At 44.4% G+C, this 144,179-nt stretch overlaps 2 long non-coding RNA genes across 4 annotated transcripts in view; both read right to left on the bottom strand.

Moving 5' to 3' along the window:
- Nucleotides 1-16,456, bottom strand: part of LOC144456727 (uncharacterized) — a 23,371-nt gene extending 6,915 nt beyond the window's left edge. The window contains exons 1-2 of the long non-coding RNA XR_013485764.1: nucleotides 16,303-16,456; nucleotides 13,396-13,520 (exon numbers count right to left, since the gene is read on the bottom strand). This is a non-coding gene — a long non-coding RNA (uncharacterized LOC144456727). The remainder of the gene's footprint in view (nucleotides 1-13,395; nucleotides 13,521-16,302) is intronic.
- Nucleotides 16,457-29,247: 12,791 nt separating this feature from the next.
- Nucleotides 29,248-133,229, bottom strand: LOC110220342 (uncharacterized). 3 transcript variants are annotated; one of them, XR_013485763.1, is made up of 3 exons: nucleotides 133,121-133,229; nucleotides 47,224-47,369; nucleotides 29,248-29,429 (listed from the first exon to the last, which is right to left on the bottom strand). It is a non-coding gene; the product is annotated as an uncharacterized LOC110220342 (long non-coding RNA). The 3 variants fall into 3 exon arrangements; XR_013485762.1 differs by having other exon boundaries at nucleotides 47,285-47,369; XR_002327846.2 differs by lacking the exon at nucleotides 133,121-133,229 and adding an exon at nucleotides 50,018-50,274 and having other exon boundaries at nucleotides 47,285-47,369.
- Nucleotides 133,230-144,179: the final 10,950 nt, after the last annotated feature.

Genomic DNA, 144,179 nt, shown 5'->3' with positions numbered 1-144,179 from the left:
AGGGCCAGTGCTCTATCCACTGCGCCACCTAGCTGCCCTTGAATATTATCTCACTTGACCCTCACAACAACTCTGGGAGGCGTGCTATTACTATTCCCCTTTTACAGATGAAGAAACTGAGGCTAAGAGGAATTACATGATTTATTGCTGCTGCTATTGCTGCTAACAACAATAACAACTGGCATTTACATAGTGTTTTAATATTTACAATATTTACAAATAGCTTCACATGTTATCTCATTTGACCCTTACAACAAGCCTGGGAATCAAGTGCTATTGTAATCTCAGTTTTGCAGATGAGGAAACTAAGGCTAAGAGTGATTATGTGACATCATCATGATATTAATAATAGCATTTATATAGTGCTATAAGATTTGCAAAGGACTTTACATATATCATTTCATTTGATCCTCATAATAACTCTGGGAATCAGGTGCTATTATTAATCCCATATTGCAGATGAAGAAACTGAGACAGACAAAGGTTAGGTGGCTTACTCAAGATCTCACAGCTAGTAAGTTGTTGACACCAGATTGGAACTCAGGTCTTCTTGATTGTAGGTCTAGAATTCCATCTACTGAACCATCAGGCAATCTAGCCAAATAAATGCCTAAATAGCATTTATACAGGGATTTAAGGTTTGCAAAGCTTTTTAAATATGTAGAGGTAAAGCTTCATACAGAGGGTCCTGAGGGAGCCCACTCTGTCACTGCTGTGCATCTGGATGCATGCACAGCAACTGTTTACCAATGGATGCTTCTGAAATGATAAAAAAATTAAATATCTCTTACGTAGCTTAGCTAAAATCACATTTACCCTTCTAATTTGTTCAGCTGGGTGCAAGCTGCCAAATTCAACTGAAATCCAACTGACCAGGAATTCTGGATGAGGGGGATCTAAATTAGTGCAAACTCAAGATTTTTTCTCTTCTTTTCTTTCCCCTACTCTTTGGTCTTTTCTTCCTTCTTTTTCCTTTTCCTTTCCTTTCCCCTCCCTCCTCTTCTTCTTTCTTTTCTTCTCACCTACTTCTTTCTCTTCCTTTCTTCCCCCTCCAAGGGTGTACTCTCTGGGGGAAAATTAAAAAGTACATAGGGTACACTTTTCAGTTTAATTTGCATTATTAACATTTCCTCCATCTCTTTCTTAAGTCTAGACAATCAATAAAACAATAAATCAAGCCCTGATTTGTAGCATTTTCTGATTTCCAAGGTATAAATGCTCAGAATGAAAATTTGACAATCAGATCTCACAAGTTGGTAAGAGCTGGCTTCAGCACATCCTGGGACAACTGAGTTTCAAAACCTAAATGAGATAGATAGATAGATAGATAGATAGATAGATAGATAGATAGATAGATGGATGGATGGATGGATGGATGGATGGATGGATGGATGGATGGGATAGACAGATTAGATACACATAGATAGATAGATAGATAGATAGATAGATAGATAGATAGATAGATAGATAGATAGACAGACACATAGATAGGTAGATAGATAGATAGATAGATAGATAGATAGATAGATAGATAGATAGATAGATGATAGATAGACAGACAGACACATAGATAGGTAGATAGATAGATAGATAGATAGATAGACAGACAGACAGACACATAGGTAGATAGATAGATAGATAGATAGATAGATAGATAGATAGATAGATAGATAGATATGGATGGATGGATAGATGGATGGATGGATGGATGGATGGATGGATGGATGGATGGATGGATGGATGGGATAGACAGATTAGATACAGATAGATAGAGAGACAGATAGATAGATAGATAGGTAGATAGATAGATAGATAGACAGACAGAGATAAATAGAGTGGTACTACTTGAGTGACAGAAAAGCAGAAAGGACAACCAGTTCCTTGCCAAGCTGTCCAAAAGTAGAAAGAGCTGCCTTAGGAGGTAATAAGTTGTCCCTTGCTGGTGTTCTGCAGGTAGAAGATGGATGTTCACTTTCTGAGAATGTTCCAGAAGACATTCTATAGAATAGCTATGGCAAAATGGGGTGGAGGTGGGGGGCAGGGAACAAACCTAGATTTGGAAGGAGGAGACTTCATTTTAAATATTGGCTCTGCAACTAACTACTTGCATACTTGACCTTGGGCAAAGTGATTAATCCCCCTGGACCTCAATATCCTTACTTATTAAATGAAAGTAATAACATCTACCCTGCTCACCTCACAGGGTCCTTGTGAAGATGTAAGGAAATAATGAATGTCAGAGTGTCACCTGTTATTATCAACACTACAGTTTGGACTGGAGCCTACTGAGGTCTCTTCCCAGCTCTAAGATTCCCATTAGGGGAGCATAGGATTCTTTTACATCCATTGAACATTATCCCATTTGAGCTTCATGGTAATTCTGTAGGTACTTTACACCTTTGGTATGTACCTTATAACACATGTTCTTCCCCCCCACCCCATTATACTGTAAGCTCCTCGAGGGCAGAGTCTGTTTTCACTTTTTCTTTGTATTCCCAGTCCTTGGCACAGTGCCTGGTACATAATGTGTGTTTAATAAATGCTAATTGGCGCCTCTCCCATGCACCCTTCTCACCCCTGTATCCATCTCCTCTTGGAGTCTGTTAAGCATGATTATGCTGGAGCACAGGACTCCAAGCCCGTGGAAAGTGAGGAGAATGCGGCCTCAGAGAGATGGCATAGATTGGGAATGAGAGGGGAGAGGCGGACTCTGTTTATCTGGAAGATGAAGCTGGGGCATCCCTGGCCGCCTTCAGGGGAGACCTATATTTTTGCCTTTAGATGCAGATCTCTCAAAGGCTGCAGCCTCCTACCTCTTGGAGGTCACATTAATGACCACGCAATGAGATAATCCAAGGATCCGTGAAATGCTTTGGTTTTTGTTTGTTTGTTTTTGTTTATTTGTTTGTTTCTTCCGTTTTTCCTCCCGTCCCTGAATCAGACCTAATCCAGGCTGTAGGAAAGGCTGAGAGGCAGTTCCCATCTCTGACCACTAGGCGTCACACTTGGCCTTGCTCTGACATGAATCCTTCCCCTCATCTGAGATCCCAGACCAGAACACATATCCTGTATTTTACAGACAAGGAGACTGAGGGCCATGCTGGAAATGAGGGCCGGCGGGGCTCAAGGGCTTCATTTCCAAAGTGATGATGTTCTTTCGTTCATTGCCCTAGATGGAGCTGACAGTTAGTCATTAGCTTGAGCCTCTAGTGCAGCCTCATTTTGCCCTAATTTAATTAATAGCATCCATGAAACCTATGGAGCCTTCAAGAGTAGGTCAGACAAGGCTGGGCAGCCCACTCTGGCTCTGCTTCTCACCTCAGGAGAGGTGCCACAGTGAGCAGAGGAAAGCCTGGCAGGCAGGTGACTCCGTCCCTCTGCCACAGTCTACACTGGCGGCTTGGTGTAAGCCCCTTCCCACTCTTTGTGGCTCAGTGTCCTACTCTGTAAAATGGGAACAATGGTCCTTGCCTTGCATAGCCAACCAAGCTATCGGAGAATTGGAAGCAAGGATGGATGGAAAAGTGCTTTGGAAATGATGAAGAGGTCTTACTAAAAGCTTGTTGAATTGAGTTGAGAAGGTGACATAACAATCTCACCAACAAATAGATGTCTGTCTGTCTATCTGTCTGTATGTCTGTCTGTATGTATGTATGTATGTCTGTTTGGGGGCTCCCCTCTCTTCTTCAGATGTTTTCTTTGGTGGAAAGCAGCAGTGAGGTTGTAGAACAAATCTAAGATTTATGTTCAGGAGGGACCTGCTTTCAAATACTGTCTTAGACGCTTACTATGGACATGACCTTGGACAAGTCACTCAACTTTCTAGGCCTCAGTTTGCTCGTCTGTAAAATAAGGGATTTGGACTACGTGGCCTATGAATAAATAAAAAGCTTTGCTCCTATGATCTGAGTTTAAATCCTGCTTCTGGCACTTACTAGCTCTATAACCACAGGCAAAGTTATAGGATCATCCACCTTGAACTGAGAGGAACCTTAGAAACTACCTAACCCAACCCTCCTTACTTTCCCATTGAAGAAACTGAGGCCTAGGCAAGTCAACAGATCCTAAGAGCATGGCCATGGGTGTGTGGCTCTCTAGGTCCCCAAGTGCAGCCCTTTGACTGAATCCAAACTTCGCAAATCCTAAGGGCCCCGCTTGAGGACCTAGAGGGACACATGTGGCCTCCAGGCCACAAGGCCCTGCAGGCCTAGAGCTGGAAAAGACCTCGGAGGGCAGCTTGTTCAGCTCTGTCATTTTATAAATGAAGAAAATGAGTTCCAGAGGGCTTCGAGTGACTTGTCCAAGGTCACAAGGCTAGTAAGCATCCAAGGCAGGTCCTTATCAATTTCCTCCTTTTTTCATCTCTCCATGCCCATGTCCTCAGCTGTATAGTGGGAGTAGGATCTGGAGTAATTGTTTTATATGGGTATTGTGAGGCTCAAATACGTGTAAACTGTTTCATAAACCTTTAAAAATTATATAAATGTCCCTTATTGTTCCTAGCATCAGAGGGAGGGAGGCTGAATAGTGATTTGGAAGGCAATGTGTCATAGGAGGTAGAAGGCTAGGAATGCTGGACTTCAGCTCAGGAAAACCTACATTCAATTCCTGTGTTCAAACAATCCTATACCTCAGGGTCCTCATATAGATAGATAGACAGATAGACAGATAGATAGATAGATAGATAGATAGATAGATAGATAGATAGATAGATAGATAGATGATAGATAGATAGATGGATGGATGGATGGATGGATGGATAGATAGATAGATAGATAGATAGATAGATAGATAGATAGATAGATAGATAGATAGATAGATACATAGATAGATAGATGAATTACTTAATTAATTAACTAGTTAATTAATTAATTAATGAGAGTGATTGGACTTGATGGCCTCTGAGGTCCCTTCAAGCTCTAAATCTCAGCTCTGATATGGGTTACAGAAGGGACCTTTAGTCAGGTGCAGGTTGGATAGTACATGGTGCATTGGAGTGGTGGTCTTGCAGTCAAAAGGTTTGCTGCTGTTGAGTCAGAGTTGTTCAATCATGTCTGACTCTCTGTGACCCCATTTGAGGTTTTCTTAGCAGAGGTAGTGGAGTGGTTTGCCATTTCCTTATCTAGCTCATTTTACAGATGAGAAAACCGAGGCAAATAGGGTTAAGTGACTTGCCCAGGGTCATACAGGTAGGAAGTTTCTGAGGCCAGATTTGAACTCATGAAGATAAGTACTCCTGACTGTGGGGCCAGCACCCTATGCACTATGGCTCCACCTAGCTGCCACAAGTCAAGAGGACTTGGGTTTGAATTCTAGCTCGGACACGCACTAGTGATGTGACTCAGGGCAAGATCCTCTGCATCCCTATCTGCAATTTGAGAAGAATGAACTCTACAATTTGTCAGGTCCCTTCGAGCTCTAAAGCTGGGATTCTCTGATCCTTTCCAACAGTGTCATTCAAAGATGGCATGACCCTAAGGACTTGTGAGATGCTTCAACCCACAAAAGACCACAAGTCACCAAAGTGACCAGGATCATTTCCGTCACCATGACAGCCTGGGCCTGAAAGACAGAAACCAGACCGGTGCTTCTCCCCTCCCCCAGGGATGGTTTATCAGAAAAGTCTCAGAGCACCCCACCTCCCAGACTAGGAAGAACAAGGGAAAACCCCCCAAAACTTCAGGGGGTTGGACCTAATGACCTCCAGGTCTCTTTCATCAGCTGTGGGACTGGGTGAGGTGGGCATGATTAGACTGCCAGAGACACACTGGGAGTTCTGAACTGGCAGATGGAGAGCTCTGCACATTGGTATGGGTGTCTCCTCCCCCTGGCCCTGGAAACCAGGATGCTAGAGCCCACCCACTCTCCTGCCTGAGCAGGAGTGGGATGGCAGCTGGGCAGCAGGCAGGCGGAACAGCTACGCCTCCACAGGATTAATGAACTGGGAGGAGCAGGGGAAGCAAAGCGTTCTGGAGGCAGCTGGTCAGGTTTGCAACCTAGCCAAGGAAGGACAAAAGTGTCTTGCAGAATCAGCCCACTTATAAAAATGATGATAGAAGTCCCAGGGAAGAAGCTGGAGCCCTGGAGTTTGGGAGTCAGGGAACCTGGGTTCCAATCTTGGTTCTTCCACTTGATTCCTGCGTGACCCTGGACAAGTTACCTAGCATACCTGGGCCCCTGTTTCTTCATCTGTAAAATGAGGGGTGTTAAACTAGAGGGCATCCTAGTTGCCTTCTGGTTCTAGATTTCAGAGACTGAGATACTGACCCCACAATGAAGACTGGCTGAATGAATGCCCAGTAGATAAATGTCCTCAAATAACCTGGCACTGCAATGAGGAGAGAACAGAAGCCTTTGGGAGAGCCCACCTAGTAGAGTCACTGGGCAGCTTAGTCAATGGAGAGACCACTGGAGGGTTATTTTTGCCTTTTCTTATATTATTTTTTAATTAACAAGTGTTTGTTTTCTTTCTCTTCCACCTTATATCCTCTCCTTTTTTACTGGGGAAAAACCCTATAAATTCTTGACAAATATGCACAGTCAAGTTCTGCATTGGCCATGTCCAAAAATGTCTATCGCATTCTGCACCCTGAGTCTGCCACCTCTGTGTCAGGAGGTGAGCAGCAGGCTTCATCATTGGTGCTCTGAAGTCCTGGAGTTAAAGTGAGAGCACCTGAGTTCAAATGTTACTGCTGCTACTTACTTCCAGGGTGAAACTGATAGAATCTCTTCCCCTCTCTGGGCTTAGTTTCCTTATCTATTCAAAAAGGAGGTTGGACTAGATGGTCTCTAAGGTAGAGAGTAGCTCAGTCAGTCAACTAGCATTTATCAAGCACTTACTATGTGCTAAGGGCTAGGGATGCAAAGAAAAGAGAAATAAAACACCAGTCCCTGCTTTCAAGGAGCTCCCAGTATTCCCGGTGGAAAGATGATTAAATCTGGAGTCAAAAGATCTGGGTTCAAATCCCTGTTACTGTGTGACCTTGAGCAAGTCATTCACACTGTCTGGGACTCCTGAGGTTCCTCAGCTATAAAATGAAAGTGAAAGACTCAATGATCTCTAAGGTCCCTTCCAGCTCACAAGTCTATGATGTTGTAGCCTGTGACTCACGGATGGAGGGAATGAGGAGAAAGGGGCTTGGGAGCCTGACCCTCTGAATGCACATGATCGATAGAGGACTTGGAGTCGAGAGGACCTGTGTTCGAATCCTGCCTCAGACAAGAGTTGTGTAACTCTGAGCAAATCACTTCATCTGTTTGCCTCAGTTTCCACATCTGTAAAATGGAGTTATTGATATCCCATGGGTCATTTTGAGGCTTCATTGAGTTAACACATGTAAAATGCTTTGTAAACCTTGAAGCCTGATATAAATTTCATATGTTGTTGTTAGTGATAATGGAGCTAACATTTCTAGAGTATTATAAGGTTTACAGTGGCAAAGCACTCCAGTATCTTTGCCAAGAAAATCCTGAATGGGGTCACAAAGAGTCAGCACATGACTAAAATAACTGAACAACAACATAAGATTTACAAAATGCCTTATATATATACGTGTGTGTGTGTGTGTGTGTGTGTGTGAGCCTTGAGCCTCACAACAAACCTGGCAGGTACACGCTATGATTATCTCCATTTTACAGATGAAGAAACTGAGGCAAAAAGAGGTTAAATGGCTTACCCAAGGTCTCTCAGCTAGTGTCTGATGCAAGATGTGAACTGAGGTCTTCCTGACTCCAGGTCCGCGGCGATACCTAAGTGCCCTTACTTTGTGATCTTGGCAAAGCAGAAAGAGGGCTGGCTGTTGACTCAGAGGTCCTGGGTTCCAGTCTCTGCTCTGCCACTCCATTACCTCTCTGTGCCTCAGTTTCCTCATCTGTAAAATGATGGGTGGACTTAAGGGCTTCTGAACCTTCTTCCAACTCTGTGATTGCAAAAAGTCATTTTCAACACAAAATCTGTAATGCTGGGCTATAACATTTAGAGCAATGACCCACTTCCTCTCCAGTGACAGAATACAAGGATCTCAATTCTTTCTGCCGTGCATTTCTGACCATGACTTATCCAGCTCAGAGGAAGAATCTGCTCTGAAAGAGGCCTCTAGCAACAGCCCTGGATGTCCTTTCAAATCCTCCACCCAGCATTCCTTCCTCACCCACCCTCCACCCTTCCCCCAACCCCATCTCCCAACATCCTTTGCCCAGCAAAGATCTTGCGGGAATTTGAAGTGGTAATGGGCCTTGGAGCATATGGCTGCGTTCCGGCATCCCTGGGACCATATGTGCAACCTTACAAACTGTGGGGATGTGCTACACTAGAGATAATATCCGTGATAAATTATTCACTTAACCAAAAATTGTACATCAGACCGCAGCAGCTGGTAAGAGCTGGCTCTTTGCCCGGCCCATTAAGGAAGTTTGCCTCCTCAAAGCTAGACTGCTCTTTGGGGGATTTGCAAGTTACCATGAGAGCTAATGCCGTACATATGCAGTCAAAGTTATTATTAACCTCATCAGGAAAAGCAGGGCTAGGGAAGGCAGCTGGTTTTCAGCTCTGGAGAGCAGGGAGGGTTACAAGCGACTCTCAGAATGGAGATGACTTCTCTCTGGTTTCCTCCATCCCCCACCTCCTCCTCACCCCCTCCCTGGAACAGCCCAATCCTGGCCTTCCTGGATCCTGACCCCAACTGGCATATTTCCAAGCAAACCAACTCTTTCTCCAAGCAAACAAACAGCCTCCTTGACCTCTGCACCCTGGGCAGCAGCGAGGGGGACAAGGCTTTCTGAGGGAGGCGATGCCTCTAAACAGTGACGACGAAGCCTTGTGAACACAGATGGAGGCAGAAAAAAGGCAGATGTTGACCTCGGGATGCCACCATTTACCCCCTTGCCCAGGGCCATCTCGTCAAGACACGCACTGTGGGTCCACCGCCTGCCTCTGTGTGCCTAATAACCTGCTTTGTAACAAGCGAGAAGATGAAGATAAAATGAGCGGGCAAAAACAGCTGTATGCCCCATACCCTGAAACTCAGTTCATTTTAGCCTGCCTGTATTAAGTGACTTCTCTGGGCTGGACATGGGGGATCGAGACTGGACTAATGAGTTCATTTGTAGAAGAGACTTCCAAATACAGAAACTCTCTCAATGCAGGGCAGCATCTTCTATGAAACCTACAGTCTTAGCGAGTCACCTCAAGTACGGTAAGATGATGAAACCAAGCTCAGTCACTCTCTTCTTCTTCCTCTCCTTTCTTGTTCCCAGAAGTCAGAGGAAGCTAGAGGCAGTGAATCCTAGAGGAGCACTTTGCCTTCAATATTTGTCTGTGATATCACCCTTCTCTGCAGTCTCATCTGATTCATCTACCCATAACCTAAGCCAACATCAACGCCATTGAAAACCCCAACAAAGATGGCGGTACTATCCAGCTGACCGACTGAGTCTAGCTGAATCTGTCCCAACATCATCTTCCTTCCATAGGGAAATGTGACTTTCTGCTGGGGTACATGTTGCCAGTGGCCTGCAGTGGTTATATCATTTTCTGTTCCCAACCCATCTTTCTGAAAAACCAAGTCAACAAGCATCTATTAAGCACTTACTATGTGCCAGGCACTGTGCTGAGCTCTAAGAATACGAAGAGAGGGGAAAAAAAAATTCCTGCCATTGAGGAGTTTAAAATCTAATGGGGGAGACAGTATGCAAACAATACTCAATATATACCCAGTAGAATGAAAGCAGTGGGAGAGGGAAAGTCATTAGCAGATGGGGGGACCAGGAAAAACCTCCTGTAGAAGGTGGGACTTAAACTGAGTCTTGAAAAAGTTAGGAAAACTAAGGCAGAGGTGAGGGGACAAAGCATTCCAAGTGCAGGGAGATGGAATATTGTATCCCAGGAAAAGTCAGTAGGCTGATGTTGTTGGAACCTTAGAATGTTTAGTGAAAGTCAGGTGTAACAAGACTGGAAAGGCAGGGCTTTAAATGACGAATACGGGCTTTTATATTTGAGTCTAGACATAGTAGGGATCCATATTGAGCAGGGTGGGGTGACGTTGTCCAAATCAGGAAAATCACCTTGGAAGCCATGAACAGCACAGGGACTGACCTGATTGGATGAGCCCTGGAAACAGCAGCCAGTATTGACTGACTAAGTGAGGAAGGCACCCCTGAGCTGGAGTTGGCCCCAAAGCCAGAGGCTGAGAATGACTGGTCTTCTCCCTCCCTCCTCCTCAGTAAAGGCCATAGCCTCCAATCTTGGACCAAGTTTCTGATCAGCTAACCCAGCTACATGCCCTCCCTGTCCACCCCTTTGGGGCATCAGCACATCAAAGGAGCCTCCCCTTGAGGGGTGGGGGATGTTGAGGGACCTTAGTCCATTGAAGTTCTACCAGCCCTCACTGTATCCCCTCCAGACAGGCTATGGAAGGAGCAGAAAGGCTCCAACCAGAGGACCTTCTGATGTTGAGACTGCTCTGGGCTCAGCATCATTGCCCATCTGCCTCTGACCCCCTCCAAATGCAATGGGCCCCTTTAACAGCAGCCTCACTATAAGACCCCTTGGATGGGTCCCTGACTACTCTACTGACCGTGTATTTACAAAAGAAAAAAGTTCTGCATAGGCCAAATGTTGGCAGGGCTGGGGTGGGGGGCAGGGAGGAACACTTCTGGCTAGATCATGAAATAAAGTGACTTGCCCAGGGTCACAGTATGTGTCATAGGCAAGACTGGAAACCAGGTTTTCCTGGCTTTAAGGCTGGGTCCTTAGTTATTATCTCAGACTTCTACTCAGTTCCCAAGTGCTAGAGGCATAAATATAAAAACATATCAATGCCCTACCAGGAGTTTACATTCAGTCTGGGGGAAAATAATATAGATATAGATAATTGAATATAAAATAACTGGGGGAGGCATTAGTAACTAGAGGAAATCCAGATAGGCCTTAGAGAGGAGGTGACACTGAGAGTTAATCTCTTCCCACGTCTCCCCCACTTTTTTGTACTCAGTGACTGGTGGGTGCTTAATAAATGTTTATTTATTGATTGAAGAAGGAGGATGGGGGAGGGGTGGAACTTGGCACATGATATCAGACTTTTTCAATATGCTGGTTAGTTTCACTGAACATCTTTTCTTTTTTTCTTTGCTATAAGAAATGGCATTCTGGGTAGGGGAAGAGGCTGTTAGGAAATGCAGGTGGTGCAAAAATTAAAGATATGAATGAAAATCTAATTTCTAATTTTTAAAGTCTACTTTATGCCCTTTGTAAGCAAAGCCAGGAAAACAATGTACCCAGGAACCACAAGCACAGCAACAAAAATGAAACTGAGCATTTTGTAATTATAAAGATCAGCCTTGGCCCTGAAAAGAATGAAAAAATGTACCTACCTTCCTTCTTTGCAGAGGTGGGGGACTATGGGTGCAGAGCGTTTCATACACTGTCAGACTCAGTCAATGTGTTGATGAATTTTTAGAACTACCTTCTCTCTTCTCCCTTTTCTCCTTCTCTCTCTCTCTCTCTCTCTCTCTCTCTCTCTCTCTCTCTCTCTCTTCTCTCTCTCTCTCTCTTTCTCTCTCGTCTTTCTCTCTGTTTTTGCCTCTGCCTCTGCCTCTGTCTCTGTCTCTGTTTCCATCTATCTCTTTCTCATTATTATAAGAGCTTGAAAGAGAAAAGAGAGATAAATTTGAAAAAGAAAAGAGAGATATAACTTGGAAATATATTTGGTGATGTAAAAATAAGAGATGTCAGTAAAACTGTTATTGTTACTATTTTAAAGAGGTGGTTACCACCGCAGCCGCCCCCCCCCAACAGGACCCGGTGTTATAATGACAGAGGTCAATAATATACTTGGAAATCTGTGAGTCCAGACTCATGTAGGGGAGGAAGGATGGTGCAGGAGAACAAACCCACTGAACTAACGTAGGGTCAGAAGACCTGGGCTCTGTCACTTGCTACCTTGAGAAAGTCATTTCTTCTCCCTGGAGCCTCAGTTTCCTCATCTGTTAAGTGAAGCATGTGAGCTAAATGATCTCCAAGGTCTCTCCCAGCTCTGACAATCTGTGGTTCCCGCAGGTTGAGGTCAAGGGGAGATCAGAAAAGTCAAGGTCACTCCTCAGGGTCAAAATCACAGCCCCCAATCTCAGAGCCGGAAGGGACCTCGGTAACATCCAGTCTAGCCTGTCCAGAAAGAAGAAAGCCCTCTTTCACCATCTCAACAAATGTTCCTGAATCCTGTCCTTGAAAGTCTCCCCAGAAAGAAACCTCCCAAGGCAGCTTCTTCCCTTTTCAGACCCCTGTAGCATCCTTAAGAAGCCATTCCTTACACAGAAGCCTAAATCTGCCTCGTTATAACATCCGCCCGTTGCTCGTGTGTCTGCCCCAGTTCGACCAAGCAGACAGGGTCTCCTCACTCTTGCATGGGACAGCCCTTCTGTTGCTCGAGGACAGCTGGCGTGTGTGCCCCCTACGGCTTCTCTCTGCCAAGCTCGGTCCCTATAGCAGGGTTTCAAGGTGCTTTGCCCTCCTGGTCACTCTCTGCATGTTCTGCAGTTTATCGATATTGTTCCTTAAAGATGGTGCCCAGAATTGAACATAATACTCCAAGGAAGGGCTCACAGGAATGCCATCTGCCTAGCCCCGGATATTGGAGAGGGGGCGGGAGGGAGAGCTACATAGCACCTGCTGTGTGCCAGGAAATGTGCGAGTGCTTTTCACAAATATTATCTCATTTGAGACTTACGACAACCCCTGCTGGGGGCAGGGAAAGGGCTATCCCCATTTCACAGCTGAGGAAACTGAGGCAATTTGCCTAGGGTGGCTGAGGCTGTATTTGAGCTCAGGTCTTTCTGATTACAAGCCAAGCACCCCATCCACCAGCTGTGCCACCAGCTGCCTCATAGCAAAGTGGACAGAGGATAGACAGACAGCAGGCCTGTCAATCAGATCAACCAGTCAACAAGCACTTATTAAGCGCCTGCTGTGTGCCAGACACTATGATAGGCGCTGGGGATACAGACACAGAAAACAAAGCCATCATTGCCCTCAAGGAGGCTGTATTCTATGAGGCATGAAGTCATGCTACGTGCCGGCCAGTCAATACACAGTGAGCACCTACTGTGTGCCAGGCTGTGTGCTAAGCACAGGGGATGCAAAAGGAGGCAAAAGGCAGTCCCAGCTCTTCAGGAACTCACATTGTAATGGGGAAGGAGATACTGCTACACCTACTCCTACTACTACTATCACTACTACCACTACCACTATCACTACTACCACTACCACTACCACCACTACTACTACCACCACCACTACTACTACTGCCACTACTACTACTACTACCACTACTACTACTATTACTATTAATACTAAAGCTAATAGCAATAATAATAATAATAATAATAATAAATAATCCTTACCTCAAGGAGTTTATTTTTCATCAGGGCAGGCAACAGGAATCAACAAGCGTTTATTCAGGGCCTCCCATGGGCCAGAGAGCAGGTGTGCAGACAGAAACAGTCCCCGGCCCCAGGGAGCTCATATCCTATTAGGACATACAACATCAATCTATAGGCATTTATCAAGTACCTATTAGGTGTCCAGCACCAAGCTAGGCAGTGGGGATATGAGAAGCTCTCACTTTCAAGGGGTTTACAATTCATAGGGGAGCCCTAAGATCTACTTAGCTTTCTCAGCTACCATGAAATGAAAATGAATGAAATCTCGATGCTAGTCAAGCAGACTGACCAGACTCAGAGAGTGGATGGAAGCTGGAAGTGTCTCTAAAGGTCCCGAGCTGAAATCCCACCTCTGTCCCTCACTCCTGGTGTGGTCATGGGCAAATAGTCTTACCTCACTAGGCCTCAGTTTCGTCACCTATAAAAGGAGGAGGCTAAAATCTCCAAGGACCTATGAGCCCTTCCTGGGTGAAATTGTGGGACAGGCTCCTCCCTCCCCCCCAGCCTCCTTTTCTGGATGAGTTTCTGACCCCTCCGTGTCTTCCGTGCACCCTACTTCCTATTGCCCCTTGAGAGAGAGACTAAAGCCATAGACGTGTCACTGATGTACAATCAAACAGCCGGTTTGCCCAAGGCCGTGTTTGCAGAGCTCAAATTATTAGCTTCATATGTTTTGGCCAGGCCCCAACAGGGCCCTCGACCCTGACTCCTCCATTGTACAAATGTTATTTTCTCTAATACCGTGATTTACTGAACTTTTCCTTCCTCGGAGCCTTTTTCGACCTTGGATTCACCTCAATAAGTCTTGATTTTTTGACTGAAAATGGAGGTTGACAATATTTACTTCCCATTGACTGGGCTTTTAGCAATAGGGAAAAGGGGATGAACTATTTTTGACCCTCTCTTCCAAGGCCTAACCTACAAGCAGTAGCTGTTTTCTGGAACTGGGACGGAGTCATGGCAAGCCTAGGTAAGAGAGCATATACTTGGTCATCTGAGACCAACTTCAGAGTGGCCATGAGTGAGAGAGGAAAGCTATTCTATTCTGGGCCTCCTGTGATCTTCTTCAAAATCTAGCTTAAACTGTCCCTCTTTGGGCAATCTTTCCTGATCTTCCTCTGCAAGACCAAGCCCTCGGAACCCCATTCCTCCTTTATAAACCTTTTATATTCAGTCTGTCCAGTGATCATTTTCCCTAGATGCTTCCTCATGTCCATATTGGTTTATATGACACATATAGAGAAGCTCTTGATTGATTTACCTTGTGTATCCCTGACTCGACTATAATATGATAATAAATGCACACATTCCTATAGCCCTCACAACAACAATTGCCCACAATAAGACTTCGAGGTGCCATTGTAAGTATTATTTCCCCCATTTTACTGATGAGGACACTGAGGCTCAGAAAATGGAAGGGACCCCTTATTGTCACACAGCTAACGTAAGAGGCAGACCTCAGAGGAAGATCTTCTAAATTCCAAAGCAGCGATCTCCCCACAATCCCGTGCTGCCCTTTTCAATTACTGGAAGTCATGGACTTCTGCATTTTCCTTGTCCCCACTTTCCCCCATCCCCATCCCCACACACACACAATATTTGGTATTGTAGAACTCACAGGGTACTCAATACATGTTGGTGGAACCACTACCAATCAGGATTTCAGGGGAAATGTTTAACCTGTTCATGTTCAACTGTTTTCCAAATATCTATTTACCTGCAAATCATCAAATACTGAATGAATTGGGAGATTAACCTGTTCATTAAAGCAGGTCACCTATGGTCTGACTGATCGTCCCCTCCGTCAGGCCAGGTCAGTGAAGGCCAGACCCAGGACTTGCTTCCCCCCTCTTCCATTTTTGAAGCTCGAGGGTTTCAAGCCAGCCCAGCACCCCTGTTGCCTGTAGAAGAGCCTCCCTGTATCCCCTCAGCTTGGGGTCTCTCAGCTTGCTAAAAATATCCCCAAGGCCAATTGCATTATATGCATAAATAAATAACCAGGGGAGAGGGAGGAGGCCTGGCAGGGAGGCCTGTTGGGCTGGGGATGAGAAAGGGGGGTTTCAAGGACAGGGAGAGGAAGGAGGGACAGATGAGAGGCAGAGAGGAGAGAGCTGGCTGGCCTGAACAAGTCTGAGCTAATCCAGGCCACTGACCAGGGCCAAGTGCCTGGTATACACACAAAAAAACAGGGCTCGGGGATCCTTGCCTTTCCCTTTGCCGTGGTGAATAGCTGTGCTCGTTTCAACAACCATTTATTAAGTTCTTTAATGATACTGTTGTTGTTTAGTAGGCTGTGATGCTTCCTGACCCCATTTGGGGTTTTCTTGGCAAAGAGACTGGACTTCTCCTGTCCTTTTTACAGATGAGGAAACTGAGGCAAACAGGGTTAAGTGACTTGCCCAGGGTCATATAGCTAGTAAGTGTCTGAAGCCAGATTTGAATTTGGGAAGATGAATCTTCCTGACTCCAGGCCCAGCACGCTATTCACTGCAGCCCCCTAGCTGCCCTAGTATGTGCCAAATCACTGGGCTCAGTTCTGGAGATTAGGCCACATTAGGCTACCCTAGAAATTCTTAAATTCTATCATGGAGAAACAAGAGGTACACAGATAAATATAGAAGATATACAAGGCTCTCTATGCTGACCCCCACCAGACACACCCTCGTGTACATATACACCTACTTTCCACCTACCCTTTTTGAGGTCATTGAGACATGTGGGTGAGAACCACGTTAGCCCCGTGGGTCTGACAGAATGCTTGGTACCCAGCACCACTCACTTACTATGTGCCAGGACAAACATCACAGCCTCTACAGAGGCCACTATTTCCTCCTATATAAAATCCAATAGCTGTGATGAGGTACTTACCATGTGCAATGCAGTGTGGTCTGGTGGGCAGAGGGGGCTGTCCTTGAAGTGAAGGAGGCCCGGGTTCAGAACCAGGTCCTACAAAATAAACATGCAGGGCCCTGTGCTAGGGGTAGTGGAGAGAGTTTGTGGGGCCTCGAATACGGAAGGCCTGAGCTTGGATTCCTGGCTGGTGACCCTTAATTACTACTTAACTGCTTTCAGTCTGCTCCTCAGTAAAATTGGGTATGATAATAATAACACCTCCCTCCCAGGGTTGCCATAAGGATCAAATTGAATAATGTGTGTTACAAGTCCTAAAAGTGTTATAGAAATGCTAGCTACTTCTATACAAAGACAAAGTGAAAACTAGACCATTAGCACTCAGTGGACCTCCACCATCCCTTCCAGCTCCAAATCCAGGAGAAAAGTCTGTTTACTAAGGCTTGTCCATCCCTTAGTGACCCACCCTCTTTTGTCAGAAATGGAGACTCTCCCTGGCCTTGAGGAGGCTTAGTGGAAACGTTTGTCCTATCAGAAGAGCTCCCATAAATGCTAAGCACCAGAGGAAGAGGCCTGGGAAGGCCAGAGGAGGCCTTGAAGTCTGGTTACCCTCTCATCAAGCAGCCGCCCTTTAGGTGATTTATGCCTTCACCCAGGCTAAGCTCCCCACAGAAGGTTGTTAGTGGAAAAGCTCTGGTCATCATTTCTGCCTGGGATTTATGATGCCTCCTCAGGTCACTTTGGTAAGTGCTGCAGCCAGATCTGGGGGGAGGGGCGGTGGGTGGGCCGGGTTGCCCAGCCAGGAAGAGGTCAGCCTCAAACCTTTTTTGAGGAGGAAAGGAGAGATGGCCCCCTTGGGTTGAGTAGTCAGGAGAAGGAACTATCTATCTGATGGATTCCCGATTCCTGATTCCTGAGCAGGGAGATGTTACAGCTCAGAGCCTTCCCAATGGGGAAGCCTCCCTCCACCAGCTCTGCCTTAGCTCAGTTCTTTGCCTCCCCAGGCAGGGTCATGGCCTCTACCTTCCCATGTTCCTTTTTCTGAAGTCAAAACAATGCTGAGGGAGGCAAGAATCCAAACCCCAGGGCATCGTGCCAGACCTTGGCTCTGCTGAAGATCCCCTGACCAGATGTAAAAACCATTGCAGTCCTGCTTCCCTTTCATTCTTGTGCAAAAGAGAATCACACACATGCCATGACAAAGCTGTAACTAAGGCACTGTAACACAAGCTTTATCTGCGGCATCAACAGTTAGAAGGGGCAAATACTTGAAACAAAAATTTTAGATGATGGTACAGTTTTCAATTTCTTTTTTGTCTAGGCAACAGAGTTAAGTGACTTGCCCAGGGTCACACAGCTATCAAATTTTTTACAGTTACATTCTGACTATATTTCTTCTGTGGCAAAATTGTTTAGCAAGAATAAATAGCTAACCAGATACATTTCCAAATGGTAAACTCCTCTCCCATCACCCTGCTACTGCCTGCTGGCTTCCCAACAAATGAATGCCTCCCTGAATCATCTCTACCCTCCTTCTCCACAGGTTATGGCTTCCCCAATCAATGGCCTCCCAGGGGGAATAGGTGTCCCAGAATCTCCATGGCCATCCTCTGGCGGTGATGGTGATGATGGCTATATTGCACCTTAAGTTTTGCAAACTGATTTACACATATTACTATCTCATTTGTTTTTCACAGCTGCTCTGTGAGGTAGTTGCTATTATTAACCTCATTTCAGAGTTGAGGAAATGGAAGATAATGGATAATAAATGACTTGTCCAGGATCACACAGTCAATAAGTGCCTGAGACGGGATTGGAACCCAGTTCTTTCTGAACAAAAATCCAGCATTTCAATTATTTCACTGGTTGGCTCCCTAATGCTCACTCCATGGTGATTCCTGCTTTCTCATCAAAGACAGACTTGGGCCAGGGAACAGAGAGTAGAGATGGTTCTGTCTCAGGCCACAGTCTGCCCAGCTCAGAAAGGAGATGATATGTGCCCGGCCCAGAGCCAAGGACAGCCCTAGACAGAGAAAAAAAAAGGGATAGCTTAAACACTCAGCCAGCCCTGACCTTTCCATGCACTCTTCTAGCTCTGAGTACTTATGTTTTGAAGGATTCAGGCTGAAGGAACAAAGTGAAAGACGGGAAGGGAAGAAAATGTGGTGAGGATCCCCCCGTCTCATAGAATTAGGGGGAGAAAGAGGCCTTTGAGACCATTAGCTCAGCCCATTGTTTTATAGATGAAGAAACTGAGGCCAAGAAGAGGTAGAAAGTTGGTCAAGTTCACACAGGTGAAGTCATTGAAGGGTCAGCATTTGAACCGAGGTCCTCTTAGCTCCCTCAGCATTGTTTTGACTTCAGAAAAAGGAACATGGGAAGGTAGAGGCCATGATCCTGCCTGGGGAGGCAAATTTCAGGTCCAACAAGACCTCCACTGGAGGTTCCACTAAAGAGGGCTCCATGTGTAACTTGGATGGATGGATAGGTAGACAGGTAGGTAGGTAGACACGTAGGAAGATAGATACACAGATAGATGGGTAGATAGATCGATAGATAGATAGATAGATCGATAGATAGATAGATAGATGGACTAATATATATAGATAGGTAGATATGTAGGTAAAAAGGTTGATATATAGGTAGGTAGGTAGGTAGGTAGATACATAGACGGATAGATATATAGATAGGTAGATTCCTACATAGATACGTAGGTAAGTAGATAGATAGATAGATATGTAGATAGGTAGATATGTACATAGATATGTAGGTAATGAGAGAGAGAGAGAGAGAGAGAGAGAGAGAGAGAGAGAGAGAGAGATGTAGATAGGTAGGTATATAGATAGGTAGATATGTACATAGATGTGTAGGTAATTAGACAGACAGACAGACAGACAGATACATAGATACATAGATACATAGATACATAGATGGTAGATAGATTAGATAGACAGATAGATGGATATGTAGGTAGGTAGACAGATATTCTATATATAATATATAGATTAAATATATACATATTTTTTCTCTTCCCATTAGATTGTAAGCTTCTTGAGGGCCAGAGCTGTTCTGATTTTGTCTTACACCCAGTACTTGGTACATAGTAAACCCTTAATAAGTGCTTGTTGAAGGGGCAGCTAGGTGGCCCAGTGGATAGAGCACTGGCCCTGAGGTCAGGAGAACCCAAGCTCAAATCTGGCCTCTGACCAAACACTTGACACTTACTAGCTGTGTGACCCTGGGCAAGTCACTTAACCTCAATTGCCTAAAAAAGAAAAATTTAAAAAAATAATAAATGTTCGTTAATTGACCCATAAATCTGGGAGACAAGGACCCAGCCAAGGTAATTAGCCCTTAGAAGCCTGACTGTCCCAGTGTGGTTTTGGTGTCCACCTCTTCCTCATGACCCAAAGGTCCCAAAGACCAAAAGGGAAACACAAGGGACCAAAGGGGAGTCTTTTAATGTATACCGCTAGCCCATTCCCAATACAATTGGTGCCTGTCCTGGGCCCAGCTCAGCCTATCCCCAAACCATGGCTCTGCTGGGAAAGAAGCTTGGAAGGAATGATGAGATCGTAGACTTAAAGCTAGAAGAAATTGTAGAGTTCATTTATCCACCTCATCTGTTTTTACATTTAAGGCCATGAGACCCAGAAAGATAAAGCCGTTTGGCTGAGGTCACAGGTCATAAGTGGTGGAACTGGAATTCAAATTCAGGTCCTCTCACCCACCCTGTTCCTCCCAAATGTTTTTTTTTTAAAAGAAACAGCCCCTTTTCCTCTGCACCAACTTGGCTTTTCTACCAGTTTGGAGAGAATTACAGTACAGGCAGAACAGACAACAAGAATCCTATTCCCATGCCCCAGGCTCCCCAAATCCCTTGGGCCTCTCTCTCTCCCTTCTTTTCTTGCTGGCTTCTATTTGCCCATTCTTGCTTTCTGAGTCATCCTTTATAACACAGGCCCCATCTCTCCACCCCTCTTCATCTCCCAAGTATCTCTCTCTCTCTCTCTCTCTCTCTCTCCTCTCTCTCTCTCTCTCTCTCTCTCTCTCTCTCCCTCCCTCCCTCCCTCTCTCTCTCTCTTCCTCCCCTCTCTTTCTCCCTCCCCTCTCTCCCTCCCTCCCCTCTCTCCCTCTCTCCCTCCCTCCCTCCCTCCCTCCCTCTCTCTCTCTCTCTCTCTCTCTCTCTCTCTCTCTCTCTCTCTCTCTCTCTCTCTCCCTCTCCCTCTCTCTCTCTCTCTCTCTCTCTCTCTCCCTCTCCCTCTCTCTCTCTCTCTCTCTCTCTCTCTCCCTCTCCCTCTCTCTCTCTCTCTCTCTCTCTCTCTCTCTCTCTCTCTCTCTCTCTCTCTCTCTCTCTCTTTCTCTCTCTTTCTCTCTCCCTCTCTCTCTCTCTCTCTCTCCAAAGTCTCCATCACCATCTCTCATTTACTGAAGTAGTCAGGGAATATGATGGGTCATTTTGTCACCATGGTAACCACAAATGGCCTGTGGGTTAGGGAGAGTGCTATTAGGCTAGTCAGGGTCCTCCACTGGCCAGTTGCAGGGGCAGCAAATCAATGGGGCCTTTTCTGTGGACAGTGTGAGGAGGAACAGGGCTGGGAGGCAGCCCAGCTCGATGTACAACTAATGAGGCAGCGTGATCTATGGGTCTTTTTAAATCTCATAACTGGCCTCCTTTGGAGAACAAAAATAGAGAAGAAAAGAGTTTAACGTCTGCAGACGCAGTTCCTGGGTTTCCATTGGTAAAGGCTGGCGGGATCCTGGGTGGCCAGCTGCCTGTCTGTTGGGCAAAGATTAGTGCTAGTCTCCCTTCCCCCGCCTCGTCTCCTCTCGTTTCTATGCCCTGACGATATCCAAGGCCTGTTTCCCAAGGAGGACAGAGATGTGGGGTCTCTAGAGACTCGCGGGTACTGTGACTGAGAACAACTGTCCTCAGTCCCTTCAAGGAGATGACCGTCCATTGCTGGCACACAAAAATTCAATGAAGTTCATGAGTACCGAGCTGGAAAGGCATCTCACAGGAGGGCGCTGAGGCAAGGTTAAATCACTTGCCAAAAGTTACACCGGTAGTAAGCCTCAAAGGTAGGATTTGAACCCAGCTGCTCTCACGGCAGAACCACTGCCCTTTCCTTGCTGGGGCAATGCCTCCACATACAATCCTGCTTAGTTGGCTCCTACTGGTGCCCAAACCACTGTGCTAGGTGATGGGGATACAAAAGCAAAACCAAACCATTTCTCGTCCTCAAGGAGCTTACATTCAGGCAGCTCAGTAGTGTAATGGACAGAGCATTGGACTTGGAGTCAAAAAGACTGGAATTCAGACCCTACTCCTTTGACTGGCAAACGCTGCTCCTCTGCCAGCGTCACCGAGGCCACCAGGACCATTCCTTCTTTCTCTTCAGCCTGCTCCCCTCCCCCCTGCCAGTTTATCCCCCAACCCAGCCCCTGGCCTTCCCTTCTAGGCTACTGATGCTTCAGGACCTGCTAACCGGGAAGGAGGATCCCAAAAGTCACTGCCATAGGAGGTGAAAGCCTTTCCTTTTCTCTAAACAGAGATAGAGTGAGGGTCTTGCATGGGATCCCAGGGTCCTGCCTCTCTGTGTGAGCTGCTGCTTCCCTCTAAGGCACTGGAAATTCCCTGGCTCAGAGGAAGAAGGTAACTTGAAGATCATTATATCTACATCTATCTACATCTACATCTGTATGTCTATATCTACATCTATGTCTATATCTATCTACCTATATCTCTATCTCTATCACACAGACAGAAAGATACAGATAGATAGGTAAATAGATAGACGATAGAAAGATTACAGATGGATAGATAGAAAGATAAATACACAGACAGATAAATAGATATATATAGATAGATAGATAGATAGATAGATAGATACACAGACAGATAGACAGAGAGATGATAGATAAATATACAGACAGACAGAGAGACACACAGACAAATAGATACATAGATAGCTAGATAGACAACTAGATAGATAGATGATAAAAAGATAGGTAAATATACAGACAGAGAGATGATAAATACATGGACAGATAGATACACAGATACATAGATAGACAGATTATAGATAGATAGACAGACAGATAGATGATAGATAAATACAAACAGATAGACACACAGACATAGGTAGATACATAGATAGGCAGACAGACAGATAGATGATAGATAGATGGATAGATATCCTAGCTACCAATCTATCTCCCCCAGTACTTTCAGCTGGTCTTCAGGATCTAGAGCCCTTCATTCACCAACCTGGGTGCCGCTGGCAATGCCCCACCCAGTAGCGATGTCTTGTCCCTCTCTCCCTCCCTGGCCCTCACATATCCTTACCTGGGTCTGGTGCAGGCACATGAGCTCCTCCCCTCTCCTTTCTGTCCTGGCCCCCTCCTGCTTCAATACTCTTTAGCACTAGCTCTCCTCAAAGACAGAAGAGGGCGCTGTGTCCCCTTGCATTCTCTCCTCTCTAGCTCCATCAATCCCAGGCTAGCCAAAGACAGCCAACTGCTAGGACCCAGGGGATGACTGCCTGGCTTTAAATGGAACTGCTCCCTGTTTCCTCCCTGCAGGGCCCAGCTAGTTGGTCAGCTAGCATTTAGTAAGCGCCTACTACATGCCAGGCACTATGCCGGCTTAGAGGTCTGGCCATCGTCCCTAGGGAGAATCATGGCATCTAGAGTTAGGAAGGACATTAGAAAACATCTCAGCCATTCCACCTCTTTTATCTTCAAGGGTCTCAAAAAGATTAATTTGTCCAAGGTCACAAAGGAAGGTTGGGAAGGGAAGGGTGCACAGGTGGAAAGAGCACCATTTGGACCCAGGTCTTTGGACTCCATATTTCAGTGCTTTTCCCCAAAAGCACATTCAGAGTGGGGCAATGGGGGGCTTTGCCCCAGAGAGCTGACATGGTGGGGGGGGGGGGAGGTACATCAGAGCCCTAACTTTGGATGGGGGTTGCATGATTGTACTGGAAATGAAGAGGGGTGACCCCCCCCCATGTCAGTGACCTGGAGAGAGGGAATCCAACCATTGCACATTGGGGGACCCCCACCTAAAACAAGACTCCACTGAGGTTCCCCTCCTTGACTGGCCTTCTTCTGTAGCACAACTGAACCCCCTCCCATCACCCTTGTGCGTTCCCTAGGGCTGTGCGCAGAACCTGATGAATGGGGTTAACCTGGATAGCGCCCCTGGGAATATCCCAGCATCTCTGTTCCCCAGTCCTTCACCTGAATTTGACCTTGGGTGGGGTGCAGCCATCCCTAAATATGACTTCTCTCTTCCCACTTTACCAAAGGAGAAGTTCACCTTCCTTGGCCCTCAGAGATGGCTCCTGATTCCTGTACCCCTCCCCCACACTCTTCCCCTTGCCCCCCTCCCCTTCCCCCAGCTGTCATGGCTCATCTCCCACTGCTCTCCAGAAGCAGCTGGGGAGGGGACATAAGACAGTCCCATCCTGGCCTTAGAATGTGGGGAAGGAAAGGAGGGAGTGAATGGAATGCAGGACTAAACCAGGGCTCCCCTAAGGAACAAATAACCCCTGAGATAATTATTCCTAGCTAGGGATGGGCACAGAACTACAGCTTGCATGAAGGCTGGTGTGTGCTGGGGGCAAGGCAAAGAGAGGAAAGCCCTCGGGCCGCAGAGAGAAGACCCTTGGTTAGTCAGAGGCCCCACTTAGGGATTTTATTGCTCATTCTTAGCTGAGTCCTAAGATCATAGATTTGTAAAATCTCCAAAGAAATCCAGCCTAGCCCATTCTGCCTTCTGATAAAGAAGAAAAGGGGAAGGCCAGCTAAACTTGACACACTCAAGAGACTGATAGGGATATTCAGAAACAAATCAATCGACTTAAATTTGGAAGATTCACAGAACAAACCATGAAGTTTGGATTCAGTCAAAGGGTGGCCCATGAGGACCTAGAGAGCCCCATGTGGCCCAGCCTTGAGGCCACAGGCTCCCCACCCCTTCTCTAAATCCTTTCAGAGAACTATCATTCCTCTTCTGAATCTTCTGTCCTCTGTCTTCAGAAAAAGGTAGAAAGCCAGAAGAATCCCTTAAAGGGCTCAGGTGTAGAGCTGGAGGACCATGGCTTGTCTCCAGTCCCTGGAGATGGAGATATCTTTTCCCTTGAGCCTTTAAGGGCACTGATCCTGAGCTATGGGGCCAAGGCAGGGGGCAGGGAATGGGGTCCTCAAGGCCTCTGTTCCCAGATGGCAGAAGCCGGTCCCAACAGAGCACCACCTTACCACTGGTTGCCCCAGAAATGGGCCTGGGGTATGGCCTGCCACCAGCCCTCACTCCAGCTGTGTCCTTAAAACCTGATTTCCCCAAAAGTTGGGGCTATCTTCCAAATCGCCCCTCTACCATGTGTAAAATGCTTTACGAGTGTTAAAGCTCTATAGAAATGTGAGTGATGACGATGAGGATGATGAAAGAGGGTCAGTGCTGGAAGCCAGGTCTCCCATCTCCCCAACTAGACCCTGTCTCACGACTGCATAGTATGTCCTTGGAGGGCACAGACTGAGTTAGGGGAGAAGGAAAGGAGGACGCTTCCTGGCGGAAGCACTGAAGGAGGCCAGAGCTGGGAGGTCTGGGCCGCAGGGATCTCAGGCTGCCCCTACAGAGCCCTGGTCTAATGGGGGTGCTCTGGGCTTGCTGCTAAATGCCTGAATTCTAGTGTTTATTAGGGCAAGGCAGAGGCCATCCCCAGGCAGTAATGAAGGAGGAATGAAGGCCTCCCACTCAGTCTAATTCTGTCTCCAGGCAACCCAGGCTACTGCCAGCTCTGCCCTGAGAGATTCATTACAGAGGCCAAGGCCGACTTGCAGCCTGGAAGGCCTAGATCAATTAGAGGTCCATGGAGCCAGGTCCACCCTCCCCACCTGGCCCCCGCTCTGGGAGGTTGCAATTAGGTGGAAACTGGGTCTTTGAGAGAAGGGCCTTTGCTCCCTCCTCCCCAATTCTAGCAGAGGGGCTGGAATAATCCTGCTGCCTCTGACTTGGTCTTTTCTGAGACCAAATACAGTGGAGTACTCACCACCCTCCCTCCCTTTTCCCCATCTGCCATCTTTTCTTCTCCCCTCCTCTCCCCTCTCCCCCTCTCTGTCCCCCTTCTGCTTTCCTTCTCCTTCTATCTCTCTCCCCTTCCCTCTTTTTCTCCTTTCCATTCCTGAAAACTCTCTATCCACTCCACTCCCCCTCATCTCCCTTCAATTCCTCTCCCCTTTCCCATTCCCTTACCTTCACCTCTGTCTCTTTCCTTCCTTCTATCCTGCTCTCTTCTCTTTCCTTTCCAACTTTCTCTTCATCACTTTCTCTTCACCTGCATCCCCCTTATCTCTCTTCCATCCCCTTAATCTTCCCCTTGCCTCTCCTCCATCACTATTATCTCCTTTCCGTCTTCTCTTATCTCCCTTTTTATTCCTGTGTCCTAGTGTCTCCCTTCCCAGTCTTCAACTCCTTTGCAATCTCCTTAAGTTCATCATCTTTCTTCCATCTCCCGATGCCATCCCCTTTATATCTCTTCCATTTCCTCATCCCTCCTTTCTTCTTTCTCCTCACCTCCTTCACCTACTACTAAGTCCTGGAGAGACAAATCAGGACCCTCTGCCCGCATCTGACCAGGAGTTTGATCCAGAAATATGGAAGGGCAAAATACAGTAAATAACTTCCAATTCCAAATGGGGGCTCCTCTCCAAATTCCTCATAATCCAGTCTTTCTCTGTACAGCCCTTGCTCCCTGGAACCTGGAGCCCTCCTGTCTGCCTCTATCCCTCTCATTTGCCTGAGTTCTGACAACCTGATTTGCCAGAGACAGGAAGGGGGCAATCAGGTAGTCCAGGACAAACTGTGCAGCTGCCATAACAACAGAGAACTTTATGCAGCTGGCCTAAAAGAAACCAGCACCTGTAGCTGGTCTGAGACAACATTGATGATTGTATTGCTCATCCTTAGGATGAAGCAAGGAGGGACAAGGAGGGAAGTGACTTGTCCAAGGTCACACAGGACATGCCCCACCTTCCTCCCTCATCCTCTGCCTGCCCTGCTCAGCCCATCTCCCCAGTCCGATTCAATGAGAATGTACCCAGCACCTAGTCTGTGTCAGGCAACAGGTCACAGGAAATAGAGAAATGGTTTTATAGGGAGGAAGACCTGGGTTCAAGTCTAGCCTCTGACACCTCCTGGCCTTGTGACCCTGTTGCAGGTCACTTAATCTCAGTGCACTGGGCCACTCTGGAAGACTAAAAACCTTTAAAGGGGGGCAGAGACAGTTTCGGTTTTGTCTTTGCAGTACACAATACAGCAGCAGGCCTTTGACAGATGTGTGCTCAGTGATCAAGAATAGTTTCCTATGCTTGTGACGGAGAGTTTCCTTACCAGGGCTTCCCAGCACCAGTGATGTAACATCACAGGACCTGGGCATGTCAAGGCAAAAATGATTGTATTCCATCTTCAAGGAGCTTACATGGGGGTGGGGGTGGGGGAACTTCAGGAAAAGGGGAAGGGAAACACTTAAGTACCTGTGGTACAGTGGCTCCAGGGCCAGAGGATCTGGGTTCAAATCCTGATTTTGATGCTTACCTCCTATGTGAGTTTCAGTACATTTCCAGGGACAGCTAGGGGCATTCTAGTGGATAGAGTTCAGGCCTTTGAGTCAGGAGGATCTGAGTTCAAATCTGATCTCAGACACTTGACACTTACTAGCTGTGTGACCCTGGGCAAGTCACTTAACCCCAGTTGCCTCACCAAAAAATAATAATAATAATAATAATAATAATAATTAATAATAATAAGTCATTTCTACCTCCCTGGACCTTAGATTCCTTCTCTTTAAAACAAGAAGATTAGACTAGAACCCTCTGGGGTCCCTTCTAGCTCCCAGGTATTTGAGCCTTTCATTTTAAATATGGAGCAATATCTTTGGGGAGGATCCTAAGAACTGGGAATATGGAGGAGGGAGGGAGGAGCACCAGGATCCCAAAGGCCTCCTCTCGGGAGCCTTGAAGTATGCCACCAGGGCTCCTGAGGGGCAGATGGGAGCGCACCGCAGGGCCCCTGCCCATCCCTCTCACCCATTCAGCAGGCCACTCCTCCAGGGAGCTGGGGGGCCCAGGGGCCAGCCCTGTGCTTCTGAGAGGCCAAAGCCAGCACCTGCATCTCATTCTGCTCCTTGCCCCCCAACCTTAGCTCCCATCTGCGGAGGAGAGGAGGCCAGCCCAGCCTCTTTCTTCAGGCACCGACAAGTGGGTGATTTCAGAGATAGAATGCCCTGCCCCAACTGACTAAAACATTCACGTAATCATTTCTTTAGGTTCCCATCACCCGCAGAGAGAGAATGAAAATTGTGTGTTTTGAAGATTCCTTTCTTTGAGAGCAATAGCTCTGACTTATTGAGAACATATTTGCATATTCTCTGTTGTTCTGGGCTCCCTCTGCCTCTGCTTTGAGTTCTTCCCAGAACTAGAGTGCGTGGTTTAACATTTTCCTCCCCTAGAGTCAGTTTGCCTGCCTGTGAAGTGGGTTGACATCTTGCTCCTCAGTTCTGGGGATGGAGGCTGGGAGGGCTTAGAGGAGAGAAGTCTTTCAAGAAACCTCAGTGGCTCTGATTGTTCTCCTGGGCTCCAGTCTGTTTAGCTGTCTTTTTTTTTTTTTTTTTGTTACTCCCTACAGTCTGGAGTCCAGTCTCACTATTCAACTGAAATTGTTCTGTACGAAGTTCCTAATGATTTCTTAATTGCCAAATCCAATGGCTTTTTTCAGACCTCACCCTCGACCTCTCTGTGGCCTTTGACCTCTTCTCTTTGGTATTCTCTTCTCTCTAGGTTTTTGGGGTGCCCCTCTTCTCCGGTTCTCCTCCTACCTGACTGCTCCCTCTTAGGCTTCTTTATTGTGTCCTCATCCAGGTCACACACTGATAATCACAGGTGTCCCAAGATACTCCCTCATGGGCCCTCTTCTCCTCACCTTTGATGCTGTTTGACCGGAGGATCTCATCAGCTCCCGAGGATTCAATGATCATCTCTTCTTAAATCTGTTGATCCATCCCTAACCCCTCTGCTGACTTCCAGCCTTTCTGCCTATTGGATATCTCAAACTGGATGTCCCACAGATATATCCAGAACTGAACTCATTATTTTTTCCCCTCAGACCTCCCCGTCTTCCTAACTTCCCTGTCATTGTTGAGGGCACCACCATCGTTCCCGTCACCCAGGCTCAAAACCTATGGGTCATCCTTGCCTTCTCACTTCCTCTCACCTCCATGGACAATCTGTTGCCAAGGCCTTACTGATTTTACCTTGGTGACATCTTCCATATGCACTTATTTCTCTCCTCTGACATTGCCCACATTTCCTTGTGCGGGTACAACAGCCTGCTGGTAGGCCAGCCTGCCACTAGTCCTTCCCCATTCAAGTCCATCCTCCACTCAGCTGTCAAAATGATCTTCCTCAAGTGAATATCTGTCCTTGTCACCCCTTTAATCAGTAAACTTCGGGGCTATCACCTCCAGGCGGCATTCAAAGACCTTCATAACCTGCCCCTTCCCTTTCCAGTTTTCTTTAATCTTAAACTCCCCACCACCACCGCCCACTATGGACCCTTCCATCCAGTGCCATCCCTTGAACTTTATCTCCCACCTCCAAGCATTTGCCCCAGCTGTCCCCCATGCTTGGAATTCTCTCCCTCCTCATCTCCACCTCCTGGCTTTCCTGGCCTCTTGTGAGTCTCTGGTAACATCCCACTTTCTACAGGAAGCCCTTCCCAATCCTTCTTAATTCCAGTGTCTTTCCTCTGTTGATGATTTATCACTTATCCTGACTATAGCTTACCTGTACATATTGTCTTCCCCGCCCCCACCCCTCCCTTACACTATGACTCCCTTGAGAGCAGGGACTGTCTATTGCCTTTCTTTGCATCCAGGGCACTTTCTGGCACATAGTAGGGCTTCATAAATGTTTATTGACTGACAGCTCCATATCACACATGTTCTATTGGACATTTCCATGGACATCACAAAATCAACAGGTGCAAAACAGAACTCATTCTTTCACTCAAAATCTATTCCTCTTCCAGATGTTACTGTTTCTGTCAAGGGCACCACCATCTTCCCACTCTCCTAGGCTCCAACCTTGGGAGAGAAAGGATAAAATAAATATTTTTACATATGTATATTTCATATACATATTCATAAATAACATGTTTATTAAAATATTTTCTATAAATATGTTTTATAAAATATATCTATACATATAAATATAATAGATATGCAATAATATATATTCTGTATACACTTATATATGTATAGTGACTATAAGCTCTTAGAGGGCGGGAACAGTTTTACGTTTGTCTTTGAATCTCTAGAGCTTAACATGGTGCCTTAGATGTGGCCCAGTAGACAGAGGCTGGGCCTGGAGTCAGGACGACCCAAGTTCAAATCTGGCCTCAGACTTTTGCCAGCTGTGTGGCCCTAGACAAGTCATTTAACATCTCAGCCTAAATTTCCTCATCTGTAGAATGGGGATAAACACAGCCCTTACCTCCCAGGGTTATTGTGAGGAATAAATGGGATAATATATGTAAAGCAGTTGGTATGCCTTAAAACTCTATAGAAATACTAGCTGTTATTATTATAAATGACTTTTGATTGACTGGCTTCTATTGCTTCTAGGACAAAATGGAAATTCCTCTAACGTGCAAAGCCATTTACAATCTGGCTCCTACCTATCTGAGTAACATTGTGATATTGTGCCTAGGTGATGGAGTGCCATGTATAAGGAAATGAGCAGGTAGGACATGGTGGTCTTTGAGGAAACTTCAAGCTCTAAATGGACAACCCGATGATTCCAAGATGCTCCGTTTACAGGAGGATTAGCTATTATCCACCCCCTCCTCCACCCCCAACCCCAGACACTATACATTCTAGCCTAGGTTCCATCTCTGGTCATCCTGATCTATATCTGGCTGCTGGACCCAGATGGCTCTGGAAGAGAAAGTGAGGCTGGTGACTTTGCACAGCCCTCCCTCACTCAAATCCAATTCATTCATAAGTCATGGCATCACCTTCCTGATGTCACGGTCTTCTTCGAGAACGAAGGATAAACAACATTCCAAACCAACAGGCTTTCTTAGAGAATCACAGATTTAGAGCTGGAAGCATTCTTAGAGGTCATCAAGCCCAGCTCCCTCATTTTACAGATACGGAAATTGAGTCCCAGGGGGGTGCAATGATTTGCCAAAGCTCAGGTCCTCTAATTCCAATTGTTCTCCACTGAGCATCTTAGTAAGTCATTCCAACTCCCAATTCCATGCATGTCCTCAATACCTGTGACACACTCCCTCCTCGTCTCTCCCTCAGGTGGTACCTCCTCAAGAAGGCCTTTCCTGATTGCACCAAATTGTTACTCCCTCCCCACCCCACTGCCCTTAAAAATTACTTTGTACTTCTAAAAATATATATTTTTATATTTCCTTTATGCATGCATTATAGGTGCATGTTGGGTACTGCAGGGGATAGAGGGATGGATTTGCAGTCAGGAAACTGAGTTCAAATCCTGTCTCAGATACTTGCTTGATGTGTGACCCCTAGGCAAGTCATTTAATCTCTCTTGGCCTCAATTTCCTCATCTATAAAATGGGGATGATAATAATAATAATAGCCCCTACCTCCTGGGGTTATTATGAAGATCAAGTGATGAAATATGAGTAGAGTCCTTTTAAGCTGTAAAGCTCTTACATTATTGTACCTTTCCCCCAGTAGACTGTAAGCCGCTTGAGGGCAGGGATGATTTTAATGTTTCTCTTAAAGCACTATATAAATGCTAGCTATTATTAGAATGATGTCAAATCTATAGTGGTTGGCACATAGTACATGCTTTGTGAGTACTTTTTCAATTGAACTGAAGAGGGTGAGGGAGAAAGGAGTTCAGTGCACTAAAATGATGACGGATGATTACCCAAAACCTGGCTTTACAACAGTGCCAACTCCAGGCTCTCAGCACTCACCAGCCCAAATGACTTTCCTCCCAGGGCTTCCTGACTAATCCATGTCCCTCTAACAGCTAGAAATCTAGAAGAATGTTTCTTGGGCTTCAGAAAATCACAGTGGTCTGATCTTGTGCCAGAGTTGGCTTTCATCACTTCCACTTGTGTTGAGACAGTCCCCCCCACCCCTCCCCCCAGCTCCCCACATCATCCTCTTCCTAGTTTCAGGGCCTTAAACTTTTCACCAGCTCCCAGAGGGTTCTGCCTGAAGAGTCCCTAGGCCCCAATTCTGCACAGACTTCTTTTCCCCAGTCCCTGAAAAATGAGTTTGCTCAATTGTGATAACCCATTGCTATTATAAGACATAGAGCCCAAGAGCTGAGGAGTCATGGGAGATATCTTCAGGTCCAGCCCTGACTGATGGACAAATTCTTCCTTGGGCTGAACCAGAATCCCTCCTGCTTTTCTCTTGTTTGGGGCTCTATGAGCATAGAGAAGGAATCAGTATCTCCTTCAGTCATCCATGGGCTGGAGCATAGGAGCCCTCAGGTTTCAACCTCCTCAGCTTTCTGCTCCCCTGACAAAGCAAGCCCAAATTTCCTTCCTTGTGGGCCCTCCCCAGCTTCTAGATGCTTTTGTCAAAGGATAATGAACAGTGGTGGAAACAGAGCACAGCATTAGAGCTGAAAGAGGCCGCAGAGACCATCTTCTCCAATCTCTTCATTTTATAATTGAAGAAACTAAAGCTCAGGGAGATCACAAGACTTATCCAAGGTCAATCAATAAATATTTGTTAAGCACCTACTCTGTGCCAGGCACTGTGATAAGTCCTGAGGATACAAAAAGAGACAAAAGTCAGTCTCTACCCTCATGAAGATTACAATCTAATGGGGGGACAACATGCATGCTCACTCTCACTCTCTTTCTTTACATACATCTATATATTATATATACAATATAAATATATTATATGTACATATATACACACACCTATGTATACATACATACATATATACACACACACACACACACACACACACACACACACACACAGCAAGCTATATGCAAGATAAATAGGAAATAATTAACAGAGGGAAGACACTGGAATTAAGAGGGGTTGGGGAAGGCTGCCTGTAGAATGTGAGATTTTAGTTGTGACTTGAAGGAAGCCAGGGAGGTCAGTAGACAGAGTGGAAAATGGAGAGTATTCCAAGCATGGGAGTTGATGAGATTACTAAGTGAAGTAGTAAAGAAGGAGAAAAGAGAAGAGAAGAGAAGAGAAGAGAAGAGAAGAGAAGAGAAGAGAAGAGAAGAGAAGAGAAGAGAAGAGAAGAGAAGAGAAGAGAAGAGAAGAGAAGAGAAGAGAAGAGAAGAGAAGAGAAGAGAAGAGAAGAGAAGAGAAGAGAAGAGAAGAGAAGAGGAGTCCAGGACAGAGCCATGTGGGAGAGCTGGGTTAGGGGGATCTGGAGGAGGACCCACAAAGGAGACTGAGAAGGAGGGGTCAGAGAGGCAGGAGGAGAACCAGGAGAGAGTGAGGTGGCCCAGAAACCTAGACAGAGAAGAATATGAAGGAGGAGAGAGAGATCAACCGTGTCAAAGGCTGCAGAGAGGTCAAGGAGAATAATGATTGAGAAGAGGTCACTGGGTTTGGCAGCTAAGAGATCATTGGCAAGTTTGGGCAGTTTCAGTGGAATGATACGATTATAAGCCAAATCATAAGGGATTAAGAAGAGAGGGAGAGGAGAGAAAGTGAAGTCTCCTATGGTAGTTGACATTTTTGAGGATTTTAGCAGCAGAGGGCAGAAGAGATGTAGGGCAATCATTAGGGGACAGAAAGATCCATCCCTGAGGATGGGGAAGACATGGGCATGTTTGTAGGCAGCAGAGAATGAGCCAGTAGAGGGGGAGAGATTGAAAACAAGCAAAAGCCTGGAGGATGACAGAGGTGGGATTCTGTTAGAGGAGATGGGAAGGAATGGGATTACTTGAATGAGTAGAAGGGTTAGCCTTGATGAGGAGTAAGACCAGTCCATCATGTGAGAAAAAGGTGAAGGAGTACAGAGTGGCCAAAGGCACCTGAGTGATAGGAGGCAAGGACAAGGAGAAAAGAGGGAGCGCTCAGCAAACAGCCTCCCTATTTTCTGTAAAATATGAGGCAAGGCTCCCAGCCAAGAAGGTGGGGAGAGGGGACATCAGGAGAGATTTGAGGAGAGAACAGAAGGTTTGGAAGAACTTCTGTGGAAAGTGAATCAATAAGGGAGTTATAGTAGGATTTCCTCGCAGCGGTGAGGACCCAGGTGAAGTTGTGTGTCACACAGCAGGAACAGAGCTGGAATTTGAACACAGGTCCTCAGACTCTAGCTATGTATGAGTCCACCACAGGCTCAGCAGGGCTCAGAGGGAGAGCTGAAATCTAAGCAAGTAATTAAGGCTGGCTATTTGACTAATTGCTTGATCCTGGTTTTGGGACCATACACAAGTCATTTCTCCTCTACAAGCCCTCCCAGGTGTCTCTTTCTGAAACTACAAGTTATAGCTTATAGATGATCTACATTGGTGGAGAGAGTTTCCACACCAGGACGTGTCCATGTTACTGAAATAACAAATCAGAATCTATACATACATGCAGGGTGTCCCAAAATTGCTTTAAAATGTCACTAAGACTTTTGGGGTATTGTGTGCGTATGTGTGCATGTAAGCATATGTATATGTGTATATGTGTGTGTACACAGAAACATTTCTATACCTGCACATACATAATGTATATACACATACCCACATGTGTGTGTATGTATACTGTAGTGTGACTTTCTGTGTTCCCCTTGGCTCTATATCCCTTCTTTATCTCCCCTTTTTTTTTTGTCTTGGGGTCTCTACTGCCTAACAAAGGGCCTGGAATAATGTATAGGGAATAGATGCATATGGAGATATAGCTATAGAGCTATCTCAGTCCCCACCGCCCTAACTCTAGCCCCTCCCCTTTTGACGCTCATCCCTCACAATTAGATGACAAGTTCCGGGGTTCTTTCTCCAGTTTTGAGGCCCCAAGTAGTCCCAGCCCAGAGTTGTCAGAGTCAATGGAGATCTCAGCAAATTCCCCATGAGATGGTGAGAAGCTGGCAGGGAAGGGCAGCTCTGGCTACTTCAGCTGCCGAGAGCCCCTCGGTGCCAGGCTGAACTGACAGTACTCTTCAAAGGGATGTGTCTCTCTGATTAGTTCATCTCTTTGCCTCAGCATGAAAAGATCATTGATGAAAGGTTCTCAGATCAAATTGAAGTCAATTTGATTTCCTCCCAAATGAAACAGGAAGGATAATGAGGGCTGTGCAACTCAGGGGCCCTGGGTAGAATTATTGAGACAGGGTTTTTAAATGAAGATCAGAACGGAGAGTTTTGTAATTCTTTCAGGTTCCTCAAATGCCTCCCGTTTGAAGCTGAAATCCAGGCTCCAGGGCCCAGACACTGGTAATTTTCATCTGAATGAAGTCTTACAGCCACATGAGTAGAAATGGAGAGAGGTCCTTGTTCTTTCCCCGGGAGCTATTCTAAAAGCCTGATCATAGGCTTTAGAGCTGAAAAAGACCACTCAGAGGTCTGCTAGTCTAAGCCCTCTCATTTTACAAATGAGGAAAGTGAGGCCCGGAGCAGAACGTGACTCCCCAAAGGGTCATGACTGGTAAGTTTCTGAATCCAGGCCCTGTGTGTAGAGACTCAGCATCCTTTCCATGGTGCTACGTGGCCTGTCTCCTGAGCTGCCTCCTATTTCACTGAGATAGAGGGCGTGAGTTAAGAGCCTCCTCCACCCCTTGGTCTCTGCCTCCAAAGTTTTCTGTTTCTTCACTCCCAGAATCATAGACTCTCAGAGCTGGAAGGGCCCTCAGAGGCCATCCAGTCTAACCTGTGCCTGGAAAGGACTTGTGTCTACAGCATTAGTGATGGGGTACAGGGGGGAAGAAGGAGTTCATCGAGGGAGCTTTGCTTTAATGCTTTCTCAGCAGTGGAGTGAAGTCTATAGGATTGGGATATAGGATTGAGAAAGGAATAGGAGTCAGAAGTGTCTCTGAGGTTTTGAGCCCCAGTGAGTAGAAGGATGCTGGTTCCATTGTTGAAAGGCCCAGGGTTCCTTCTCCCTCCCCCCTACCAACAACTTTCTCTGACTCATTGTCCATATCTATGCCCTAGAATTAATCCGTGGCATAATGGAGTCAGGAAGACCTGGGTTTGAATCCTGACTCAGACACTTACTTAGCTGTGCAGCCCTGGGCAATTCACTTAATTTCTCTGGTCCTCAGTTTTCTTATCTGTAAAATGGACTGGATGGCCTCTACAATCTCTTCCAGCTCTAAATCTACGGTCTTCAGATCCTAAGATGTCCAAATGGGAGAAGGGAATAAGCATCTATCTAGCAACTAGGACATGCCAGAGACTATGCTAAACACTTTGCAAGTATTATCTTGTTTGATTCTCATGACAACTCTGCAAGGTAGGTGCAGCTACTCCCCCTATTTTACAGTCGAAGAAACTGAGGCAAACAGAGGTTAAGTGACTTACCCAGGGTCACATAGCCAGTAAGTGTCTGAGTCTATATTGGAACTCAGGTCTTCCAGGGCTCTACATGCTGTAGCTGCCTCAAACATAAAATAAAGCTTATTTTATGAAGCATAGGTCACATTCAGGTGTTGGGGCTTTCCCTGAATATGGGTTAATAGGGTCCTTACTCTGACAATCCTATGCCCCAGTCCTGTGGATTAGAATCTGCTCCATTGCTACTTGCTGCCCCTTTCAATAGCTTCCTAACGGGTCTCTGACCTCCATCTTGCTCTGTCCTCGCCAGTCTATCCACATTGCCAGATTGTTCTCCCTAAAGCCCCTCTGCCATCTTCACTCTGCTACACTAAAACCTTTCAATAAAAGCTTCCTTTTGACTCTACAACAGTCAAAATTCTTCTTGACATCATTCACTCCCTGAAACTGCACAATTCACTGTTGCTCAAGCTTGTAGAATTCTTTACGTGTTGATCCAGGTTCCTGCTACCTGGAAATCTTCTCCCCTTCCCTGCCACCTGTCCAATTCCTATTCATCCTTCAAGGCTCCATTCCAAGATGGTGCCTCCTTCATGCAGCCATCTTTGATTTCCCCCCTGCCCCCATCTCTGAAGCTGGAAGTGAGTTCTCCCTCTTTTGAGGTCCAGGAACTTTGCTCTGCTTTAAACTATCTATAGCCTCCTCTCTTACATTCAACTGATTTCCATTTCCTACCCCCCCCAAGTCTGTGAGCACTGGAGAAGCAAGACCTGAATCTTATTCTCCTTTCCAAAGACTTAGGCATGCAATCAATCAGGAACTGTTGGAGTTAAATCTCAACTCAGATATTTACTAGCTGTATGACTGTGGGCAAGTCAGTTAACCAATCTGAGCCTCAACTTCCTAATCTATAAAATGGGGCCAATACGAGCTACCCATAGCTTATCCATGAGGGGGTTGTTTTGAAGCTTAAATGAAATAAAGCATGCAAAGGTCTCAATCAACTTTGCAGTTTAACCCACTCCCAGTACCCCTGCCTCTAAATGAGTCTCTCTTTCCATTGTATTCACTCTACTTCCTTCCTGAGGGAGTACCTGAGTACTTGAGGGCAAGAAGATAGAGCCAAAGACCCAATGGTGAGTAGGAGTGAGGAAGACTGCTATATGAACAACTAGGATATCAGCAGAATGAGACAAGTGCAAGGTAGGGAATTTTTTTAATGGGATGTTTTAGAAAGGATGCTAATTGGGAGCCAGATGATCTGGGTTCAAATTTTACCTCTGCTCATCGCTTAGGACATGATCTTGGACAAATAACTCAACCTCTGGGATTCTCATTTTCTTTATCTATAAAATGAATGTGTTGGGCTAGATCAGGGGTTCTTAACCTGGGGGCCCATGAACTTTTTTTAAAAAAAATTTTGATAACTATTTCAATATTATTGGCTTCTTTTATAATCTTGTGTGTTTTATTTCATGCATTTAAAGACATGATTGTGAGGAAGGGTCCAGAGGCTTCACCATACTGACTGCCAAAAGGGTCTAGGACACAAAAAAGGGTAAAACCTCTGGGTTAGATGATCTCTGAAGTGCCTTCAGTTCTAAATCTGTGATCTTAAGGGAGCAAAGATTCAAACCCAGTTCACCTGACCCCTTGCTCAAGGCTCTGTTCACTATGCGGCACTGTCCTCCACATCTGAGCCTTCCCTAGAGACAAGATTAGGGCAAAACTAGACTACATAAAGGTGGGTAAACTGAGTCAAGCATCTCCTAGTGTCACTGGGGTTCAGATACTCAACGTGCCAGTTGAATTCCCCTGGGAGTTATTTGTTGTTGTTTGGACATTTTAGTCATGTCTGATTCTTTGTGATCCCATTTGGGGTGTTCTTGGCAAAGATACCAAAGCATTTTGACATTTCCTTTCCCAGCTCATTTGACAGATGAGGAAACTGAGGCAAACAGGGTTAAGCACTTGCCGAAGGTCACATAGCTAGTAAGTGTCTGAGGTCAGATTTGAACTCAGGAAGTTGAGGCTTCCTGACTCCAGCCCGGCACTCTATCCACTGTGCCCACCTGGCTGCCTTGGGAGTTCAGGGTGATGTAAAAACAGCCTGACATGAAACAATAGGACAGAGGCAGATGGTGTCCTTGGAAGCCACCTGACTGTCAGAGGTGTTTCAATAGTTGTAAAATGGAATGGAATTTTATGTCCTTTGTGTCTTGTCCCAAGCCTGGTATTGGCAAGCTGAGCCCTGTAGAAGATGGAGGCTATGCTGATGATGCTGGATTGGTGGCCAGAGGTTCAGCCAGGGAATCAGAACAAAGACTGGTTCCTGCTGTAGGCTGAACTTGGGCTGGAATCCAGACTGATCATTAAGAGGAGCTGGGAGGGGCAGCTGTCAGCCAGTGTTTCAACCTTGTTTATCCACAACTCAGGTCTTCTCCTCAGCTGCCTTGCAGTACTTAAAGGGATCCTAATTTCAGGAAATTCTCATCTACCCAGGAATACCATAGTGTCTCTGCCCAATGGCAAAGCCACATCCTTTGGACGGTTTCAGGGCTCAGCTGGGTCATTAGGTCCTCACAAGCTCTGTCCTCCAGGACCTCAAGCTAGAATTATCCTAGAATCTTCAAGCTAGAAGGAGCTCAGAGGCACTCACTCAGAGGGCAAAGGAAAGGACAGTGGTGGGCATGAGTACCTTACATCTAACCAAGGAGGAACTCTGAAGAACAAGAGGAAAGGAGGCAAGGAAGGCTTTGTATGACAGAGAGACAGGCTGCCCAGGCAGCAAAAGCAAGGGAGGACAGGAGGATGGCTCAGGGACTCCACTGCTATCCTCGTGATGTTGGAGAAAGCAAGGAAGACCTCCAGCATATTGGTGGGCCCCAGTGGGAGAACCTGGACAACAGTCACACAGGCTGGGCAAGAATAAAAACATGAATGATCTTCCTGAATGGATGAGATCACACATCCATCTGAATATTTGAGTTGTTGAATCAAATTGGGGAGAAAAAAAAGGGGAAAGGTTGTTCCTCTTCACCAGTGGCCTGTTGGACAGCTCCAACTCAACATGTTCAAAATGGATTTCATTATCGTCCCCTCTAAACCCATCCATCTTGCAAACTTTTGTTTCTACTGCAGGTACAACTATCCTTCCAGAATCCCAGGTTCAAGACCTTCGAACCATCTTCATGTTTCCCTCTTAACTCCCTCTATCTAATCAGCCACCCAATATGATGGTCAACTCCATCTCTACAACATCTCTTGCATGTCTGTCATCTTTTCTGCTTAGACATTCAACACTGTCATTTGGGACCTTATCATCTCTCACCTGGACCAATGCAATTTGAATCCTATTTCTCCTCCATAGGAATAGCTTCTTAATTAGCTTCCCTGAATTAAGACCCAAATTCAAATCTGACCTCAGACACTTATTAGCTGTGTGACTTTGGACAAGTCATTAAACTTCTGTCTGACTCAGTTTCCTCAACTGTAAAATTGTTGTAATACCAGCACCTACTTTACAGTGTTATTGTGGGGATCAAATGAAGATAATATTTGCAAAGTGCTTAGCACAGTGCCTGACACATAGTAGGTGCTATATAAATGCTAGATATTATTATTATTATTATTATTATTTTACCCTTCACACAGTTGCCAAATTAATATTTCTAAAGTACAAGAATGACCATTTGACTCCCCTGCACAGTAATCTTTCATGGTTTCCAATTGCCTTCAAGATCAAAAACTCCTTTCTCAGAATGACATTTAAAGCTCATTATATCTGATGCGAGGTTTATTTTACATCATTCCCTTGCACATTCCAGGCAAGCTGGCTGCTGTTCCACAAATGAAGCATTTTATATGCCACCTCCAGGCTTTTGTCCAAGCTGTGCTCCATGCCTAGAATGCCCTCTCTCCTTATTTCAAGGCTCAGCTCAGACATCATCTCTTAAAGGAAGCCCTCCCTGCCTGTTAGTACCTTCTCTCCCCTGAAATTACACTGTATCTACTTATCTGATTTCTAGTTATATCACTTGATTTTTGATTATCTTCCTTCTCCTCAGTAGACTAGAAAGTCATTTTATTGTTTAATCTCCGATGCTTAGCCCACTGCCTTGCACATAGTAGGCTTTGACAAATGCTTGTTGGATTGGATTAGACCCAACTGACCTTAATTAGAATAAAATCTCATTAATTATAATTTGTGATCATTCACCCCAGGGCTATGCCAAAGTTTACCTTTGAAGAATCCATGAACAAAGGGTCAGAAACTAATTAAAGGGTGATGAAGATTATAGGGGGAAATGTTTAACCTACTAAGTACTTAAAAGGACTTTAACACACAGCTGGATATCCTTAATTAGAATTTATTCATGTCTATTCATTAAAACAGACCCGAAGAATGTTAGGAGTCAGTTCCAAGTTAACATAGGTACTTGAAAGTAATGGTTTTGCTTCTTTAAAAATAATTCAGGTTTTTCCACTCATTTTGACTCCCCCTCTCTTCACTTTCCTTCCCTGTTAGTCTTTGAATTCGTGTGGTCCAACTGGATTGGAGTCAGGAGAGACCAGGGTTCAAATCCTCTCTCAGACACTTTTTTGGGTGTGTGATCTTGGGGAAATCTCTCTTCTGAGTCTCAGTTTCCTAACCTGTCCAGTTCATACTCCAGAAAGAATTCCCTGTGTCCACATAAACAACAAGTATATGGTCCTCCAGTCTCTGATTATAGTCCTTTGATGATAAAGAATCTATTATATCCTAAGGCTTCCCATCCCACTTTTGGACAACTCTAAACACTGGGACATTTTCCCTAGTTTGTCTGTGCAGTTTCTACCTTATGTTGCTTGTTCTGTCCTCTGGGGCCTTAACAGACTAAGTCTAATGCCTCTTCAGTACTTCAAGTAATTAAATCTCTCTCTCTCTCTCTCTCTCTCTCTCTCTCTCTCTCTCTCTCTCTCTCTCTCTCTCTCACACACACACACACACACACACACACACACACACACACACACACACACACACCCTAAGTGCTCTTCTCCAGGCTAAACATTTCCAATTCCTTCAACAAATCCTCCTGTGGCATGAATTAGAACCATTCTGGTCACCCTCCTCTGGAAGATCTCCTCCTTCTTTCCTCTTCCGGTCTTCATTTTCTACTATAAAATATAAGCTCTTCTGTCCAAAATTTTAAAAATACTATCTCATGTGATCCTCTCAATAACTCTGTGTGTTGGGTACTATTATTATTCCCATTTTACAGTGGAGGAAATTGAGGCAAATAGAGGGTTTGAACTCAGGGCTTCCTGACTTGAGGCCCAGGGCTCCATCCATTACACCATCTAGCTGCTTCATTGGATGTTACTTCCCCTCACATATTCTTCGATCCAGCCAAACTGGCTTTTCCTCAGTCCTCAGTTTCTCTCTCTCTCTCTCTCTCTCTCTCTCTCTCTCTCTCTCTCTCACACACACACACACACCACACACACACACACACACACACACACACACACACCCATCTCTCATCTGTGTGTCTCTGCACCGGCCATTCCCAATGACTGAGATGCCCTCTTTCCTCTGCTCTTTTCATTGAAGCTGTAGCGTGGGCAGCATCTTCTGCATGAAGCATTTCCTGATCCCCACCCCTGCCCCAGCTACTAGTGCCCCTCCACCAAGCTACCTTGTAGGTGTTTGTTTTATATCTCTTTACATTTATTCTGGAAATACTTATAAGTATGCTTGGTTTCTCCCCAATTAAATTGTGCGCTTCATGTAAATAAGGAGCATTTCACTCTGTGCCCATCATAAAGTAGATGCTTAATAAATGTTGTTGCCATTTTCCTCCTCCCATTCTCATTCCTACTCTTCCTTCTCTTCTTCCTCTTCCTCTTCTTCTTCATCTTTCTCTTCTTCCTCCTCCTCCTTTCCCTCTTCTTCTTCCTCCTTTTTTTCCTCTTCCTCCTCTCTTCCTCCTTCTCTTATTTCTCTTTTTCCTCCCTCAAATATATTTAGGGGATGCTAGACTTTGAGTGAGAAAGACTTGGGTTTCAAATCCCACTTCTGACATTTATTAGCTATGAAACCCGAGCCAAGTTATTTAAGCTCCCTAAGGCTTTGGGCAACTTGATAGAATTTATCTACTAAGTCATAGAAATAGACAGGTTTTAGTCTGTGTTGGTGGGGAGAATTTCCACACTGGGAGTTCCCTATGCAGCTCCTTCACATATTATTAGTAGTATTTGCAGCTGTGTCCATGATCCCCAGAAGCCATGCAGATGCCTCCGCTCCCCTTCTGAACAGGAGCAGAGCCAGCATCCCTGAATGTCTGAGAACCAGGGAACCATCCACCATGAGGACTTTATCGTCTCCAGGCTCTAGAGCTACTAACACTAATGATCTCATTTATAGCCCTGATGGAAGCAATTATACCTGAAAATCCAAGACCAATGTCCTTGTTCAGTGCTTTGTGAAACCTATATTCCAATGGCATGCCATCAGCAGCTAAATGAACTACTAGTGGGCCCACTGCCCAGACACCTAATATGTCAGGCAGTGCCAGAAAGCCTGGAGGGATAGGCCAGCATTGGGAGACCAAGGACTTGGAAGGAGGAAAGATGTGTGGGTGGGGTGGGGAGGTAGAAAAATTGTGAGGAGAGAGGCAGGAGGATTTACAGATAGAGGGAGGTACACTCTGCTGCTATCCTTTGCCCTAGTCACACACCCCTCTGGAGTAGAATGGAAGTCCATTGAGGGCAAGCATAGTTGATCTTTATATATCCCTAGTACCTAGATCAAGGCCTTACATATAGTAAGCACCTGATGCATTTGGACTGGATTGAATTAAATTGAATTTAAAAAAAAGTAAGGTCTGCCATTTAGAATCCCTAAGTCCCTCAAGGCTCAGGTCAGATGCAACCTTTTACAGTAAGCCATTCCTGATCCTACGAGTAATTAGTATTTTCCCAACCCCCACCTTCAAATTATGTTGTATTTACTTTGTATGTATTATAGGGTATCCCAAAAGTCTCAGTGCAGTTTTAAATCATTAATGATGGAGCTAGGGCAAGACCACCAATGAGACTTCTCTGGATGGAAGCTTTCACAACCACAGCTGCCAAAGTTGTGTCTAGGGTATAGTGACATTGGAGGAGAAATTATTATTATTATCATTAGTAGTGTGCTGTATTTTATCAAGTCCCCCAGCAAGAAGAAAATCCCAGCTTCTGGGGAGTTCTGTCAACAATGGGAGATTGAAGGGGGTTAGCGGGATTCTACCTAACAAGGGTCTCTTGGAGTTAATCACAGAATCTCTGAGTTAGAAAAGACCTCTGTGAGCATCTGGCCCAATTCTAGCCTACAACATTCCCTGCCTCTGATCATCCAGCCTTTGCGTAAACACCTCTAGTGACAGAGAGCTCACTACCTCCCAAGTAAGTCCATTCTACTTTGGGACAGTTCTAAGTATTAGAAAGTTTTGGTTTATTTTTTTTTCCTGACATCAAGCCTAAATTTTCTTCCTTCCAATTTACACCCGCTGTTCCTAATCCTGCTTATTGGAGTCAAGTAGAACAAGACTAATTAATCCCTCTTCTACAAGACAGCCTCTCTTATACTGGAAGATAGTTCTCATGTTCCCCCTAAGACTTCTCTTCTCCAAATTAAACATGATCCAGTTAGACACAGAGCTAGAAGGGATGTTAGGGGCCATCTTGTTCAACCCCTTTATTTTATAGAAAAGGAAACTGAGGCCCAAAGAATTTAAGTGACTTGCTCAAGGTCACACAGGTAGTGAATATCTGAGGCAAGATTCAAACCCAGCTCCTGCAACTCCAAGGTCAGTCCTTATTCCACAGCATCATACTATCTCCTAATATCCCCAGTTCCTTCAACTAATTGTCATATAACTCAGACTCACGGTCCTACACCAATCCCTGATTGCTGCCCTCTGAATTTTCTATGGCTTTTGGTTCCCAAAATGCATCAGTCAGGACAGAACACAAGAATCCAGAGATGGTCTGACCACCAAAGAGAGCCACAGGAGGACCACCTCATTCTAGGAAACTTTGCCTCTCTTAATGCGGCCTAAAACCACGTTAACTTTCCCTTAGTGTGTCTCATCCCATTTTCCGAATTCTGGGTCTTCCCAGTAGCCTTGCCATTTGTGGTCCAGAAAACAGAGAGAGTTCTGGACACAGTATCTCCCCTAGGGCTCAATGGGACTGATTCTTGGAAAGAGACCTCAGATGTACTGCCTTGTTGGCCCATTCAGGGGGAAGGACCAGCCAGGGCCTGAGCCCTGGACTTGGCCTCAGACCAATAATTACTGGGGATGGTTTATCTCTGTGGCCAACCTACTACGTGAACCAGAGGTTACAGAAAAGTCAACAGGGTCAGCAAAGGAGTTTCACCATTAAAGAGAGCCACCACCAGGATAGCTATTGTAGCTGATGGAACGGAGGTTATATGGAAGAAAAGACTTTCAAATGAAGGACTCAGCATTGCTACCTGGCAGAAGTGTTCACCGGGGGGATCAGCAACATAGATTGTTCCAGAGCTGGTGGAAGAGGCCTCCATCCATTCAGGCGACTTGGCGATGATTGCCTGCCTGGACAGCCCTTGGTTTTCTCTTGTTGACATAGCCCAAAATGTGTAAAATAAATGTCAAACTAAGAAGGAAAAAACAACTCTTCTCACTCCCACTCCATCCCCAGCTGTCTGGAATTCTTGGGAAGTCAGGGAAAGAGACAGAGAGATAACTGACCAAATAGACAAGATGACAGCTAACTGATAGACAAGCAGGCAGATGGATAAATAGTAACTAACATTTATATAGCACCTACTATATTCCAGACAGGGTGTGAAGCACTTTACAAATAGTATTTCATTTGATCTTCATAAAAACCCCGCAAGGTAGGTCCTATATTATCCCCATTTTACAGATGAGCTAACTGAACCAATGGTCATATAGCTAGGAAGTATTTGAGACCACATTCCAGTCCCATTGCTCTGTCCACTGTACTTCCTAGTAGCCTCAGTGAGGAGGTGGATGGAGAGAGAGAGAGAGAGAGAGAGAGAGAGAGAGAGAGAGAGACAGACAGAGAGAGAGAGACAGAGACAGAGACAGAGAGAAAGGAAGAAAAGGACGGAGAGGATGGGAGGGGAGGAGGAATGAAAAGGGAAAGAAGGGAGAAGACAGACAAATAGATACATAGATAGATGATAAATAATACAGATGATGGATGATGCATGTTTCAGACAAGCAGACAGTTAAATGTATCAATACACCAGACCTAGAGGCAGGGAGAGAAGGAATGAAGGAAGGATAAAGATAGATAGACAGACAGACAGAGGAATGCAAGGTCAATATAAGTTAACAGAGTAATAGGGCAGCTGAAAAAGCTATCAATCTTAGACTGCATTGAGAGTTACAGTGTTCAGGGCTATGGAGGTGATAGACCTGCTATATACTCTGTCCAAATGAAGAGCTCACATTAAAAGCTAAATGAATAAAACAAACCTCTCCCTAAAACAACTCCCACCAGTTTCACCATTGCTTTCACTCTCAGCTGGGCAGGGAGGCATCCTGGTACCATGAAAAGAACCCTGGGTGGAGAGTTCCAGGTTTAAATTCTGATCATGGTGGGCAGCTAGGTGATGCAGTGGATACAGCACTGGCCCTGGAGTCAGGAGGACCTGAGTTCAAATGTGGCCTCAGACACTTAACACTTACTAGCTATGTGACCTTGGACAAGTCACTTAGCCCCGATTGCCTCACCAAAAAGAAAAATAAATAAAATAAATTCTGGCCATGACATTGACAAAGTTATCTTGAGCAACTGACTTCTTTCTGAGCCTCAATTTCTTCATCTGTAAACTGAGGGACAGACTAAATGTCCTCTGAGGTCCCTTTAGCTCTAACTTGGCAATCCCATCATCTTTCAGGTGTCTGCCAGCTATAAAATCCTATGGCATTTCACTTAATGGAGGACATTGCAAAATCGAAGAAGAGGCTGAAGACAGGAGGAGAAGTCCAAAAGGGCCTCTTTTCACCCTGGGAGTGTTTGACTGTTAAGATTCACGAGCCTCACCTGGTGGCATCCCTCCCAGGCTTTTGTTTCTTTCACAGGGGACCCAGAGTGTGATCCTTGTGTTTCTCCTTCACACCTAATTGGGCTTCGTTGTAAAGAGATCAGAGGCTGCCAGTTGGCATCAGAGTCACCTTCCTCATCAGAGAGAGGTTCTGAAAGAGCAAGATTGTAAAGACAGAAGGAGCCAGGAGAGACTAGGAAGACAGCAAGAGATGCAGGGAAAGGCAGGGGGCATTAATAGACTTTAGTATAAAATCCTGACAGATTCAAATTGATTCTGCAGCCTGAGAAAATTGAGTGCGGAGGGAATTAGATTTATGCACTGTTAAATGTAACTGCCTGGCAGTATCTATCCCAAAAGCTGTTAAAATGGTAATCTTTAGAGATGTATGAAAATTGTGTGTGAATAGACCGATGAACCGTCTCTGGGAGCATGCTTCTCCTATCAGAGAAATACAAAACGGCATTATTATTATTAATACTGGGTTACAAACAGTATGCATCATGGATGTAACTTAATCACCTCATCTCAAGGTATAAACAAGAGCAAAGCTGATGATGGTAACTTTTCTCTTTGTGTGGTTAGACAGGAACTTTAGGTGGGGGAAGAAGGGAGATTGGTTTTAGGTCTGACTACAAAAGAAAATGAGTTCATAATGTTTTGGGGAAGTCTTTTAGAATACATTCAGAGAAACAGTCAGAGCTGGTAGACCTGGGAAGGTGATAGTTTCATTGTCTTCAGCCTTGGGCTACATCTGGAGGAGTGTGGTCAACTCTGAGCATCAAAGTTGAAGAAGATTAAGATGAGCTGGAGGAAACCCAGAGGAAGACAGAAGGTCTCAAGAACATATTATATAACACATTGATGGAACCACAGACGTTTAGCCTACAGAAGATTGGAGGAGAAGAGGGGGAGATATTCAAGTATTTGAAGGAGACTCAAAGATGGGCAGCTACGTGGCTCAGTGGATAGAGCACCGGACCTAGACTCAAGATTTGTCATCCCAAGTTCAAATTCAGCCTCAGATACTTACTAGCTGTGTGACTCTGTGCAAGGCACTTAACCCTGTTTGCCTCAGTTTCCTCATCTGTAAAATGAACTGAAGAAGGAAATGACAAACCACTCCATTATCTTTGTCAAGAAAACCCCAAACAGTGTCAGGAAGTGGCAGACATAACTGAACAACAGCAACAAAGATGGGTTAGGATGGGACAATGAGTGAGAACAGAGCTGCTTAATTTTTGTTTTACTTCCATTTTCTCTGCCCAGTAGAATGACCTTTACACAGGAAACATTAGAACAAAAATGACTAAGACAGAGTCAATACCCAAGATCAGTAAGGTTGTAGAAAAGAGGGCTCCTGGCTGCCTCGGGTGAATGCAAGTCACCTGGCTCTGATGAACTCTATCCTCAGGTGCTGAAAGGCCAGGCAGACATGACGGCTGGGTCATCATCAGAGACATCTGGAAGATCCTGGAGAACAAGAGAAATACCAAAAGGTTAGAAAAGAGCAAGTGTTGTCCTGGTTTTTGTCTTAAAGGAAAGAAAGAGAAAACTCAAAAGATGAGCCGGTGAGCGCAGTGTCATTTCCTGGGGAAATTTTACCCTGGATCATTAAAGAGACAGTTGAGGATGTCTAAAAAGAGAACTGGTGACTACAAAGAGCCAGCCTGGCAGCTTCATCAGGAGCAGATTTGCCAGGCTAAGCTCATTTCCTGTATCACAGAACTGCTAAACTAGTAGATGAAGGGAATGCTGGGTGGACAGCATTTAAGGAGGTTTTAGTAAACATCCCATCCATTGTCCCACACTATTTTTGTGGAGAAGACAGAGAGAGATGGATTGAGATGATAATACAATTAGATGAATTCAAAACCGATTGGATGGCAGATTGAAAGGGTAGTTGTTATTGGGTCAATGTTAATTTGGTAGGAGGTCTCTAGTGGAGTACCCCAGGGATCTGCTATCGACTCTGTAATGACCCTTTGGCAGCAAGCCTTCTGGGAGAGAAGAGAGGCCCATAAAGATTTTTTTTTCTTTTTTTTCAGTTTCTGCATTTTGTCAAAAGCAAGGAGCTTTCTACCCAGGCCAATGGAAGATGCCCGAGTTGTCTGATTTCCCCACAGGAATGGGACTGCTGGTGAGCCTTCTTTGGATCAAAGCCACAAAACAGTAACATCTAAAAGGGAAAAAAATAGGTTATGAAGTCTCTCTTCGAGAGGAGTGTACCACCTTCAGGGGAGCTTGTCAGATATGGAGGATTGAAGGGAGATAGTGGAATTCATTTGGAGAAAGGGTCTCTGGGAGCCAATTATAGAATACAGAGTTGAAAGGCATCTCAGTGACCACCAAGTCCAAATAGCACATTAGCATGAATCCCCAGTGTGATGTCTCCAACAGAGGGTCAACCAGTCTTTTGCTTAAAGATCACTAGTGAGGAAATCTGAAGAAATCTTCTGACGAAATCCATTCCACTTAGGGATAGCTCACAATCTTCGCAAGAGAACCCTCCAGGCCAAGTTCATCTCTAACAAAGAGTCCCAAGGAAAGAGAAATGGGCTGTTTTAAGCAAGACAAGAGGGGAAGCCAATTTTATCATCTACCCTCTATCGTCTAATGCCACTCTTCTTTGCATTTTCTAGTCCTAGCCCTTTAGGCTGTTCTCAACTCTTTCCTGGATGTCAGGCAAATTTGAGGTGTCCTCAATTTGAGGCAGAAATTCCCAGGTGTCCTCAGCTTGAGGCAGAAACTATGACCCCTCCCTTCCACTTCTGCTCCCTTTGAAAAATGGGTACAGCTGAGGGGCATTTAGCCATGCAGATCACTTCTCTCTTGACCAGAGCTGAGCATAGAGGTGATTAATCTGCCCAGAAGCTCTGGGGGACAGAGAGGTTTTAATCTCTAGCTGGATTTTTTTTTGGTCTTTTTATTCTAAGAGAACCATCCTATCTTGCTAAGGGACTGAGTCACTGTCTGGATGCCAAGAAGTGCCCCCAAATCCCAAAGTTAAATTTACATATCAATTGCATTCTGGGAGAGATGAGAGCTTAACTAGGGGAGCTGGCTGTGAGAGAGCTGACCTGTCACTTTGGCTATCACCATCCCACCAGAAAATGGGGTATGGCCTTGAGGAACATACACATGACCTTAGATCAACAACAGTCACAAAAGTTGACACTATCTTAGGCTACAGTAAGAGAGACAGAGTGTCCAGAGAACAGCACCCATTCAGGGAGTGGGGCATAATGGAAAGAACACTGGATTGTGGGGTCCTAGGACCCCAGTTCTGCGTCAGGGTATCTGAGTTTGTATCCCAATTCTATCTTTTTACCATCTGTGGTCATGATAGCACATGGGAAGAGGACAGACTTCAGAGTTAGAGGACTCTCTGTGGGACTTTGGGCAAATCACTTAATCTCTCTCTGCCTCAGTTTCCTCAACTCTACAATGGGGATAATAGTAGCACCTACCTCTCGGGGTTCTTGTGAGGATCAAATGAGATTATATTTGTTAAGCACCTTTCAAACCTTAAAGTGCTATAAATATGTAGTGCTGTAATTAAATTAGTAATTAATAATAACATTAATAACCAGTAATTCATCATATTAATAATATAATTATAATATGTTATAATATTATTGGTTAAAATATTGTATTATAATAATAACTAATGAATGAATTAATTAATTAATAATGCTATAAACCTTAGGGTACATAAATGCTGACTGTTAATATTTAATAGCATGGGCCCCTTTGGTGGATTCTTTCTTAAATAATGTTTTTAAATGCACAAAATAGATACATAGGATCATTTTTAAAAAACTAATTGTATTAAATTCAGTTATCGAAATTTTTTTTTAAAGTTTATGGACCTCCAGTTAAGAATCCTTGGACTCCATGATCTTTGAAGTCCCCCCCATCAGCTAACAGAGCCCTGGGCCTGGAGTCTGGAAGACATTAGTTCAAATCTGGCCTCAGATATTTGTTAGCTGTGTGACCCCAGGCAAGTCACTTAACCCTGTTTGCCAGTTTTCTCAGCTGTAAAGTGGGGATATATGAGTACCTAACAACAAGAGGGTTGTTATGAGCATCAAATAACATAGTATTTGTAGAGTGCTTACCACAATGCCCAGCAAACAGTAGACAATAAATGCTTGTTCCCTTGTTCCCCCACCTGGCTCTAGAACTAGGCTCCTATGGCAAGTCACTTCATTCTTCTAGGCCTCAGTCGTCCCATCTGTAAAATGAAGGGAGTTCCTAATATCCTTTCCAGCTCTCAATTTAAGTTCTAAGTATGATGCTATGAAGTGTGGGGTAGGGGTGGATCGAGGGCGTGACAGCCCAATGATGATCCTTCTGGCCTCTGGCATGGCTGAAACATGGCTGGAATAGCGTGTTCATGTTCCAACAGTAGTTGCCAAGAAACAGTAGCAAAGAATGGAAAATGTCATCACAGACTAGATGTCAGACTCATAGAACATCAGAGCTAGTAGGAGCTTTAGGGATTGGCTATTCCGGTTGCTCTTCTCCCTTCCCTGGCCCCCCTTCACAGGACACTGAAGTCCAGAGGAAGAAAAAATTATTCCAAGGAGCTGTGTGCACGTCCTGCACTCATAGATCTGGGGTTGGGAGGTACCTTGGGGCCATTTAGGTCAATTTCCTCATTTGAGATGAGAAAACTGAGACCCAGGGAGGTTATGACTTGCCCAATATCAACAGACAGTCAATAAACCTACTATGTGCCAGCTACTATTCTAAGTACTAGGAATGCCACTAAAGACAGTCATCCTCAAGGCACTTAAAACCTAAAGGAACAGTATTGGAGCCCTAATCCTCCCACTCCACAGCCAATCCTTTTCCGCCTACTACTCTCGGATCACAGAGTGAGTTAATGAGAAGAGCGGGCTTTGAAACAAGGTCTCTTAATTCCCAACAACTTGTTTTCCCCCCTTCCTTAAGGATACTTTGCCTTATTCCCTAGTGTTGTTGCTGGTGGTGGTTTGCTTGGGGTTTTTTGGGGGGTGAGACACAAATCTTATTTCCACAACCAGACCGAATTCTGCTCAGAAGGTCTAGATATGCTCCTGCCTCTTTGTGTAAATAGCACAGGGCTGGGCGCAGAGCAAGGCTCAGGAAAGCACAGTTGGCCAATAATCATGCAGTTTGCAGGAGGAGGAAGGACCAGAGGAGAGCTTTGGTTCTCTGGGGTCCCTACAATCCCACTGTAGGTTGGGGTCACAAAGGGAAAGAAAGAAAGAAGGGCTTCCCCACCCCACCCCTGTTACCATCTCCTCTCTTTCAGCAGCTCCCAGCCTTGAGGCAGATTCACCTAGAGCTGAGTTCCCTAGGGTGCCCATCTGAACTACTTCAATGAATTAGTGCCATAGGAAAGCAGAAGATCGTTGTTCTCCCTTCCATCCAGGAGAGATGGATGGATTTCTTGCCATGCTCTGTCTTGCTCAATTTATTTTAAGGATTTGCAATTTTGTTCTTGTGAGTACTTCCTTCATCAATGTCAATCATGGACCTTCCTATGACTTAGCAGATAGTATTTGAGAGTTTCTACTCAAAAAAGTCATCACCCTATGGCCAACTCAGTGAGGGACTTCTCCAAACTTAATTAGGCTGGTCAGAGAGTCTCAGAGCAAGAAGGGACCTTAGAGGACATCAATTCCAGCCAGGACCTGAACAAGAATCCCTCCTCTACCATGTCCAACAAGTACCCATCTACCCCACCCTCCTCTAACCAGGGGCAGTAAGGTACCCTTTTGGTATATGTAATCTCTAGGCTTGAGCCCACTTTCCCTTGGAGTCTGTATGTACTTGAGGGGGAATGTGTCACAGACTTAATGGGTGAGATTTTTTGTACTAATGGTTAGTTTATTAACTTAGTAAACATCCTTTTTTAAAAGCTGTTTAAGGTTGGTGAATTTAATGATTCTCAACAGATAATCTTTGGGGTGGGGGAGCACACACTAATGGGGATTTTGAACCAGTAGCATTAGAGAATCATACTGAACTCCTCAGTGATACTCTAGAGACCTGAGGAGGAGAGGTAGTCATCCATGACATGGCATCAAACAGCAATGGGAATGGGAGTTGGGATGAGGATGCCCACAGCCTCCTCTTAAATATCTTCATTCAGAAGAGGTCTCTTCACTACTTCCTAAGGCAGTCCATTTAGGTTTTGGACAAGTCTAATTGTTAGAAGGGAAACTAAGGTGGTGCAGTCAATAGAGCAATGAGCTTGGAATCAGGAAGACTCTTCCTCATGAGTTCAAGTTTGGCCTCAGACACTTACTAGCTGTGAAACACTGGGCAAGGCACTTAACCCTGTTTCCCTCAGTTTCCTTATCTGAAAAGGGAGCTGAAGAAGGAAATGGCAAACTACTCTGGTATTTTCACTAAAAGAACCCCAAATAGGGTTAGAAAGAGTCAGACATGACAAAAAAAAAGGTTAGAAAATTTGGTGGTAGAGGGCTTTGAGTCCGTATGTTTGAAGAAACTGGACATATATTTAGCCTGAAAAGAGAGGCCCCTCGAGAATAGATTGTAGGAAACCCAATAGATGTTTTTCAGTCTTTGAAAGACTGTGATATGGAAAAAGGACTAGACTTGTTCCATTTGATTCCAGGAGACTTCCAGGAGATTCCAGGAATGATAGCTAGAAGCTGTGAAATGATAAATTAAGGCTTGATGTAGGGAAAATGTTCTTAACAACAGGAACTGTCCTAGGTAGAATGGACTGCTTGGAGGGTGGCAGGTTTCCTCTGCTTGGAATCTTCAGTAGAGGCTGGGCAACCACTTGTCGGGCATGGGCCAGTGGCAATCTCTTTCTTACATGGGTTGGACCAGAGTCTGCAGCCTACCAACTCTCAAATCCTGTGATTCTGTGATGCCTAGAATTAAAGTTAAGTCTCCCTCCCTGCAACTTCCACCCAGTAGGTCTCATTTCAAAGGATCACACACAGACTTAGACCTGGAAGGATCCTTAAACGTTATCTAAGTATCACCAGCCAGAGATGTGCAGGAACCATTTCTAATGGCTCCGGAGGGCTGATTGTCAAATCTTTAGTGGGAGCATCTATACCTTAGAAATCTGAGATTGATTTATTGTCTTGTTGATTGTCTAGACTTAGGAAAGTGATAGAGAAAATGTTAGTAATGACTCAACTAAAAATGGCATCTGACATCTGTCTTGCATGTACTTTTTTTTGAAAGCTAATTTCTTGCCTCAGTTTCCTTAACTATAAAAAGAGGAATAATGGCACTTACCTCAAAGATTTCTTGTGAGTATCAAATGAGATGTTTGTAAAACACTTAACCCAGTGTCTGGCACATAGTAGGCCCTTTATAAATGCATTTTCCCCTTCTCTTCCCATTTACTATCACACTCCTGTCTAGCCCCCCCCATGCCAGACCTTCAAATTCTGAGAGGCAACATGTGGACAGCAGAAAGGGTGCTAGGTTGGGCATCAGAATACCTGAGTTCAAATCTTGACTCTGTCATTTACAACCTTGGGCAAGTCTCATTATCTCTCAGCCTCAGTTTCTTCATCCGTAAAATAATAATAGGGTTGGACTCAGTGACCTCCAAGGTCCCTTCTAGCTCTAAATCTTGGCTCTTATAGACTCTACTAGGTCTTCTCTTCTCCCAGCTAATGATTTCCCAGTTCCTTCATCTGATTAGCTAATGGTAGGAATTCAGATACCTTCACCATCTTGGTTCTGTCCTCTGGAAAATCCCTGATAAAATCAATATTCTCCTTGTACAACAGACACATAGCCTATCCAGCTCTGAAGGACCTATGAGAGTTTGTGATCTGCCAGCATGGCTTTTTAGAACCCTGGGTCAGCTCCAGATCCTGAGGAGACTTCAGAGGAGTCCTGCTAAACACGAGGAGCTATATTAAACATAAGTCCCAAAAAGCCACTTTCCCCACAGAGTCACAAATGCCAGATTGATGGCAACAAGTCAACAAGCATTTATTAAACACCTATTGTGTGCAAGGCACCATGCTTAACTCTGGAGACACAAAAAAAGAAGTAAAAACAGCTCCTGCCCTCAAGGAGCTTGTAATCTAATGGGGAAGATAACATGCAAATAATTATGTACATACAGGATTTATACAGGCTAAATTGGAGGTAAAGGTTCTTTATTTTTTTTTAATTTTTCTTTTTTTTCTTTTTTTGTTTTTTTATATGAATTTATTTATTTTTAGTTTTCAACATTCACTCCCACAAGTTTTTGAGTTCCAAATTTTCACCCCATTTCACCCCTCCCCCAACCCCAAGATGACATGCATTCTGAATATCCCTTCCCCTAGTCTGTTCTCTCTTCTATCTCCCCCCACTTCTCTTATACCCTTCCCCTTCTATTTTCCTGTAGGGCAGGATAGACTTCTGTACCCCATTTCCTGTATTTCTTATTTCCCAGTAGCAGGTGAAAACATTTCTTTAAACATATGTTTTTAAAACTTTAGGTTTCAAATTTTCTCTTTTCCTCCCTCCCCACCCACCCTCATTGAAAAGGCAAGCAACTCAATATAGGTTATACATGTGCAGTTCTGCAAAACACATCCATAGTAGATATATTGTGAAAAACTAACTCTATTTCCTTTAATCCTATCCTGCTCTCCCATTTATTCTATTCTTTCTTTTGACCCTGTCCCTCCTCAGAAGTATTTACTTCTGATTACCCCTTTCCCAATCTGCCTCCTCTCTATCATCCCCTGCTCTCTTGTCCTTCTCCCCTATTTTCCTGTAGGGTAAGACAGATTTCCATACCCAATTGAATGTATGTTATTCCCTCCTTAAGCCAAATCCTATGAGAATAAGATTCACTCATTTCCTCTCACCTTCCCCCGTTTCCCCTCCACTGTAAGAGACTTTTTTCTGTTTTTTTTGTGAGATAATTTACCCCATTCTACCTCTCCCTTTCTTCTTCTCTGAGTATAATCTCTCATCCCTTAATTTTATTCTCCAGATATGACCCCTTAATCTTCAACTCACCCTGTGCCCTCTATCTATCTATCTATCTATCTATCTATCTATCTATCTATCTATCTATACATACATACATATAATTTTTTTCCTCCAACTACCCTAATACTGACAAAGGTCTCATGAGTTATAAATATCATCTTTCCATGCAGGAATGTAAACAGTTCAATCTTAATAAGTCTCTTATGATTTCTCTTTCCTGTTTACCTCTTCATGTTCCACTTGAGTCCTGTATTTGAAAGTCAAATTTTCTATTCAGCTCTGGTCTTTTCATCAAGAATGCTTGAAAGTCCTCTATTTCACTGAATGACCATTTTTTCCCCTGAAGGATTATACTCAGTTTTGCTGGGTAGGTGATTCTTGGTTGTAATCCTATCTCCTTTGCCCTCCAGAATATTATATTCCATGCCCTGCGGTCCTTTAATGTAGAAGCTGCTAAATCTTGTGTTATCCTGATTGTGTTTCCACAGTACTTGAATTGTTTCCTTCTGGCAGCTTGTAATATTTTCTCCTTGACCTGGGAACTCTGGAATTTGGCTATAATATTCCTAGGAGTTTTCCTTTGGGGATCTCTTTCAGGAGGAGATCTGTGGATTCTTTCAATTTCTATTTGGCCCTCTGGTTCTAAATATCAGGGCAGTTTTCCTTGATAATTTCTTGAAACATGATATCTAGGCTCTTTTTTTGATCATGGCTTTCAGATAGTCCAATAATTTTTAAATTCTCTCTCCTGGATCTATTTTCCAGGTCAGTTGTTTTTCCAATGAGATATTTCACATTGTTTTCTAATTTTTCATTCTTTTGGATTTGTTTTACAGTGTCTTGATTTCTCATAAAGTCACTGTCTTCCAATTGCTCTATTCTAATTTTTAAGGAAGTATTTTCTTCAGTAATCTTTTGGACTTCCTTTTCCATTTGGCCAATTTTGTTTTTTAGGGCATTTTTCTCCTCATTGGCTTTTTGGACCTCTTTTGCCATTTGGGTTAGGCTATTTTTTAAGTGTTATTTTCTTCAGTATTTTTTTGGGTCTCCTTTAGCAAGCTGTTGACTTGTTTTTCATGATTTTCTTGCATCACTCTCATTTCTCTTCCCAGTTTTTCCTCTACTTCCCTTACTTGCTTCTCAAAATCCCTTTTGAGCTCTTCCAAGGCCTGGGACTGATTCATATTTTTCTTGGAGGCTTTGGATGTAGGAGCTTTGACTTTGTTGTCTTCTTCTGGTTGTATATTTTGATCTTCTTTTTCACCAAAGTAAGATAATATAGTCTGACTCTTTTTGTACTGCTTGCTCATGATTCCAGCCAATTACTTGAGTTTTAAACTCTTTGTTAAGGTAGGAATCTGCTTCCAATGTGGAGAATGTACTGTCCCAAGCTTCAGGGTTTGTACAGCTGTTTTTAGAGATACTTGTAGGGACCTGTAAATTTTCAGTTCTTCCAAGGTGGTATGATAAGGGGCGAGATGTTTACTCCTTTCCTGGTCTGTGACCACAAATATTCTTTTCTGTCCTGTAACTGTGAGGAAGGCTTCCTCTCCACCGCCACTCCAAGCTCCACCACGCCAGCACTCCTCTTCACCCCAGCACGGCCACCCAGAACTGTGACCCAGATCCAAAAATGGGCAAAGCAAGAGATTCCTGCCTCAGCACTGGCAAAGAGATCCCTGCAATCCCTCTCTGATCAGCCGCTGGATTCCCCCTCAGTCTATGGGCCAGAAGTTTGGGAAGCAGCTGCCCCCCCCGAGGGCCACGCTTTTGGGGAATGGAGCTGAGACCCCACCTCCCTGTCTCAGTATGGCAGAAACAGACTTTTCCCACCAACCTTCTAAGTTGTCTTTAGCATTCGTGAATTGAGTAGTCTGGAAACCTCAACAGCTGCCTGAGCTTCAGTCCTCTGAGGCCTGTTCCAGGTTCACTGCACTGCCCTGTGCTCCCAGCCCAGAGCTATATACCTTTATAATCAACCAACCAGACTGTCTTGGGCTGGAAACTTGTTTCAGTCTGTCTTTTTGTGGGTTCTGCTGCTTCAGAATTTGTTTAGAGCCATTTTTTTATGAGTGTTTGGAGGGGTTTGGGGGAGAGCTCAAGCAAGTCACTGCTTTCACTCCATCATCTTGGCTCTGCCCAATCAAAAGTTATTTCAAAATCATAATAATAACAATTAGCATGTATATAGCTCTTTAAGGTTTGCAAAACACTTCACAAATATTATTTTATCTTCACAACAACCCTTCAGGGTAGGTATTATTATTATTATTATTATCCTCTTTTTATAGATAAGGAAATTGAGATATAAGTTAAGTGACCTGCCCAGGGTCACACAACTAGGAAGTGTCTGAAGCAGGATTGGTAACTGAGTGAACATTGGAAGGAGGAGGATTGAATAAAAAGGGAAAGTCAAAGATGATTTCTAGGATTACAAACATGGGGAAATGGAGTGACTGCAATAGAAATAGGGAAGTAATAATAAGGTTTCAGGGAAGAAATAATGAGTAATGGTGAGTTTGAGATTCTCATGAGATATGCACGTGGAGATGACAAGCAGGCAATTGGAGATGCAGTCCTGGCACCCAGGAGTTGAGGGATGGATATGTAGATCTGGGAGCCAACTTTCTGTGAGGCAATTTATTCTATTCGATTTTTTTGTAGATCAGGAAGGCAAATTTTTCTAGGAGTTTGTCTGTGAAAGGAAGGAAAGGTATGGGAAATCTAAGAGACAGACACACCCTTACAGGCCATCTAGTCTTAGGACTTCCTTTTCTTTTCTTTTCTTTTCCTTTATTAATTTTTTTTGTCTAGGCAATGGGGTTAAGTGACTTGCCCAGGGTCACACAGCTAGTAAGTATTATATGTCTGAGGCCAGACTTGAACTCAGGTCTTCCTGGATTCAGAGCCAGTGCTCTATCCACTGCACCACCTAGCTGCCCCAGGACCTCCTTTTATGGAGAACATAGCTGAGGCCCAGGAAGAAAAGAGGGCTTGCTCATGGCTTTTTTGTTGTTGTTCAGTTATGTGTGACTTTTCACCACCTCATGAACATGCCAGGCCCTCCTTTATCCTCCATTATTTCTCAAAGTCTGTCCAAGTTCATGGTCATTGTTTCCATGATACTATCTATCCATCTCATCTTCTGCCATCCCCCTTTCTTTTTGCCTTCAGTCTTTCCCAACATCAAGGTCTTTCCCAATGAGTTCTGTCTTCTAATTATGTGGCCAAAGTATTTAAATTTTAACTTCAGTATTTGACCTTTCAGGGAATAGCCTGAATTAATTTCTTTAAGTATTGACTGATTTGACCTCCTTGCTGTCCAAGAGATTCTCAAAAGTCTTCTCTAGCACCACAATTTGAAAGCATCGATTCTGCAGTGCTCAGCTTTCTTATAGTCCAATTCTCACAGCCATACACTGCTACCGGAAAAAACAAGTTTTTACTATACAGACCTTTGTCAGCAAGGTATGCTGTAGAGATTTGCCATAGCTTTCCTTTCAAGGAGCAAGAGTCTTTTAATTTCATAGCTTCAGTCACCATCTGCAATTTAAACCCAAGAACATAAAATCTTACTTCCACTTCTTCTCTTATTTGTCAGAAAGTGATAGAGCCAGTTGCCAAGATCTTAGGGTTGTTTTTTTTGTTGTTGTTAAAGCTTCAAGTTAGCTTTTACATTTTTCTCTTTCACCCTCATCAAGAGACTCCTTAATTTCTCTTCACTTTCTGCCATCATAGTGGTATTGTCTACATATTTGAGATCATTCATATTTCTCCCAACAATCTTAATTCCAGCTTTTAATTCATCCAGCCTGGCATTTCACATGATGTATTTTGCATGTAAGTTAAATAAATAAAGTGACAATATACAGCCTTGTCATAATCCTTTTTCAATCTTAAATCAATTAATTATTCCATGTTTGGTTCTAACTGTTGCTTTTTGGCCCATATATAGGTTCCTCATGAGACAAGATAATCTGGTACTCCCATCTCTTTGAGGACTTGCCACATTTTGTTGTGATCATATAGTCAAAGATTTTAGTGTAGTCAATGAAGAAGTAGATGTGTTTTTTTCTGAAACTCCCTTGCTTTCTCCATAATCCGTTGAATGTTGGCAATTTGGTCTCTAGTTCCTCTTCTTTTTTGAAAACCAGCCTGCTCTTCTGGTAATTCTCAGTTCCCATACTGAAGAAGCCTAGCTTGCAGAATCTTAAGCTTAACCTTGCTGCTGCAATTGTTGGCACAATGAGTGCAATTGTTTGGTAATTTGACCATCCCTTGGCATTGCCCTTCTTTAGGATTGGAACTTAGATCTTTTCCAATCCAGTGGCCACCATTGTGTTTTCCAGTTTTGCTGATATACTGAGTACAGCACTTTAACAGCATCATCTTTTAGGGTTTTAAATAGTTTGGTTCAATTCCATTACCTCCACTAGCCTTATTGTTAGCAATGCTTCCTAGGGCCCACTTGACTTCATTCTCCAGGATGTCTGGCTCTTAGGTCAGTAAACACACCATCATGGTTATCAGTGATGTTAAAATCTTTCTTGTATAGTTTTTTTTTTCTTTTTTGGTGAGGCAATCAGGGTTAAATGACTTGCTCAGAGTCACACAGATAGTAAGTGTCAAGTGACTGAGGCCAGATTTGAACTCAGGTCCTCCTGACTCCAAGGCTAGAGCTCCATCCACTGTGTCACCTGGCTGCCTCTGTCTAGTTCTTTTGTGTATACTTGCCACCTCTTCTTAATCTCTTCTGCTTCTGTTAAATCCTTATTTTTATATTTTATCATGCCCATTTTTGCATGAAACTTTCCTTTGATATCTCTAATTTTCTTGAAGAGATCTCTTGTCTTTCCCATTTTATTGTTTTCTTCTATTTCTTTGCATTACTCCTTTAAGAAAACCTTATTTCTCTTTTCTGTTTTCTGGAATTCTGCATTCAATTAGGTATATCTTTCCCATTCTTTCTTTCCTCAGCTATTTGGTCTCTTTTTGGTGTTGTTTCTAGAATATGTTGTATGTCTTCACAGAACCGATCAACTTTGGCCTCTGGCATCAGTGCTTAGATTTGTATTACTGCGATGTTGAACAGTTTGCCTTGGATTCAAACATATCATTCTGTCACTTTTGAGATCATACCCCAGTACTGCTTTTCTCACCCTTTTATTGACTATAAGGGCTACTTCATTTCTTCTGAGAGATTCTTGCCCACATTAGAATATGTAGTGATCATCTGAATTAAATTCACCCATTCCCATCCATTTAAGTTCACTAACACTCAAAATGTCGATGTTTAACCTTTCCATCTCCTCTTTGACCACATCCAGCTTACCTTGGTTCATAGATCTTACATTCCAGTAGCTCCAGTACTAATAAAGTGGCTGGGACAAAGCCAAAAGGAAGCTCAGCTGAAAATGTATCTGGTGACAAAAGGAAAGTCTGATGTTGCAAAGATCAATATTGCATAGGAACCTGAAATGTAAGCTCATGGCTACACGTTAATAAAGAGTAGAAATAAACTGCATTATCTGATTTCAAATACAGTACGGTGTTTTTCTTGCTGGGTCCAATGGGCAGATAGAACATAGATAGACAGACAGATAGATAAACAAATAGATAAATAGATAAGTGAGTGGATGGATAGATGATAGATAAATACATAGATACATAGATAGACTGATAGATTAATAGATAGATGGATAGATAGATCAATAGATGAATTGGTAAACAGATTAAAAGATAAATAAACAACTGAATGGATGGATAGATAGACAAATTAACAGACAGATAAATGTACAGATAAGCAGACAACTAGATAGATTAACAGATGGATAGACATTTAGATAGATGGATAGATAGAAAGATAGATTAACAGATAAATAGGCCAACAGATAGATGGATTGATAGGCGGATGGATGGTTAGATAAATGGATGGATAGATAGAAATATAGATAAACAGATAGATGGATAGATAATGGATGGACAGACTGACAGATAGATAGACATGCAGATGGATGGACAGATAAACGGATGGATAGATAAACAGAAAGATAGACAGAGAGATGGATAGATAGACGTATGAATAAATAAGTAAATAGACAGATTGACAGACAGATGGGTGAACAGACAGATGGAAAACAGGTAGAGCATTTTTTAAATTGCATACTATATGCCAGGCATTATTTTTATTGAACAAATCACCTAACAACACTGAGTCTTCCCCTCACCTCTGTCATGATGATGCCTAACCTTTTTCTATAGATGAGGAAGCTGAGCCCTGTCCGAGGTCACAGGATCAAAGACTTAGAGCTGGAAGGGACCTAAGAGAATCTCAACTTCCATATGTTTACAGATGAGCACATTAGGACTTGAAAAGGTTAAGGGTCATACGGCCAGTAATTGTCTGGGGAAGGACTTGAACCCAGGGGTTCCTGACTCCAGGCCCAACACTCTCTCCACTCCCCAGCTTCCTCTCATAGCCAATAGCTTTATGAATGCCTGAGTTGGGACCAGAACCCAGGTCTTCTGACTCCAATGCCATGTTTCTTTCCCGTGCCAGAACTCAATGTCTGCACAGAGTTAACTAACAGTACAAGAAACATCCCCAAACAAGTATGCTGTGAGAGGGACAGGTGGGAATCATTGTCAAAAGGGGGTTGGGGCCACTTTTCTCAGTTTGGACCCGGTCTCTGGAGCTGAGCCGATCCCATCTGACTATGCCTCCCCAGCAGGGTGACTTCAGGTTTTCACTCATTTCACTAAGAGTGGTAGCTTAGGAATCAAAAGATTTGGGTTCAGATCCAGGTTCTGTGGTTTCTGAGCCGTTCAACCTGAGGCAAATCACACTGTGAACCTCAACTTTCTTATCTGTAAAGTGGGGAAGATGATATGTGTACTTGCCTACCTTCCCTGAAGTGGTTATGAGTCAGGTTTTCTATAAATCTTAAAAGTCCTATAGACTTGATGCCAATAATTCTTCTTAATGACCTGTCCACTCTCTCCCACATCCACCATGGCCTGTAAAGACCCCACAGCAGAGGTGCTGCTTGGAAAATTAACCATTCTATCTCTTTCCTAGGAGACAGATAGTTGGTTCAGTGGATAGAATACCAGGCCTAGAGTCAGGAAGACCTGAGTTCAAATTTAGCCTTAGATACTTACTAGCTGTGTGACTCTGGGCAAGTCACTTAACCACTGGAAAAGGAAATGGCAAACCCATCCCTTTGCCAAGAAAACCCCATAGGTGGTGTGGTGTATGGCATCGTGAAAAGTCGGACATGACTGAGCACCAATCTCTTTCCTACCCTGCCAGTTCATGCCCTTGGAATCCATTTTGATGCCTGTCTCTACCATATGCCTCATCTGGATCTGACTCTCAGGTGAAAGGGAAACCAGCTTGGGAGTCAGAAGACTGGGTTTCAACACTCACTCAGCTTCTGGGTAATCCATTTCCTCTCTGAGATTCAATTTCCTCAGAGGTAATAATCTTTCTGGGTCTACTGGGATGACAGCATTGTAAACTGAAAGTTCTATTGGAATGTCAGATGTTACTGTTTCTACTCACCTGTGGAGGCAACATTGTATAGTGGAAAGAAGATTGGTTCTGGAGTCAGAGTTCGAATCCTACTTCCAACACTTCCTGCCTGTGTGGCCTTGGACAAGTCATTTAGCTTCCCTAGGCCTCAGTTTCTGCACCTGTAAAATGAGAGGCTTGGACCATGCCTCTGAGGGCCCTTCTACTCTGTGTTTCTGAGTGACTTGGGGTCATATCACAGCTTCACTTCTTACCAGATTCATGGCCTTACTAGATCCATGGCCTAGGGGCAGCTAGGTGGCCCAGTAGATAGAGTACTGGCCCTGAAGTCAGAAGGACCTGAGGTCAAATCTGGCCTCAGACCAAACACTTGACACTTACTAGCTGTGTGACCCTGGGCAAGTCACTTTACCCCAACTGCCTAAAAAAATAAAATAAAATAAAAACTAGATCCATGGCCTTAGGCAAGCCTCTTTGCTTCTCAGGGCCTCAGTTTCCTCATCTATAAAATGAAGAGAACTAGGTGACCTCTAAGGTCCCTTTTGGCTTCAAACTTTATGTCTGAGTATTTTACACAGTTATTTCAGGTCCCTAAAATTCTTTTAAGGTAGGAATTTTTTTTAAATTTTTTCCAGTGCCTAGGAAGGCACTAAATGCTTATTGATCAGTTAACCCATTGGCCATTTACTCACTGTACTGTGAGTTCTTTGAGGAGTTCTTTTTGTATTTTCCTCCTATCCCCCCCCCCACCTTGTGCCTAGGACTGGGCTTGGCTCCCAGGGCAGACTGAACAGTTGTCCCTGCTCTGTTGCCCCATTCTAAGTCTGCCCCTTTGGTGTTGTTCTGACCCAGGTTGGGAGGGAGGGGGGAGGGGGAAGGCCTGATCGATGGGCACGCAGGGAAGTGAGGAGGGCAGTTTGCCCTTGTAATCCCCTGGTGCCTGTCAGTTACCCTGAGGCCTCCACCCCCTCTCATGGGGGGAGGAAGTGGGGGGGGGACTTGTCTCCCTGGAAATCAGCCTGCCCGTCACTTCCCCGCTGGCTGCCTCTTCTGCAGGCAGGGCACACGCACTCCTGGGGAGAAGGAAAATCACAGGCAATTTGTCAGGCATTAGCTGATAATTCAGACAGCGGCGTGTGCACGCCCGAGTCAAGCTCCCAGGCTGGCGCTGGCGGAGACAGGTTATCGACTGTGACAAGCTGCAGGTGACACCTCACTGGCCTGGCCACTGCCCCCCACCCTCACCCCTCTGGAGGGGAAGGAGGAGGCAGCCATATTGAGACATCAGCCCCGATGGCTCATTCAAACTGGAGAGGAGCTTGCCGGGGATGGAGGGAGCAAGAGGAGAGGAAGAGGTGGGGAGGCAGGAAGGGCTTTAAGAGCTCTCTTCACCAACCCATTATATCCCCTGAAATTCCTTAGTATTTTGTGGAAGTCTTAGAATGATCTTGCTTGAAGGGCCCCTCCCAGCTCTTCCTTAATGCACAAGGAGGAGGCCAAGGATGAAGAAGTCACTCATGCTCACCTCCTCTTGTTCCACCCATCAACAAAGGTCTTTTGGGAGTCTAATATGTACCCAGCACAAAGGAAGTGGAGGCGAAAGCAGGGAAGGGAGAGGGAAAGCAAGTTCTGTTTGTAACAAACTAAAGATTCTGGAATTATAGATTGAAAGCCCGAGGGGACCCTAGAGGGTGTCTAATCTAACCTTCTCATTGAGCAGATGGAAAATGAGACCCTGGGAAGCTTAGGCATTATATTAGGTGCTGGGAGAAAAATGCAAAAATAAAACAGTCCCTGACCCCAAGAAGCTTACATTCCATTGGAGGAGATGGGGGTGGGGAGAGAAAGAGAGATGTATATTAGTCTATATATATGTACATATACATATAACTATATACACATATTAACATACATGTTAATATACCTAATATGACATAGACTATATACATATACACATCATACATGCATATATATGCATGTTGTTGATCAGTCGTTTCAGTCCTGTCTGACTCTTTCTGACCCCATTTGGGGTTTTCTTGGCAGAAACACTGGCGTGGTTTGGCATTTCTTTCTCCAGCTCATTTTACTGATAAAGAAACTGAGGCAAACCAGGTTAAGTGATTTGCCAAGGGTCACATAGTAAGTGTCTGAGGCTGGATTTGAACTCAGGTCTTCCTGACTCCAGGTCTTGTGGTCTATCTACTGTGCCGTATATGTATACATATACTCAGATATATGTATACATATACACACATTTATACAAATGTACATGTATGTTATAGCATGAAGAGGGATGGTGGTACCAGCACCAGGTGATGGGAATAAACCAGGAAAGGCTTCCTATAGAATGTGGCTCTTGAGTAAAATGTTAAAGAAAATAAGGTATTAGAAAAGATAGAAATTGAGTTTGTAGTGTATTCCAGCCACGAGGGAAAGCACTGATATACATAATGTATATAAAGTACTTTGTAAACCTTAAAAATGCTTTATAAATGTCAGTCATTGTTGTTGGCCCTGTCTGTTATGGGAGCTAGAGGAAACCGACCTGCTCTCTGCCCCAGCTGGGATCAATTCATTTGGAAAGATAAGACGCCAATATATCATAACAGCATTGCAACGGCTCCTCAGGATTTGCTGAGCCGGGAATGCTCTACATAAAATAGTAATTAATATAATTTATGGTACAAGGGCTGGCCCAGGAATAAGTTGCCAATGAGAGACACAATTTCTGTACAACTTCAGAGGAGGGAGAATGAAGTCTTTAAGTTATAGGACTCCTCACCCTGGGGCAGAACTGGTGCCACACAACCTCTCTCTCCCTCACCTCGACTGCAATTTCAATTCCAACTTCAGCCTCAGACCTACCCACAATGCCAGCCCCAGGTCCATAACTTTAGCCCCAAGGGGGACTCAGAAGACCATAGTGAAGGAACCTGGTTCCCCTGTGAGGAGGAGCAATCATTCAATAAACTTTTATTAAGCACCTGCTATGTACTAAGCACTGTGCTAAGGACTGAGGATACAAAGAAAGGGTGGGGAGAAGTCTCTGCCCTCTCAGGGAGACATCCTGTAAACAAATATATAAAACAAGCTACATATAAAGAGCTTATATTAGATAGATAGATGATAGATAGATAGATAGATAGATAGATAGATAGATAATAGATAGATAGATAGATAGATAGATAGATAGATAGATAGATGGATGGATATATAGATGGATGTATAGATGGATGGATGGATGGATAGATGGATGGATGGATGGATGGATGGATGGGATGGATGGATGGATGGATGGATGGATGGATGGATGGATGGATGGATGGATGGATGGCCAGCCGGCTGGCTAGATAGATAGATAGATAGATAGATAGATAGATAGATAGATAGATAGATAGACATAGATAGATAGATAGACAAATGGAAAGGGAAGGCATTAGAATTAAGAGGGATCAGGAAAAGCTTCTTGTAGAAGGTGGGATTTTATCTGGAACTTGAAGGAGGCTGGGGAAGCCAGGAGATGAGGAGGGAGAGAATTGAGGGTACTGGGGACAGTCAGAGAAAGAATCTCCTTCCAATCCATGAGGCATTAAGCAGGCCCTCATGCACTTGATCTATGCTAGCCCCTCTTCTTGGCCCTGGCCCAAACTGACCCCACATCTCCAGATCCTTCTCATGCCCATTCCCACCCTTATACAATCATACACCCTGCTCTGAACCTGTGTCCCCAAGGCCATATCACTGCCCATGTAATAAATGTGAGGCACATTTAATAAGCTGAGAGTCCCTGGGGTGGCCACCCCCTACATTTGGATGGCAAGGCCAGAAACATTGACCTTTCTCCACCTAGCAAATAAGGAACTGCACAACAAACGTGTCCGGAAGGAGACAAATGGTTTCAGTCACATGCTATTAATGTAGATCCCAGAAGAGGCGTCTTAGGCCAAGTATATCTTCAGAAAGGTAATATGAGCTGAAGAGGGGCAGGAAGAGGACAAGGTTGGAGGGACCAGAGCAGCTAGGGAAGATCCACACTGCATGAGCTCATTACTAGAGCTGGAGCAGGGGGAGAGCCACGGTAGAGAAACGGGGGAGAGATGACATCAGGACTAAGGAAATGAAAAGAACCAAATAATCAAATCTAAATGATTGATCATGGCATTCAAAGCCCTCCAAAGCCCTCCACCGTCTAGTCCCATTCTCCTTTTCCAGCCTTATCTCCTGCACATCCCCTGTACCAAGTCTGCATTCCAGGCAGACTGGACCATGTCCCCTCCTTCCTTCTCTTTCTGCCCTCTCCCTACGGACAAGTCCCTTCTCCCTCCCTTCCTTCCAATCTCCAGAAGCCAGATCCTCCTGGAAGGTTTTGTGTACTTGTCTAGTGTCCCCATTAGACTGTAAATTAAGCAAGGATTATGTTGTGTCTGTCTTTATATCCCCAGTGGTGAGCACAAGCTTGGATTATTGCACGTCCTGGATATTTAATCAATGTTTGTTGAATGTATTATAGGATCAGAGGGGAATGAGATCTCAGTGGAACAGAGGATTACTGGCCCCACTCCTCAGGAAGGACAGGACAGACACTGTGGGCTGAAGACAGCAGAAAAGGGACCGGGAATGGGAGGCTGATGTAGGGAAGGGAAAGGGAAAGAAAGAAGCCGCAAAGCGGATCTGGGATGGAAGGACTTTTCCTAGCATAGCATTCAGAACTTGGAGGGACACCAGAAAGAGAATGTCAGAGCTGGGAGGGGGCCTTAGAACATGGAATGTCAGAGCTGGGAAAGGCCTTAGAACATGGAATGTTGGAGCTGGGAAGGGCCTTAGAACAGAGAATGCCAGAGTTGAGAGGACCCTTAAAACAGAGAATGTCGGAGCTGGGAGGGGCCTTAGAACATGGAATGTCAGAACTAGAAGAGGCCTTAGAAATTCAGTGCTAAAAGCATTTCTTAAAAACCTGCTATATTTCAAGCACTTAGCTAGGACCTGGAGATATAAAGACAAAACTAAAACAATGCCAGCCCTCAATGAACTGTCTTACCACTGCAGGGAACCAATATGTCTCCAGATAAGTAAATCAGGATTTTTTTTTTGGTCAGTCATGTCTGACTTTTTGTGACCCCATTTGGGGTTTTCTTGGCAAAGCTACTGGAGTCGTTTGTCATTTCCTTCTCCAGCACATTGTACAGATGAGGAAACTGAGGCAAATAGGGCTAAGTGACCTGCCCAGGGTCACACAGCTAGTGATTATCTGAAGCCAGATTTGAATTCAGGTCCAGGACTCGTGTTCTAACCAAAAGGAAATGGGCAGGTGGCTGGTTCAACTTGACTTACAACTTAAAGGAAATAAGGGTTTCCAAAAGGCAGAGTGGAAGATGAGCATCTCCAACTACCTTTTCAGCTTCATCTCCAGCTATTCCCCTGTGCCAAACTGTGCACCCCCATCTCCCTGTATCCACCATGGTGGGTTTTCCCACGTCTAGACATCTGTTCATGCACCGCTCCCACCTGGAATGACTGCCTCCTAACCTCAGTACTCATCAAAATCCTCATTCCCTCAACTTCACAAAATTACAGAATATTAGAGACACAGTCAGTCAGTTGGTCAACAAACATTTATTAAATGCCTACTATATACCAGAACATCTAAGTGGTGGATTGGATTGAGCCCTAGGCCTGGAATCAGGAAGATTTAAGTTCAAATCCAGCCTCAGGCATTTACTAGCAGTATGACCCTGGATAAGTTATTTCCTCAACTATAAAATGGGGATAATAATAGCACCTACCTTTCAGGATTGTGGTGAGAAGCAAATGAGATAATATTTGTAACGCACTCAACATGACACATGACAGGCATTTAATAAATGTGTGTTCCCTTCCTTCCTGTTATAAGGGATTTTGAGGGTTTTCTAGTTAAGCCTGTGTTTAAATAGGAAAATTTCACTGGTGCCCCCTACACTGATAAAATAGCAAATTCAGGAAAGAGAGAGGGAGAGGGAGAGAGAAGAGAGAGAGAGAGAGAGAGAGAGAGAGAGAGAGAGAGAGAGAAAGGAAGGAAGGAGGGAGGGAGGGAGGAAGGGAAGGAGAGAGAAAAAAGAGAAAGAGAAAAAGAGAGAAAGGAAGGAAGGAAGGAAGGAAGGAAGGAAGGAAGGAAGGAAGGAAGGAAGGAAGGAAGGAAGGAAGGGAAGGAAGGGAGAGAAAGGGAAAGAGAGAAAAAGAAAGGGAGAAAAAGAAAGAGAGAATGGAAAGAAGGAAGGAAGGAGAGAAAAAAGAAAGAGAAAAAGGAAGAGAGAAAAAGGAAGGAAGGAGGAAAGAAAAAGAAAAAAAAAGAATTGAAGGCAAGGTCTTAATACAGACTACCTAGTTTTGCTTATCTTTTTATGGCGATCTTTCTGATTTCCCCACTGGAATACTCCCTTGAAGGCAGCCTCTGAGTCTTGTACTATAAGTCTTAGCTCCCTAATTGATCCTGGTCATGTCCTTCAATACCTGTGGACCTCTGTTGCCTCATCTGTAAACACAAGGGGATCCAGTCCTTCAAGCCTCTGATGGTAACATTGTGTCTCACCAACACAGCCCTGATCTCAGCAGACACCAGACCTCAGGAACTATTTACTGCTCCTGATGACTGCTGAAAGTCAACAGTGTTCGGAGCTTCAGAAGGCCCAGATATGAGGTGGTGCCAGCTCAGGTTTCCTCTGAACTTGTGGGCATGCTCCAAGCTCCCGGTTACTCCTCAGACTGGTCCTCCAACAGAAATGAATTAGGTCACTCCTTGGCAAACTGTCAGGCAAGCAAAGTCTGCACTGGGTGGGAAGAGGACAGAAGGACTCTTTCTGGGGGAAACCAGACCTGAATCAGAATCCCAACTGCAGGTAATGTCTCTCCCCTGCCGAGAAAGAGGAAGCACAAGGCCAGTAGGGCATGGAAAAATCAGAAAGAGAGAGACCAAAAAGCTGATTTACTTCATGCATGTTCCAGCAATAGACAGAAAATGGAGTAGATCAATGACTGATTTGACTATTTTGCTACCTTGATCCTCTAGACAGAGCAGCCAGTGTCTAGGAGCTATGGATGAGTTAACAGCACATGGGCCCTTCTCTTATTGCTGTGAGTGACCCCAGCCTGGGACCCTGAACAGAATAGAGCAAAGGAGAATGGAGCAGTAGGAAGAGATGCTGAGGGAGTCATGGTTGGAGAGCCATTGAAAGATGAGTTCTGCGCAAGGGATGAAGGGAGATCCTGGTTTAGGTCCTGCCTCTGACACTTCCCAGCTGTGTGATCACAGAAGCCTCCATTTCCTCATCTGTAAGATGCAGATAAAAATACCTCCATTCCCCGCTTCTTCCCAGGGTTATTGGGAGCCTTGGACAAGATAATGTATGGAAATCTCTTTGTGAAATATAAAGAACTATATAAATGTCAGCTACCATCGTCATAGTGGGATGGAGGGGAAGGAGAGAACTGGGGACTCAGAACATCTGTTCCCTGTTTTCTGGGCATTTCCCCTTCATTTGTGCCGAATGAGGAAGGTACGGCTATGGCCCATAGGCTGAATCTCACCCAGCTCTGAGCCTATAAGCCCATCAATATCCTTCAGGCTCCCCAGACCCATCTGTTCCTAGAAGGGGAACCGGTGTGAAAACAAATGTGGCATCTTTAATGCTTCTTCCCCTCAGCTGTAGGGCTGAGATTGCCCTCAGCCTGGAGAGACCATTGTTTATTTTGGAAGAAACTCAGTACCCTCCCCGGCTCCGCCTGGAGAGGGTGTCAGGTTGCAGCCAGGCATGGTTTTGCAACTCTGTACCAATGAGTGCCTGGGGAGAGGAAAACACAGTGATTTCCTCCCTCTTCTCCCAACCACCTTCCTGCTGGTCCTGAGCATCCTCTTCTCTTCCTTTCTTCTCTTTTCTCCTCCTTGTACGTATAGAGCAACCATGAGGCCATACCAAACATAGTAGTCTAGGTAACTTATCCAAGGCCATCAGTGGCCCATGGGGGCTGGTCCCCTCCCTGCCAGTCTTTCTGAGGCACCTCTGTGCAGAGGCTAAAGGCAAGAATGACAACTCACTCCACAGGAATGTGGCTTTGAAGCAGACTTAAGAGAGAAGACAGGCCTGTACCAGGTAAATGCAGCCAGCCCCTGGTGGAGTTCTTTAGAATAAGCAGATAATCCTGATGGGGCAGCTAGGTGGCTCAGTGGATACAGTGTCAGACCTAGAGTCAGGAAGACCTGAGTTTAAATCCGGCCTCAGACATTTACTAACTGTGTGACCCTGGGCAAGTCACTTAACCCTGTTTGCCTCATCTGTAAAACGAGCTGGAGAAAGAAACAACAAACCACTTCAGTACCTTTACCAAGAAAACCAGAAATGGGGTCATAAAGAGTCAGCCATGACTGAAATGACTGAACACCAACAACTTGACTTAGGAAAGACAAACCATTATCCTTCTCCAGGCTAGGGAGTTAGAAAGGAAATAGGTCCCTAAAGCAAGGAGGCCAATGTCACCTGATTGCAGAGTATGGGGGGTGGGATTATAAGATGTAAAGAGACTGGAAAGATTGGGGGAGAGGCTTTGAATGCCAAAGAGATGATTTTACATTTGGTCCTGGAAGTAATAGGGAACCACCAAAGTTTATTGAGTAGGGGAATGACGTGGTCAGATCTACCCTTTAGGCAGATTACTTTGGCAGCTGAGTGGAAGATGGCTTGCAGTGGGGAGAGCCTTGTGGCAGACAGACCACCCAGCCGGCTACTGAGGCAGCTTGAGTATGAGGTGATGAGGGTCTGAACTGGGGTTTTGGCAGTGTGAGAGAAGAGAAGGAAGCATATATGAGGGACATAATTCACTGACATGGAGGAGGGGAAGCAGAAGCGGCACTGCTTTCCTCTGATAATCATTGGCTCCACACTTCAAGGCCCATGCCACCTTGAAGGCATAGCTGCCGCTCCCCAAGGTCCCACACCATGAGGCCCCTTCTCCTGCCCATCTTTCCTTTCAATTCTGCCTCTTTCTGGCATAATTAAATCCTATGGCTATCACCCCTCCCCACCTCCACCCTGCTATTTTTGTCTGAGGTGAAAACATTCTAGTTTCAGTGGTACCCCAGCCCCAGGTTTGGGTGGGGTTGAGACTGGAGTCTGGAAAGAACTAATTAAACTCATTCCCCATGACCTTCCTCCCTAAGAGGCAGCCTAGGAGAGGAGAGGCTTAGAGGGCAATATGGCAGTCTGAGAACAGACAATGGGGGTGTTTCAAGCACTTCGTGCTGTTTCTACCTCCTGGTGGGTTCCATAGTGAGAGAGAGAGAGAGAGACAGAGAGACAGAGACAGAGAGAGTGAGAGAGAGAGAGAGAGAGAGAGAGAGAGAGAGAGAGAGAGAGAGGGACAGAGACAGAGAGAGAGAGACAGAGACAGAGAGACAGAGACAGAGACAGAGAGACAGAGACAGAGACAGAGAGACAGAGACAGAGAGACAGAGACAGAGAGAGAAAGGGCAGGCACAGGCAACACTCTCCCAGGAGGTTGGAAGCAGTCTGAAGAGTCTGGCGCCACGCCTGGCACCATCAGAGGTGCCGCCTAGCACTGCCTGCTTGGGTTAAACCTGTCAAAAGCCCACACGGGCCTTCAGTGTTTGCTCAGCGGCTGATGTTGCCCAGTTCACTGATAGCAGAATCATTCATCAGTGGAGAGCTGGGAGAGACCTCACAGGCTATGAGTCCGACCCCCTTATTTTACAGATGAGAAATCTGAGGTTGAGGGAATTTAAATGGCTCCCCAAAGGTCAGACAGGTGGTAAAAGAGCAGAGTTGGGATTTGGGCTTGCAACTTCTGACCTGCTGTGCTGTATAGTCTAGCTCATAATGAATAGAACTGTGAGCCTGGTGTCAGAAAGACCTGGGTTCAGATCCCACCTTTGGTCTGATGATGAAGCGTATTCCCAACTTCCTGACAGAGGTGACAGACTCAAGAGGTAGATGAGATGTACATTTTCAGCCTACCAATGTGGAAAGCTGTTTTGGTTGATCAAGAATACCTGTTGCGTGGATTTTATCACTATTTTTTTTTAATGGGAGCAGGATGGGGGTGGAATGCTAAGGATAGGGAAGAAAGAAAGAAAAGAATGAGGAAAGGAAAGGAAAGGAAAGGAAAGGAAAGGAAAGGAAGGGAAGGGAAGGGAAGGGAAGGGAAGGGAAGGGAAGGGAAGGGAAGGGAAGGGAAGGGAAGGGAAGGGAAGGAAAGGAAAGGATCACTAAAGCATTTTAAATGCACAAAAGAAAACCAAAGGAAGACCAGAAAGACAATCAGGACAGCTTTGAAACTTACATATTGAGTTTGTTATTTATTTTAATAGATAATTATTCTGGACATATAAGAGCCACAATTTCATGTACAACCTTCTTTATGTTCTACTAGCTACATGGAAATGTTCATGTTATTTGGTCATTGTTTAATTCAGAATAAAAATTTAAATCCAAGTCCCATTTTTAGTACATATTAGCTGTGTGACCTTGGGCAGATCACTGTCTCCCTCTGAGCCTCAGTTTCCTCATTTGTAAAATGGGAATGGTAGTGCTCCTAGTACCTCCTTCCCAAAGTAGTTGTGAGGCTCAAATAAGATGATGTGTATAAAGTATACTGTATAAAGTATACTGTAAAGTATACATGTCAGTTATTATTTTTAGTTTCTTACATATGTGTGTATATCACCACCATCATCACCCCAGTAGAATGTAAGGACATTGAGGGTCAGCTGTATTTTTGTTTTCTCTTTACTTGGTGTCTAGAACATAGCAGCTACTACTAATGTTCGTTAAATCACAGAAATTCTGAGATGGAAGAGACCTCAGTGGCCATCCAGTGCTTAACAGAGAATATACCTGACAAGTGGTCATTCAGCCTTTTCTTAAATACCTCCAAGGAGGGGGAATCCACTACCTTCTCATGCCATTTCCTTTTGGGACCGAATTAAACACTAGATGAGGCTGACTTCAGGTCAAAAAGAAAGAATGCTTCTCCAGGAGGGTTCCTGCATGGGACACTAGGGAAATGTGGTCCGCTTCCCCAAGGTGCCAGGAACTCCTGGGGAGTAACTGCTCAAAGAGATGTTGTCGGCTCACCAAGCTCAGGCACAGAATGTCACATCTCTTAATTAGGAGTGGGTCTGCCTCCCCAGTGCTCCCACTCTCCTGAAGTCACCAAATCAGCTAATCACTTGGTGAACAAGAAAATGTACAGATGCCTGGGAGGCTCTAACAGAGTCCCTAAACCAGCTTAACACTCCCTCCTAATCCGCTTTAAGACAAAACGAGATGGTGAAGTACTTGGTAATCAGTTTTTAAGGTTAGAGACAATATCCCCACTCTAGCTGGTTGCCCAGAGCAACAGTGCAGGGCCTGAGCAGCAGCCCAGATTGGATTACCAAGGCTTTATTCATCCACATATATGTACTTACCCTGCCCTGCTGCTATGGCCCTTTGTGCTCAAAGGCTAGGAGGAATTCGTGGAGGGGGATGGAAGGGAACCAGTTCAAACTCCCTATCTGTGTGACCCTGGACAACTCCATTCCATTCTCTGGGCTCAGTTCCTTTCCTTTGTAGAAATGGAGGATTATAGCCAGCATCTCTACCAATGGCTTCATTTTACAAAAAGGGAAACAGAGTCCCACTCACATGAAATTAGTAAATGATGAAGCCTAGCTTTGAACCCCAGTTTGCCAACTCCAAAGTCAGTGACCTTTCTTTTCCACCACACTGAAATCAATCCAAGAAAAATTCAGAAGCAAGGCAGCAAGTTTCTGGGGCTACAGAGACAAAATAAAAAAACAACACTGATGGTAACATGTGAGTTCCTGTCCTCAAGGAGCTTACATTCTTTAAAAAAAAAACATTTATTTCTATTGATACCTTTCATTTTCATATTACATTCATTTCTGAATTTTAAAAAAATTCTATTCATTGTCTAGAGGCAGCTATTTAGCATAGTGAAGAGAATGATGGAGCTAGAGTCAGGAAAGGCTGAATTTAATCCAGACTCAGGCACTTTTGCTAGGTGTCCCTGGTCAAATTATTTAGCCTTTCTCAACCCCATTTTTCTCATCTGTAAAGTATGAATAATAACAGCATTTACCTCACAGGGTTGGGGTGAGGAATAAATGGGATAATATATGTAAATTGCTTTGTAAACCCTAAAGTGATATATCTGCTCTCCTACCCAGTGAATCTTTGTAACAAAGATTTTAAAAAGAAGGGATGAGGGAAGCAGGTCAGGAAAACTAACGAACATATTAACTATAACTGACAGTATGTCGAGCATTCTACATCTATAGTCTCCCACCTCTGAGGAGTTTATCTTCTTGAGGGAGGGGATACATGTACTCAGATAAATAAGTAGAAGGTGATTTGAGGGGAGAGGGACAGAGATACAGCAAGACAGAGAAACAGAGAAATTGAAAGACAGAAAGAGAGAAAGGAGGGAAAGAAGAAAGGAGAGCGAAAGGAGGAAGAGAAAAAAAGAAGAAACAGAGAGACAAGGGAGGGAGACAGAGACAGAAAGATACACAGAAATAGACAAAGAGAGAAAGAGAGAGGGAGGGAAAAAAGGAGGGAGAGAGAGAGAGAGAGAGAGAGAGAGAGAGAGATGAGCCTTGAAAATAAAGATTCCAAGACATAAAAGTGAACAGGGAGAATATTCCAGGCATGAGCTCGCTTCCATATGTAGATGAGGATGTGTTTAAGATGCAGACAGGACTGGGCAGTTCATCTCTTTAAATTCCAGTTTTCCTCCTTAACCTTTCATTTCAAAATTTCCTCTCTCCACCCAGCAATCTCAGGTAGTATTTTTCTTTGCCTGTGAACACCAACGGGCTCTCCACTGCTGCCCAGTTCCTCTGGGGAGAATCAAGCCTGAAGACTACCTGCATAAGAACAGTGGAGGCTGCTCTGAGCCCAGGATGGGCTTGGTTGCCTCACGATGGTGAGAAGGGTCATATCAGTCAATGAGCCTTTTCCCATGAGGAGCTCCCTTCAACCCCCCAGGGTGCTGAATGCCTGGAATTCCCATATTTATCCCTTTGCATACCTAAGACTTTCTCACCTTCCAGAGTCCCCTGAGTTTCAGCTAAAATCTTTGGAGGATTAAATACTACTTACTAACCATATAGCTGACAGAAAACCCAGAAGGGATTGGTCCTTCAACCCAGATTTGTTTTATTTCTCATGGCTCCTAGTGAGCAATTGCTCTGGAGGCAGCCATTCTGTGGGGGTGGGAGGGTGGGGAGGGGTTGGGGTGTCATTTGGGAGAAGTTTTGATTCCTTTAATTTAGTTCATTTTACCAAAAGAATAACAATTGTTTCAATATTTCTTGCTGATTCTCATATCAATTGTCATTTGTGACCTTTCAGACAAATATTCATGTCTTTTGTGAATTGAAATGAGTGGATTCTCCCTTTTTTGGAAGTTTTCCAGAAGCCCAGCTTTTATCCATTGCCTTATTCCTCAAATGTGGCACTCTATCTCCTGCCTCCAGCCATTCCCATTGGCGATCTGTCACCCATGCTAGAAAGTTCTCCTCCCTCATTAATACCTCCTGGATTCTCTGGCTTCCTTCAAGTCTCAGATAAAGTCCCACCTTCTGTAAGAAGACAAGACTCTTTCAGTCCTTCTTAATCTTGTGCCTTCCAGGACTATGCTGAAGCCAGGTTGAGTAGGTTTTGCTCAGGAGAGTCAAATGTTATATTTTGTGTGAGCATTTACACCTCAGAAATCCCAATTTCTACAAATCAGGCCTTGACTTGCAGTAGTAGTAGTAGTAGTAGTAGTAGTAGTCGTAGTAGTAGTTAGTAGCAGTAGTAGTTAGTAATAGTAGTAGTAATTTATTGATGTCGTTTTTGTTGTTTGGTCATTTCTGACTCTTTTGTGACCCCAGCAGTTGTACTGGAGTGGTTTGCCGTTTCTTTCTCCAGCTCATTTTTCAGATGAGAAAACCAAAGCAAACAGGGTAAAGTGACTTGTCCAGGGTCACACAGCTAGTAAGTGTCTGAGGCAGGATTTGAACTAAGGTCTTCCTGACTCCAGGCTCTATCTACTTTACCCCCTAGCTGTCCTTTCTTGATTGACAGGAAGTGAGGAAACCAAGATCTGCCCCTGCCCCAGCATAGCAGGTGAAAGGGGGTGGTAAAGAAACTTTTGAAGCCTTGCTGTGCCTTCCCTTGGAAAAAACCAACAGCTTGAAAGGCAGTCAGGAAGAGTACGGTCAGAGTGTGCCGGGAGAGCAAGAATCCATTCCTTCTTCTCTGGGGGCTCCCATACTAACATATGGTGACTGCCATCTCTTGACCAAGAAAGGCAGTGTGATCTAATGAAAAGAGTGCTGGCTTTGGAGTCAGAGGACCTAGAATTATAGGATCTAGAGTTGAGAGGGAACTCCGAGGCCCTCCAGTCCAACATTTCATTTTACAGATGAGAAAACTGAAGCCTGAGGACAAGAGACTTGCCCAAGGTCACAAGAGGCAGCGTTTGAACTCAAGTCCCCTAACTCAAGAGCCCATAATCTTGCCCCTGGTCATAGCCTGACTGCCACTGACTAGATGTGTGACCCCTTGGGCTAGTCTGTGCCCTCTCTAGGTCTCAGATCCCTTATCTGTAAAATGAGGGGACTGGATTAGATGCCCTCAAAAGTCCTTGCAGCTCTATGAGCTGAGTCTTCTCTGGGTCTCACCTTTCTCCTCTATTAAAAAAAAAAAGGATTGAGTTAAATGGCCTCTGGGATCCCTTACAGGACTAAATAGATGCTTTCATAATCCTTGTGAGGCAGTATGTCATAGAGACTAAAAAAAAAATTTTTAAGACCTGGGTTCAAGTTTTGCTGCCTATAAAAACTTGATATGTGACCTTGTGAAAAATCAATGATTCTGGACAGCTCTCTAACACTATAAGTTGCCGAGAAGATGCCGACCTGCATTTGGTAGAATTTCCTTGTACTGATGAAATCACAGGGCTAAGTTTCTATCTCTATAGACAGCTATGTATAGGTAGTTACTTATAAGACAGCTGATAGCAGTGTATAGAACACTGGACATGGAGGCAGGAAGACCTGAGTTCAAATCTGGTCTCACACTTACTAGCTGGATCACCTTGGGCAAGTCACTGCAACCTCTGTTTGCCTCAGTTTTCTCATTTGTAAAATTGGAACAATAACAGCGTCTACCTTCCAGGGTTGTTGTGAGGATCTAATGAGACAGTATTTGTGAAGTGCTTAGCACAGTATCTGACACACAGTAGGTGATAGATAAATGCTTATTCCACTTCCTGTGGCAGCATAGACTGCCTGCTTCCTGTCCTCCCCTCCCCTCCAGCCCACTGGTGTAAGTGTGTCATGGTACATGTCATTGTGTATCAACAAGATTCTATGATCACAATGACTTACGTGATATTGTAGCCTTAGGGAAGTGTGTGGGAGTGTCAGTGATTTGTATGGTGTCATTGCTGTTTGTGAGCTTGTCTTGCTCTGTGACAAATTCATAAGTAAAGCTCCTAAGGTCCAGGATCAGCCCTGGTGGGACCAAGGTCTTATGGGCCTCCAAAGTGGCCTTGGGCACTTCGAGGAAGGCCCTCTGCTCTCCTGGGACAATCTCTGTTACCCTGCTGATGTAAAAGGAAGTCTTTACTTGAGCAGCCTTCACTGGTCCCAGGAATGACAGAAGTGTCCACTAGATGGCACTGTGGGAGCACAGCCCAGTCTGGGTTCAAGAGACCACAGCTCCCCTTCCCCCCAAGCCCGAGAGATTGAGACCCTCCACCCCCACCCCAGCCTCTTCATCTTTTCTCCACCCTAGCCCTGGAGAGCACAGCCCTCTCCCCAAGCCTGAAGGTTCTGGGCTCCTCAATCTTTGTAGCCCTTCCCTGATCTGTAGTCCCTAAATATGGCTTATTTCTCTCCAAAGATAATTTATACTGGGAGAGGGTTTGGGGTTTTTTGGCTTTTTACCAGAGTTCGGCCAATGCATCCCAGAGGCTGAGTCACTCTTAATGCAGCTGCTTCAGAGTGCAGAACCCAAGCAGACATGAGGGGGCTAAGGATGGATCAGAGTCGGGGAGACTGCCTATTGGAAGAGGGAAGAGGGAAGAGGGAAGGGATCCTGGAGATCTTGGAAGCCCAGAGGTTCTCAAAGTGTGGCCCTTTGACCCCTGGGGATACCTGAGACCTTTTCAGGGGATCCTGGAGGTCAAAACTATTTTCAAAACAATACTAAGACATTTTAAAATTCTAATACTGTGAACATAGATAGATAGAACCCACATAAACAATGGCTTTGGGAGGGGGCTGCCAATAATTTTTAAGATTGTAAAAGGTGTCCTGGACTGAAAAAGTTTGAGAACCACTGCTCTGGTCCAATCCTCTCCTTTTTTACAGGTGAGGAAACCAAAGCCTAGAAAAAGGGAAGTCACTTCCTCAAGGTCACTTGGACGGAAAGAGCCACTCAGAAGTGAGACTTCACCAGCACAAAGTCATAAAATTCTGGAATGTTGGAGCTCAAGGGACCTTCCTTACTAAGCTTCTGGTCCAACCCACCTCATTTTGCAGATGAGGAAACCAGGATCTAAATTAGCTCACCCAAGGTCACAGCACTGAGGCTTAGGACTTACTGTTAGCTGGATAGGGGTTGATTTGACGCCAGAGGGGGCCCTCCTCTGCCAACAGTGGGAGCTTGGAGAACTCACCCATCCTTTCACACCCCGACAAGCCCATAGTCCCTGCCTTATTATAGCTGCATGGTAGGAAGCCAGGACCTGGTATCCCTGGCTGAAGGGGTGAGCTACCCACGACAATCTCTCCTCCCAGAAATGTCAGGCAATGTTGCTCAAACATTGAGCAAAGACACCTCCAATAAGTTTCCCTGATCTCCCTGGGAAACACTGTCCCCTTTGACCTCACATAATACTTTGTCTTGCAGCCCTAAAGACACAGCATGACATAGTGAATAGGGAACAGACCTCAAAGTCAGAAATCAATCAATCAAATATTTATTAAATGCCTGCTATGCTCTAGGCACTGTGTCAAGCACTGGGGATACAAAAAGAGGCAAAAGACAGTGTCTGCTCTCAAGTAGCTTACAATCTAATGGGAATGACCTACGGTTCAAGTCTGATTGTGCTACTACAGACAAATCACTTTATCTTTCAGTGTCCCTAGCCAAGTCTCGAAGGCTATAAATTGCAGAGAAAGTCTCACTTCTGAGTGTCTCTTTCCGTCCAAGTGACCTTGAGGAAGTGACTTCCCTTTTTCTAGGCTTTGGTTTCCTCACCTGTAAAAAAGGAGAGGATTGGACCAGAGCAGTGGTTCTCAAACTTTTTCAGTCCAGGACACCTTTTACAATCTTAAAAATTATTGGCAGCCCCCTCCCAAAGCCATTGTTTATGTGGGTTCTATCTATCTATGTTCACAGTATTAGAATTTTAAAATGTCTTAGTATTGTTTTGAAAATAGTTTTGACCTCCAGGATCCCCTGAAAAGGTCTCAGGTATCCCCAGGGGTCAAAGAGCCAACCTATTTTGGTAATAGGAGTTTCCTCATATCTGATTTCCCTCCACCAATGAAATCACAGGTCGGGTCCCTTCCCCTATGTTTTACAGCTATGTACGCCGCTGTCTTATTCCTGGGCTAAACTGTAAAAACTCCTCGAGGTCAGGAATTATGCTTTTATCTCAGAACAGTGTTTGGCTACTTTGGGAATAACATGAATAACTGATTTTTCTTTCATGTTTCATCTAAATTTTGTATCCCTTCCCCCCAGTCCCTAGCACAGTACTCTGCACACAGTAGGCGTTTAACATATGTTTGTTATATTTGGGACTTCTCTGATTTCTCCACCAGGTCCCAGCCCTTGGCAACCACCTCCCCCTTTTCAGGTTTTGTGTGTGCGTGTGTGTGTGTGTGTGTGTCTGTGTGTGTGTGTGTGTGTGTGTGTGTGTATGCTGTCTTCTCCCCTTAGACTGTAAGCCCCTTGAGGGCAGGGACTATCTGTCTTTGTATGTACCCCTGATGCTTAGCACAGTGCCTGGCATATAGTAAGTGTTTAATCAGTGTTTATTAACTACTTGTTATTTGTAGTTGGAGCACAATTCAATCAAGCCTGAATCTTCCAGTCCCTGAAACTTCCACCCATGGCTCCCAGTTGCACCAGCTAGGTAGCAAAGTGAGCCAGGAGCCAGGAAGACCTGAGTTCAAATCCAGCTTCAGGCTCTTACTAGTATGTGACTCTGGGCAAGTAAGTCATTTAACCTCTGTTTGCCTCAGTTTTGTCTTCTGGAAAATAGGGAGAATAGGGGCAGGTAGGTGGCACAGTGGATAGAACACCGGCCCTGGAGTCAGGAGGACCTGAGTTCAGGATAATAACACCACCTACTTCTCAAGGTTGTTGTGAGGTTCCGATGTGACGCATAACTGTAAAGTGCTTAGCCTGGCATATAGCAGATGCCACAGAAATGCTTATTCCCTCTCCCCCCCCTTGTCTTCCTCTCTGGGGCCAAGCTGGACAAGTCTAATCCCTCTTCCAGAGGACAGTCCTTCATAGATTAACCTCTCCGCCCAAGGGAAGGCAGGTACTAAGTGGCAGAATTTGAACCCAGGCCCTCTGACTCCAGCACTAGGATCTGAATTGACTCCAGAGCAGTGTTTTTTCCCACCCCACTGGCTCAGAAGAGGCTGGAAGTTTCCCACACAGGTAGGAGTGATCTCCAAATCCATTAAAGACCACTTTCTCAGACTTAGCTGTTCCCACAGGGCTCCTCTGATCTCCTGGGAAATCAGCCCAACATTTCCCTGGGTAGTTTTCATGGTGAAGTCAGGAGACTCATTAAGCTCCTTTGCTGAACACAGCCTCAGAAGGGAAGGAAGATGTGTTTGTAGGCCAAAAAAAACCTCATGGGGGAGGAAAAGCAGGATGGGAGGATACAGCATGCTGAATTATCCAGGCTGGGCATCCCTACCAGATGAGATCTATGCATCGTTAAGATACTGTCCTCTGCCCTTTCCCTTTGTAACCACGTAGTGAGGAGGGGGTTCCACCAGCAGAAGGAAAGAGACTAAAGGAAGTGGGGGGAGGATAGCCACAAGGGTTCTCAGGTACCTGGGAGGAGGGCCCTCTCCTCACCCCAGAGGAGCCAAGGTCAAGCCAGTATGATTTCTGGTCATTGTCCCTAATCAGGAAACAGAGTCCGGAGAAGAGGAAGGGATTTATTCAAGGTTATACAAATAAGGAGTACCAGGTCTGAGATTTGAACTCTTGACTTGTGACTCTAGTTATGAAGCTATGAAACCTGTATGCAATCTGGGAAAGAGAGAGAGACAGAAAAAGAGACAGAGACAAAGGCTGAGACAGAGAGGCAGAGACAGAGAAAATAGACCTCTCATTTTTTTCCCTTTCAGACCTAACCTAGATGTAGCATCACACACGCCCCCTCCCTAATCCCTTGCAATCCAGCAACAGGTGCATTCTTAAAAACCTGGGGGTCAACTCTCAACTGTATCACTTACTCTCTGTGTGATCTTGGGCAAGCATTTCCCCTCTCTAGGCCTCAGTTTCCCAATGTAAATAAATAGATGGATAAGTAAAAATAATATTCCCTAAGAGCCCATGTTCCAGGCACTGTACGAGACAAAAATGAGAGTTCCTGCCCTCAAGAAATTTATATAAGGCAAAGTAACATATAGGGGATTGGTGCCCAAGGAGGGGGCTTTGGTTTGGGGAACTTCAGGGATGGTGAGAGGAGCTATAGGGAAGCTGATTCTCATGGGGGCAGGACGGGGGATGGGCTTGTGGAGAGGCAGCAAAACTAGATGACAAGAGATTCCTGGTGAGTGACTGCACAAGATGCATGGTGTGGTTGGAGCTGGCTGGATAGTTGTGGAGGGTTAGCAGAATTTGCTCACCAGTCTTATCACCCTTCTGCAAAATGGGGGGGAGGGGAGCTTAGTTAGAAGGCCTCTGAGGTTCCCTCTGACACTGACAGCTCAGAATTCTAAACTGAGTATAAATCGAATTTAATAAATTGAAGTCTGTTTTAAATGCCCCGGGGATGTTGCATTTCAATGGATCCCTGTGGCAAAATCCTTTCGTAAATAATCAGGCCTGGAAACTAGGCTACAGGAGAATATTTGAAGGAAGTCTGGATAGAGAAGAGAAGACTTACGGAAGTCATGATTGTTTGGGTGAAGTGGAAAGAAAACTTGGATTGGGAGGGAGAGGGTCTGAGTTCAGATCCCCAACGTACTTCTTACCACTTTGTTCCTTAGACAAGGCGGGAAGGGAAGAGAATGAGCATTTAAGTAGTACCTACTGTGTGCCAAGCACTCTATTATGCACCTTTTTAAAAAATATTATCTTGTTTGATCCTCACAGCTCCGGGAGGTAGGTGTTATTATTGTTCCCATTTTACAGATGAGGAAACTGAGGTCAACAGAGGTTAAATGGCTTGCCAGTGTCACATAGTTAGTAAAATCTGAATTAACTCTGTTCGCTGTGCCACCAGCTACCTCTGGCAACATCCTCGGACCTAAAGTTCCTCATCTCCAAAATTAAGAATGTCAAGATATTAGGAGACACCCTGTTTTCCAGAGCTAAGGCCCAGCAAACAAGCTTGTTCCCTGAGCTTGGCATAACAATAATCCTTTGTGCTTATCCTCTGGATGATCTCAGCAACCACAAAATCTAGATGCTGTTACACATGAATTGAGCTTTTTAAAAAAGTGATTAAAATCGATATTTGAAAACCGATAAACATTTAATGAGGCATATTTTGTTGTAAAGCAGATAATAATAATAATAATAATATATAATAGCAAATTTTCATTTGCTATTCTTGACTATTATGGCTTTGTATTCTTGGCCTTTATGAAAGTATATAGGGTAGTTTAAAGATTTACTCATATTAATGATGATTTTGCATCATGTTAATGATGAGTCAACTATCAGGTATTTGCTGTATGTCTGAACCCTCAGAATATGGGTAGTTTTAGTTTATAAGTAAAGGATAGATGAAATATCAGCTGTTAGGGAAATATCAGGAAAGATATTCAAACCCCAAGTTGTGGTTAGTGAAATTTTGCTATTTAAAGTAAAAATTTCTGGGATTATAATTTACCATTGTTTTGAGCTGTGATTACAGGGATAGTTGTCTGAATTGTCATGAAGCCAATAGCAGAAAATGGCATGTGCTATAGTCTGGGAACTCCTAAAGGTGGGAAAAGTGCCTGGGAAAAGTTTTGAGGATGACTTTGGTATGGCCTAAGGTAGGATCCTCCTGACTCTATTTCTCCATTGTGCTATTTCCTTTCTGAAAAGAAAAATTCCCACCTGGTTAATCCTGAGACTTGCTTTTAATACCCTTGAAGGGGGATATTATATTCATGCTCCATTCTGCTATAATATAAGATTTTCATATGTGTCAGTTTGCTGAAAGCAATATACACCTATAGCCAGAAAAGTAAGCATCTATACTCTTCTTTTTAAAAAATAATGTTTTATTTTCCCCAATTACATGTTAAAAATAATTTTTTTACATTTTTTTTAAGTTTTGAGTTCCAAATTCTATCTCTCCCTCCCTTCCCTCCCTCCTCCCTGAGATGGTAAGCAATCTGATATAGGTTGTACATGTGCAACCATATAAAACATTTCCATATTCATTTATACTCTTCTTACGATGTTAGAGATGGAGACTCGGAGTCACAGACTCAGAGTTGGAAGAGACCTCTGCTCCAACTTCTCCCTGAACAAGCATTTTTTAGGTGGGTCAAGTGAAAAGAAAAATGGATTTAGAGTCAGAAATAGAGATTCCACCACTTACAGTGTGTGAGCAGGTGAGCAAATCAGCACACCTCTCTGGAACTTGGTTTCCTCATCTAGAAAACGATAGGGTTTAGACTAAATGGTCTCTAAGGTCTGTTCCAGGGATAATCTGTTGAAATCATATGATCACTTTGCAGAAGGACTCTTAAATTGGGATCCATGAACTTGGGTCTTAGAAAAAAAATTTTATAAGTGCCTTTCAAAATAATTGGTTTTCTTTGAAATTCTACGGATTTTATGCATTTAAAAATATTATTATGAAAAGGGATCCATCAGAATGCCTGAGGGATCCAGGACACAAAAAAGAGTAATTACTTCTGATTTATCAATTACCCAATATGGAGTCATAGAAATTTTTCTTGAAAATCTATAATGAGGGGGTATTTGGTATCTCCCAAGGCTGCCCATTGTGTCCCAGGATAGATCCATTTATTAGGAAGTTTTGTCCAGATCTTTCCCATGAGTAGGTCACTCCATTCAAACCCAAAGACCTCTCTTTCCAGGCAGGTTAACTTTGCGTTCATTTCCCCCAGACTTCTAAATTGGATGTATCTTTGAGAACAAAGACCTGCACACAACTACCTCAAGGCTTATTCAGACCTGACTTGCAACTAAGTTTGTTTGGTTTTTTCCTCTCTCTTCTCTCTATTCATTTATTCATCGTTACAGAAAGCCATATGTGCATGCATGCGTGTGCATGTGCATGTGTGTGTGTGCATGTGTGTGTGTGTGTGTGTGTGTTTAGGGCAGGGTGGATGAGTCTTGAGAAGTTGGTAAATGGCCTTGTGGATGAATAGCTCTAATCCCCCCCTCCCGGATCTATGCATTCCCTAACCGATGAACTGGTGAGTGAAAATTCATCTCCTCTGCTCTATCTAGACAGCCCCAGATTAGACTATGCTTTGAATCCCAGGCAGCTGTTGACCCAGGCCATCCTGGCATCTGCCTTGTTCTGCTACTTTTCTGCACCTGGAATAATACCCAGGGGAGCGCAATCTCAGAATTTGAGAGTTGGAAGGGACCTCAGCCTTCAGTTAATCCAATCCTTTACAAGAAAGGAATTCCTTTTATCACATACCTGACAAATAGATAACCAGCATCTGGCTTGAAGACCTTCTCCAAGGAGAAGAAGCCCACCACCTCTCTAACCTATTCTACTGTGGTACAACTCTCACTGTTGAGAAGTTTTTGCTGACCTCAAATTTAAATTTGCTTCTCTAAAGTTTATTTCCATTGTTCCTAAGTCTGCCCTCCGGGGCCAAATGGAACAAGTCTAATCTTTCCTTCCCATGACAGCTGGAAGATACTATCATGTTTCCCACGAGTTTTCCAGCCTAGGCACACCCAATTCATTTGCCCTCCAGGTGGACTCTCTAGAAACTGTGCCCCAGTAGATGGGGATATTTCTCCCCAACTCAGATTTTTGAACTCCTACCCTGGGGTTGAACTGTCTTAATTGGTGAGCTTCGGAGTGAGTGCAAATTCAACTGATACCCTGTAACTTTGGGCACAATAATCCAGTCCGTGCTCCCACTGCTTCTAAATCCATTCATATTACTGTGAGTTTGGGACAAGTCATTCAACTTTACTGGGCCTCAATTTACTCATTTGTAAAATGAGGGTGTTGAGTTGTAGGTGATTGGGATGGAATGTGATTGTGCTATAAGAAATGACAAACAGGATGCCCTCAGAAAAACCTGGAAAGACTGACATGAACTGATACAAAGTGAAATAAGCAGAACCAGGAGAACATTGCGCACAGTAACAACAATATTGTATGGTGATCTACTATGAATAACTTAGCCATTCTCAGCAATACAATAATCCAAAGCAATTCTGAAGGACTTATGAAAGGTGCTGTCCATCTCCAGAGAAAGAACTGGTGGACCCTGAGTATAGATCAAAGATACTTTTTCTTTACTTTCATTATTTTTCTTGGTGGATTTTTGTCTGTGTTTTCTTTCACAGCATGACTTATTCGGAAATGTGTTTTGCATGACTACACATGTATAATTTATGTCAAATTGCTTGCCTTCTCAATGGGGGGAGGGGAAGGAGGGAGAGAATTTGGAACTCAAAAACTGAAAAAAGAATGTTAAAATTGTTTTTACATGTAATTGGGGGAAAATAAAATATTAAAGTAAGAATAAAATAAAATAAAATAAAATAAAATAAAATGAGGGTGTTGAATTATATAGCTTCTGAGATCCCTGCCACCTCTGGAGCCATGATCCTATGATGTCCCTGTGCCTTTCCAAACAAAAATGTCCTTCCCTGGTCACTACTTCCCTCTTGACACTCTCTCCTCTATTAGAATGTAAGCTCTTTGAAGTAAGGGGACTGTTTTGCTTTTACACTCGTATCCCTAGGCTTAGCACAGTGCCTGGCTAGTAGGAAGCAGTCAGTCAGTCAATAAACATTTATTAAGTGCCTACTATGTTCCAAGCACTATGCTAAGCACTAGGTTATAAATACAAGTTTAAATAAAATACAGTCCCAGCCCTCAAGGAGCTTACAATCTGTTGGGGGAAAATAACAGACAAAGAGAAGCTGAAAAGTGGTTGGGGGTGGGAAGAAGGGGAAGATACCCTGCTGAGGCATGAATTCCAAAGCAGTCTAAAGTCAGTGCAGCTGGTAGGAAATGAGGAGGAGTGTGCTGAGCCCCTTTCTTAAGAAGAAGCCCTGGAGCCCATGGCTCTGCTTTTCAGTCAGAGGGGCAGAAGATGCTGAAGAGATGTGAGGACCACATAGATTCAATCTTTCAAGAGAATGAGATTGATGGAGAGGTTCAAAGAGATCCAAAAGTAATGTATCTGGTGGGAATTGGGACACAATATTTTTTTTAATTCATTCATTCATCCATCCATCCATCTATCCATTATTCATTCATTCACTCTTTCATTCACCATAACAAGAAACAAAATTCTCAGGTGAGTCACGGGGGTAGGAGCTTGCATCTCTGGAAGCTCTTTGGAGAACAGCTTGGAACAAATCTCCAATTCACCGAATTCAGGCCTGGGTGGGCCTGAGCCTTAGGTACAGACCAGAGACCCCACCAACAGGATGGTTGGCCCCCTGAGGTAAGGCCTAATGCCAACAGAGGGACTGCTGGCGATTTGCCTTACCACACCACTCCCACCCCTCACAGGGTTATGTGGCTGAAAGGTAATTACAGCACTTCCTTCCTATCTGGGAGGCCATCCAAAGGCATTTAACCCAGTAACAACAGGGCCTCTCTTCCTTTACAGCTCCCCTCAACAGGACAGAATGGGATTGTTTAGTCTATCCTGGTGTATGTTACTTTCTTCTGGACAGAAGCCCAATCCCCCTGCATATTGCTGGGGGCAGGGTGGAGAGGAGGAATAGAATGTTATGTGGACATAGGTCATCCCCACTATCCCATAAAGAAGTGAAAAGTAATGGTGATCATCTTGTCTAAACCCCCTTTTTTTTTTTGCAAAAAGGAGGACACTGAGGCCGAGAGAAAGTGACTTACCCAAGATCACATGGGAAGTAAGGAGCTGAGCTGGGCTTCAGATCTATATTCTCCGACTCCAGATCCAGGGTAAGCATGTAAAAACCTGGTCCCTTTCAACCTTTCCAGTTTTCTTTTCTTTTTTTAAAAATTCAATTTTATTTATTTTTTGTTACATTTTCAGTTCCATACTATCTCCCTCTCTCCCTCCTCACCCTGTGCTAAAGAAGGCCACCATTTGATCCAGTTTTCTTTTATGAGGAATAATTCATAAAAAATTGTAGGTTTGGAGAACGGAGTCCCCTTGATGATCATCTCATCCAACCTCCTCATTCAACAAAGGAGGAAGCTCAGAGAAGAGAGATTGCTGATGCAAGGTCATACTAGTAATACATAGAAAAGATGGGATGCAAACCCAAGTTCATTGATTCCAAATTCAGTGTGCTTTGCATTATCCCTAGGTTTCTTTTTAAGGCTGAAATTTCTCCATCAAGTGGAACAGTATAATGGACATACCTTCCAGTCAGTACCAGTCAGTCAGCTAACATTTATTTAAGTGCCTTCTGAGTGCCAGGCACTGTGCTGAGCACTGCCTCACCTCTTCCAGGGTTACTTTCCCAACTTTTATTCACATTGGGAAGTTAGGTCCCCAAATGGTAGCTGCCTACTATTCTCACGGTTCAAAAGGTAAATGATGGTGTTTCCTATTTCTCACAAGCCCTCATTGGTGCACTTCCTGTTGATTATTGGCCAATTTTAATTAGCTTTTAGAAAGAGTATTTACTAAGCAGGTAGATAGCAGCAAGGACAGCTGTTAGGAAAACAGTCTCCCTATCAGGGACTCACTCTCCCTATGAACACACAATTTCCTTTAGAAGACTTTGCTCGCACTTATAGTAAACTTGTATTGTGGCAAGTCTGATCATGTTACTCTCCTACTCAATAAACTTCAGTGGCTCCGTATCGCCTCTAGGAGAAAATACAAAATGCTCTGCTTAGCATTCAAAACCTTTCATAACCTAGCCTTCTCCTGTGTTTCCAGTCTTCTTACACCTTACTCCCCAACACATACTTTAATCGAGACACTGGCCTTCTGTCTATTCCATGAACAAAACCCTTCATCTCTTGGCTCCAGGCTTTTTCTCTGGCTGTTCCCCCTACCTGGAATTCTCTCCCTCCTTGTCTCTGTCTCCTGGCTTCCTTCAAGTACCAGCTATAATTTCCCCTTCTACAAGAAGCCTTTCCTGAATCCCCTTAGTGCTAATGCCTTCCCCCTAAAATCATCTCCTACTTGTCCTGTATATACATGCATACACATGTGTGTGTACTTGTGTGTGTGTGTGTGTGTGTGTGTGTGTGTGTGTGTGTAAAATTCATATGTTGTTGCTTTTGTGTTCTCTCCCCTGTTGGACTTGTGAGCATCTTGAGGGCTGGACCGAAGTTTTTTAACCTTTTTGTGTGTCCCTGGTTAACACAGTACCTGATACATAGTAGGTACTTAATGTTTCTTTCCTTCCTTCAATAGGGAAAAACTGATTCATTTCAAGCAGTCAAAAGATATTTGCTTTGTGGCATCATCTGTTTTCAACCCATGTCCCAAGGCACTATGAAACTTTCAAATTTATTGAAGACTTATTCCTCCCTAGTTTATTTTTGATTGATTCAATCAAAAGATCTCTTCGGTGATTATTAGCAGTGGGAAGGAACCCTCATCTTTACATATTTTTTTTCATAAAATTTTACAAACTTCAATAGAACTGTCTGATGCTGATGTCATTTGAACACAGGACCGCCTAGCCTGGGTCACATGTTTCAGCCAGTCTCATGAACAGGAGCTGTCTGGTCCCAACATATCCATTGCCCCTTTATATTCTCAATGATGAGACAGTCAGGTTTACCCTCACAGCCCCTTTGAACCTCCATCATACAGGTCTCTGGTCTGTGTCACACAGAGATTATCTCCTCCTCGCCCACCTTGAGACAGACCCTGCCTATTACTCTTTGCCCTTGCCTTTGACCCCTCCCAGCCCTGTTCTCATGTCTGGTATTCTGGGGATCACAGGGGTACTACTCCCAGGGCTAAGCCCTCCAGAAGCTCTCCCTGTCTGCAGGGTTCTGAAACTATTGTCTAACATTCCCAGACTTGAAATTACTCTTAGTCCCTTCTCTCTGGACTGCCCATCATGAACTGGCACCTTGTTAGGGGTGTAAAATCCCCTACAATCCAGACTGACCTTGACTCAGAGGACCCAAACACAAAACAGCTCAGGACTGCCTCGGAAGCCAGGGAAGGGAAAGGGGAAGGGGAACAGAGTAACTGCCCTTCATCTACTGACCCTGTTAATGTCGAACCTGCCCCTCTGGGCTTTTGGAGAGAGGCATGACCAGATCCAGCGGCAGAGGCAGGGCCAGGGGAAGGAGCAGGGAGGACTGGGAACTGAGCTCAGTCCTCTGAGCAACAAGGAGAGACAATTGGCTGTGTAGCTGCTAACAAGACCAAAGGGGTTTGGTCTCCAAACTGGCAACTGGTGGAGAACAAGAGCTCTTACTCAGGGGCACAGAGGGCAGCTAAGCAGAGAAGAGGAGAGTGTGGTAGCCCTTGGGGACAGCACACACCCTGGGACCCAGCCCATGCTGTGCTCCTTCGTAGGCGGTCTGTAATTACTGTCCAACCTGCCCAGCCAGCATGTCAGAAGTTTGCTATGTAAGCACCCAGACTTTATATTTTAACCTTCCTCTCTCCTACCTCCACTTCTTACCTCTCCCTGCCTTAAGTCTTCACCCACTCCAGTCTATCCTCCACTAATCTGTACATGTCCCCTAGAGTTTTCTTTTCCAGGTTCAGGGTCTGAGACTCCAACAGTCTTCAATATGCCATGGTCCTGCTTGCCTTCCCTCGGACTGTCTAGTTTATCAATGTTCTTCCTAACATGTGGTGCTCAGGATTGAAAACTGGTACTCTAGCTATGCTCTTGACCTGGGCAGACTGCAGGGGGCCATCACTGTTTCCCTTTGCCCATCCCACCCCAGTCCTATATAGTGTGTTTCTCTCAATCCATGCCGGATCAGACTCACCTTAGCTGTCATGAGGATCTCACAGGTCAGATAGGTACTGGAATAATAGGACTGTTTGGATGGCATCATCCTTCCTAAAGGCAGCCAAAGCAATCACTGGATCCTTAACTTTTCTCTTCCCACCCCTACCCAACTAGGATTGAGTGGTTATGGTGGTGTCCACCCAATGACAACAAGGAAGAGGAATGAACCACAGACTGTCTTAGCTTTCTTTTGCCCTGTATCCACGAGTCACTCATCTCCTTTCCCTTACAGAGCCTCAGGGATGAATTGAGGTCCAGGATATTGTCAAGTGGCAGACCTTCCCCCTCCACCATATCTCAGAATTGAGGCTAAGGTGGGGTGCAATTGAAGGATGACAAATTCAGATAAGATCCTTTTGTATAACATGAATGAATGACTGGATGAATGATGGATGGATGGATGGATGGATGGATGGATGGATGGATGGATTGATAGATGGATGGATAGATGGATGGGTGATAAAGCCTTTATTAAATGCTTATGAAGTGTCAGGCATGGTGCTAAGGATGCAAATACAAACAAATAAGACAGACTGCCCTCAAGCAGCTGACATTCCAATAGGAGGAGACAACATATGAAGGGGAGAGGAAAGGGCAGAGGATGAAGAGTCTGAGGATGGTGGCAGAGAAAGTGGAGGTTTTGGATAAGTTAGGGCAAAAGCTCACCTCTTAGAGTCCAGGGTGGTTCAAGGGGCATCATCCATGATCCTGGTAGGATGGGGATGAGGAGGATGAAAGTAACAGTTGAAGGAGGAGTGGAATGCTTTGGGAATGGTGGTCATGAAGTATACTCCTAGAAGCCTAGAGAAACTGGGAAGGGGGATGCATGGCAGGGAGGGAGGATGGATAAGGGATAAGAAGGATCCACTCATGCTAACAAAAGGGTAAAAGTAGGTAGATTTTTGTGAGTCCCCACAGGAAGAACGCTTGGACTTTGCAATCAGGAGAGTCCTGGCTTCATATCCCTCCTATGACACTTATTTAGCTGTGTGACCTTGGGCAATTTCTTTACTTCTCAGCCTCAGTTTCCTCATCTGTAAATGGGTATAATCCTGCCTGTAGCACCTGCCTTTGAAGGTAGTTGCTAGCTAGATTCAAATGAGATAACAATCAATTGAGAATGTTCAAATGTTATATAAATGGCATCTCTAGTTTGGGGAGGCTGTTGCATAAACTGTTTAAGTGGACAGATCTCACGCAGCAAATGGAAGGAACTGATGAACATTTGCCTGGCAACACCTCCAGAGGCAAGGCGGGCTCCTTGCCAGGTGATTCAGCTTAGCCCAATGGAACACATAACTCAAGTGCTCTGACTCAGAGGACTTATGAGTGAGCAAACAACAGAGTCCTGGGTTGAGAGCCAAGAGACCAAGGCTGGGTGTTTTTATAAATTTTTTTAATATTTTGCATCTATTTGATTTTCAACTATATTCTTCCCCATGCCCTTCTCAGAAAGCCATCCCTCAGAACAAAGAATTTTTTAAAAAGGAAAAATGCAAGAATGATAAAAGTCAACGAAACATCAATATATCAATCGATCATTTATTAAGCACCTACTATGTGCCAGGCACTATGCTAAGTGCTAGAAAACCCAGTGTTGCATGTAATGTTCCATATATATGGACCCTTCCTCTAACACACACACACACACACACACACACACACACACACACACACACACACACACACACATACAAACACCCTCTGCAAAGGAGTAGGGTAGGGAGAGGTGTCTTCTTGTATCTCTTCTTTGAGGCTATGCTTGTTCTTTGTAATTCTGAAACATTCATCTGCAGTTGTTTTCTGGTGGCTGTTCTTTCCACTTAACATTGTTGTAGTGAGTGTGTGTGCTGTTTTCTTGACTATGCTTTTACTTAACTGCATTAATTCATATGTCTCCGTATGTTTCTCTGTGTTCATCCTATTGATCACTTCTTATAGCATGGTGATATTACTTTACATTCACACACCATAGGGGCCCTTCCCCAAATGATAAGCATTGACTTTGTTTCTATCTCTTTACTACAACAAAAAATGCTGCTATAAATATTTTGGGGTGCATGGAGTCTTTTTGTCAATGAGCTTCCCAGCTTACAATGGACTCTCTGGGTCAAAGAGTAAGAACTTTTTAGCTATTTAATTTGCTAGCCATCATAATTCCAAATTGCTCTCTACAATGTTCATAATAATTTGCAGTTCTGCCAACAACATATTAGTGTATCGGTCTTCCCAGAACTCCTCCAACATTAATTGCTCCCAACTTCTGTCATGTTTGCCAATTTACTGGGTGTGAGGTAAAACATCAGGGTCATTTTGACTTGTATTTTATATACATATATACATATTATGTGTATGTATACATATATATATATATATATATATATAACATTTTGAAAAATGAGTTCCAGGTTCTCTCCTTCCCTCCTGCCCCTCTCCCACCCATTGAGAAGGCAAGAAATGAGATATCAATTATACATATGAAATCAGGTGAAACATATTTCCATATTAGCCATGCTGCAAAAACAAAGCAAGAACATAAAGAAGATGAGGAGAGCATGCTTTAATCTTCACTCAGACTCCATCCATTCTCTCTCTGCAGGTGGATAGCATTTTTCATCGTAAGTCCTTCAGAATTGTCTTGGATCATTGCATTGATCAGAATAGCCAAGTCATTCACAGTTACTCATCACACAAATTTGTTATTACTATGTACAATGTGTTCCTCATTCTGCTTATCTCATTCTGCAATCACTTCATATAAGTCTTCCCAGGTTTTTCTAAAACCATCATGCTCGTCATTTCTTATAGCATAGTAGTACTCCATCATAATCACATACCACAACCTAATCAGCCATTCCCCAATTGATGGGCATCCCCTCAATTTCCAGTTCTTTGCTACCACAAGAAAAGTTGCTATAGATATATTTGTACATATAGGTCCTTTTCCTTTTTCTCTGATTTCTCTGGGATATAAGCCTAGTAGTGGTATTGCTGGGTCAAAGGGTATGCACAGTTTTATAGCCCTTCAGTCATAGGTCCAAATTGCTCTCCAGAATGGTTGGATCAGTTCACAACTCTACCAACAATGCATTTGTGTCCTAATTTTCCCACATCCCCTCCAACATTTGTCATTTTCCCTTTTTGTCGTGTTAGCCAATCTGATAGGTGTGAGGTGGTACCTCAGAATTGTTTTAATTAGCATTTCTCCAATCAATAGTGATTTAGAGCATTTTTTTCATATGACTATAGATTGCTTTGATTCTTCTGAAAATTGCCTGCTCATATCCTTTGGCTACTTATCAGTTGAGGAATGACTCATATTTTTCATAAATTTGACTCAATTCCCAATATATTTGAGAAATAAGTCCTTTATCAGAGAAATTTGTGGTAAAATTTCCTCTCAGTTTCCTGCTTTCCTTCTAATTGTGGCTCCATTGGTCTTGTATGTGCAGAAACTTTTTAATTTCACGTAATCAAAATTATTCATTTTATTTCCCATGATCCTTTCTACCTCTTGCTTGTTGACTTGCATTTTCAACTTCTTAGTGATGGGGCATTTTTTATGCCCCATTTTTAATACGGTTGTTAATAGTTGGCAGTTTTTTTATGCCCAAAGGGCAATCAAACTGTGCCTACCCTTTAATCCAGAAATACCACTACTACATCTATATCTCAAGAGATCATTTAAAAGTGGAAAAGGACCTACACGTACAAAATATTTGTAGTAGTCTTTTTTGCAGTGGCAAAGAATTAGAAATTGAGGGGATGCTCATCAATTGGGAAATGGCTGAATAAATTGTGATGTATGAATGGAATGGAATGATATTGTGCTACAAGAAATGACATGAAGGCAGACTTCAGAAAAACCTGGAAAGACTTACATGAACTGATGAAAAGTGAAGTGAGCAGAACCAGGAGAACATTGTACACAGCGACAACTATGAATGACTTATCAACGTAATGATCCAGGACAATTCCAAAAGATTCATGATGAAAACGCTATCCACCTCCAGAGAAAGAACTGATGGAGTCTGAATGCAGATTGAAGCAGACTACTTCCACTTTATTTATTTCTTTCATATTTTTTTTCCTTTTTGCAAATTGAATTTTTTTTTACACACTGCTTCTTCTTTCAGAACATGACTAATATGGAAATATGTTTCACATAATTGCACACATATAACCTATATCAAATTGCTTACTGTCTTGGGAGGGGGGAAGGAAGGGATGGAGGGAGAAAATTTGGAACTCAAAATTTTATAGAAGAATGAACGTTAAAAATTGTCTTCATGCGTAATTGAAAAATTAAATACTATTAAAAATGGTTTGCAGTTCTTTTGAGAATGGTGTGTTCATATTCTTCAACCAATTATCTAGTGACTATCTCCAATTTATCCTGTCTATGTCTTGTTTGCACATAGTTGTTTGCATGTTGTCTCATCCACTAGACCGTGAGCTCTTTGAGAGTCTTATTTGGTATCCACAGCACTTAACATAATGCCTGGTACATAGTAAGCCCTATCTAAATAAAGTCCTGTCATCATCATCATCATCATCATCATCACTGTCACCATCATCATTATTATTATATTGTATTATTATTATTATTATTGCCAACTGTGTGACCCTGGGCAAGCCACTTAACCTCTGAGTCAATTTCTTCATCTGTATAATAGGGATAAAATATCACTTATTTCCCAGGGTTTTTGTGAGAATTGAACGAGATAATATTTGTTGAGTACTTCTATAAACTAATATAAATGTTAGCTATTGCCGATCATTATTACTATTATTCTCTGAGTTCAGCCATATTGACTCAAGTCCATGGCTAAGGTTTGGAGAGAAGAAAAAAAATTCTGTAGGGCAGTCATACAGAAGGCAAGAGGATCCTGTTTCCATTTCAAGGGCTGATTAAGCCTTAGGCCGGAGCCCTTCCAAGGGCCTCCCAGAATGCCAGTTGAAATTCCTCCCAACTTTTCCTGGCTTTTTGCTCCTACTTATCCCTAGTGCAGCTCCTCACACTGGACTCATTTTTTGTTTGTTAACTGAAAGTGAAAACTCAATTATGCAGATCCTCTTATTTTGAGTCTATGCTGACAGAGCAGTGGCTGGTCAAGTTTCCTTCCACAGTGTGAAGGAAGAAAAAGGGTTTACTAAGCAAATGTTCAGCATAAACAAGATCTGAAGAAGGACGTTTTAGCTACTTAGCCGAACAAAGCCTCAGCAATAGTCACTGACACCCAAACAGCTTTGCTAACCCCAGGTCTAGTGAGAGCCTCTCCTAAGTCCTTCTTGTCTACCTCTTACCCGCTGTTGGCCAAGGTAATAAAATGACATTCTGCCCAGGATTTTGGAACTCATGTTTGTCCTTGGTTCAGACCATCTCCTCTGACATACATTCTGCAGCATGGGATGGTTTGTATAAAAGCAAGGAGCTTTTAGTAATCCTGGTAGCTGGAACATAGAATTTTTGAGTGGAGAGTTCTACAAACGAAGAAAGGTAGGTGGGAGGAAGTCCAGGAAGAACCTTAAGGGACAGACTGAAGAATCTGTATTTTATCCTAGAGGAGCCTCTGAAGATGGTTGAGCAAGGGAGGCACAGGGTTAGACCTGTACTTTAGGTTGATTATTCTGGCAGCTGCCAAAAGGCAGTCCAGATGAGAAGTGATGAGGGCATCCTTTTTCCAAAGACACCCACAGAACTATGGATTGGCTCTAGTTCCTGCATTTTAACTCCCAATAAGTCATTCAGGCCTATTCTATGCCCTGGTCTGGATATGGTTGAACTGCAGGAAACAGGATTCTAGGTGAGGTGGACACATTTTCTCACTGTGGTCACAAGTTAAGGGGATTAGAAGGATTTGGCCTCAGCACTGATATGCAAACTCTCTGGTAGCCCATCTCACACAGATGTCCCAGGTTAATGCCCTGACAACATTTACTGAGGATTTTCCGGACTAATTCCTTCCTGTCTTGGCACAGGGGGTTGGGATAGGATGGTCATGCCAACTAGATTCGGGGCTGCATGGTCCAGTGGAAAGAGAACTTAATTTGGGTTCAAATCCTAATTTTAATTGTTAGGAAATTTCTCCTGATATTGAGCTGAAATCTGCCTTTTCTGTACTTCCACCCACTGATCCTAATTATACTCTCTGGGACCAAGCAGAATGAGACTTAACATGATAGCCTTTAAAATATTAGAAGGCAATTTTCAGGTCTCCAAGGATGTAAAGGGCTGGCATACTTCTTGTGAAGATCTTAATTCCTAACAATTAGATCTGGCCCAAAGTACAATGGGCAGCCTCAGAGGGTAGTGAGTTCATCTGCAATAGAAGCATTCAAGTGCAGATTGGATGATCACTTGTCCGGGATGTGAAAGGGAGAATTCTTATTCAAGTATGAATTGGGCCAGATGACCCTTGAGACCCACCCCTGCTGTCACTAAGATTCTGTAATCTAGAGCTGGAAAAGACCCAAGAAATCACTTTATCCACTCCCTCCATTTTACAGATAGTGATGCCAAGTCTCAGAGAGATTTCTCAAGGTCACTCTGGTAGCCGGTGTCAGAATACGGATTTGAGATAGGCCTCTGTGTACCTTCTGTCCACTGTTCCTGGCTCTGCCCTCTGGGACCAAGAAGAACAGGGCTGATCCTTCCACCATTTGACTGCCTTTCAGATACTTGAAGCCATCATGTTGAAGAGAGGATTTTTGTTCAGGTACTGACTAGATTAGACAGTCCCTTCTCAATCTGATGGGGCAGTTAGGTGGTGCAGTCAATAGAACACTGGGCTTAGAAACAGAAAGGCTTGTCTTCCTGAGTTCAAATATGGCCTTAGACACTTCTTTGGTCTTCTGTATGGTGCCTAGGACAGGGTTGGATGTGTATGTATGTGTATATATATATGTGTATGTATGTATGTATGTATGTGTGTGCATGTGTATGTATGTATGCATTGTGCATGTGTGTATATATACAGTGTTATGCCCTGGTTATACCTGATTATGCCCTCTGGGGCCAAGCAGAACAAAACTAACCCTCTTGGTTTTCCCTCGATATTCCTTCCTTCAGATAGTGACAGACATTAGCCATGCCCCAGCCCCTAGTTCAGTACAATATAATAGCCTCCTTGAGGATAACGACTGTTTTGTTTTGGGGCTTTTCTTTATCTCCAGGACCTAGCACAGCATCATTTACACAACAGGTATTTAATAAATATTTGTTGAATTGGATTGGATTCTCTTCCTTTGGTTTAACATTCACTTTTCCTTCAACTGATCTGTGTGCGACATAGTGTCCAATCTTCTCTGGAGGTCACTCTCTTCTGGGTATACTCTGGTTTGTCAATGACCTTCCTGAAACGTGGTACCCAAAACTGAACATGATACTATCTTAAGTCATAGGTCAGAGTAAGGCGGTACCATGATCCTCTTAGCTCTGGACAATATATGTCTATTAATGCACCTTAAAATCATGTGGCTGCTAGATTCAATTTCTTAATTTATGAAGTGTTGATAATAATAGCACCTACCTCACCGGCTGTTGTGAGGATCAACTAAGCATGTAGAAATGCAGGCTGTAATTAGTGGGGCACACTGTTTGTTCATATTGAGTTTCTGAAACCCTCAGGTTTTTTTTTCTTTTCACAGCTGTAACCTAGCTATGTCTCTCCCATCCTACATTTGTACCGCTGACTTTTTGAACCAGAATGTCAAACTTTATATTTATCCTGATTAAATTTCATCTTCTTTGATCCAGTCTGTGGCTCTCGCCTATCAAGATCTTTTCAGATCCTGATTCCTTCACTCCACTGTCTTGCTATTCCTTACAGTTTCACATCATCTGCAAATTGGATGATCCTGTCCTCTATGTTTCCCCATAAGTCATTGGGGGAAGTGTTGGAAGGCACAGGACCAAGGACAGATCTCTGGAGCACTTCCTTTCTTTTCTTTTCTTTTCTTTGCTTTTTGGTGAGGCAATCAGGGTTAAATGACTTGCCCAGAGTCCCACAGCTAGTGTCAGGTGTCTGAGGCTGGGTTTGAACTCAGGTCCTCCTGACTCCAAAGGAGCTCCATCCATTGCACCACCTAGCTGCCCCTCTTTTTCTTAATTAACTTTATCTCTCATGCTTGTGATGGAGGATAGGATTCTAGGAGTTCTGGGTCTGATAGACAAGCCTGTGAAGCTCCTCATATGCCCCTTCACTTGGGAATAAGTCCATGTCCCATCTCTGCTATGGCCTTTGGGATCTGATGGGCAGCTCCCTTTTCTTCTCATCATCTGTCTAGGCTGAAGAAGTCTTGCCTTCAGCCCACAGAAGACCGCCTACCCATTGGTCTCTATTTCTTCAGCCCTACTCTGAGGTACAGGGACCAGACCTATTCTCACATCCAGAGGCAGAGCTGAATGAAATGGGGGAATCTGAGAGGACTTTGGAATTGGTGAGGGTAGGAAGGGCATTCCCATTATGAATAAGTTCAAGGTAGCCCTAATTATCTGGTATTTGGCTGGGCTTTTCATAGAGAGGGACAGAAATTAGGACTTAGTCTCTGGTGGTCCCCACTATAAAACAGACATAGACATTAACACGCAAACAGGAGAATAAAAAATTTTATTTAATAGATTATAAGCTCCTTGAGGGCAGGACTATAATAATAGCTATACAAATAGATAGCATTTATATAGCACCTTGGGCAGCTAGGTGGTGCTGTGGATAGAATGCTGGCCCTAGAGTCAGGAAGACTTCTCTTCATGAGTTCAACACTGGCTTCAGACTCTTACTAGCTGTGCGACCCTGGGCAAGTCATTTCACCCTGTATTCTTCAATTCCTCATCTGTAAAATGAGCTGGAGAAGGAAATGCAAACCACTCCAATATTTCTGCCAAGAAAATCCCAAACAGGGTCACAAAGACTCAAACATGACTGAAAAATAACTCAACAACAATATAGAGCTCTAAGGCTCACAAAGGCTTAAATAATATCATAAATATTATCTCATTTGATCCTTACAACAGCCCTGGGAGGCAGGTGCTATTATTATCCTCATTTGACAGAAGAGGAAACTAAAGCAGACAAAAAAAAAAAGATTAAGTGACTTGGCCAAGCTCACACAGCTACTATCAGAGGCAGAATTTGAATTCAAATCTTCCTGACTCCCAACTGAGTCACCTACCTACCTACCTATGCATATAGGCAGGAATATAGTAAGTGCTTAATAAATGCTTATTGAATTGAATTCACTCATCTAGATAAGAAGGCATTTGTATAAAGTATAGATCATAAAGGAGACATCGAATCCTAGAGAAGTGGTGATGTCTCAAGAGGGAGATAGGTGGAGCAGTGGACAAAGGGCTGCACCCAGAGTCAGAAAGCCCAAATTCAAATCTGGCTCGGGTACTTACTAGCTAGGGACCCTGAACAAATCACTTGGCTTCTTCCATCTGCCTCAATTTTCTCAACTGCGAAGTGGGTATCAGAACAGCACTTATCTCTCAGTGTTGTTCTGAGGATCAAATGAAAAAATATGTGGAAAGCACTTAGCAGAGTCTGACACGTAGTGGGCACTTAATATATGTGTGTTCTCTTCTCCCTGCTTTCTCCAAAGTCTTACAGTAAATCAGGGCAATGGCCTTCTGGGACCCTACTGAGGCTAGCCTGGGGGCCTAGCCGTTGGCCTATGTTATGTGAACAACCATTTCCTCCCGTCACAATTTCCACAGATGAGCCTGGAAATATTAACTTGAAGATGAAATACTGACTCCTCTGTTTGATATTTAAAGCTCTTCACCACCTGGCCCCCTCCCATTTTAATAGCCTTCTTATACGCCACTCCCTTCTAGAGACACGATGGCCCGTCCAAATATGTCTGCTTGCTGTTCCTTACTTAGGATGCTGCATCCTCCCATCTCCATACTTTTAATTTTTTTTTCCTTTTTAGGCAATTGGGATTAAGTGACTTGCCCAGAGTCACACAGCTAGGAAGTATTATGTGTCTGAGGCCGGATTTGAACTCAGGTCCTCCTGACTTCAGGGCCGGTGCTCTGTCCACTGCACCATCTAGCTGCCCCTCATCTCCATACTTTTAAAGCATCCTCATTCCCCACGCCTAAGATGTTCTTCCTCCCCTTTACTTCTTAGAATCCCTGGTTGACTTGGAAACTCCTTGTACGTGAAGGCTTTTCTGATCCACTCACTTTGCTGGTGCCCTCCTTTCTCCCCTCCCAGTCGCCTTGACTTTATTTTGTATGCTGTATGTAGCAGCGGCAAGTGGGGGAGCGGAGGGCTGGTATTGGTAAAGCAGGCTGGTAGGCAGTTGGACACTCTCTCGAATTGTCTACCACCCCTAGAGTAGGCAGCACCCTTCTTTCCCAGTCCCTCCCTTTGGGTGTGACTTTCTAGTCACTTCCTCAACTCTGCAGGAATGGTTTTCCTTTCAGACCACCTTTGGAAAACAACGGGAAGAAAAAAGTGGCCAAGGTGTCACCTTTAATACCAGTGGTAGCTCACCACAGCCTCGAAAACTGCTGAGCCAGTACCTAGGAATCATTCAGGTCTCTGTTGCCACTCTGATTTGGAGAAGTTATAAAATGGCAATCACTTTTGCTCAGCTCTGAGACACCATGCCAGGAAACGTCCCAGCTCTAATAAAATACAATGTTTCTTGCTCCTGAATTAGCCCTTTCACAACTGAACTTGACTAATGAAACACGTGAACCAGCTCCCTTTTGGTGAGCTCAATATAGAACAGCAACCACCCAAACATGGTTCACGGACCCAGGGATCACCACTGTTGGGCCCATCATTGGCGCCCCTTTCCAGCTCCCTTGGCCAGATTTCTGTTCTCTTGGTCTCCCAAATCAGTTTCCTGGGTGCCATGTATTCTGTTAATTTAATCCATGTCACACCTATTAACCCAAGGCTCTGCCCCGAACTGCCTCCTCCCTCTATGTTAGTTATTTCACTTAGTGATCTCATCAGCTCCCTAGGTTTCAATTATCACCTCTATACAAATGCCTCTCAGATCTACTTGTCCAGCCCTAATCTCTTTCATCCTTGCATCTCCACCTGATTATTGGACTTCTTGAACTGGATGATCTATAGACCTGAACAAGTCCCATACTTAACTCATCATCTTTCCCCCCAAGCCCTCTCTTCTTCCGAGCTGGCCTATCACTGTGGAGGATATCACCATGCTCCCCATCATCTAGGCTTGAAAAACTGATGTCCTCAACTCCTTGCTCTCCCTACCTGCCCTCAATATCCAATCAGTTGTCTTTCTTCACATCTCCTATGGATGCCCCCTTTTCTCCTCTGACACTGTCACCACCCTGGTACACAGGTGCTCATCGCCTCACACCTGGACTATTGAAATAGCCTGCTGGTTAATGTCCTGGCCAATCTGTGCTCTGATCAGCTGCCAAAGGGATCTTCCTAAAGCACAGTCTGACCATGTTATAGCCCTGATCTACTCAATAAATTCCCTTGCCTCCCTGTTACCTGCAGGATCAAATAGAAAGCTCTCTTTTTAGCCTTGAAAGCCTGGGCTATTCCTCTCCACGGCCTCTTCAATCCAGTGGCGCTGGTCTCCTGGCTGTTCCTTCAATACTCTATCCGGGTGTTTTCATTGGTTGTCTGTAGCCCATGCCTGGAGTTCTCACCTCCTCATCTCTGCCTCCAGGCTTTCCTGGCTTTCTTCAAGTCCCAGCTAAAATAGCATCTTATGGAAGAAGCCTTTTCCAGTCCTCCTTAATCATAGAACCTTCCCTCTGACACTCCTCTCAATTTGTCCTGTTTATATCTTGTGTGCCTTGTTGTTTACATGTCCCCCTCACTGGGATCCTTAATGTTTAGCATAGTGCCTGGCACACAGTAGGTGCTTCCTAAATGCTAGCTGACTGTTTGGCTGATTTATTCTCTCTTCCTTGCTTCTCAGTCCCAGTGAGCACTGCCTGCCGTTGCTCCCCCAACATCCGTTGCTTCTTTGGGGGACCTCTGCACAGCAGCTGAGCTGCCCAGGTTCCCTAACTCCCTCACCTCTTGCCCAAAGGCTCCCGTGTATACACCACAGGGGCTGTGTCTTCCATACTGCCTTTCTCTCAGGAGAAGGCTAATTTGTCACTCACCACCTGCTCTGTCTCTGTCATAGGGTCAGGGGATAATGTAGATGAATGCTGGGGGATTTCCTACATGCCACTAGGCATTGGCATCCAGTGTTCTGTTACATATATATTCTGTGCGTGTGTGTGTAACAGTGCTTGCACATATATGCATACACTGTCACGTACATATGTACACACAGAGAGAGTACCTCCCCCAAGAGAATGTAAGCTACTTGAAGGCAGGAGCTGTTTCATTTATGTATTCCCAGCTTGGCACATAGTAGGTACTTAATGAATGTCAAGTGATTTGATTTAAGTCAATTGTTAAGTGATTGACTTAAAAGAAATGATGCTATCAGACATTGATGTAGCACTTGAAAAGCAATCTCAGTCTGGAATTCTCCCCACCCCCATCCTCACCTCTGCCTCTCAGACTACTATTTCCTTCAAGGCTCAGCTCGGGGCCACCTTCTATATAAAGCCTTTTATGGTCTTCCAGTCGCCAGTGGCCTTCCCCCCCTGGAAAAAAAAAAACTACCTTGAATTTATTTCATATATCCCTATTTAGCTTCATGTTTCCCCCCGGCCCAGGCTTCTTCAGAGCAGGAACTGTTAGTTGTGAATCCCCAGTCCTTCCTGCTGTCCCTGACACATAGAGAACACTAATAAATCCTTATTGATCTCATTTGCTCCTCACAACAATCCTGTAAGTACTCATAATATTAATATCCTTTTTTTTTATTGATGAGAAAACTGAGGCTCAATGAATTGCCCAGGGTCACACGGCTAGTAAGTGTCAGGAGGAAGGATACAAACCCACATGTCTCTTGATTGCAAGATGGGTTCATTTTTCCCAACAGTTTTTACCCTCTCTTAGGCCTCAGCTTCCTGACTCAGCACCACGGGGATGCTGGCTACGGACCAACATGTCTGTCAGCCTTCAGGAGGTCCCATAACCTCCCTGCAGCAGCAATGATAAGGATACCAGCCTGCCTGGGATGAAGAGAAGTATTATTTCCAGGTCACATGGCAGAAGCCCATTCTTACAGCATCTGTAGCTGCTGGGAAAGGCACTAAGTTTGCTGTGTTGGAGCCTCCATCCTTAGGAGAAGCCTTGAAACTGCCCTCGAGGCCCAGAGTATCCTTAGACCAGGGTGGCTCTGATAGTGGAGAAGGTCACAGGCAGCCCCTGACCTGGGGAGAACTAGGCTGGATTGGTGAATGAGATGCCAAAGGGGAAAAAACTTTGTGGAAAATTCACAGGGCCAGAAAGATGGCGCATCTCAATTCCCAGGGCTTAGCCCAGCACCTGGCTTCTAGCAAGATTATAGAACCATAGATATAGAACTGGAAGAGTCCTTACAGGTCATTTGATCCAAGCCTTTCATTTTGCAGATGAAGAAACTGAGACCCAGTGAGTTGAGGTGACTTAGGGTCAAACGGGTAGCGAGTGGTAAATTTAGCATTAGAGCTTGGGTCCAGAGACTCCAAATTCAACAGTCTTTCCACTGTGCCTTAAGTATTTAGCAAGACAGAGAGGATGATAGGGGTGCTGCTGCTGTTGTTGCTGTATGTGTGTTTTCAAAGACTGGGGAAGAGCTGAGTGTGATTGCAGGCTTCAAGGAAGGTACTGGCTGATGGGGAAAGATTAAAGATTACAGACAAGGTGGAGATGATCATGGGGTTTATCTTAGTGGAGGAGGCAAGCATGGGATAGGATCAAGGGTAAAAGTAGAAGGTTGACCTTGGAAGGAGAAGGGCCCTCTCTTCATCAGAAGTTTGGGCAAAGGGAGAGTGAGGGAGGGGATAATGACAAGGCCTGGAGATATAGAAGAAGAAGCTCACAGAAAATGACTTCTATTTTATCAGTAAAATAAAAGACAAGTCTTCTGCTGGGGGTGGGAGGTAGAGGAAAGGAATGGGGAGAGGAAAGAGGTGACATTGGAGGCTTCATATTGAATTGAAGTGATTGGATTGAAACAAGCTTGTCCAATACCACCAACATCACCCCTCTTCTCTCTCTAAGATGCTGAGACTCTAAGAGGAGATACTAGACCTAGTTAAAGGCAGGAGATACTTTTCCTTGGCTGTCAAGCTCTTCTTCCCCAAATTCAGGGTCCCTAAGGGACCATCTACCTGTAAGTGGGGCCAGAGGCTTCTAGGAAGTTTTTCACATCTTACATAGGATCAGCATCAGAATAAAGAGTTGCAATTGCTGCCTCACACTGCTATGACTCAGCCTTGGTTTCCATGGGCAACAGGACAAATATTTGACCCGTCCTCCCTATGCTATCTGACTATAATGCTGACTACCCTGGCCCCCACTGTTTGAAGGCCAGGTACCTTATATTTTAACATTCCCCCAGGGTTCTCTGATACCCTGAAAGAGTTCGAGGGTGTCTAGTTTCTTCCATTGGCTCCAGCATCTAGCAAGTGCTCTCTCAAGTATCAGGATTGGTCCCCTGCACCCCAGTTCCATTTAAACACTAACAGTTGGATTAGCTTTTACAAAAAGTATCAACTTCAAAAGGTATAATAACCAATATACAAATAGCTTAGCTCAGTTCCTATAGAGAACAGCCCCAGCTGCAAGTCCAAACCTGGCCCCACCTTGGACTCCCAGGATGGAAGTCTAAGGAACCCCAGCTTCCCAGGCCTAGTTGCAACATCCCACCTGCAATGCTGAGCTCCAAGGTCAACATAGCTTGAACTCCCTATTCCTGTGGGGAATTACCACTGGCACCTAAAACTGAGAAGGATAAATTAAACACAACAGAAACACCCTCAAGGCCTATTTGTTAAAGCTAGGGTAAAAATGAAGGTGGGAGAGGAAGGTATCTCTCTCCTAGTTCAGTTCATGGCACCTGCACTGTGGGTGAACAGTGCTCTTGACCCTCTGAAAAACAGCTAGAAAAGGCCCAAAGGGAAGAGAGTGACTGTCCAATCCAGCCAGTTTGGGCCTTGAAGCCAATCAAAGGACGAGACTTCCACAGGGAAGCAGGGGGCCTCCATGTTAGGTATTCTGGACACAAGAAGTATCTGAGGCCAGATTTAAACTCAGGAAGATGAGTCTTCCTGACTCCAGGCTCAGCACTCTATCCATCGCACCACTGAAGTATGTTTTTAAATGCATAGCATAAAAGGCATAGGAACACAAGGGAAATCAATGAAACTGAGATACAGTTGTCAAAATATATTTATTTTTAAAAGTTCTTGGACCCAGGTTAGAAGTCTCTGCTCTCAGGCAGACCTTTTGCCTAAAGATTTCTAGGCAGGGAAAACCCACCACTTTCCCAGGAACCCAATTCTTATGGATGACTGTGTTAATCCCAGTGGAAAGGACAGTGGCTCTCTGGAGTTGGAGGGTCTGGATTCAAATCTCACCCCGGAAGTTTATTCACTGTATTAATGTGGCTAAGTAATTTGACTTCTGTGGTCAGCTTCCTCATTGGTCAGATAAGGAACATGGACTAGAAACAGGGGTTTGGCTTCTAACATTCCTTCTAGCTTTGGATTTATGATCCTATTTGTTAGAAAGGTGTTTCCTGAAATCAAACTAAATCTACCCCTTGGCAAATTCAACTCTAGTTCTGGGTCATCTCATTTTGAGGCAAAAGAACCCTAATTGCAGGTTATGAAAATAAGGAGGGAGACCGGAGTCCAGGGCTTGATAGCCTTGGGGGTCACTGGAGATGGTACTTGGGAGAGTAGGGGGGTGGCCTTGGATTGATTGGACCCTGCAGGCCCCTCCCTGCTCCATCACTAATTCCCACTGGAATTAACTGAACTAAGCCAAGGGCCAGGTTCTGGCCAAACCAGTTTGCTAATCCCTGAGTCTTAGGCAGTGTGGAGGCTCTGGGCACGTGAGCTCAGCCAGGGAGGTAGTCCTGACTGAGGAGGCAGGGAAGACATTCCCCATATGATGGAGGAGTGCAAACAGGATTCAGAGCCCGAAGGAACTTTAGAGGCAGCAGTGTGCTGGCTCCAGAGAAAAAGAAAAATATACCCAGGACACATTTGCATCATGCACATTTTCTCCATCACTTTCTCAAGTCTAAACAACCTACAGAATAATCAATCCAGCCCTGATTTGTAGCTCTTGCCAACTTCTGAGGTATGAAAAGTTCACCCTGAAAATTTAACAATCAGCTTTGCTATGAGCAAGCAGACCCCTGTGAGGTCAGCTGGTTTGACATCCTTATTTTACAGAGGAGGAAACTGAGGCCCAGAAAAGGGCATGTGGGGGGCAGCTAAGTCACACAGTGGATAAGGCACCAGCCTTGGAGTTGGGAGGACCTGAGTTCAGATCTGGCCTCAGAGAGTTACTAGCTGTGTGACCCTGGTCAAGTTGTTTAACCTTGATTGGCAAAAAGGAGGGAGGAAGGGAAGAAGGAAGGGAGAAAGAAAGAGAGAAAGAAAGAGAGAAAGAAAGAAAGAGAGGGAGGGAGGGAGAGGGAGGGAAGGAGGGAGGGAGAGAGAGAGAGAGAGAGAGAGAGAGAGAGAGAGAGAGAAGAGAGAGAGAGAGGAAAGAGAGAAAGAAAGAAGGAAGGAAGGGGAGAGAAAGAAAGAAAAGAAAGAGAAAGAAAGAAAGAAAGAAAGAAAGAAAGAAAGAAAGAAAGAAAGAAAGAAAGAAAGAAAGAAAGAAAGAAAGAAAGAAAGAAAGAAAGAAAGAGGCATAAGACCATAGATTCAAAGGTAGAGGAGGCCTTAGAAGCCATCTAGTCCAGAGATGAGGAGAAGAGAGCCCATGTGGCCAAGGTCAGACAAACTATTTAAACTCAGGGTGGCCAGCACTCTCTCCACTGCCCAATTCCCACCTTCCCCTGCAATCTCACTGCCCTGGCTCCAGTTCCCACCAGGCCCATTTTCTCAAGGTAGTCCTTCTCCTTCCAGGCCTGGCTCACATCCCATTGAGGCATCCCTGTTTAAGGAAGGCAAGGGGCGGAGGGAGGAAGGGGGTTGGGAGGCGGATCCTCTTCGCCCTTCTTTCTTGTTCCCTGGGGACTTCACTGACTGTAGGGTCTCCGAGAGGCCCCTGCCTGGATTGGTAATCACCCAGCATGTTCAGGAGGCAACATTAACATAACTGGTAATTAATGTGTTTTAATTGTTTTTATATAATCCCCTTGAGCAACCTCATGTTTTGTTCTGCATCTGTTATGTTTTTGACTCCAATCTTAATACCTTAATGGGAAGGCAGCCAGCTGCCAAGGAGCCGGATTGGTGCTGAGAGTGGATCTGGCCCTCTGCCAGCTCAGATGGCAGAGACCCCCACCCTAGCTCAGCCAGCTCACTCACAGAACGTGACCAAATGACTGCTATTAATAATAATAAACCTACTTCTACAGGTTAGTAGTACTATAATATCACATTACACTGAAGGAGAAACTTGAAGCTTGGGGTGTGTTCTGCTGGGTGGGGTGTGAGGGTTGAGGGTGGCCCCTTCCAGGGCCAGGATTCTCTGCAAGGGTAAGAAGTTCTCTTAGGGAAGACACATTTGCTCTTGACATGCTGGTTCCTGAATAAGGTGTCCCCTAGGTTGAAGTGTTCTGCCTTAGCTGAAATATCCCTTCTAGCTTATTGCATTCTGGAGTGAGGCATCCCCTGCTGGCTCCTCATCCTTGGGGTTGTAGGAACATAATATCATAGATTTTGAGCTACAAAGGGACCTTGAAGTTCATCTACTCCAATCCCCAGAGGAGGAAAATGAGGCCCAAAAAAATTAAGTCATATGCCCAAGGTCACACAGGTGGCAGAAGCAGGATTTGAACCCAGATCCTCTAATTCCCACCTCCATCTCCCCTGTCACTATACCCAGAATGGAGGCTTCTTCTCCTGGGTGAGTTGAGATGGCTTCTTTTGGTGAGCTGATGTGATCACCAAGAGTGTAGACAGAGAGGAGAAATGGATCCAGGACAGAGTCTCAGGGGACATGTTTCCAATAGCCTCTAGGACAGTTGTGCCCACTGGATGTCCCCTATGCTGAGCCCATACTGGTTACAGATCTGGCCTCCATCAGAAAACCTGGGTCCAAGCCCCTGGGTTCCAGACACAGCCTGGCTGTGGGACCCTCAGAGAGTCTCTCAGGGCCCGGAGGAAATCGGACAAGCAACATTTGCTCTGTTTTAGCAGAGGGAGTTTCCTTAGAAATCACAGGCACCTACTCACACAACCACACCTTGCTTGCATCTCAACCCAACAAATCCAACACAGAATTTACCTTTTCCTCCAAACCAACCTCTCTTCCTATTTCTCTCAAGGCCCCACCCTTCTTCAAGCTTCTCAAGTTCAAAATCTTGAAGTCACCCTTAACTCTTTCTTTTACATGTTGGTGTTGTTCAGGTGTTTCCAACTCTTTGTGACCGCATTTGGGGGTTTTCTTGGCAAAGACACTAGAGTGGTTTGCCATTTCCTTCTCCAGCTCATTTTACAGATGAGGAAACAAAGGCAAACAGGGTGCAGTGACTTCCCCAGGGTCACACAGCTAGAAAGTGTCTAAAGATGAATTTGAACTCAGGTCTTCCTGACTCCAGGCCCAGCACTCTATCCACTGAGCCATCCAGCTGTCTATGTTCTCCTCATGTGAGACTACTTACTGTTCCTTGTAGATGACCATCCTTCTCCCATCTATGTACCTTTGTACAGGCTGAACTCCATGCCTGGAATATACTCTCTCCTCACCTTTGCCTCTTAGAATCTCTGGCTTCCTTCAAGGCTCAGCATTAGGGCCACCTCTTACAGGTGGTCATCCCTGATTCTTCCAGCCACTGGTACCCCTCCCACCCCACTCCCTTCCCCAATACTTTGTAATTAACTTGTTTATACTTAGCTGTTGGGGCTTCTAGGTGGCTCAGTGGATTGAGGGTCATGCCTATAGTCAAGAAGACTCACCTTCTTGAGTTCAAATCCAGCCCCAGACCAGCTGTGTGACCTTGGCCAAATCACTTATTCCTGATTGCCTCAGTTTCCTCATCTGTAAAATGAGCTAGAGAAGTAAATGGCAAAACCACTGTATCTTTTCCAAGAAAACCCCCAATGGGGTCACAAAGAGTCCAAAACAACTGATATATGATGTGTTATTTACCCTAATAGTATGTAAGGCCCTTGAGAACCAGAATTATTTTTTGTCTTGATATCCTCAGACTCTAGCACAGAGCTATAATGTTTGTATTCAGAAGGCATTTAATACACACTTGTTGTTTGAACATTTATTTTTATATATCAATTATATATATAAATAAAATATATAAAATAATATTTGATTTTTTTCCCCAATTACACGTAAAGATTGAACATTTATTAAGTGCCAGGTGCTTGGGATTCAAAGACAAAAATGTGACACCCCCTGCCTTCAAGGAGTCTACATTCTACTGGAGGGAGATGGGTATGGCAGGTCCCCAGGGAAGTAAAGCTGAAGCATGCCAATGTATACAACACAGGATATTCATCAGAGGCAACCTCAGGGACCATCTGGTCTAACCCTCTCATTTTTACAGATGAAGAAACTGAGGCCCAGAGATAGTAAGTGGAGATCTGGGCTTTACACCTGGGCTCTCTGATTTCAAGTCCAGAGCTCCTTTCTTGGCACCATGAAACTTGTGTGGCTGTAAAATTCCCAGGTCTCATCTTCGCATTATCCTCAATGATTTTCCAGAATGGTTGAACCAATTCTTGGATCTGCCAGAAGGGAATTAGTGTGTCTGCCTTCCTCAAGCCACTTCCATGATGTATTTCCCTGTCTTGGTAACTTGATGAGTATGAGAGGTTTCATTTCTCTGATTTTAGTGACTTTTAACTTTCTCATAGATCAGTGAAGAAACCCTAGAGTTCATCTTGGTTGTTGTTTTTTTCTTCGCCAGTTGGGGTCGGTTGAGGATGCCCAAACTGGAGAGTGGGAGATTTCTATCACCTGTATCCCCAGTGCCTGATATCTATAGTAGTTGGTGGTTAATAAAAAATCTATTGAATGAAATAGAATGGAACTCATCCATTTGTTCATTCATCAAGCATTCATTAATCACTTATCAGTATTAGGTCCTATGGATACTTGTAGTTCACCCTTCATTTTTGAAGAGGACCAATGGCATCATGGGTGATGTCTTGACTTGCATGTGAATTGGATTGAAGTGAGGCAGAGTTGCACAAAGTTGTGTGTGTGTATATGAGGAGGAAGGCCTGGGGGGGGGGGAGTCTGAGTGTGTGTGTGCATATTTATCCCAAGGATACAAAGACAAACCTAAAAACCATTCTTCCTCTTAAGGAACTCACATTCTTTTGGAGACTACAACATGTGCCTAGGAAGTAATGGGAGTAGAGAGGGGAGAAGAACAGGCTTCGCATAAGAAGTGAGTTTTAATGGAGCTTTGATGAAAAATCAAGAATCCTAATGTAACAGGGATGAGGGATGGTCTACACGATAGCTCAGGTTTGCCAAAATATACAGTGCACAAAGACAGGAGCATATAGTAAACCTGGAAAGGTGGCTGGACATCAGATTATAAATTCCTAACAGAAGAGTTTCTATTTGATCCTGGAGGTAATAGGGAGGTATAGAAGCTTGTTGAGCAGGGGAGTATCAGACTTGCCTTAAGAAAATCAGTGTGGACTGAAAAGAGGAAAGATTGGCTATAGGAAGACCAGTTAGGAAGCTATTGAAGCAACCATTGAGAATACAGAGTAGGAAATAGATTGTAATGGAATGAGATAGAATGTGTCCTTCCCTGGGTCCTAGGGAAGAAAAACTGTAAGACCTCAAAAAGTCTGCCTGAACTTGGTAACCTTAGCCTCTCCAGAGTTTGAGGTAATGTTTGGAGAAGACCCAAGAGCTGGGTGGACTGTCACCACCAGATTTGGGGAACTAGGAAGGTCCTTTGTTTTCTTCTCATCAGAACAAGTTAGCCTGAATGATATCTGAAGACCAGAAACTTGACTGAAGTCACTTAATTGAGTTAGGAGAGGAACTGAACCTGGTTAGTCAACAAGTATTTATCAATGTGTGGAGCACCATGCTAAATGTTGGGGAGGATGAGAGAGGTAAAAACACAGGCCCTGCCTGTGTAGTCTAACAGGGGAGACAACATGACATGGCTATGTAGAGACCAGCTATAGTCATAGGTTTAAGGGAGGTAGTGATCCCAGAGGGAAGCCGCTAAAAGGACCTGGGGGATGAGGGACTAGGAGAAGCCTCCTGCCAAAGATGGGATGTGAACTGAGTCTTGAAGGAAGCTGGGGGAAGGAGGAAGGGAGGAGGGAAAACATTTCAGGCCTGGTGGGGACTGGAGATCCAAGAAGGCCCGAATCACTGCTTCATACATAAATTGTAAGAAGACTGGGCAAGCTGGAAAAGGAAGCACTGGAAAGGTAGGACACCCCCCCCTTTTTTCCTGGCTTCAATCCTGGGATTTTTTCCCACTATGGCCAATTGCACCAACTTTATACAAGGTCTTGGGTGAGGGATGTATAGTACATCGTCCTTGACGTAAGGGGGCTCCCAGGGGAAGGACTGTGTGACCGCAATGGAACCATCCAAAGACTGCCTGTTTGTTTCTATTGTTTATCTGCATGGGATGTCTATCGGCTGTACTTAATACCATGTTACCGTGGCAACCCCACCAGCTGGGGCTCGGAGGGCGAAAGGGGGAAGAGAAAGAAGCCAGGAAAAAAATGGGAAGAAATGGAACAAGTGGAAGAGAGAGGAGCCTCGCGCCCAGCCCAGTGGCCAGCACAAGGCCTTGCCCACAATAGTTGCTTAACAAATGTTGGCCGAATGGATGGATGGATGAAGTAGAAATATCTACCCAAGCAGAGTGGGGAAGTCATGGAAAAATGGACTCCAGACCAATGAGCCATCAGCCCCTTGGCAGACCGTCCCCAAGTCTCCTGCAGGCAGTAAAGGCAGCAAAACTCACACTGATATGTAGTACTTGAAGCCAAGTAATCTGTAGGCATCCGAGGGTCAGAGAACAGTAGGGATGCAAGGAACCCTGGAGTTCATCTTACTTCTCAGTGCCTGGCAGGGTCTGGTAAAGATACCCAAACTAGAGGCTGGAGGTTCCTAATATTATGTGTCCTCTGGGGCCTGGTACATAGCAGGTGCATTCTGGATGCAGAATCTGGAAGATCTAGATTCAAACCTTGCATCTTTTGTTTAGAAGTGGTATACTCCTGGGCAAGTCTGCGTCTCCCATTCCTGATCTACATAATGGGGATGATACAACCCATAATTCCCATATCATGGAATAGTTATGAGGATATATATATACATATATATATATATATATATAATATATGTACATACACATATACATATATATTTGTCAAGAAATTATTTTAAAATAGTATTTTATTTTCCCAATTGTACATAAATACAATTTTATTTTATTTATTTATTTTTTGCTTTTGGTGAGGCAATGGGGTTAAATGACTTGCCCAGGGTCAACACGGCTAGTATCAGGTGTCTGAGACCGGATTTGAACTCAAGTCCTCCTGACTCTAACACTCTATCCTAGTTGCCCCACTGAGCTATGGAGCCCTGAGTAAATCATTCAGCCTCATACAACCTCAGTCTGCTCACCATGGGAATACCTATATTATCAAGTACTATGTAACAATAACAAATAATAATGTTATTAATAAAGAATAAATGTAATGGAGTGATCAATAAATTAACAATCTATAAATTACTATAATTTTAATTAATAATAAAATTAATAAAAATACAGGGTTGTTTTAAAGTTCAAATGGCAACATACAGAAAGCATTTTGTAAACCTTAAAGCTCTACATAAATGTTGACTATTGCTACTATGCTACTCCTTAGCAAGGCGTTTGCCCTAGAGAGTCATTCAAGCATGAAAAAGCAAATGACAGCCCCAGAGCATGCCAAGTGCCTCATGAGAAGCACAGACAATGAGTGATAGGTTCAGCAGGGGCAATGGATGAAGACTGGAATAGTCTTGGCAAGGCTTCCCAGAGAAAGTGGCCCTCAATCTGGGCTTTAAGATCATAGGAACATAGCTCTAGAACTAAAAGTGACCAACCTCTTCATTTTACAGATAAGGAAACTGAGGCCCAGGGAAGTTAATCAGCTAGCCAAGGTCACTCAGGAAGTACTTTGAAGAGGTAGGATTTGAACACAGATCCTGTGACTCCTGAATCAATGTTCTTTCCCTCACATTATGCTGCCTTGAAAAAATAGACTGGAGGCTAGAAAGGCAGAAGTGGGGGTTGTCAGTAGTAGGCAGGGTGATAATAGTAGGGGGAAATTGCCTAGGTTCAGATTCCAGTTCTTCACCTTTACAACCTTTGTGACCATGAACAAGTCACTTTATTTCACTGGGCCTCAGTTCCTTATTTATAAAATGAGGTGATCAGACTAGATCAGTGCTTCTTAAACTGTTTAAGAAGTGCTGAAGGGGTCATGAGTGGAAAATGTTTAAGAAGTCCTGGACTAGAAGACCTTTGAGACATCTCCCAGCTCTATGATCCTACCTGTATCACCTTAAGCAGGTCAGTTAACACTTCTAGGCCTCAGTTTCCTCCTGTGCAAAATGGAAGGATTGGACCTGAAGACTCCTAAGGTTCCTTCCTTCTCTATAGTTATCATCCTATGTCTTGCTTAGGGACCATGAAGAGATCCATTTGGCTAAAGCAGAGGGTCTTGTAAAGGAGTGGTAGGTCACTGATCAACAGATATTTATTAAGCACCTACTAGGCACCAAGCTCAGTACTAGGCACTGGGGATATAAGCTCAAAGAATGAAGCAATCCCTACTTGCAAGGAGTCCATATTCTAATGAGGAAGTCAACAAGTACTTATGTAAATATATACAACCAAAATACAGAGTCAACCCAAAAAATCTATGCAAAGTAGGTAAACTCATGGTAACTTGGGAGGGAGGGAACTAAGTATTGGGGGAACCAGGAAAGACTTCAGGCAGAAGATGATATCTATACTTCATATAAAAGGAAGAGGAACTCTATGAAGCAGAAGTGTATTCCAGCCAATGGAGTAGTACAGATATGAGAGATGAAGTTTCATGGGTGAAGAACAGAGAGAAAGCTAGTTTGATTGGATCAAAGAGTGGTAGATAGAAGGGGAGTAATGTCCAGAGAAACTTGAAAGATGGGTTGGGGCCCCATTCAATGAACCATCCACCCTAAATGTTCCCATGTACTATTTGTGCCTGACCTGTGGTAGAGCATTCCAAGCTTGTATTGGTCTGATCAGCCACAGTCCAACACGTAGTAATGTCTCTAATATAGTGTTCTCATTTTGGTCCTCTTCAAGAATGAAGGACAACAGCCAACCAACCGATGAAGTGTCACTGCTGAGGAGGCAGTGGCCATTCCCATGAGCCCCCATGCTTCCTGACTTGGTCTCTTTGACCACTTTCTCCTTCTGCAGGCTATCTCTACAGCTGTCCTGTCTACTCTCCAGAAACTCCACTCTTTCGACCTCTTTGCTGATACAAGTGATATTTCCTGCTGGAAATGAGGCTTCTATTCATATAAGAATTCAACAAAGACACTGCAGAAAATCCTCACCAGGGAGGTCACTAATGATGACAAATAGGGAGAAAATAAGAAGAAATTTGCCTGAACTGGGCATCCCAGAATCTAGGGAAGTAATTCAGCTGTGAGCAGCTAGTTGGCTCAATGGATAGAATGCCGGATCTGGAGGCAGGAAGAGTCATCTTCCTCAGTTCAAATCTGGCCTCAGACACTTACTAGCTGTGTGACCCTAGGCAAGTCACTGTTTGTCTCAGTTTACTCATCTGTAAAATGAGCTAGAGAAGGAAATGGCAAAACACTCCAGTATCTTTGCCAAGAAAACCATTAATGGGGTCACAAAGAATTGGACATGATTGAATAACAACAATTCAGCTAGAGTGACCAGTGCAAGAACATATCCCTGTTAATTAACAAAAGAAAAAAAATTGATGTAGGAGATGGCTTTCTAGAAGGGGAAGGGGAAACATCCAGGGGAAATGTGTGTGATGTAAGAACAGAACATATCAGTAAAAAGGACTTCTTTGTTTGCTCTTTAAAAAACATATGGCAATTCCTTGTAAAGAATGGACTGGACAGCTGAAGGTTCATGCGTTTTAACTGCTTGTGGCTCACTGAGGCTTATGTGAGGATTTACTTGAAATGAGCAGGAAAATTCCCTTCTGTCCCTTGTCACAAACTTCAAAACCTCACAGCTTGTATAATAGAACCATTTGGGGTCTTCTACTTAATTTGGACTAGAGTAACTCATTCATAAAGTAAACTTGAGAAAAGTCATGAAGGAAGGAAGGAAGGAAGGAAGGAAGGAAGGAAGGAAGGAAGGAAGGAAGGAAGGAAGGAAGGAAGGAAGGAAGGAAGGAAGGAAGGAGGGAAGGAAGGAAGGAGGGAAGGAAGAAAGAAAGAAAGGAAGAAAGAAAGAAAGAAAGAAAGAAAGAAAGAAAGAAAGAAAGAAAGAAAGAAAAAAAGAAAGAAAGAAAGAAAGAGAAAGAAAGAAAGGAAGGAAGGAAGGAAGGAAGAAGGAAGGAGGAAGGAAGGAAGAAAGAAAGAAAGAAAGAAAGAAAGAAAGAAAAGAAAGGAAGAAAGAAAAGAAAAGAAGAAAGAAAGAAAGAAAAGAAAGAAAGAAAGAAAGAAAGAAGAAAGAAAGAAAGAAAGAAAGAAAAAGAAAGAAAAAGAGGAAGGAAGGAGGGAAGGAGAAGGAAGAAAGAAAGGAAGAAGGGAGAAGAGAAAGAAAGGAAGGAAGGAAGGAAGGAAGGAAGAAGAAAGAAAGAAAGAAAGAAAGAAAGAAAAGAAAGAAAGAAAGAAAGAAAGAAAGAAAGAAAGAAAGAAAGAAAGAAAGGAAGGAAGGAAGGAAGGAAGGAAGGAAGGAAGGAAGGAAGGAAGGAGAAGAAAGAAAGAGAAAGGAGAGAGAGAAAGAAAAGAAAAGAAAGAAGAGAGAGAGAAAGAAAAATCAGTTGGAGCCAGGTTGTGAAAGTATTTAAAAATTAGACAGTGAGGCAACAAGGAGTCACCACCATTGGTTGAGTAGGGGAGGAATGTGGTCAGATCTTCACTTAAGGAAAATTCCCTGGGCATCTGAGAGGAGGGTAGATTAGAGTAGATTAGAGTGCTTGAGGCAGGGAAACCAATTAAGAATAATCTAGGCCAGAGTGGGTGAAGTCCTGAACTAAGTGAGGTGGTTAGCTATGTGAGTGGAGAGAAGAGTGGAGTCAGCAGGCATTTTGCTGCCGTTGAGTCATTTGTCGTCATGCTTGATTCTCTGTGACCCCCTTTGGGGTTTTCGTGGCAAAGATATTGGAGTGCTTTGTCATTTCCTTCTCTGGCTCATTTTATAGATGAGGAAACTGAGGAAGGCAGGGTGAAGTGACTTGCCCAGGGTCATATACCTAGTGTCTGAGGTTGCATTTAAACTCAGGTCTCCTTGACTCCAGGCCCAGAGTTCTGTCTGCTGAGCCACCTAGCTGCCCTTCAGGCAGTGTTGAGAAGGTAGAAACATCAAGATTTGGCAACATATTGGATTGACGAGGAGAGGAAGAGTGAGGAGGCCAGAAAAGTTACAAACAAGGGAGACTGGAAGGATGGCAGTAACTTTAATGACAAGAGGGAAATTTGGAAGTGGGGAGGGTTTGGGGGGGGAATGATGAAGTCAGTTTTGGACATCTAGTCTGAAATGTCCAATAGACAGTTGGTGATGTGAGATTGGAGCTCAGAGGAGAGTCTAGGAAAGGAGATAGATGATAGACACATACATACATACATACATACATACATACATACATACGTATATGTATAGATAGATATAAATGGATAGATTGATAGACGATAGGTGGATGAATGGATAGATAGGTGGATAGATAAATGATGGATGGATGGATAGACAGATGGATGGATGATAGAGAGAGATGGCACGTATAAAATGCAGATGAGATGTATATATAAATACAGATGATTTATATATGTATATATATATATGCCTGTATATATATGCATATATGTGCATGTATGTATGTGTGTATATATGCTACACAGAGAGACACATATACATACATACATACATACATGTATAATACATGCATATGAGTGAAGTTACTGAAAGAGTATAGAGAGAAGGTGAAGGGTAAAAAGGTCATGTTGAATGCAATAGCCCCCTGCCCTTAGGCCAAGGACAGGGGACCTGACACTCCATTAGGGCATGTCAACCTCGTGAAGTTGACCATTTGGCTGTTTGATGATAAGCATCTAGGAGCCTACCTTTTCTTTGGTCTTTGCACCTCTAGTGCCCAGCACTATGCCTTGTACATAGCACATGAATCATGAATGTCACTTGCTGGACTAAACAGAAGTCAACAGCCCAGCAGGCCCCTGTCTCAATACCTCCTTCTAACCTGGGGTCAAACAGCCCAGAGCTCAGTCCTAGAGAACCCAGCTCTTCCTTCTCCCTGTGCTTACCCAAATGGGAGCACGTGTGTAGATCTGTGGTTTAGGAAAAAGCTCTGGCTAGGGGAAAGCTCTGTTTTTTCTACATTTGGAACCAAGGAAGTATATATAAGAGTCAGAGCTATGAGTAGCATGAGGTAACTAGAACTCTTGTCCAGGCTGCTGACGACTGGGTGGGGTGCCAGGGAGCACATGCCACCAGGCACTGACACCAGAGAGTGAACTGAGACGTTCAGGGTGAGTGGAGGACCCCAAGGTGCAGAGGACCAGCCTGGAAAGAAGGACCTCTACTACCATTCCCACTCCCCCATCCCTAGGATCTCCTCCAAATTAAACTGCTCTTCTTGGTTATTGAACCTGAAAGAGAGCCACCCAGGACACCCAGGATCAGGAGTAGATTCGGGAGAAATTAAGATGCATGCCACCCTCGGTCTTTAACTCTTCCCCAGCTGAATTTATCTCAGGTGCCAGACATTCCTAGGCAATAATGGTTTTGACAGCAGGCCTTTAAAAATGGCTATTAACAGAGCAGCTAGGTGGCGCAGGGGACAGAGCACCAGCCCTGGATTCAGGAGGACCTGAGTTCAAATCTGACCTCAGATACATAACACTTACTAGCTGTGTGACCCTGGGCAAGTCACTTAACCCCATTGCCTAGCCAAAACAAACAAAAACAACAACAACAACAAAAAATAAATAAAAATGGCTATTAACCACAGGAGATGCCACTTCTAGAAACAATCTCAGAAGTTATAGAACCTCAGGGTTGTCAAGAAGTTTAGACCAAAATGTTCTATAAACTGTCAGAGTTGGCGAGATGGGGGGTAGGAGGGGGCAGGACTTTAGAACATAAACTGTCAGAGCTGGGAGGGCCCTTAGAACACAGGCTGTCAGAGCTGGGAGGGCCCTTAGAACACAGACTGTCAGGGCTGGGAGGGTCCTTAGAAAAGAGAATGCCAATTCAGACTTGATGACGAATGAATAAAGAATCATTTATTAAGCACGTACCAGAATAACTATGCTAAAAAGTTTGGGGCGGGGTGGTCAGGGAACAATACAAACACAAACAAGCAAGATAGTGCCACCCTCAAGGGGTTCACTTTCTGACAAGGGAAGACAACTTCCCCTGCCCGTCCTGTCCTGTCCTGTCCCGTCCCCTTCCCCCCTCCACTCCACTCCCCTTTCCTGTCTTCTCCTCTGAAATTTAGATGGGGAAAAGGAGATTGGCGGGGAGGAGGTTTTGGGCAGACAGATATATGTGGCCTAGTTCTATCCATAGGCAAAGTGAGGTGAAAGGTCACCTTTCAGAGCCCAGGGTCTGGGGCCAGGGAAAGATTCCTAGGGCTGTCCCAATGGGGGCCCAGGAGTCTCAGGAGGGAGTGTATACCCACTCAGTGGAGGTCTTCAAGCAAATGACCACTTGGGGATGTTTTTTAGTGGGGGTAATTCTTGCTGAGGTCTAGAATGGCTTTTGATCTCCCTCCCAGCTCTCAGATTCTGTGATTTTGTGGGATGTTCCTAAGAAACTAATTTTTGTTCTTGCCAATTACCATAAAGAGAAATGTTCCAAGCCAGCAGCAAATCTTTCAAAACCCTATATTTAGTGGAAAATATTAGCAATAATCCTGAAAATAAATCACAGTTCAAACCACAAAGTAACCAGGATTTTCTGTATGGGGGCAGAAAAGCCAGGACAACTTAACTGAAGGGAACTCGATGGACTCCTTTAACACAATGGGAATAAGTAGATTGAAAACAGTTCTCCTTTCTGCTCTCAAAACTGTCATTATCTGAAAAAAAAATATTTCTGAGATTGCAAAATATGAAGAAAAGAGCAACTGGAAAGCTTCTCCCCAAGGCCTCCCCTCCCCCTCATCGGCCTCCCCCACTCCCTCCCTCTCTCCCATCTTTACTTCAGAAATAAGGGCCAAGTGGCCAAAACCATCTCGGGGGAAATTGCAATCAAGTGTGGAGATGTTGAGCTGCTCCTGAAATGAGCCACCTGCTCCCAGAAAGCCCAGGATCATTAATTTGCAGGAAATAGTTCCTGAGAGGAAAATCAGATTCAAAATTTTAGCCACTTGTATAAGACCAAAAATAAAAAAAGAAATGGAAGGGATGGAAAGGGAAGGGAGGGGAAGGGAAGGAAGAGGGAGAAATACAGAAAGGGGGATGGGGGAAGAAGGAGGGAAGGAGAAAGAGGCAGGAAGGAAGGAAGGAAGGAAGGAAGGAAGGAAGGAAGGAAGGAAGGAAGGAAGGAAGGAAGGAAGGAAGGAAGGAAGGAAGGAAGGAAGGAAGGAAGGAAGGAAGGAAGGAAGGAAGGAAGGAAGGAAGGAAGGAAGGAAGGAAAAGAAAAAGAAAGAAAAGGGAGAGAAAAGAAAGAGGGAAGAGAAGGATGAAGGAAGGAAGGATTCAATTTGTCATGATGGACCATGATTTCTCAGCCTATACAATGGGAGAAGTAAAGGAAGCATAGCAGTAATTGAAAAAAGCCCCATGCTTTTTACCAGGGAGAGTTGATTCAACACACACACAAACAATACATACCTACACACCACACATAGACACTCAGTGCACACGCACACACATACACACAAACACACACACAGACCTGAGGGCCTCTGTTTTATTCTCATTGTCATACAACAGATCCTACATTTCCCATGAGCCTTTAACACTAGCGCAGTCTCTCTCCGGCTTCTCACCCCATTCCCAGAAATGGAGTTGACCCCATGGAGGAGCAGGTAGAATTCGGCTCACCTCTGAGGCTGGTGTCAGGTCAGTTCCTGGACCCTGACTTACAAAGGATGAGCTGTCATCCCAGCATCACTAGACTCAGGGGTGCAGGATGTTCACACTAACCCTATTCTCTCTCTCCTCACTGCCTGGCTCTCAAGAGACCCATTAGCTACAATCAGATCTTAGGGAAAAGAATGACAAGGCAGAGACTCCATCTCCTCCTTGGTATAAGGAAAGCTTGGAATTGGAGCTCTCTCCCAGCTCTGACATTCTATGTTTTGAGATTCTACTCAGCTCTGATCTTTTAAATGCTAATGATCTTGTTCTAAAGGCCCTCCTGACATTCCATGTTCTAAGGTCCCTTCCAGACATAACACTCTATGTTGTAGGTTCTAAAGGCCCTTCTAACTGACATTCCATGTTCTAAGGTCCCTTCCAGACATAACACTCTATGTTGTAGGTTCTAAAGGCCCTTCTAACTGACATTCCATGTTCTAAGGTCCCTTCCAGACATAACACTCTATGTTGTAGGCTCTAAAGGCCCTTCTAACTGGCATTCCATGTTCTAAAGTCCCTTCTAGACACAACACTCTGTTATAGCTTCTAAGGGCCCTCACAGTTCTGATATTCTATGGGCCTTCCAAGTTCTGATGTTCTATGTTCTAAGGACCCTCTCAGTTCTGACAGTCTATGTTCTAAACTCAGCCTACTGTGTTCATAGGTTCATAGGCTTATGTGGTCATGCATGATAGATGGCCATAGATGACCTTATAGGCTATCCAGCCCCTTCATCTTACAAACGAGGAAGCTGAACCCCAGAGAGGTAACGTGCTCTACAGGCCCTGGCAGCTCGAAGGTTCTATGGATCTTTTCCGGATGGCCCAGGCCTGCTATTCCTTGTTCGAGGCTGTGGTGGAGGAATGGGATGGCCCAACCTCATGCCCCAGGTAGGCTGGGTGGAGTGTCAATACAACCACACAAACACCTCCTCAGGTCTGTTCAGCTGTCTTGCCTTTTTCAGAACATGTTCCTACTCATATTTGGATGAGATTCTCACAACAAGCCCATGAGTTAGGGAGGGAGGGTGAGTGGGCATTAGAACATGAAGAAAATAAAGCAGGGTCGGCATGAGAACTGTCTTCAGGTATTTGAAGGGCTGTCAGGGAGAAGGATTGGACCTGTTCTGTTTGGCTTCAGAAGGAAGAAGCAGGAGCAGTTTTGGGGTCAGTACAATGAAAAGCTTTGGAAATGTTGTTTAGTCGTATCTGACTCTCTGTGACCCCATTTGACCAAGACACAGGAGTGATTTTGCCATTTCCCTCTCCAGCTCATTTTACAGATGAGGAAACCGAGGCAAACAGGGTGAAGTGACTTGCCCAGGGTCACAAGCTAGGAAGTGTCTGAGGCCCGATTTGAGCTCAGGAGGATGAGTCTTCCTGACTCCAGGCCTACCACTGCTCTGGAGACCGCTCTAATTTTTCCAAGGGGCAGCTAAGTGGCACACTAGATGGAGCACCTGGCCTGGGGTCAGAAAGACCCGAGTTCAAATCTAGCCTTAGATACTTCCTAGCTGTGTGACCCTGGGCAAGTCACTTCACCGTGTTTACATCTGTTTCCTCATCTGTAAAATGAGCTGGAGAAGGGAATGGTAAACCACTCCAGCATCTTTGCCAAGAAAACCCCAAAGGGTGTCACGAAGAGTTGGCACTTGACTGAAACAATTCCACAGCACCACTACCAACAACAACAATGTGTTTTGGTAAGGCATGCAGCAGCATGTGGTGAGTTCCCTATAAGAAGAGGTCTTTAGGCCAGAGGCTGGTTGACCAATCCAGGAAATTGTACAGGGCATCCCTAGACTAAACCAGAAACTTCTGAGGTTCCATAAGCCCCATTTTATAGAAGGAAACTGAGGCCCCAAGGAATAAAAAGCCTTTGCTCTGGGCCCCACAGCAGGTTGTCAGGAGGGCTGAAATGACCAGCTGAAATGGTCCCCAGCCTCCAGGCTTGGGCTTGCTGCATCACCACAGAATAATTCACTCTAGGATAAGTATTCCTGTGTTTGATGGCAGCCAGAAGGTCCACTGGGGAGATCAATTCACCATCGATGCAGGGAGAGAGAGGCTAGCTTCTGCAAACTCACCCTAAATCTTGTTATCAGGATCTCTGAGCATTACACATCCTGACTCGTTAACCCTCATTACATCCTCATTAGGCAGGTAGAGGCAAAGTCAGGCATGACTGAGCATTCAATTGATGGAGAAACTCAGAAACCCAGGGACTCAGGCACAGGCATAGAGTGAGGTCCAGAGGCTTCCAGCCATGCCTTCTCCCTCGCCTCTGCTCTGACAGATCTGCCCATGGCTCCCTCTTGATTCCAGGGCTCTGTTTCCTACTTAAAGGCAGCACCTCCTGTTTCAACTGTACTTTACTGCCAACAAAGCAATTTTCTCTCCATTCCCCAGAGAAAGAAGATGGTATCGTCTGTGAGTGCTATCATCTGCATTTGACAGCTGAAGAATCTGAGGCACAGAAAGGTCAAGTGACTTCCCCAGGGTCACACAGCTAGTCAGTGACAAAGTCAGGATTTGAATCCAGTCCCTCCTCAGAAGGGACCAGCTTCCCAATTACACCGTAAATGTACATGATAGGGGCTCTCTCCCCTATTAGAAAGTTCTCTCCCCACTGCAGACCTTCAAGGAGCTTACACTCTAATAGGGGAGACATCAAGCTATACACAGGATAGATGGGTGCTGATGCCACACCCCATGTTTCAATTTCATGAAGACCCTCCAAGGGAAAAAAAAGAACAAATATTGAGTCATGGAAGATTTGGGGTTGTGAGAGGCCACCAGGGGTGCAGTGGATAGAGCTCTGGGACTGGACTAAGGAAGAAGAGTTCAAATCCAACCTAAGATACTTCTTAGCTATGTGATCCTGGGCAAGTCACTTAACTTGTGTCTGCCTCAGTTTTCTCAACTGTAAAATAGGGATGATGATAGCCCCTATCTCACTGGGTTGTTGTAAAGATCCAAATTTTTTAAAATGCCTGTGTTTGCTTTCTTTATAATCCCAGTGCATAGTACCATCCCTGCCATATAATAGGTACTTAATAAATGCTTATTGACTGTTGCTTGATTGACTAGTAAATCTACAAGCCTTTCCACTGTACTGAGCCCAGGAGTAGAAGCAAAGACCCTTTGGGCAAAAGGATGGACCTAGGGTTGACCCTGGGAGGTTTGATCTGGGGGCAACCAAGAAAAAGGGTGGGGGCAGGATCAATAAAATAACAATATTTCCCCTCCCTTTCTTCCCTTCACCACCCCCATTACCCCCCTCCCTCTGCCAGAGATCAATCAGTTACAATTCCAGGTAGATGAGGTCACCTCAGAGGGACCACAGTCCAATCCAATCCACAATAAACATTTATTAAGTGCCTACTATATGCCAGACACTGTGCTAAGCACTGGGGATATAATTAATAAAAAAGAAAGACAACACCTGCCCTCAATAAGCTTACGATCTAGTGGAAGGAGAGGCAGAAAAGTCGGGGTGGGGAGACCAGGAAGCACCAGCACGGGGTGGGGCATCTCGTTCCCTGGAGTCAAAGCCAGGCAGATGGGCAGATGCAGAGTGGTGGGAGGTGAGAGTTCAATCTTTGCCCTCTATAAAGAAAGGCATCGGGAGAAGTTTGGTGCTCTACCCTCCAGCCCTCCAACCAGAAAGGAAAGTTGACTGAGGGGAGTGGTGTCATCAAGGCTTGAGCTGGGAGTGTGGTAATGAGACTGGAGGGGATTAGCACGTGGGATGTCCTCTCCAAGGCCCTTCTCACTGCTCAGCCTCCTCTGACTGGCCTTTCACACTCTCGCTATGCAGGGGCCGGGCTCTGAGTGACTCTGAGGCCCGTTAGAATGTAAGCTCTCTGAAGGCAGGGATGATTTTTCCTTTTTTCTTTCTATCTCCACTACTTCTCAGTACAGTGCCTGGTACATAGTGGGTCAGTCAATGAGCATTTATTTACTGTATGCCAGTATCTACTGTATGCCAGTATCTACTGTATGCCAAGGCTGGGGATACAAAGAAAGGCAAAACCGATCGCTGCCCTCAAGGAATTTGTGTTCTAGCAAAAGCCATTAATGTAAATGTTTGTTGACTGCTTAACTGATTTTTTTTAATATAAATTTATTTATTTTTAGTTTTCAATATTCACTTCCACAAGTTTTTGAGTTCCAAATTTTCACCCCCCCCACCCCAAGATGGCATGCATTCTGAATACCCTTCCCCTGTCTGCCTTCTCTTCTATCTCTCCCCCCTCTTCTCTTATCCCCTTCCCCTTCTATTTTCCTGTAGCAGGATAGACTTCTGTACCCCATTTCCTGTATTTCTCATTTCCCAGTTGCATGTGAAAACATTTTTTTAAAAACATGTGTTTTTAAAACTTTGAGTTCCAAATTTTCTCCCTTCCTCCCTCCCCACCCACCCTCATTGAAAAGGCAAGCAACTCAATATAGGTTGTACATGTGCAGTTATGCAAAACACTTCCATAGTAGACATGTTGTGAAAAACTAACTCTATTTCCCTTAACCCTATCCTGCCCTCCCATTTATTCTATTCTTTCTTTTGACCCTGTCCCTCCTCAGAAGTATTTACTTCTGATTACCCCTTTCCCAATCTGCCTTCCTCTCTATCATCCCCCTGCTCTCTTGTCCCCTTCTCCCCCTATTTTCCTGTAGGGTAAGACAGATTTCCATACCCAATTGAATGTGTATGTTATTCCCTCCTTAAGCCAAATCCTATGAGAATAAGATTCCTCATTCCCTCTCACCTTCCCCTGTTTCCCCTCCACTGTAGAGACTTTTCTTTTCTGTTTTTTTTGTGAGATAATTTACCCCATTCTACCTCTCCCTTTCTTCTTCTCGAGTATATCCTCTCTCATCCCTTAATTTTATTCTCCAGATATGACCCCTTAATCTTCAACTCACCCTGTGCCCTCTATCTATCTATCTATCTATCTATCTATCTATATCTATCTATCTATCTATCTATCTATATACATATATATATACATATTTTTTCCTCAACTACCCTAATACTGACAAAGGTCTCATGAGTTATAAATATCATCTTTCCATGCAGGAATGTAAACAGTTCAATCTTAATAAGTCTCTTATGATTTCTCTTTCCTGTTTACCTCTTCATGTTCCACTTGAGTCCTGTATTTGAAAGTCAAATTTTCTATTCAGCTCTGGTCTTTTCATCAGGAATGCTTGAAAGTCCTCTATTTCACTGAATGACCATTTTTTCCCCTGAAGGATTATACTCAGTTTTGCTGGGTAGGTGATTCTTGGTTGTAATCCTATCTCCTTTGCCCTCCGGAATATTATATTCCATGCCCTGCGGTCCTTTAATGTAGAAGCTGCTAAATCTTGTGTTATCCTGATTGTGTTTCCACAGTACTTGAATTGTTTCCTTCTGGCAGCTTGTAATATTTTCTCCTTGACCTGGGAACTCTGGAATTTGGCTACAATATTCCTAGGAGTTTTCCTTTGGGGATCTCTTTCAGGAGGAGATCTGTGGATTCTTTCAATTTCTATTTTGCCCTCTGGTTCTAATAATCAGGGCAGTTTTCCTTGATAATTTCTTGAAAGATGATGTCTAGGCTCTTTTTTTGATCATGGCTTTCAGATAGTCCAATAATTTTTAAATTCTCTCTCCTGGATCTATTTTCCAGGTCAGTTGTTTTTCCAATGAGATATTTCACATTGTTTTCTAATTTTTCATTCTTTTGGATTTGTTTTACAGTGTCTTGATTTCTCATAAAGTCACTAGCTTCCAATTGCTCTATTCTAATTTTTAAGGAAGTATTTTCTTCAGTAATCTTTTGGACTTCCTTTTCCATTTGGCCAATTTTTCTTTTTAGGGCATTTTTCTCCTCATTGGCTTTTTGGACCTCTTTTGCCATTTGGGTTAGGCTATTTTTTAAGGTGTTATTTTCTTCAGTATTTTTTTGGGTCTCCTTTAGCAAGCTGTTGACTTGTTTTTCATGATTTTCTTGCATCACTCTCATTTCTCTTCCCAGTTTTTCCTCTACTTCCCTTACTTGCTTCTCAAAATCCCTTTTGAGCTCTTCCAAGGCCTGGGACTGATTCATATTTTTCTTGGAGGCTTTGGATGTAGGAGCTTTGACTTTGTTGTCTTCTTCTGGTTGTATATTTTGATCTTCTTTTTCACCAAAGTAAGATAATATAGTCTGACTCTTTTTGCGCTGCTTGCTCATGATCCCAGCCAATTACTTGAGTTTTAAACTCTTTGTTAAGGTAAGAGTCTGCTTCCAATGTGGAGAGTGTACTGTCCCAAGCTTCAGGGGTTTGTGTAGCTGTTTTCAGAGATACTTGTAGGGACCTGTAAATTTTCAGTTCTTCCAAGGTGGTATGATAAGGGGCGAGGTGTTTACTCCTTTCCTGGTCTGTGACCACAAATATTCTTTTCTGTCCTGTAACTGTGAGGAAGTCTTCCTCTCCACCGCCACTCCAAGCTCCACCATGCCAGCGCTCCTCCTCACCCCAGCACCGCCGCCCGGAACTGTGACCCAGATCCACACACTGGCAAAGCAAGAGATTCCTGCCTCAGCACTGGCAAAGAGATCCCTGCAATCCCTCTCTGATCAGCCACTGGATTCCCCCTCAGTCTGTGGGCTGGAAGCTTGGGAAGCAGCTGCTCCCCCCAGGGCCACACTCTTGGGGAATGGAGCTGAAACCCCACCTTCCTTTCTCAGGCACCGACAGAAACAGACTTTTCCCACTGACCTTCTAAGTTGTCTTTGGCATTCGTGGATTGAGGAGTTTGGAAACCTCCACAGCTGCCGGCCATTCGGTCCTCTGAGGCCCGCTCCAGGTTCGCTGCGGCCTGCGCACCCACGCTGCGCTGCGCTCCCAGCCCGGCGCGATACACCTTTCTGATCAATCATCCAGGTTGTCTTGGGCTGGAAATTTGTTTCACTCTGTCTTTTTGTGGGTTCTGCTGCTTCAGAATTTGTTCAGAGCCATTTTTTATGAGTATTTGGAGGGGTTTGGGGGAGAGCTCAAGCAAGTCTCTGCTTTCACGCCACCATCTTGGCCCCGCCCCGTGCTTAACTGATTTTTTTTTTTAAAAAAAGGAAATAGACCCAGAGAGGGAAGATTACTTGTTCAAGGTCACAAGGCCAATTACTGGGCGAGCCAGATCTAGAGCTCAAGTCGCTGGTATTCTGACTGAGTGCTCTTTCTGTTGTACTAAAATCTTAGGCTCATATGACACGAGATAGAAAAGACCGGAGTAAAAGGACCTATGTAAACTGCAAGAAATCCCTTGAGGGGAAGGAACTATGTGTCACTTCTGTATTAGAATAGTGAAGAAGCTCCAGGTCATGACACATGAGGAGGACTTGAAGGAAATGGGCTCATAGAGTGGATAAAGGGGTTGTGGGGCAGGGGATGAGTATTTATTGGGATACTGCTACGTGCCAAATGTGAACATTACAGACTCCTCATTTGATGAGAAATGAGATAATATTTTATTTGATCCTCACAACAACCCTGGGAGGTACATTCGCCGTGTCCTTTTCCAGACCATTTTACAGATGAGGAAACTGAGGCAAGCAGAGGTTAAGATTTGCCCATGGTCACACAGCGTATCTGAGGCTAGATTTGAACTCCAGAATATGAGACTTCCTGACTGCAGCCTCAGCACTCGGTGCACTATGGCGCCACCTCGCTGCCCTGAGATAATATTTAATTTGATCCTCAGAACAACCCTGGGAGGTAGGTGCTATTTTTATACCCATTTTACAGATGAGGAAACTGAAGTAGACAAAGGTTAAGTGACTTGCCCAGGGTCATACAGCTACTGTCTGAAGCTGGTTTTGAACTCGTCTTCCTGATTCCAAGCGGGAACTCTATCCACTGTACCGTTTAGAAAAAAGAAGGCTACAGGGAGATGCTGTCTTTGAGTATTTGGAGGACTGCTACCTACAAGATTTGTTCTGCTTGTCCCCAGAGGGAAGAAATAGGCAGGAGTTGCGAGAAGGGAAATTTTAAGCTTGATAGACAGAAAGCTTCTTAATGGTGAGATGGTCCCAAAGCGAAATAGGCCACTTTGCAGAGCTGCCTGATCCCCTCTCGCCAGACTCCTTCAAGCAGTAGCTGGGTGAGCCCGTGCTGGAGGGATCGGGAGCTTGCTCAAGTCCGGGTTGGACTAGATGGTCCCTCAGGTGCCTTCCCACTCAGATGCAGCGACGCGGTGCCTTCGTGTCCAGGGCTCCGGGCCCCAGGAGCAACCGGGCTGCGTGCCCGCGATCTCCGGAGCTGGAAAACCTGGGCAACTCGGTCAGTTGAAAGTTCCCCCTGCCGCCCTGTTCTGCAGGTGTGAGTAAGTGAGTGAGAGATGAGTAATGAACGCTCCGGGCCCTGTCAGGAGAGCTAATGAGCAGCTGCGCCGACAGCTCCGGGGCAGAGACCGGGTTTTTTATTTATTCTGTTTTGTTTTGTTTTGTTCCATTTGGTCTTGGAATTCTCAAGCATCTAGCAAAGTGTGTATGTTTAATAAATTTATATATAATATATAAAATATATAATTTGTATAAATTTATGTAAATTTGCATAAATTTATATAAATTGAATGATTTGTCTAAATCATATACATTTATGTAGATTTATTTGTTATAAATTTTTCATAAGTGCATTTAATAAATTTTGTTTCTTAAACAAATTAATAAATGGATGGATGGATGGATGGATGGATGGATGGATAAGTGAGTGAATGAATGAGTGAACAAATGAATGAATGAATGAATGAATGAATGAATGAATGAACTACAAAGCCAGTATGGTTACCCTGGTCATAGGGAACTACCCAGAGATCCCTGTGGAAGGCGACCCCATAGTAGAGGATTGTTCTGAATGCCCATAGACCATGGCCCTGCTGATGGATGAGCATTAGGAAGGAGTGGAAAGGGAGATCACAAGCCAGATGGTTCCTATGCCAGGCCAGAGTCATAGGAACAGGAACTCTGACCAGGGCTCCCCAAGCAGGACCTGTCCCTGACCATCCTGCATCAACTGTTGGCTCAATCACACAGGCACCAAAGAACAATGGATAGTGCTGAACTTGAGTCAGGAAGAGACAGGGATAAGGACCTGACCCAAGATTTCAGTGTTAGAGGGAACTCCCGAGTCAGGAAACTTCCTCTGCCTGTGCAGGTCAGCGGCTTCTCTGAAAATTATAGTTGTGGGGAGTTGCTTAGCAGTCTCTTCCAATTTGAAATCTATGATCCTAGGACCACCAAGCTGATGCCTCCTTCTTCCCTGGCCCTGCAGGAAGGAGGAAGAAGGTTGTGCCTCCCCACAGACTGGTAAAAAGCTCAAAAGGAGCAGAACAGGAAAGATAGATAGGATCTTTCTTGGCAAAGGTAGGCACAGATGGCCCTGGAGCAGACAGCTCTGGTTCTCTCTGAAGGGGAAACATTGTGCTCCCAGACCCATCGCATATTCCACCATCACCCTAGCCTGGGCCATCTGCTTGCCAGTGCAGGTCTCCTGGAGCCAGTACCCCCAGGTGGTACCAAGGACAGGGGTAGCTGGGAGTGTGGATCTAAGCAGCTACTACCCAACACCACTTCTCTTGACCCCTCAAGAGCAGGATCGTAGGATCATACGTTTAGGGCTGAAAGAGAGCTTAGAGGCCATACAATCTAACCCTGGCATGTCTTACCATTGTGGGAGAATGGGATTGTTCAGTTTTCAGCATGAGCATTTACCCCTCAAAAATCAGCAAATACCACAAATCAGGGCTTGATTTATCATCTTGGTGATTGTCTAGACTTAAGAAAGTGATGGGAAAAAAACCCGTTAATGCAGATTCAATGTAAAAGTGTACCCTGAAGACATTTTTTTCCCCAGAGTTATTTGTTAAATATTTGCCAGTATAACCCTGTATGCAGTTGTGTGCCTGCTTGAGACTTAACCAAGCTGAAGATCAGAAGTGGGAAAAAACCACTAAAGACATCTGAGACAATTTGCCCCAGGGTACAAACTGCTTCCCTACCTTTTATCCAGCCACTCATCTACATAAAACCTAGTAGGAATCTGGGAAGTATAATTGCATTGAGCTTCATAGGTAAAGGTAGAATCCTTCCCTAAGGGAAGCCACCTCTGAAGCAGAAAGAGCTGTTAAAAGAGAGAACCTAGATTTTTTTCTCACCCCCCCCACCAGAGGAGAAGCTTCTGTCAATCCTAGGTAAAGGGTTGTTGTCCTTGCTATAACACCAACTGAAGAGGGTGCGTGGTGCCAGCCACGTAGTGGCCAAAGGTAGTGGAATATTTCACTGAGTCCTGTAGATCAACTCTAGCAGAAATGCTGTTTCCTATGAAGAGCCCAGCAGCTGACAGCATTCCAGAAGTCAAGTGACCTGTCCTGCCCAATACGGAAGCAACCATGTCAGTGACATGGATTGATCCATCCAGCTCTGAGATGCCAAAGCTTATGAGAAGTTAAGTCCAGCTGAGCCACCCATCCATCTGAGAGAGGGTAAGCAGATAAGCAGCAGAGAAACTTGACCATCAGTCGGTCAGTAAGGATTTATTAAGCACCTTCTGTGTGCCAGGCACTGTATTGTAAGCATTTATTAAACACCTTCTATGTGCCAAGCACTGTACTAAGCACTAGGTATATAAAAGAGGCAAAGAACAAACCTCTGCCCTCAAGGGGCTCACAATCTAATGGGGGAGACAAGCAAACAAATACATACAAACAAGCTATACACAGGATAGATAGGTATCAATATCACACTCCATGTTTCAACTTAATCAAGATCCTCCAGGAGGGGTTGGGGGAGATATTAATGCCCTGAAGCTTTAGACTTGGGAGAGGCAACCAGGTGTGCAGAGCTCTTGGACTGGAGGAAGGAAGACGAGTTCAAATCCAACCTCAGATACATCTTAGTCATGTGATCCTGGGTAAGTCATTTAACTTATGTCTGCCTCAGTTTCCTCAACTGTAAAATGGGATGATAATAGCCCCTATCTCAATGAGTTGTTGTAAAGATCAAAGGAACTAATGTTTGTAAAATTTCTAGCACATAGGAGGCACTTAATAAATGCTTGTTTCTTTCTTTGCCTTAGCCACATGTGTTCTCCACACATGTGCCTCACTACCATTGTATTGAAATTTTGTGTCCACCCTTCCCATCACTCTTTGTGTATTGTGGGAAAGTGTGCCCCAAGTTTAGGGAGGCAATGCTTTGTAACTCCTGTCCTTGCTATGCTATTTGAGTAAATGTCTTTGCTAAACAACTGGGTTAGGCTGATTGTTAAACAGAAGCACACTGGTAAGGGGCTTGTTGCCACAGAGTTAGGAGCATAATCACCCACACAGTTACCTCTAGCATCTTGAAAGCGGTAGCTGGTGGTACAATGGATAGAGTGCTGAGCCTCAGCTCAAATCCAACCTCAGACATTTCCTAGCTATGTGATTCTGGGCAAGCCATTATTTGTCTCAGTTTCCTCAACTGTTAAGAAAAGAAAAGGGCACGGGGAGATAATAATAGCACCTACCTAACAGGGTTTTGTAAAAAGCCCTTAGCATAGTGCCTGACACATGGTAGGTGCTATATAAATGGTTATTACCTTCCTGGGACCCAACCTGTCAGAGGCAGTTCAGGTTGGGGGAATATGGCCACAAAGGGTGTTAATACACATAGATAAGAAAATTAAGGCCAAAAGAAACTATATGATTCACCCAAGGTCACAAAGCAGTAAGAGGCAAAGCCAGTATTCAGACTCGGGTTCACTAACTTTAAAGCCTCTGTCCTGGTCTGTCCACTGTTCCACTCTATCTATAGAGCACAGTATCCCACAGGAGAGTTTTTCAGTGAAATGACCTGGGGTCACCTTCCACCCAACAATTGCCCTCCCGAGGATTCTGCTGTCAGCAAATCACTGGAACACACCCAGAGACCAAGCTACTCACCTTCCGCACCCCCACCCCAGGGGTGGGCTCAGCGTGGAGGTTGTAAGGCTGCCTGGGCGCAGCACCCCTCCCTGGGTGGAGGCCTCAAGAATGAAAGCCCCTGGCTGGTGTGATTCTATTATTACAGCCCTTCCATAAACAGCACTTACATCATGCCTGAGCCTGAAGACTGGAGAACATTTCCCTACCCAGTCTTAAAGGAGACAGGCAGGGGAAAGGGTTGAGCCTATTTTTAACCTGTTCTGACAGGGCAGCCCCTCCCCAGGATTCCTTTGCTCTTTATGAAATCATTGAGAGTTAGGGAAGGCACCTCCAAAAATGAATCTGGCCCAGAAGGTGAGAAGGGCAAAGGGAAAAGTCTTGTCAGGTCCTGATCAGAGAGTCCTGAGCCTTGGACTCTGGGCTGGGGGCTCCTAACTCCCAGCTCAGTAGCTCTGATATCACTCTGTGCTCTGTTGGCTGACAAAGCTCCCATCAGCCTCTCTGTGTGTCCATGCACTCCTGGCAGATGTCTGGGGAAATCTGCCAGCATGCCAGTCACTGAGAGTCTCATCAGAGAGCTAGGATTCCAGTTCCTGATGGTGTTAGGAAGTGGATCTGTTCCCCTTCCCTGGCTACTGCCTTGACTGCTTGGCTTATGGGCACCGGGGTGAAAGGAAGGAGAGTAAGGGAGAAAAGGAGGAACAGAAGAAGGTCTTTCCATGATCCAGTCTTCTTTTCTCTGCCCTTCTTTTTGCCTGGCTACCTCATGGAACAAGAAACAAGAGTCACGAAACCTGGTGATTAGAATATGAAGTCCTTAAGAGTAGGGATAGTGCTTTTTCCTTAATCTAGTGCCTGGAACACAGAAGATGCTTAATGAATGTTTCTTGACTGAAGAAAAGAATCAGAGAATTCTGGAATCCAAGAATCTCAAAATCAGAAGGAACCACCCAGTCCAACCAATATTTAAACCATAATTCTCTCTGCAACACCCCCAACCTTTTACCTGAATATGCCAAGGGACAGGAAACTCACTACCTTTGGAAATGATCTTCTATTTGGGGATAGCTCTCATGGTTGGGAAGGGATTTAGGGTGTTTCTCCCATTGAGTCTAAATCTGACTCTCAGCAGCTGGGCCCCATTACACGCAGAACCACACTAATCCCTCTTCCAAGTGATAGCCCTTCAGATATTTTAGGACAACCGTTATGCCCTACCCCAACCCCCAATCTGCCTTTCTGTAGTTTTACAGTCTCTAATTTTTTTCAGCGCATCCTGGTATAAAGTGATCTCCCATCCTCTCATGGTCTTAGTCACATTCTTCTGAACTGATCATTGGTCAATCAGTTAATCGTTTAATAAGCACTTGCTGTCTGCCAGGTGCTGTACTAAGTGCCAGAGATACAAAGGAAGGCAAAAAACCAGGGTCCGTTCTCTCAATGAGCTCACAGCACGCAAACAACTACCGACATAAAAGGTATCAAGTGGGCAAATGAAACAAGCTCAAAGAGAAAGCTCGGGCGGTTGGGGGATTTGGGGGTGCTGGAGAAAGCCTCCTACAGAAGGTGGGATTGGAGCAGAGTCGAAAGCTCACTTTTCAACTCAAGTTGGGAGTTTCTCTGCTGAGGTAACCCGCTGGCCCATGCCCAGGCTCTCACGCTGCCAAGGGGAAGGATCACTCTCCCAGCAAGACAGTTGAGCTTATCAAATCCCCTGAACCTGTTTTCCCTGAGCTGGCCTATTATCATCATTATCAGCGATCTTCCAGGAAAGGACTTGCAGCAGCAGCTCTTGCCTGAGGCTCCTTCAGCGTCTGCCATCAGGTCCAACCTTCTCTGCTCCACACTCCAGGCCCTTCCTAATCTGGCCCAGCAGGATCTAACCAACTTTATCGCCTCCCTAACAGCCAGGCCAGACGGATACCCTGGTCATGCCAGCTTTGTCTACATTTTCGTCATTCTCCTGGAAGGATTTTTCCCTTTCCTCTACCTTTGCAAATCTGACAAAGCTCAGCTGAAGTCATAGAATCATGCACTCAAATGGGCCTTACTTGAACATAATCCACGTAAGACATCTCATGACCTAGAGAGATTCTGAAGAGTTCTGCCCCAGGAAGAATCAGCTAAGTGGCATGAGAGACTTTGAAGGGAATAAGCATTTCTATAGCACCCACTGTGTGCTCAGAATTCTACTAAGCACTTCCTTTTTTAATAAATAAAATCTCATTTGATTTCTACTACAACCCTACAAGGTAGATGTGTGCTGTTATTATCCCCATCTTACAGATGAGGAAACTGAGGCAAATAGCGGTTAAGTGACTTTCCCAGGGTCATCCAGAGCTCTACCCACTGCAACACCAGCTAGAAGACCTGAGTTTGAATGCTGACTCAGACATTTAACTAGCTGTGTGACCCCGGGAAAGTCTGTGCCTCAATTTCTTCATCTTTAAAAATGGGGATAATAATAGCATCTGGTTCCGACCAGAAACTCTGAGGGTCTTTCCCTCCCAGACTGATTCTTTTGTGAAGGCAAACTAGGCCATCTTGCCCCTGGGTATTGCCTCAGACAAACCGAGTCGTGGGAAAGACCTAAGCTTAAAAAGACCAAGGTTTCCCACTTCATCCAGGGCCATCTCCAAGTCATTCTGATCTCTATCTGACCACTGGACCCAGATGGCTCCGGAGGAGAAAGTGAGTCTGGTGACTTTGCCCAGCCCTCTCTCACTTCAGTCCAATTCACTTGTAAGTCACGACCTCACCCTGCTCATGTATGTCACTGGCCCTCTTTGAGAAGGAAGGAAGATTAACAACAACCATATCGTCCGCCTCTCGTGGTTGTTGTGAGGATAAAATGAGATGACGTTTGTAAATCACTTTGCAACCCTCAAAGCACTCTATAAAGCTAGTTACTGTTACTGTTATCATCATCACCATCACCATCATCATTTTTATTAACAGTAACTCAGAAAGTAGTGAGTAGTGTCCAGAGGCAGCAAGGCAGAGCAGTGGATATAGCACCAGGTCTGGAGTCAGGAAGACCTGAGTGCAAATCCAGCTTCAGACATTTACTGGCTGTGTGACCCTGGGCAAGTCACTTAACCCCAGTTGCCTAAGGAAAAGAATGACAGCTCCTTGAGGGCAGCATCAGTCATTCTCTCTGCTTAGCTATCATCTCCAACTTGTACCTATCTTGTGTGTAGCTTGTTGGTAAAGAGTTATTTTCAAGTGGTCTCCCCCATTAGACTATGAGCCCCTTGAGGGCAGGGACTGTCTTTTGCCTTTTTGTGTTATCTCCAGAGCTTAGCACAGTGCTTGGCATACAGTAAGTACTTAACAAATGTTTATTGGCCAAGTTGGCCAATTGGCCATTGGCCAGGCATCTAAGGATGCTTGTTGGCTGACTTGTTGACGGGTCACAATCCCTTCACCCGGAATCCAAGAACGCCAGAGAGAAAGGAGACCCAGAAGGCACCTAGTTCAAACTATATCTGAACAAGAATCCTCCCTTTGGCATGCTCTCCAAGCCATTGCTTGAAGCCCTGCAGTGGGGGGGGGGGATCCTAACCACTATCTTCCAAGGCAGCCAGTCCTCTTTGGGAAAGGTTTAATTTTTTATAACTTCTAACTATTGCTCCTGGTTTGGAACAGGGGTTACATTTGTATCCCCAATGCTTAGCTCAGTGCCTGGCACATAGTAGGTGCATAATAAATGCTTATTAACTAACTCGTTATACCTTACCCATTCCGTACTTGGTTCTTTTTAAACCTCTACCCCACGCTCATACAAGTCTCCATGTGGAGAAACACAGTCAGGGCAAACATATGCTTCCCCCCGAGGCTAGAAGGAAAAAGGAAGTCAGACTGTGAGCCATCATTGGCTAGGAATCCCATATCTCTGGGTCGAACATCTGCTTGCCCTGGATAGTTCAGGGCCGAGAATAAGCAGTGCTTCCAATTGACAGCTCTTTGGAATCTTGAAGCCATCCATCACATTTCCCCTCAGTATTTGTCACTTTCTCCAGGCTAACCATCCCAACTTCAGCCCACTGAGTCTCATGTGGCACCATCTTGACTCTGAAGACCTTCAAACACTCTGATCACCCTCCTCTGGACACTCTGCCAGTTTATCATTGTCCTTACTCATATATCCCCCATCCAGCCAAGACGCTTTGCCATTAGAGAAGCAAGCACACTTGAGCCACCCAGGCAACTGGGACAATTTATGGGGATGATTTTTGGAATCCAGGTAGAATACATTGACATTTATGAATGAATGAATGAATACAAAAGTATTTATTAAGCATTTACTATTCGGCCAGCACTATACTAAGCACCAGGGATATAAATCCAAAAGAGAGACAGTCCCTGACCTCAAAGAGCTTACATTCTAGTAAGAGTGGTGGCCAGGGAGGGTTATTTGGGTCTGGAAAGTTTCAGGGGATCCCTAAGATTGCTACACTCTTTCTAGGAACAATGAGAGTAAGTAGTGGCAAGTTGGGCAGATGGGTGGGGCGTCCAGGAAGGAGGAGGCAGGTAGGAAAAGACAGTGGCAAAGTTTATTCTCTGGCCAAAGTGTAGCCTGTTGAAATCTTTTTGGAACCTAATGCTGTCACCCGACAAATGACTTTAAAAGTTCATCTGCCTGGACCAAGAATGAGAAAGGGCAGTTTGACTTGGAAAATATTTGTAAAGAAACCGTTTTTTGTTTTTTGTTTTTTGTTTTTCACACTTTGCTACTACAATTCAAACTAAACCCAAGGATTTCACGAGGCACTACCCTCCCTCCCTCCACCTCCCCCTTCCCCTATGGGCACCAGCAAATAAAAGGCTTCCTCAGCAGGCTGTCTCCTGGCCCCTTTAGAGGATCTCAGAACAAAATAGTTGGATTCTGCTATGGCCCCAGCTGCAGCTCCCAGAGGCCTCCGGGGAAGTCTATCTTTAATTTTTCAGGAAGAAAACTACAATTTCCTGCCCAAGGCTGGTCCCATGTTAACAACACACACATACATGCTGAACATACAAACACTTATCTAAATCTGCTCCCCATTTGTCTCGTCTATTGCTCCCTGAAGCCTTTCCTCAGGAGGGATATTCTGCCTGCCAGGGGCCAGGGTAGGGACTGGCTGTTGAGAGGATGGAGGGACCTTGCCAGGAAAGGCAGGCCTGGCCTGGGAGTAAAGAAATAGCTCTGCGGTCCTGGCTGTGGCCACGACCTGGATGGTGTCAGTGTTTCTCCTGAAAGCCATCCAAGGCAAGCAGATGTTCAACCCAGAGATATGTGATTCCTAGCCAATGATGGCTCGCAATCTGACTTCCTTTTCCTTCTGGCCCCAGAGGGGAGGCACATGTTTGCCCTAACTGTGGTCCTCCACATGGAGGTTAATATGAGCATGGGGTAGAGGTTTAAAAAGAACCTAGTACAGAATGGGTAGGTATAATCAGTCAGTCAATAAGCATGTATTAAGCACCTACTATGTGCCAAGCACTTTGATAAGCACTGAGGATGCAAAACGAAGCAAAAGACAGTTCCTGCCCTCAAGGAGCTCACAGTCTAGTGAGGGAGACAGCAAATAACAAATATGTACAAACAAGTCGTATACGGGACAAACAGCAGATAATTGATTACTAAGTATAATCAAATTAATTAATTTAAAAATTAAAAAATTAAGAATTAAATAAAAATGGCTGATGCTCATAAAACCAGGTCACTTCCCTTCTCTAATGTTTTCCTGGGCTTCCTATTCTCTCCAGGACAGAATGCACAATCTTCAGTCTTGTCATGTAAGGCCCTCCTTCTACCCTGTGACTCCCCTCTAACCTGTCTAACCACTGAGCCACGTCATGACTCCCCATCAGCTACTCTGCCCATTCAGGTCCAACCGTCCTGCTGGGTGCTGAGACCCCTGCAACACCCCCTGCTACAGAGCTGGGACAGGCTGAATCTTCTCAAACTGGTCACTCTGTGACAGTGTCTTTTTCTGGCTCCAACTCCTCGTTCCAGGAGGTGAAGATCGAAGTTTGCCCCCAGCACTGGTATCATGAAGGATCCAGGACAGAGGATACCTTCCCTGCTGTCTTTTACTCCGGTTCTGAGAAATAAATCTGGGGTTTCTATTCTATTTCCTTTGTCTTCAGTTTCAGGAACACCAGAACTGGGAGATTGAACAAAAAAATTGAGGAGGTGGAAACTGACAAGGAAGCTCTGAGAAGCCCCCAGGGTGGTTGGGACTCAAGTCTTCGGGTTTGGACTTGGAGCTGGAACTGTGTTTTGTTGCAACTGACCTAAACTATGAATCTAATCCCTTCCCCTCCCCACAGACTTCCTCATTTATGTTGAGGGCATATGTTTGTATATTTGTGAATACCTTTTGAAGTAAATAATCCTTTGTAAAAGTTACTCCTACTGTTTAATGGTCAAATGGAATTGGGGTTCAGGCAATCTCCCCTACAACTGGAGGGAACACCATCAGTGAGGGCTGGAGCCTAGGCAGAGAGCCTAGATTCCCTATCAAGGGTAATGGAAAACCTTGAGGGAGGGATGAGATGTAATGTACTTAACTTCAGGCAGTGGGGGCCAGTCAGCATCACATGTATTTATTTCTCTGTATAAGTGTTCTAGCCGTCTTCTTCCTTCTTCCACCCAAAAGAGTTCCTTAAGACCTAAGATTGGTTTGTTCCATTTTGTCTTTGCATCTCTAGTACCCAGCAGAGTGCTTTACATATAGAAGGCAATTAACAGATGTTTATTGAATCCAGTTGCCTCATACAGACAATCTGGAAATTTCATTGCCTAACAATCACTTCCCTGAGAGTGGTCACTGATTCACCTTGCAAGCACAGGATTCACAATGCTCAAGAAGGAACAGATTTATTTAACAGGTCATAGAAAGCAAATATGGCTCAGAACAATTCATTGCCTGCCTGTGAGCAAATCTCTTCAGAGAACCTGTGTCACCTCAATCACTCAGTCACACCCTGAGCACCTAACAGGGGCTGCCTATAGTACAGCTTCTCAAATGTCTAGTAAGGCTTTCAGGAATGCCCTTCATCACACCTATGCACAGCCATCTATAAAGCATCACTCCTCACTCTGCTGTCAGTTCTCTGTGGCTCCCAGGAGAGGACAGGGATAATTGCTCCCCATTAAAGGCAGGCAGATGGTGCAGTGGATAGACTACTGGGCCTGCAGTCAGGAAGACCTGAGTTCAAATCCAGCCTGAAACACTGTCTGACCCTGTGCAAGTCACTTAGCCTCTTTTTGGCTCCGTTTCCTTAACTGTAAAATTAAGGATCATAATAGTACCTATCTGCCAAGGTAAAAGAGATAATATCTATAAAGTGCTTAGCATAGTGCCTGGCACATAGTAGGTGCTTCATAAATGATTTTTTTTCCCTCCCCACCCTCTTATCATGGTTCCTTTACCTTGCACAGCATCACAAGAACCTGCAGTTCTCCAGCAGATGGCATCAGGCTTCTTCTTCCCCTCTAAGCCAGTGGCGTCCCAGATATAGACTAGGCCTGTAGGTATAGATTTTATTCCAGAGCCCCTTTATCTTGATTAAAAGCACCTGGCCTCCCTAAATCTAACTCTTAACAATTCATTAAAAGACACATTTAGAGCTAGAAGGGACCTCAGAAGTCATCCAGCCTAAAACCTCATTTTACAGATGAGGAAACTGAGGCCCAGAGATGCTAAATGATTTACCAAAAATCACACAGCTTACAAATGGAAGAACCAAGGTTTGAATGCAGGTCTGGTACACAGTAGATGCTAAATAAATGTTTGTTGGCTTGACTCCAACTCCAAATCTGGCGATCTTTCCCCTGTGCCATATTACCTCTCCCATATAAACTATCTTATTCAAGTTTCATAATAAGCTCCAAAGTCAGCATGGCAGGTCATTTTACAGATGAGAAAACTGAGGCCCAGAGGTATCAAGCTAATAGGTAGCACAGGTGGGATTTGAACTAGATTTCCCTAATTCCAAATCCAGCCATCTATCTACTGTACGATAGCAAGCTTGGAAATGGCACATACATTTTATTTCCAAGCCAAACACAGGGTATCCTCCCTGTGTTTTGAAATTTCTCTGTTAATCCTCTGGTCTCACAGAGACACGGCCAGCAGTCAAAAACTCAATGTCCCCGGAAATTTCCAAGCTCATCCCTGTCCCCAGAAGCAGAGTGGGTCAGAGCAATTTACACGGTCGGATGTCCTTCTCTCCTAGCAACCAGACTGTGCAACATGTGCCTCTTGTCCAGGTCAGCCTCTCCCACGGGGCTAGAGCAGAAGGCCCCAATCTTCCACCCCCTTCAAGGTTCCCTCTGGGGCCAGCTGGGTCAGGTTATTCAAATCATGGTGCCTCAGGAAGAGAAAAAGAATTGTGATCCCTGTGAAACCTGCTTGTCCAGACTACCTATGTGCCTTCTACTCAAAGGCTTCTGGTTTCAAAAGAGGCTAGGTTTTATTTCCACAAAATAAGTCTTTTTTAACACTGTTCATTGTTTTGGGCCTCATAGTCAGGTCCTCAAGTCCCTTGCTACTGTCTCCCAATCATGCATGCTCCATCACCCGTGGTCCCGTAAACCTGCCTCCATGCCCAGACACAAGTACGAGGGCATACTATGCCATCTGGAAGGAACAAGCCAGAGAATTGGTGGAGATTCATGGAGGCCTCTGAATGGAGGCTGGAAAAGCTGTAGACATGAAGCCAGATCCCAAACTTCAAGGCACTTAAATAATAATAAATAATGATAATAATAACCTGCAGTTTTAAAAGGTTTTTTTCATTATCTTACCTTATGAAAAAGGTGGTACCAATATCATTATCACTTTTTTACAAGTCGGGAAACTGATGCTCAGAGTGGGTAATTGATTTTCCTACAGTCACACAGCTAGTCAGTGTCAGATCAATGACTTGAATCTGGATATTCAGACTCTAAGTCCAGTGTATCTCATATTACAAGCAGAAAACACACACACATATCATAATGCAACCATTCCCTGAGTCTGAACATCTGACTTGTGACTATTTCCTACACATGCTGATAGCATGTACCAAACCGCTTCCTCCACACCTTCCCCAATAGCTAAACTAAAATCCTGGATCATTAGCTCTGTTATGTTGCGAATATATCTTTTTTCTCCTTCTTTCTGCCCCTGAACCGTGGGGTTTTGGCCCAAGAAGATGACATGGGCTGTGGTTACTTTTTCCCTACCATGATCATCCAACAGTCTGTGTCTCATCTCAAAGTCCTCCACCGGCCCATCCCAGGTCAGTCTCCACCCTAGGGTTCCCAGCCCAAACCAACCTTTCTCCTGACAAAGCTACATTTATGATAAGACTGTCTTCTATGCTGCCCCTCCTGGCACTTTCAGGGTGGAATCCTCCTTCCACAGAAGGGAGACCACCACATATAGTAAAGGCATTACAAATGCTAAAAGGACCCCGAAGTCCAGTGCCAGGGTGGAAACAATGTTGGGCTTGGAACGAAGAAGCCTTGGGTTCGCACCCCACCTCTGACACTTATTAGCCCTGCCCTCATGAACATATCACTTCACTTGACTTAAGTCTCAGTTTTCCTAACTATAAAATGGAGATAATAACACCATAATATCTACCTCACAGGACTGTTACTGAGGTTCAAGTGAGATCATGGATTATAGTCCTAGGACTATAGGCCACCAAATCTAACCCTGTCATTTTACAGATGAGAAAACTGAGGCCCAGGGAGTTTAAATGATTTGTCCAAAGTCACACAGGTAGGATAGCCCTTGGCAGACTTTAAAGATTTACGTGAATACCTGCTATAGTAACATAAATTTGAAACTAGAAAGGATCGTACTCCAACCCCTTCGTTTTACAGGTGAGGAAATTGAGGCACGGAGAGATTTGCCCAAGGAAGAGGCAAGGTTCAAACCTAGTCCACTAACTCCAAATTCTAAAACTACTGCTAAAACCACACACTGTTGGCTGGGGTGGAGGTAAGAGGAGGGGAGTGGGAGACTAATTATTTTTTATGATCACAATTTTTGCAATTAAGTGTTTGCATCTGTTTGTTACACATGAAAGAATTTCCTTAACCTTCTTCTTTATGCGTTTTGTGTGTGTGTGTGTGTGTATGTGTGTGTGTTTATTATGAGCACCGGTAAAGTGAAAATAGTTGATCTGAGCACCCTGGCTCAGGCCTCTGCATGTTTACAAAGATCTGTATCTAGGTCAGCTCTAGTTCTTTGGTGCAGAGCAAGGTTGAGCTGCTTTGAGAATCACCCTCCCGAAACAGTTTTAAAATCAGTCCTCATTCTTATGCAAATAAGAGACTATTTTTGTTATATTTTTAATACTTCCTATTGCACATTTTAAAAGTGAGTTCCTTTACCATACTTCTCTGTAGACAGATAAACAGCCTCCTACATCTCAGTATGCCCCTATGGTGCCCCACACAGGGCCCTGGACAGAACAGGTATCTAGGAAATGTTTTCATTCGGAAATTAAGAGGAATAAAAGGCCGTACCTAAGTAGTCCCATTTCCTTTTCTGACTGTTACTAGGCTCCTACATTTGGGGAAACACTGTGGAAACACCTACATGAAATCTTTCCTGGGCCTCTCAGCTACCAATGGCATACCCTCCTAAAACAGCCTCATTTTTAGGGATAGGGATAGAACCTGTGATTCCATTGGCATAGAGGCTGTTGGGATAAGCCAACTCTCTTTACCAATGTAGGTCAGTATCCTCTCGGCAAATCTGAGTCTTAGAAGGTGTCCTGGGTCAATGAGAGATTAAGTGACCTTAGACTTATGGATCAATTGGTCAACGAGCATTTATTAAGTGCTTACTGTCTACCACACACTGAGCTAAGAGCTGAGGAAACAAAGAAAGACGAGGATAGTCCCTGTTCTCAAAGGGCCTAAATTTTAATGGGAGAGACAACATATAAATAACTAGGTAAGAGACATGCAGAGAAAAAATGGAAGGCACCTTAGAGAGAAACATACCCAAAGTTGGGAATTCCAGGAAGGTAGGATTTGAGCTGAATCTTAAGGGAAGTCAAGGAAAGAATCTCTCCCATTGAT

This window comes from Phascolarctos cinereus, unplaced genomic scaffold, assembly GCF_003287225.1.
Source record: "Phascolarctos cinereus isolate Bilbo 61053 unplaced genomic scaffold, phaCin_HiC Scaffold_4;HRSCAF=312, whole genome shotgun sequence".
NCBI classification, from domain to species: Eukaryota; Metazoa; Chordata; class Mammalia; order Diprotodontia; family Phascolarctidae; genus Phascolarctos; species Phascolarctos cinereus.
The sequence above is the reverse complement of the archived record's forward strand: the minus strand, read 5'-3'. Positions and strand labels throughout refer to the sequence as shown.